We start from the raw sequence: 144,179 nt of genomic DNA on the forward strand, positions 1-144,179 counted from the left end.
TAACTAAAAGGCAGAGAGACAGTATTGAAATCAACAAAATCAGAAATGAAAAGGGAGACATAACAACAGACACTGAAGAAATTCAAAGAATCATAAGATCCTACTTTGAAGGCATATACGCCACAAAATTTGAAAATCTAAGGGAAATGGACGATTTTCTTGAACAATTTCACTTGCCAAAGTTGAATGAAGAACAGATAAACAAGCTAAATAGTCCCTATTTCCCCTACAGAAATAGAAGCAATCATCGATGGTCTCCCAACCAAAAAAAGCCCAGGGCCAGATGGTTCAGTGCAGAATTCTACCAGACCTTTAAGGGCGAGCTAATACTGATACTCTTCAAGCTACTCCAAAAGATAGAAATGGATGGAAAATTACCAAATTCATTCTATGAGGCCATAGTCTCATTGATACCTAAACCTCACAAAGACTCAACAAAGAAAGAGAATTTCAGACCAATTTCTCTTATGAACATAGATGCAAAAATACTAAATAAAATACTTGCAAAACGAATACAGGAGCACATCAAAGATATCATTCATCATGACCAAGTAGGCTTCATTCCAGGCATGCAGGGATGGTTTAATATATGGAAATCCATCAATGTAATCCACCATATAAACAAACTGAAAATAAAAAACCACATGATCATCTCCTTGGATGCAGAGAAAGCATTTGATAAAATTCAACACCCATTCATGTTTAAAGTTTAGAGAGATCGGGGATACAAGGCACTTTCCTCAACATAATAAAGGCTATATACAGCAAGCCAATAGCCAAAAGCAAAGTAAATGGTGAGATACTCAAGGAAATTCCTCTCAAATCGGGAACAAGGCAAGGCTGCCCACTCTTTCCATATCTCTTCAATATAGTACTCGAAGTTCTAGCCAGAGCAATAAGACAACAAAAGGAGATCAAGGGTATCCAAATGGGAAAGGAGGAAGTCAAATTATCCCTCTTTGCAGATGATATGATAGTGTACATAAGTGACCCTCAAAACGCCACCAGAGAACTCCTAAAGCTGATAAACACCTTCAGCAAATTGGCTGGATACAAAATTAACTCAAAAAAGTCTGTAGCCTTCCTATACACAAATGACAAGCTTGCAGAGGAAGAAATTAGGAAAACCACACCCTTCATATTAGCCACAAGCAATATAAAATATCTAGGAGTTACCCTAACTAAGCAAGTGAAGGACTTGTATGAAAAAAATTTCAAAACTCTGAAGAAAGAGATTGAAGATGATCTGAGAAGATGGCATGATTTTCCTTGCTCATGGATTGGGAGAATTAACATAGTAAAAATGGCCATCCTACCAAAAGCAATCTACAGATTCAATGCAATCCCTATCAAAATAACTACACAATTTTTTAAAGACATTGAAAGTTCAATTCTGAACTTCATATGGAAAAACAAAAAACCCAGAATAGCTAAAACAATCTTGTACAATAAAAGGTGCTCTGGAGGAATCTCCATACCTGATCTCAAACTGTACTATAAAGCAATAGTAATTAAAACAGCATGGTACTGGCACAACAACAGGCTGGTTGATCAGTGGAATTGAATCGAAGACCCAGATATGAATCCACACACATAAGGTCACTTGATTTTTGACAAAGAAGCCAAATCCATTCAATGGAAAAAGGATAGCATCTTCAACAAATGGTGCTGGTCTAACTGGAGGTCTATGTGTAAAAAAATGAAACTGGACCCATATTTGTCACCTTGCACAAAACTCAAATCCAAGTGGATTAAAGACCTCAACATAAAACCAGAGACACTAACTCACTTAGAAGAAAAAGTGGGAAAGAGCCTGGAACATATTGGCACAGGAGACAACTTCCTGAACAGAACACCAACGGCCCAGGCCTTAATGTCAACCATTAATAAATGGGACCTCATGAGGCTGAGAAGCTTCTGTAAGGCAGGAGACACTGTCAAGAGAACAAAGCGACAGCCTACCGACTGGGAAAAAATCTTCACCAACCCTACATCTGACAAAGGTCTAATATCCAAAATATATAAAAAAAATCAAGAAATTAAACACCACCAAACCAAATAACCCAATTGAGAAATGGGGCTTGGAACTAAACAGAGAATTCTCAACAGAGGAGTATCAAATGGCTGAGAAACACTTAAAGAAATGCTCAACCTCCTTAGTCATCAAGGAAATGCAAATCAAAACAACTCTGAGATTCCATCTTACACCCATCAGAATGGCTAAGATCAAAAATTCAAGCGAGACCACATGCTGGCGAGGATGTGGGGAGAGAGGAACACTCCTTCATTGCTGGTGGGAATGCAAACTAGTACAGCCACTTTGGAAATCTATCTGGTGCTATCTCAGAAAAATGGGAATAGGGCTTCCTCAGACCCAGCTATTCTACTCCTTGGAATATACCCAGAAGATGCTCCAGCACACAACAAGAAAATTTGCTCAACCATGTTCATAGCAGCCTTATTCATAATAGCCAGAACATGGAAACAGCCTAAGTGTCCCTCAGTAGAAGAGTGGATAAAGAAACTGTGGTACATATACACTATGGAATACTACTCAGCTATTAAAAACAAGGAATTCCCGAAATTTGTGGATAAATGGATTGAGCTAGAAATGATCATAATGAGTGAGTTAACCCAGAAGCAGAAAGAATCAAATGGTATATACTCACTTATATCTGCATACTAGCCCAAGGGGCATGTCCCACGAAAGCCTTCACTTACCAGGAAACTGGGACAGAGGGGAAGGCATCCTATTGGGACTCTAAATGAGAGACGCATGGGAGAACAGCAAAATAAAAGGATCCAGAGGGTCCTAGAAATCTACAAGTAGAACAATATGATAGGCAGATTTGGGACCAGGGGTCCCGCTCAAACTAAGGCACCAGCCAAGGACAATACAGGAGGTAAACTTTAAACCCCTTCCCAGATCTAGCCAATGGTCAGTATATTCTCCACAGTTGAGTGGAGAGTGTGATACGACTTTCTCACATATTCTGGTGCCTCACATTTGACCATGTCCCCTGGAGGGGGAGACCTGGTGGCACTCAGAGGAAGGACAGCAAGTAGCCAAGAAGAGACTTGATACCCTATGAAAATATATAGGGGGAGGTAATCCCCTTCAGGAACAGTCATAGGGGAGGGGAATAATGGTAAAATGGGGGGGGGGAGGAATGGGAGGATACAAGGGATGGGATAAACATTGAGATGTAACAAGAATAAATTAATAAAAAAAAATTATTTTACTGCTCATAGGGTACAGGGGGAGGAGGTCCCCCTCAGTCACAGTCATAAGGGAGGGAGTAAGGGGAAAATGGGATGGAAGGAGGAATGGGAGGATACAAGGGATGGGATAACAATTGAGATGTAATATGAATAAATTAATAAAACATATTTTTAAAATAGAAAATAGATTGAGAACATCATCCTGAAAAATTAGAATATCAGAAAAAAATTATTTTACTGTTGAGAAAAGTGTACTCATATATTGTTGCTCTGTTTTTTCCTTCAAATCTTCAATTTCTTTCTTTAGAAATGAAGAATCAATCTAAATCTGATCCACAGCCCAGTCAACCTAGTATTTTATTTGGCTTCTAAACACAGATGAGGTAACAAGGTTACTCGCAATTGATTTAAATACAATTAAAGAATACGATCTCATCCACATTGAACCTTTGGCTGATAGCTGTCATTATTGCATGAATTTAAACATTTGTGAGTCTTGTTAGATGTTTACTGTCTTATGTGTACTAGTAAATTGTTTTTGTTGTTATTTATCTCTAGAACATAAGGATGTATGGGTTTGACTTATCCTAAGTTTTGTTTTTTAAACACAAGCATCTTGTCACAATTGTAGCAGTCATCAACAAGTTCCTAGTCTCAAACCAAACAGTGATTACTTTAACTGCTGAAGGTAGAAATACAGCCAAATTAGCTTAAATATTTAGGGATTCTTTCCTATGACAGACCAGCATAGAGTTAGGTTTCTCAAGACTATTTTTGGGACTCTACAGTGTCTCTACACTCCTTCAAGGATTCTTTGCTGACATTTTTATTCTTTGGAGGAATACAGGAGTACTGTTGTTATATAATTCTAAAATGCCGTTCTCCTCCAACTCCTTCCATGTTAGAATTGCCCTGCAGTTCCTTCTCAGCTTCACAACCACTTCTTCATTGTTACACACCTTCACGAACACACACGTGCACACACATGTGCATACACACATGTGCACACACATCCTACTGAATCTGTTTCATCTTGCCTGTATGTACTTGTGTTTAGGCTGGAGACTGGACACCCTATGAGGGAACTTGTCCCTCAAGAAAATTGATTCTCCCTCTTTCAGAAGGCACTGGATGCCTGTAGCTCTTCAACTAGGAGCAGGGCCTTGTAAATCAGCCACCGCCCACATCAGCATATCAAGTCCTTTAAGAATCTATGTATAGAATTTGTGTATGAGTCACCTCTAACTCATTTGTGAATCTGATATGCAATAGAATGCTTTAAGGTTGTCATTAAACTATTTCCTCAGGAAGATAATTTTGATACTCTTGACCTGCACATATGACCAAACAAGTTTTGTTATCCCTATGCCCCTACCAAGAACAGAGAGAACAACTGATTCAGTTCTAGAACATTACACCTAAAGCATCAGAGGGCACCAAATAGAACAGATTAGAAAAGAAAATATTCCCTCCACATAATAATAAAAACACAAAATATACAGAACAAAGAAAAAATATTAGAAGCAGGAACAGAAAAAGGCCAAGTATCATACAATGGCAAACCTATCAGAATTACACCCGACTACTCAGCAGAGACAATAAAAGCCAAAAGGGCCTGGACAGAGGTCCTGCAAACCCTAAGAGACCAGAGATGCCAGGCCAGACTACTATACCCAGTGAAACTATCAATAACCATTGACAGAGAAAACAAAATATTCTATGACAAAAACAAATTCAAACAGTTCCTTTCTACAAATCTGGCTTTACAGAAGTTACTAGATGGAAAACTCCACCTCAAAGGGACAAGCCACAACCAAAACTATACAGGAAATAGATAACTACACCATCACAAAAACACAACCACACAAACTCTCTAATGTAACCAACATCAAAAATTAAGGGACTTAACAGTCACTTGTCATTAATATCTCTCAACATCAATGGTCTCAACTCTCCAATAAAAAGACATAGGCTAACTGAATGGATGCATAAACAAGATCCAACATTCTTCTTCATTCAAGAAACACATCTCACCCATAAGGACAGACATTACCTCAAGGTTAAAGGCTGGAAAAAATATTCCAAGCAAATGGTCACAAGAAGCAAGCTGGTGTAGCCATTTTAAGATCAAATAAAATAGACTTTCAACCAAAATTAACCAAAAGGGATGAGAAAGGACACTTCATACTAATCAAAGCTAAAATCAACCAAGATGATATCAAAATTCTAAACATCTATGCTCCAAATACAAGGTCACCCACATTTGTAAAAGATCTGTTAATGAAGCTTAAACTACACATCAATCCCCACATATTAATAGTAGGAAACTTCAACACCCCACTTTCACTGAAGGACAGATCATAAAAACAGAAACTAAGCTGAGTTATAATGATATTAACCAACATCACGAATCAAATGGATCTAACAGATATTTACAGAACTTTTTACCCAAGCACAAAGGATTATACCTTCTTTTCAGCACCCCATGGAACCTTCTCCAAAATTGATCACGTAGTAAATCACAAAGCAAGCCTCAACAGATACAGGCTTGTATCCTATCAGATCTAAGGCTGGACTTCAACAACAACAGAAATAACAAAAAGTCCACACACACATGGAAGCTAAACAACTCTCTACTTAGTGACACCTGAGTCAGAGAAGAAATAAAGAAATACATTGAGGACTTCCTGAAATTCAATGAAAATGAAGGAGCAACATACCCAAATCTATGGGACACGATGAAACCAGTGCTCCACCACATTGGAGGAGAAAGTAAAGATAGCATCACTGTTAGACTCTAGGTTCAGATTTGGATTAAAGGACAAATGCTAAGAATGATACTGCCCTCTATTTCCTTTAAAAATTAGAGATTCCTGAGCTGGGGAGACAGCTTGTCTCACAAGCTGGAGTACCTGAATTCAATCCCTAGAACATATACAAAAAGCCAACCATGTCACATGCACTTGTAACAGCAGTGCTCCAGATACATAGACAGCCATGGTCACATGCGCTTGTAACACCAGTGCTCAGGAGACATAGACAGACAAATCCCTGATGTTCACTGTGTGGCCAGCCTAGGCCAACTGGTGAGATCCAAGGCACTGAGAGATCCTGTCTCCAAGGAGGTAGGCCAAGGCTGCTGAAAGGACACCTTAAGTCTGCATGATGCACAACACATAAAGAAAAAAATGTAAGATTACACATTGTAATGTGTCTTGTTAGTTTCTCTTTTACAGTATGAGACAGTTTGGACTTCAGATTCACAATGTGAATTGAAGCACAGTCATTACTATAATTTTTTTATATATAAAGATTTTTTAAAAGTTGTATTATTCTCAAGTTAAATATCATAAATGTAAAATAAATACCACTCAATATGTAAAAAATGCTTCAATTTGCCACATCCTAATATATTTCATACAATTTTTGGGTATTTTACTAATGAAATGATTCCACTCTACCCTATGCCATTGAGGATATTTATGTTACATTTAGGTTTTGCATTCTCCATTCAGTGACTTTGAACTGGTCGCTTGGGACTATCCAGTCCACAGGAAATTAGAGAACAGAGCAATTGTTAAATTGTTAAACATTTACCAGCACATTTATAGTCAGGTATCAGCATTTTTCCTGTGATCAAAGACCGTTTCTTTGATCTTGCTATGATCTTCCTCTCCTCTCTCTATCTCCATGGTATTGTAAGCATTGTGTTATTTCTGCTTCATTTGTGAAAACACTTTTCTCTATCTTCCTCACTTAGATTTAAAAGACAATGACAGCATTTGTTATTTATTAATAAGTGAGGGTAGAAAAGAACCCAAGCTCCCTAAATTATTCTCATTGTTCAGACACTTCCATGTTTTTCAAACCTCATATTCAAAATGAATAGAAGAATAAATCCCAACCAAGACTTGAGATCACCCCAGACATCAAATTAGTGGAGCTGTGTTCGAGAAGACATATGAGAGCAACAAGTAGCAATAACTTGTTGGTCCTGAATTCTGACTAATTCACAATGGCAACTGTGACTCCATATTTCACTTCCTTGGCATTCATTCACAACTCATATAACTTTATTCATTTGGGAGATAGAACACTGTTTTGCTCTAATTAGTAATAAGTAAACTGACTCATTGTGTCCCCTTGGCATCTTATGTACTTAGAATCACTCTAAATCTGGAAGAAGGAAATTTTTCTAACAGTTTTCCTTATTGGAAAATGCTCTTTCCCCCTCTATATGCATTATTAAAGAGTGAGGTTTCTCTTAGTTAAAAAGAATATAATCAATGATATATAGTAATTGTTGTTTTCTCTTGAAAAGAAAGAATATGAAAGTCACCTGGGGAAATGACCCATGTGGGAAAGGCTTTCATTGGTGCAGTGATTTTGAAAGCTTTGGTGGCCGTGGTTAAGTCACATCATGCAGGTATTGTAAGTAGCAGCACTTAGACATTCTCATTTTTTAAATGTGATCATCATATCTCTTGTGATTTCTTTTTTTATTTTTTTATTTTTAATTTTATTGAATGTCTATGGTTTACACATTGTGCACCAAGATTCCTCTCCTCCCCTGCCCAGTAAAATAAAACAAACAGGCAAAAAATCTTGTCACAGAAGCTGTAGTGTATCACGCAGTATAGCCTTCTGTCCACATATGTTTACTTTCAAATGTTCATTGTTATGAGTCAAGGGTCTGGTTTGAGGCCTACACGATGGTTACTGGATCCTCATTGGGACTGTTGTTGGATATTCCATTATTGCTGTATATCAAGGAGATTCTTAATCTTTGAATCTGCAGGTCTGGCCCCTTCATGTATTCCAGGAGGTCATACATGGGGTAAATGTTAGGGTGAGCTCCACTAGGAGCCCTGGGTCAGGGCCCACTCCTTTGTCCTTGGGGCAGGGTCAGCTCTCCTGCTTCCATGTCCTCAGGGCAGGGCCCGCTCTCCTGCTCCAGTGTCATCAGGACAGGGCCACCTCACCCACTCCCAAGAGGTTCTCATTTTAATCTTGGGAATTTTCCATTGAAGGAGAAATATTTGGAAAAATTACCAAAATAACTTTTGAAGCTGATAATCCCATATATACATACTGATTATATAAAATAACATTTTCACAATGTCTTAGATTCTTCTCCCACTGCTATCATAAGATTGGTTGACAAAAATCAACCTAAGAGAGGAAGCATAGTATCCCAGAGAGATATAGATCTGCCCAGTGGGCAGGGTTCCCCTCCTTGATTAATATATTTGGGAGGCATGCCCAAAGCCCTCCTCCCAGGTGATCCTAGACTCTGACAAGTTAACAATTAACACCATCACGAGGTGCAAAACAAAAATAAGGAGATTTTGTACCACTGAAATTGGTCTGTAAACTGTTTAAAAGCACCTGATACAACTGTAATGACTGGAGCCAACTCAGTATTGGGAGTGAAAAAATCTCAAAATGCACTGAATTAATTAAAGAATCAAATCAATCAAACAAAATTCAAGGAGCTCTAAACCTCAAGAAGAAAACACCAATGGACACAATAAACTATTAAAAGACACGTTGTCTCCAAAGAAAGAACAACGACAAAAGCAGCATTTTCAACTGAAGCTATAGAAGTCAGAAATAATGACCTGACATTTCAGATGCCAAAGGGGGATGTACTGCTAAGCAAGGATTTTATAAAGAGCTAAAATAGTCTCAAAAATATTTTTGAAGAAATAGAAATGGAATTCCAGGCTATGGATTATTATTAATTAAATCGCCAAAATATTTATTTAGACACAAGAAAAATTATTCCATATAGAAGCTCAAAAAGACAAGATTGGAATGAAATGATCCATGTGGGCTATATTTAAGTAGATACTGACTGGCTAAAGCAGTAATAATAATAGTGTATTCTCAAAGTCAATATATATATAAAGGTAAAATAAAATACAACTCTGTACACATGCTAATTTCTGTTAGGTTAGGAAAAGCAAGAGGGTGGTATATGGTGACCATTAAAAGAATAACAGAAAAATAATTACAAACCTAATAGAACAGTAAACTTATTTGATTTGTTCAAACTGTTTTTCTAAAAGAAGATTTAAAAGGAGTACACAATGAGTACAGTAGTATATGGAAGCTGAAATGATTGTGTTAGATGTTAGTTATATGTAAAGGTCCACATGAATGAAACTAACCAACTTTATGCTACTTTCAAGAAACATTATAAAAATCTCAAAATAAAGATATGAAGAAAATAGGTGGGAGAAGACACAAGTTATTAAAGAATGAGCAAAGGATTCCTAGACACTATCACTTCATTGTGATATGAATGTAAGTATCTCCATAACAGACTTGAAATGTGCAAACACTGCAGGAGCCCAAACAACAGAAGTGAAAGGATGAAGGAGCCATGTGTAAACGCTATGGAAGGTTGTGAAGCACTTCACACAGACCTGATCCAGCAAGCAGCTGACTTCATACAGATGTGAACACTGTGCACAAATCTGAGGGAAACTAAAATCAGTATGAAACTATAGCCTGAGTTCCCCACATATGCTGGGAGTGGATGTTGTGTCATTATTTCACTCCACAGTGCAAGCATATATACATGTTCTAAAATGTCAGGGAGATTTCCCATATGTATTTGTCCCCAAATGTGTGAAAACTTAACTTCAAAATATTGATGAATCTATGAAAGAATAGAAATGAAAATTAGAACATAATTGAATAACAAACCAACACTTCAGATCTTAGAATAGAGGTAAACTGGTGCTTAGAGGAAGTTTAAAACCTAATGTTTATGCTAGTGAAAAAGAAAACTAAGAACAAATAATATGAGTATATAATATTTTTAAACAATTAATTTTAACATAAATTAAAAGGAAATAAAAATCAGAGGGGAAATTTAAAGAGCAGAATAATGCTGAAAGGAAAAAATTCAACAAAACTGAAGGGTGGAGATTTAAAAATATCAGTGACATTGAGAATAAGAGAACAGTTAGTAATAATCTAAAATCAAACAATTATATTAGTATATTTGAACAGTTTTGCACAAAATAGAATGAAAAGATAAATTTTTTATAATAAATTACTGAAAATGACACAAGAAACAGATTAACTGTGTGGTACTGTTTTTGTTAGGTAGTACCTACATCTGACTAAGGCTTGAAACTCTTCTAGAAAGAGAAACTTAAAAACCTTCTTTATAAAATAAGGCCACCGCCAGTCAGACCATGCGGCTGGAGGGGCGGGGGTTGGGAGCAAGAATGCAAGGACAGTGGGAATGTTGGAAGGACTTTTAACCTCTTCCACAAAAAGGGCGCCTTCGTGCCTACTGGCCAATCTGCGATTCAGTAGTAATAATAAAGCTCTGTATCTGTTAGGCTAAAAAAAAAAAAAAAAAAAAAAAAAATAAGGCAACCATAATCTTACATTAAATATTAACAAATATAACTCAATAGTAGAACATTATAGAACAAGGATAAAAAATTCCTAAATACATACTGGGATATTAAAGACAAATAGTGCCAAAATATGCTCATCCCCAAAATGTAATGGTTGTTTGAAATCCAGGAACTCTGATTCCCCCTATTTGACCACTTACTCTTGGTAGGAGGCCTGGCAGTACTCAGAGGAAGGGGAAGCTGGCTATCCAAATGAGACCTGATAGGCTATGACCACATGGTGGGGGAGGAGGTCCCCTTCTGTCATAGGCCAAGGGAAGGGTAATAGAATGGAAGAGGGTGGGAGAGGGGAATGGGAAGATACAAATGCGAGGATAACAATAACGATGTAGGCTGAATAAATTATTTAAATAAAAAAAAAACAAATTCAAAATTCAGTTGATGTGATACTCTCAGACAAAGCCAAAGGGAAGGGCTAATCTAAAAATATTTGACCTTTATTCTTTGAAAATGTCAGAGCGTTGAATGAAAGCAAAAATTTAGCATACTTCTACACATGCTGAAAATCATAGAGCAACTTTTTAAGGAAACAAGACATGAGACCTTGAGCTAACCCTGCACAGGACCGGGAAAAGGTCACATTAGTAAATAATAACAAAAGATGTTATTCTAATAATTGGTTCTAATAAAATATGAATTACATACTAAGTGGATGTTTGTTTCTAAGTTTGTTCACTGTAGTTACAGGGCTAAAAGCACTCTTGTAAATTGTGGTGTTCCTAGAGTAGAATTTAGCTTTGCTGGTTTTGATAAATCTATTAATGGAAAGTTTGCAAATTTAATTGTGGGTCTAACGGGCTTTTCTTAGCTTCTGGAGTGGAGACAGCCTCAATCTTTAGAGCTGAGTGAGTTCCACATAGGTGACAGCAGAACAAGGAGAAGGTACAAGGAGAGGGAAGCGAAAACCTTGATGCCCACTCACTCCAGGTTACTTTTCCATGAGGGCTCAAGCCAAAATTGACTTCCTTGTCCCCTGAATTGGGGAAAACAAATTCTGTTTTCAAGAAAAGGGACAGTAGTGAATGACTTGTTTTTTTTTTTTTTTTTTTTTTTTATTAATTTATTCTTGTTACATCTCAATGTTTATCCCATCCCTTGTATCCTCCCATTCCTCCCCCCCCCATTTTCCCATTATTCCCCTCCCCTATGACTGTTCCTGAGGGGGATTACGTCCCCCTATATATTCTCATAGGGTATCAAGTCTCTTCTTGGCTACTTGCTGTCCTTCCTCTGAGTGCCACCAGGTCTCCCCCTCCAGGGGACATGGTCAAATGTGAGGCACCAGAGTACGTGAGAAAGTCGTATCACACTCTCCACTCAACTGTGGAGAATATTCTGACCATTGGCTAGATCTGGGAAGGGGTTTAAAGTTTACCTCCTGTATTGTCCTTGGCTGGTGCCTTAGTTTGAGCGGGACCCCTGGGCCCAAATCTGCCTATCATATTGTTCTACTTGTAGATTTCTAGGACCCTCTGGATCCTTTTATTTTGCTATTCTCCCATGCGTCTCTCACTTAGAGTCCCAATAGGATGCCTTCCCCTCTGTCCCAGTTTCCTGGTAAGTGAAGGCTTTCGTGGGACATGCCCCTTGGGCTAGTATGCAGATATAAGTGAGTATATACCATTTGATTCTTTCTGCTTCTGGGTTAACTCACTCATTATGATCATTTCTAGCTCAATCCATTTATCCACAAATTTCGGGAATTCCTTGTTTTTAATAGCTGAGTAGTATTCCATAGTGTATATGTACCACAGTTTCTTTATCCACTCTTCTACTGAGGGACACTTAGGCTGTTTCCATGTTCTGGCTATTATGAATAAGGCTGCTATGAACATGGTTGAGCAAATTTTCTTGTTGTGTGCTGGAGCATCTTCTGGGTATATTCCAAGGAGTGGAATAGCTGGGTCTTGAGGAAGCCCTATTCCCATTTTTCTGAGATAGCACCAGATAGATTTCCAAAGTGGCTGTACTAGTTTGCATTCCCACCAGCAATGAAGGAGTGTTCCTCTCTCCCCACATCCTCGCCAGCATGTGGTCTCGCTTGAATTTTTGATCTTAGCCATTCTGATGGGTGTAAGATGGAATCTCAGAGTTGTTTTGATTTGCATTTCCCTGATGACTAAGGAGGTTGAGCATTTCTTTAAGTGTTTCTCAGCCATTTGATACTCCTCTGTTGAGAATTCTCTGTTTAGTTCCAAGCCCCATTTCTCAATTGGGTTATTCGGTTTGGTGGTGTTTAATTTCTTGAGTTCTTTATATATTTTGGATATTAGACCTTTGTCACATGTAGGGTTGGTGAAGATTTTTTCCCAGTCTGTAGGCTGTCGCTTTGTTCTCTTGACAGTGTCTCCTGCCTTACAGAAGCTTCTCAGCCTCATGAGGTCCCATTTATTAATGGTTGACATTAAGGCCTGGGCCGTTGGTGTTCTGTTCAGGAAGTTGTCTCCTGTGCCAATATGTTCCAGGCTCTTTCCCACTTTTTCTTCTAAGTGAGTTAGTGTCTCTGGTTTTATGTTGAGGTCTTTAATCCACTTGGATTTGAGTTTTGTGCAAGGTGACAAATATGGGTCCAGTTTCATTTTTTTACACATAGACCTCCAGTTAGACCAGCACCATTTGTTGAAGATGCTATCCTTTTTCCATTGAATGGATTTGGCTTCTTTGTCAAAAATCAAGTGACCATATGTGTGTGGATTCATATCTGGGTCTTCGATTCGATTCCACTGATCAACCAGCCTGTTGCTGTGCCAGTACCATGCTGTTTTAAGTACTATTGCTTTATAGTACAGTTTGAGATCAGGTATGGAGATTCCTCCGGAGCATCTTTTATTGTACAAGATTGTTTTAGCTATTCTGGGTTTTTTGTTTTTCCATATGAAGTTCAGAATTGAACTTTCAATGTCTTTAAAAAATTGTGTAGTTATTTTGATAGGGATTGCATTGAATCTGTAGATTGCTTTTGGTAGGATGGCCATTTTTACTATGTTAATTCTCCCGATCCATGAGCAAGGAAGATCACGCCATCTTCTCAGGTCATCTTCAATCTCTTTCTTCAGAGTTTTGAAATTTTTTTCATACAAGTCCTTCACTTGCTTAGTTAGGGTAACTCCTAGATATTTTATATTGCTTGTGGCTAATGTGAAGGGTGTGGTTTTCCTAATTTCTTCCTCTGTAAGCTTGTCATTTGTGTATAGGAAGGCTACAGACTTTTTTGAGTTAATTTTGTATCCAGCCAATTTGCTGAAGGTGTTTATCAGCTTTAGGAGTTCTCTGGTGGAGTTTTGAGGGTCACTTATGTACACTATCATATCATCTGCAAAGAGGGATAATTTGACTTCCTCCTTTCCCATTTGGATACCCTTGATCTCCTTTTGTTGTCTTATTGCTCTGGCTAGGACTTCGAGTACTATATTGAAGAGATATGGAGAGAGTGGGCAGCCTTGCCTTGTTCCCGATTTGAGAGGAATTTCCTTGAGTATCTCACCATTTACTTGATTTTGGCTATTGGCTTGCTGTATATAGCCTTTATTATGTTGAGGAAAGTGCCTTGTATCCCCGATCTCTCTAAAACTTTAAACATGAATGGGTGTTGAATTTTATCAAATGCTTTCTCTGCATCCAAGGAGATGATCATGTGGTTTTTTATTTTCAGTTTGTTTATATGATGGATTACATTGATGGATTTCCGTATATTAAACCATCCCTGCATGCCTGGAATGAAGCCTACTTGGTCATGATGAATGATATCTTTGATGTGCTCCTGTATTCGTTTTGCAAGTATTTTATTTAGTATTTTTGCATCTATGTTCATAAGAGAAATTGGTCTGAAATTCTCTTTCTTTGTTGAGTCTTTGTGAGGTTTAGGTATCAATGAGACTATGGCCTCATAGAATGAAGTTGGTAATTTTCCATCCATTTCTATCTTTTGGAGTAGCTTGAAGAGTATCGGTATTAGCTCGCCCTTAAAGGTCTGGTAGAATTCTGCACTGAAACCATCTGGCCCTGGGCTTTTTTTGGTTGGGAGACCATCGATGATTGCTTCTATTTCTGTAGGGGAAATGGGACTATTTAACTTGTTTATCTGTTCTTCACTCAACTTTGGCAAGTGAACTTGATCAAGAAAATCGTCCATTTCCCTTAGATTTTCAAATTTTGTGGCGTATATGCCTTCAAAGTAGGATCTTATGATTCTTTGAATTTCTTCAGTGTCTGTTGTTATGTCTCCCTTTTCGTTTCTGATTTTGTTGATTTCAATACTGTCTCTCTGCCTTTTAGTTAGTTTGGCTAATGGTCTGTCTATCTTGTTGATTTTCTCAAAGAACCAGCTTTTGGTTTTGTTGATTCTTTGGACTGTTTTCTTAGTTTCTAATTTGTTAATTTCAGCCCTGAGTTTGATAATTTCCAGGCGTCTACTCCTCTTGGGTGTTTCTGCTTCTTTTTTTTCTAGGGCTTCCAGTTGTGTTGTTAAGATGCTTATGTGCGATGTTTCCAATTTCTTTTTAAAGGCACTTAGTGCTATGAATTTTCCTCTTAGCACTGCTTTCAATGTATCCCACAAATTTGGGTATGTTGTTTCTTCATTTTCATTGAATTTCAGAAACTCCTTGATTTCTTTCTTTATTTCTTCCCTGACCCAGGTGTCATTTAGCAGAGAGTTGTTTAGTTTCCACAAACGTGTAGGCTTTTTGTTATTTCTGTTGTTGTTGAATTGCAGCCTAAGAGCATGGTGATCTGATAGGATACAAGGTATTATTTCAATCCTCTTGTATCTGTTGAGGCTTGCTTTGTGACCTACGATGTGATCAATTTTGGAGAAGGTTCCATGGGGTGCAGAGAAGAAGGTGTATTCTTTCTTGTTTGGGTGAAAGGTTCTATAGATATCTGTTAGATCCATTTGACCCATGGCATTGGTTAATGATGTTATTTCTCGGCTTAGTTTCTGTTTCAATGACTTATCCTTCAGTGAGAGTGGGGTGTTGAAGTCTCCCACTATTATTGTGTGGGGATCGATGTGTGGTTTAAGCTTTTTTAGGAGATCTTTTACATATGTGGGTGCCCTTGTATTGGGAGCATAGATGTTCAGAATTGTGATGTCATCTTGGTTGACTTTACCTTTGATGAGTATGAAGTGTCCTTCCTCATCCCTTTTGATTAATTTTGGTTGAAAGTCTATTTTGTTCGATACTAAAATGGCTACACCTGCTTGCTTCTTGTGACCATTTGCTTGGAATATTTTTTTCCAACCTTTTACCCTGAGGTAATGCCTTTCATTATGGGTGAGATGTGTTTCTTGGATGCAGAAGAATGTTGGATCTTGTTTATGTACCCATTCGGTTAGTCTGTGTCTTTTTATTGGAGAATTGAGGCCATTGATGTTGAGAGATATTAATGACCAGTGACTGTTAAGAGTCTTAATTTTGATGTTGTTTCCAGTCGAACGTTTGTGTAGTTGTGTTTTTGTCATGGGATAGTTATCTATTTCCTGGGTAGTTTTGGTTGTAGCTTGACCCTTTGGGATGGAGTTTTCCTTCTAGTACCTTCTGTAAAGCTGGGTTTGTGGATAGGTACTGTTTGAATTTGTTTTTGTCATGGAATATTTTGTTTTCTCCATCAATGGTTATTGATAATTTTGCTGGGTAAAGTAGTCTGGCCTGGCATCTGTGTTCTCTTAGGGTTTGCAGGATCTCTGTCCAGGCCCTTCTGGCTTTTATGGTCTCTGCTGAGAAGTCAGGTGTAATTCTGATAGGTTTACCATTAAATGTTATTTGGCCCTTTTCCCCTGCAGCTTTTAATATTTTTTCTTTGTTCTGCATGTTTTGTGTTTTGATTATTATGTGGCGGGCAGTTTTTCTTTTCTGGTCAATTCTATTTGGTGTTCTGTAGGCCTCTTGTATGTTTATAGGCATCTCTTTCTTTAGATTGGGGAAATTTTCTTCTATGATTTTGTTGAGAATAGTTTCTGGGCCCTGGAGTCTGATGTCTTCTCTTTCTTCAATGCCTATTATCCGCAAATTTCTTCTTTTCATGGTGTCCTTAATTTCTTGGATGTTTTGTGTCAGGAGTTTTCCAGATTTGGCATTTTCTTTAATGGTTGATTCAATATCTGTAATTGTATCTTCTAGCCCTGAGATTCGTTCTTCCATCTCTTGGATTCTGTTAGAAAAGCTCACCTCTGTGTTGCTCGCCTTCTTCTCTGAGGTCTCACGTTCTCGTTTTTCTTCTGTCTGTGTGTTTATCATTGAATCCATTTTCATTTTCAGATCTTGAACTGATTTTTTTATTTCTTTCATCTGATTTTTTGTATATTCCTGAGTTTCTTCCATTGCCTCTTTATAGGTCTTCAGAGCTTGAACCGTTTTAGTTATTTCTTTCATCTGGTTGTTTGCATTTTCCTGCAATTTTTCCAGTTCCACTCTATGTGCTTCTTTTATGTCTCTCACCTGTTTGTCTGCGTCTTCCTGCATTTGATTACGAATTTTATTTGTTTCCTCCATTATCATCCTCATTACTAAGGATTTGAGGTCATTTTCTTGTATTTCCGTTGTATTTGAGTTCTCTGGGTGGTTTTCTTTGGGATAGCTGGAAACTGGAGACGCCATGTTGTTTTGGGGTTTTTTGCGTATGCTTTTTCGTTGTCCTTTAGACATCTTGCCGTCTTTGTTTTTGTTGGGTAGCTTCCAGAGTTGAATGGAGAGTGTCTGACGATAGATTCACTTGTTTTCTTACGATTTCCCTAGGTTGCGAGCTCAAAGCTTCACTGGTGTGGATGTTAGGAGGTTAGCCCTGTTGTTCTGGTCTCTCACCGCCAGTGATCCTCAGTCCCCCTCTGCTGTGGATCCTGCAATTGTTCTGGGTCTCTGAATGAGCGTTGGGTCAGGCCAAGGTATCCACAGCCTTCTGTGTTCCCTGCCAAGTCCAGCCAGGAGCACTGGGACCGAACCACGGGCAGAACTCAGCTAGATTCTCAGGGCCAGAACCGTCTGCCAAGCTCAGCTAGGGATTTTGGGCCCAAAATGCACACAGGGCCCAGCCAGAATTTTTGGGCTGGGACTACGCACCAAGCTCCACTAGGGCCTTTTGGCCCAAAGTGCGTGCTGTGGTCAGTTATTGACTCAGGGCCCGAACTGACCACCAATCTCAGCCAGGAATTCTGGATTCAAACTGTACACTGTGTCCAACCAGAGTCTTAGAGCTGGTGGAACCGAGAGCTCTGTCCAGCCTGTGCCACAGCAGGAGAACTGCGGCTGCTCTGAGTTAGCGCCAGTGGTGGAACAGGTGCTCCGCCCGCACTGTGTCCCCGCAGGGGAGCTGCCGCTGAGCTGAGGTGGTGCCTAGGATGGAACCGAGCTCGTCACCAAGCCTGCGCCACAGCAGGAGAACTGTGGCTGCTCTGAGTTAGCGCCAGTGGTGGAATAAGTGCTCCGCCCGGACTGTGTCCCCGCAGGGGAGCTGCCGCTGAGCTGAGGTGGTGCCTAAGATGGAACCGAGCACGTCACCAAGCCTGCGCCACAGCAAGAGAACTGCGGCTGCTCTGAGACAGCGCCAGTGGTGGAACAAGTGCTCCGCCCGGACTGTGTCCCCGCAGGGGAGCTGCCGCTGAGCCGAGGTGGTGCCCAGGATGGAACCGAGCACGTCACCAAGCCTGCGCCACAGCAGGAGAACTGCGGCTGCTCTGAGTTAGCGCCAGTGGTGGAACAAGTGCTCCGCCCGGACTGTGTCCCCGCAGGGGAGCTGCCGCTGAGCTGAGGTGGTGCCTAGGATGGAACCGAGCACGTCACCAAGCCTGCGCCACAGCAGGAGAACTGCGGCTGCTCTGAGTTAGCGCCAGTGGTGGAACAAGTGCTCCGCCTGCACTGTGTCCCCGCAGGGGAGCTGCCGCTGAGCTGAGGTGGTGCCCAGGATGGAACCGAGCACGTCACCAAGCCTGCGCCACAGCAGGAGAACTGCAGCTGCTCTGAGTTAGCGCCTGTGGTGAAACCCAGTGCTCCGCCCAGACTGTGTCACCGCAGGGGAGCTGCCGCTGAGCTGAGGTGGTGCCTAGTGTGGAGCAGCGTGCTCAACTAAGCCTGCGCCACAGCAGGGGAGCTATGGCCACGCTGAGTTAGTGCCTCAGGCAGAATTGTTTGCTGGGCCGGGCCAATACCCGGGACTCTGGGGCCGAACTGTCCGCCGAGTCCAGTCTGGGTCCAAAGGCTCCACGCGACCCAAATCCTGCCCCGAGTCCCCTCTCCCGCTGCAATTCCCACCAGCCACCACACCAATCACCTCCACCGGAAGGCTATGAGCTGCAAACCTCAGCCGCCGCTGCTGGTGCCGCTGGTGCTGCTGCCTCTGCCACTGCCACTCCGATCAGGGAAAAACCACGCTCCTCCCGTGTGCAGGGGCACGCAGGTCCTCCGCACCCTGGTCCCTCCGAACCGTGGAGCACTCCTGCTGCCGTGATGTTCGGACCTCGGTGTTCCTGGCTCAGAAATCTGTGCAATTCCCTGAATTGTTCACTGGAGCCTCCAAACGCGGTCCACACTGCTCGCCGCCATCTTGGATCCCCGAATGACTTGTTTTTTTAATCTACCTGCTTCCTTAATACTTCAGTTTGATTATTTGACATTTAACAAGAATGAGTTACTTTTAGGGGTTGTCTGTTGAGGCCTTGGGCAGCTCATTCCAAAACAAGAGCCACTGAAGAGTGTTTGCATATGACTTGCAATACTGAGAGAATGCAATGACTACATTAAACTGTTCAGAGCTACCTTCAACTTGCCAATCAGAAAACTGAGAGCCAATCCAATCACATGCAAGTCCCCATTAAACATATCTCATACTGCCAATAAAATGAGTGTCCAGACCTTCCTTACTATGTGACAGGATTATGAGCATACTATGTCCACACCGTTTTGTGAATTTTGCAGCATGAACTGGCTCAGGAGCTTTTCCACCCACCCAGTCTATTGTATAGTTGTTTTTTCCCTGTTGCTTTTCTCTTGAAATACTCCCAAGATGAAAAAGGCATTTTTTTTTTTTATTCAGGGACATTTTCATTCAACCGTCTAGTCCTTGTAGAATAATGAAATCACAGTTCTGTGACTCTGATTCTCTTGTGCTTCCTTCGCTTTCCTGCCTCCTTTGACATATACATCCCTGGTGCCCAATGTGGCAACAGAACCTGCTAATCGCTAAATGTCAGACAGAGGAGAAACCATAGAAACCGAAGCATTTGTTTATTACAGTAGTGCCTGAGGCAAGTTCAGCTTCAGGATAAGTGTGTATCTTTCCCTCACAGTAGCATAAATTGTATTTTTTATATCATTGATCAAAACAGATTAGAAGGCTTATTTTACACTAGAGTGCCAAAATAATCTGGGCATGTGAAAGTGGCAAAGGATCAAAGAGGTAAATAGGGGTTGTATCTGCTTAAGTGGACATACTTAAGAGATTAAATTCATTCCCATTTAAATGGTTCATGAATTTCTGGTTGATGTGGTAGCTGAACAAATGGGCTCATGTCCATCAATCTCCCTTTAACAATAGAACAGCAAAAAGTGCTGCTACAAACCCAAAGTACAATGGGATAGAAGAAATCTCAGTTTACATATTCTTAAACTTTCAGAGCATAGAAAGCAAGAGAATGATGCTATCTGGTACCTCGGGTATGGGAAGGTTTATGTTAAAAGGCAAGACTGAGGGAAGAGTCAGTTTTCACCTGCTGCCTGCTGAGGCAAAGCACCAGGCTACTCAACTCAAACAGGCAATCACCTTTCCATCATCCTCCAAAAGCAAATGCCAAGCTTGGAAGAGCAGGTCTCATCTAAGTTGTGAAGAATGCCAGAAACAATTTAAAAATAATCTATAAAAACAAATGGTTGCTCTTGATAATTTTTACCAAATACACTAAGTAAATAAAGTCAGCTTTCAACCCTCATTATTTCCTGAGGAGTCTATGCAAATATCTATTTTTCCTGTTAACTATCTTTCCATTGGACAATGACAGGAATGGCTGGAGAAAGAGGCTGACTGTCCACAGAAGAGGCCATCCTATCTACTTGATTATTGAGATCCTCCTCAGCTGAAGTCACTTTTGATGAGCATTTACATGGGACACAAGTATCTTCACATGCCTGGCCCATTTAGAGAGATCTAGAAATACACTTTTCCCCCAATTTTCGAATCATGTTCTTTCCAAGTCCCTGACCATCCAGGAAGTCCATTAGCTACAGCCCATGAATTGATGAACAGTCACATATCTTGTCATTGCTCTTTCCAAATAAAATGTACAGCCGTGTGTACTGCCCGAGGTTTTGATCACTGTGAACATTTCTCTTTGCCAGTGTCTTCCAAGGCTGTGCCAAAAAGAGTGTTGTAATGCTGAAACTGTCCACTTCTGGGTCATGCCTGAGTGACATGCAAATCATCAGTAAACCAGGCCCTATTTTTCTTTACCTTAGTTGACCAGTCATAAGGAACAACCCCATAAGGCGATAGGTCCTTGGTAGCAGACAGTATTTTAATGGGAGAAAAAAATCAGAGGCATTTGGGAAACGTTCTCACTTGCTTGTGCCTTCAGGACCTGTTTGGGACTGATCACAAATATCCCACTTCATTTGATAGCAGATACCTATTGTACATATCCTACTTTATAACTTAGTGGGAAAGATAACATCCCACTAAGATGGGAAGCTCAGATCTCAGGATAATTGGTACCCACTGTCAAGTATTCAGTTTCTACTAAGGCACAATAGCAGGCAAAGTGTTGTCTCTTAAAGAGAAATGGGATTTTCTGTAGATATTGTAGAGCCTTGCTCCAAAATCCCAAAAGTACTTTCTGTGATTCACCCATAGGGTCCTGCTAAAGTCTCCAAAAAGCATCCCCATCTGCCATAGGCATCTGAAGTACCATCAGGTCTGATCAATCATATGGTCCAAGTAGTAGAGCAACCTTCACAGTAGCCTGGACCTGTTGAAGAGTCTTCTCCTATTTCAGGCCTCACTCAAATCTAGCAAATTTTAGAGTTACTTGGTATAAGTGACAAATACTTTGTCTCTAGAATCTAAATCTAAATCTAAATCTAAATAGGCCCAGTAAATATTGTGCTTCTTTCATGGTAGTGTGACAGGAAATGTTAAATAACATAGTCTTCATCTTAGAAGGAATATCTCTACATACCTCATACCACTGGACTCCTAAGAATTTCACTGAGGTAGAAGGTCCTTGAATTTTGGTTGGATTTCCATCCTCTGATGTGTATATTTTTTACCAACAAGTTCAGAGTGGCTACTTCCAGCTCACTTGATCCAATCACTATAATGCCATCAATAAACGGTCTGAGCCTGAAAACAGGGGCAGTTAGAAACCAGCTTGGACTGCTCCCACAGGCCCAGCAGGACGCTATCGGGAGATGTGGGTCATACCTGCAGTGTCTAATTGCTGACTTAGAGGGATCTCTGAGCATCCCAGCTCACAGAGTCATGGAAAGTGCAGGCACCTTGGATCCCACCAGCGGCTTGAAGCCATATTGTGTCTGGCCCGCTGCACACTGATGCTGCACTCTCCAACAGACAGAACCTAGATGGTTCAGCTCCCACAGGCCCAACAGGATCTTCCATGTTCCTGGGAGAGGCTGGACACTTCTGCAGGGTATAGAGGCAGAGCTAAAAGACAGCTAAGCCCAGAAGATCTGATCCACCTGGGGTCTTGGCTACAAAGTGACAGAAAGGACCCAGAGTACTTGTGAGCTGACCTTGTTCTAGGTCTCAAAACTGATGATCTGAATTACAGCAGTAAGGTGAAAGGGTCCAAACAGAAACCTACTTTGGCTGATTCAGTCTGGAGCCTAAGGTGTAGAGAAAAATCTCCAGGAGTGGAAACCAAATCACCTGCCTGTTCCAGGGAAATACTCCCTGTTCCCCACAGGCAAGGGCATTCGACCTATAATCACTTATCAAGTATCTACTCTCAACCAGTGAAGGTCACTAGAAGCTACCACCCAACATCTGAGACACCAAAATGGCAAGAGGACAGTGAAAGAACACTAACAAAAACTAAAACAGTGTGTCATCTCCGGATCCCAGCAATCCCAATGAGAACAATCCGGAGAGTGCAAAAACAATCAAAATAAAGAGAATGACCACAAGTCCTTAGTAAGGAAGATGATAATGGAAGAAACAAATAAAATCTATAAAGAACTGCAGGAGAAGGCAAACAAGAGGGCTGAAGATTTAAAAGAGTCATATAAAGAGGCACTAGAAGAATTTCAGAAAAATACAAATAACGAGATGAAGGAAATCATTAAAACAGTTCAAGACCTGAAGATAAAGATGGAAGGTATGATAAAGGAACACACAGAAGAAAAACGTGATTGAGAGGCATCAGAGAAGAAAGCAAGCATCTCAGAGGTGACCTTATCTAACATAATGCAAGAAATGGAGGAACGAATATTGGGACTTGAAGATACATTCATAGAACTCGAAACAACCATCAAAGAAAATGCTAAATCTGAAAAGTTCCTGACATAGAACATCCAAGAAATCAAGGACACCATGAAAAGACGAAAATTGAGAATAATAGGTATTGAGGAAAGAGAGGACACCGGACTCCCCAGCCCAGAAAATATCTTTAACAGATTCATAGAAGAAAATTTCCCCAATTTGAAGAAAGAGATGCATATGAGCATACAAGAGGCCTACAGTACACCAAATAGAATAGACCAGAAGAGAAAATCTTCCTGCCACATAATAATAAAAACACAAAATATACAGAACAAAGAAAAAAATCTTAAAAGCGGCAAGAGAAAAAGGCTGAGTAACATACAATGGCAAACCTATCAGAATTACTCCCGACTTCTCAGCAGTAACTGTGAAAGCCAGAAGGTCCTGGACAGAGGTCTTGTAAACCCTAAGAGAACACAGATGCCAGGCAAGATAACTACTATATCCAGCAAAACTATCAATAACCATTGATGGAGAATACAAGATATTCCATGACAAAAACAAATTCAAACAGTACCTAGCCACAAATCCGGCTTTGCATAAGTTACTAGAAGGAAAACTCCACCCCAAAGGGTCAAATTACAACCAAAACTAAATAGGAAATAGATAACTACACCATGGCAAAATCACAACCTCACACAATCTCAACTGCAACAAACAGAAAAAATGAGGGGACTTAGCAGTCACTGGTCATTAATATCTCTCGACATCAATGGTCTCAACTCTGCAATAAAAAGACACAGACTAACTGAGTGGATGCATAAACATGACCCAACATTCTTCTGCACTCAGGAAACACATCTCAACCACAAGGACAGATATTGCCTCAGAGTAAAAGGTTGGGGAAAAATATTTCAAGCAAATGGTCACAAGAAACAAGCTGGGGTAGCTATTCTAATATCTAATAAAATAGACTTTCAACCAAAATTAATCAAAAGGGATGAGGAAGGACACTTTATACTCATCAAAGGTAAAGACAACCAAGAAAACATCACAATTTTGAACATCTATGCTCCTAATACAAGGGCACCCACATTTGTAAAAGAGCTATTAACAAAGCTTAAACCACTCATCGATCCCCACACATTAATAGTGGGACTTCACCACCCCACTTTCACTGAAAGATATGTCTTTGAATCAAAAACTAAGCCGGGAAATAACTTCATTAACCAATGTCATGAACCAAATGCATCTAACAGATATTTACAGAACTTTTCACCCAAACACAAAGGATTATACCTTCCTCTCAGCACCTCATTGAACATTCTCTAAAATTGATCACATAGTAGGTCACACAGCAAGCCTCAACAGATATAAAAAGATTGAAATAATACCTCATATCTTATATTACCATGGTCTAAGGCTGACCTCAACAACAACAGAAATAACACAAAGCCTACACACACATGGAAATTGAACAACTCTCTACTTAATGACACCTGGGTCAAGGAAGAAATAAAGTAAGAAATAAAGACTTCTTGAAATTCAATGAAAATGAAGGAGCAACATACCCAAATTTGTGGGACACAATGAAGGCGGTATAAGAGGAAGATTCATAGCACTAAGTGCCTTTAGATAGAGAATAGAAACATCCCACATAAAAAACTTAATGACACCTCTGGCATTACTAGAAAAAAAAAAAGAAACAGAAACACCCAAGAGGAGTAGATGTCTGGAAATAACCAAACTCAGGGCTGAAATCAGTAAATTAGAAACAAAGAGAACAATTCAAAGAATCAACAAAACCAGGAGCTGGTTCTTTGAGAAAATTAACAAGATAGACAAACCATTAGCCAAACTAACTAAAAGACAGAGAAACACTACCCAAATCCACAAAGTCAGAAATGAAAAGGGAGAGGTAACAACAGACACCAAAGAAATACAAAAAAATCATAAGAACCTACTTTAAAGGCATTTATGCCACAAAATTTGAACATCTAAGGAAAATGGACAATTTTTTTGACCGATTCCATTTGCCAAAATTGAATCAAGATCAGATAAACAAATTAAATAGCCCTATTTCACCTATAGAAATAAAAGCAATCATTGATAGTCTCCCAACCAAAAAAAGGCCAAGGCCAGACGGCTTCAGCTCATAATTCTACCAGTCCTTCAAAGAGGAGCTAATATTGATACTCTCAAAGCTATTCCAAAAGATAGAAATGGATGGAACATTACCAAATTCTTTCTATGAGGCCATAGTCATGTTGATACCTAAACCCCACAAAGACCCAGCAAAAAAATAGAATTTCAGACCAATTTCTCTTATGAACATTGATGCAAAAATACTCATTAAATACTCACAAAATGAATACAAAAACATATCAAAGACATTATTCACCATGACCAGGTAGGCTTCATTCCAAGCATGCAGGGATAGTTTCACATATGGAAATTCATCAATGTAATCCACCGTATAAACAAGCTGAGAGAGAAAAACCATATGATCATCTCCTCAGATGCAGAAAAAGCATTTGACAAAATCTAACACCCATTCATGTTTAAAGTTCTGGAGAGATCAGGAATACAAGGCACATACCTAAACATAATAAAGGCTATATACAGCAAGCCAATGGCCAATATTAAATTAAATGAAAAGATATTCAAGGAAATCCGTCTAAAATCGGGGACCAGACAGGGCTGCCCACTCTCTTCATATCTCTTCGATATAGTTCTTGAAGTTCTAGCCAGGGCAATAAGACATCAAAAGGAAATCAAGATGATCCAAATGGGAAAGGAAGAAGTCAAATTATCCCTATTTGCAGATATGATAGTGTATATAAGTGATGCCCAAAATACCACCAGAGAACTACTACAGCTGATAAACATCTTCAGCAAACTGGCTGGATACAAAATTAACTCAAAAAAATCAGCAGTCTTCCTATATACAAATGACAAACATGCAAAGGAAGAAATTAGGAAAACTACACCCTCCACGATAGCCATAGACAATAAAAATGTCTAGGAGTAACTCTAACCAAGCAAGTGAAGGACTTATTTGAAAAAAAATTTTAAATCTCTGAAGAAAGAGATTGAAGATGGCATCAGAAAATGGAGGGATCTACCTTGTTCATGGATCAAGAGAATTAACATAGTAAAAATGGCCATCTTACCAAAAGCAATTTATAGATTCAATGCAATCCCTATCAAAATACCTACAAAATATTTTGAAGATATTGAAAGATCAATTCTCAACTTCATATGGAGAAACAAAAAGTACAGAACAGCCAAAACAATCCTATACAATAAAAGATCCTCTGGAGGAATCTCCATACTCAATCTCAAGCTGTACTATAGAGCAACAGTAATTAAAACAGCATGGTCCTGGCATAGCAATAGGCTAGTGAATCAAGGGAATCGAACTGAAGACCCAGAGATGAATCCACACATCTTTGGTCACTTGATTTTTGACAAAGAAGCCAAACCCATTCAATGGAAAAAGGATAGCATCTTCAACAAATGGTGCTGGTCTAACTGGATGTCTACATGTAGAAAAATGCAATTAGACCCCTATTTGTCACCATGTACAAAACTCAAGTCCAAGTGGATTAAAGACCTCAACTTAAAACCAGAGACATTAAATCAGTTAGAGGAAAAAGTGGGGAAGAGCCTGGAACACATTGGCACAGGAAACAACTTCCTGAACAGAACACCAACAGCCCAGGCCTTAATGTCAACAATTAATAAATGGGACCTCATGAGGCTGAGAAGCTTCTGTAAGGCAGGAAACACTGTCAAAAGAACAAAGTGACAGCCTAAAGACTGGGAAAAGATCTTCACCAACCCTTCATCTGACAAAGGTTTAATATCCAAAATATATAAAGAACTCAAGAAATTAAACACCACTAAACCAAATAACCCAACTGAGAAATGGGGCTCAGAAGTAAACATAGAATTCTCAACAGAGGAATATTGAATGGCTGAGAAACACTTAAAGAAATGCTCAACCTTGTTAGTCATCAGAGAAACGCAAATAAAAAAGACACTGAGATTCCATCTTACACCCATCAGAATGGCTAAGATAAAAACCTCAAGTGACACCACATGCTGGCGAGGATGTGGAGGGAGCAGAACACTCCTTCATTGCTGTGGGAATGCAAACTAGTACAACCACTTTGGAAATCTATCTGGCACTTTCTCAGAAAAATGAGAATAGGGTTTCCTCAAGACCCAGCTATTCCACTCCTTGGAATATATCCAGAAAATGCTCTACCATACAACAGTGACATTTGCTCAACCATGTTCATAGCAGCCTTATTCATAATAGCCAGAATATGGAAACAGCCTAAGTGTCTCACAGTAGAAGAATAGATAAAGAAACTGTGGTACATTTACACTATGGAATACTACTCAGCTATTAAAAACAAGGAATTCCCAAAATTTGTGGACAAATGAATTGAACTAGAAATGATCATATTGAATGAGTTAACCCAGAAGCAAAAAGAGACAAATGGTATATACTCACTGATATCGAGACACTAGCCCAAGGGGCATGTCCCATTAGAGACTTTACTTACCAGAAAAGTGGGTCAGAGGGAGGACATCCTATTGGGAGAATGGGGAAATAGAAGGATCCAGAGGGTCCTGGAAACCTACAAGAACATTATGATGGGCGAATCTGGGTCCTGTGGTCCTGCTCAAACTAAGGCACCAGCCAAGGAAAATATGGGCAGTATACTTCAAACCTCTACCTAGACCTAGCCGATGGACAGGACATTCTCCACCGTTGAGTGGAGAGTGAGGTCTGACTTTCTTATAAACTCTGGTGCCCCATTTTTACCACATACGCTTGATGAGGAGGTCTGGTGGCACTCAGGGGAGGGATAGCAGATCACCAAGAAGAGACTTGATACCCTATGATTATATACAGGTGGAGGAGGCCCCCTCAGTCACAGTCATAGGGGAGGGGAGTAGGGTGTAAGTGGGAGGGAGGGAGGAATAGGAGGATACAAGGGATGGGCTAACAATTGAGATGTAATATGAATAAATTAATAAAATATTTTTAAAAAGATAGCTCTATGAGTAAAATAGGAGATGAAAAAATGGTTTGTGTTTTTAGAATACATATCTTTAAGTAAATACTAAAGAAATGCTTCTAAAAGTCATAATTTCCTTCTTGTGTTTATTTTTTTCTCTCCATACTCTAACAGATTGCAATTTCTAGGAAGGCAGGATTTTTCACTGATGCACATTTTTTTACTACTCAAGGGGATAAAACACGTCCAGAAGTGAATTTTTGCAAGATAAGTTAATAAAGCCATTGAGAAACTGATAGTGTCGATAAATATAGTTTTCCTAAGGACAAAAGAATAAGTGACTGCATATACAGATGATACAGTGTATTTTGTGACAAAATATTTTTATGATTTTTTAATATTTCTTGTTTCTGTTTATTTTACCATCTAACTATTAGTAGACAATCATATTTTTGAGAGAAGCAAGCAAAATTATTCACTTCTGAATATTTAGCCACAGTGTATACCTGGAACATAATCAACACATATAAATGCATTGAGTGAAACTAGCAAATCAAGATAAAATACAGCAAGTTGAAAGTCATAGGCTACTACATAAATGTTAAATGGAATATTCATGGGAGTGGGCTTCTGGGATATGGCCTTGATAATAGTATTCAAGAAATTTGAGACACTGGAGTCCAAAACTCAAACCTGAAAGCTCACCCAAGAGTTTACAAAAAACTATCTCCTCAGTCAGCATTTTCTTCCCACAAAGTTCTGAGTTAGTATCTAGTCCATGTTTTTCTAATATCCTAGAGGAAATAAAGCTGCAGAACTTTAACTTGTTTTTATGTCAATTTAGATTTCTATCACTGTGTTAGTTTCTTTTTCTGGCTGTGATAAAATACTATAATCAAAAGTGACTTAAGAAGAGTTTATTTAGGGTTACAACTCCTGAGGGAGAGTCTATAATGGTGAGGAAGACAGGGCAGCAGAGGGAAAGGAGGAAGCTGAAAGAACATTTCTTCAGCCATATGCAGAATACAGAGGGTGAACTGGAAGAAGGAGGATTCTTTAAACTCCCAAAGCCTCCCCCTCCCATGATGCACTTTCTCCAGCAAGTTTCTATGTCCTAAAAGTTTCATAACCTCTCCAAACAGTGACCTCAACTGCAGACCAACTATTCAAATACATGTACCTACAGGGGACATTCTCATTCAAACAACCATGCTGTCTATATGAGACCAGTTTTAGATTACAAGCTTGTACCATTTAGATGAATAACATTTCCTAAGAGTCTGTGTGTTAGGGGCTTGGTTCGAGGCTGGCATTACTAGGAAGATGGGGCTTTATAGAAACTATATTTCTCTTTCTCTCATGCTATCTCCCTTCTGCTCTCACACTCTTTCATGTTACCTGTCTCTCATGTTATCTCTCTCTCTCTCATGCTATCTCTCCTATGCCATCTCTCTCATTATCCTCTTTCTTATGCTATTTCTTTCATGGTCTCAAAGAAACTTTCTCTCATGCTACTTCTTTCTCATTCTCTCTCCCCCCCTCCTCTCTCTCCTCACTCCTTGCCCATGTAACAACAGTAGTTTGATTTCACTGTACATGCTCATGCTTAGATGTACTTCCTCATATGTCCTCACCAGATGCCCAAGTATGAGGAATAACTGGTCATAAGTACAGTTAAAATAGGCTTCCTCTTATTATTACTTATTATTATCTGATACAGAAATGGAAGGTTACATAACACAGAAAAAGCTATATGACAATATTTTCTTTTTATTCTAAAGAATTGTGAAAGTGTCAACAAATTCCAATATTATATTATTCATTGTTCAAATTTCAACAACCTTGCAAATAAAATAATTCTTATATTATTTTTCTATAGAAAATTTTGTTGTATCATGTGACAAATTTAGGGAAACAACTTAGTAGAATCTAGATGAGAGCATGTATTTATACTTATAATGAAAAACTGAGAAATTTCCTCAAAATTTTTATGTTCAGTTCAGTCAATACTTATTGGATTTCTATATTAGCCAAATATAAAGATGATCACTATTCAGACTAGTCTTTAAGAGACCTGGTCTCTGTTCAGTGGAGTGGAAGGGAATGGTAACTTGTAAAGCTACCATAATAACTGACAAGATTAAGTGTATTCCATAAGAAACATTCTGAAAATACATGCAAATTTAAACAATTCTTAAAAATGTGGCACTTAATCTAAATAGTAATGGTGATTACGAAATACAAAAAGGTATAAGAAAGAAATACATTTGAAATGGTCTACCAAAAAGAAATACACTAGCCTGATAAGATATGCTTACCAAATGCAATAGTGGCATGAATACTATTGGAGTCACCACTTTCTGTTTGGATCTGAGGCTCATTCCATGAGATGGAACTAATACCTGGTACTGTTGAATGGACCAAGAACTTACGGCTAAATATAAGTTCTATACGAGACTCTACTACTGCTATTCTGCTAAATGAATAAAAGATTAAAATGACTCCTAATGACTTACTGCTCTAGCCATAAAACCAAGCATTTTACAGCTCTCATCAAAAAAAATTTCTTCTTGAAGTAGATTACGATTAACATAATAGATATTCAACTGGCCAATGTGCAGAAAATAAAAGGCTGTGAAGTGCTCAGGCCTAAATGAGACATTCATGTCACACTCATCCTCACAATGCTCAGGGTTCATCATGGAAGAAGGGGAGGAAACATTGCAACAACTAGAGGTAATGGGAAACATCAATGTTTTCCAGACACAACATGGAAGTTGAAAATATGAACTCACAATGATTATGAGAACAAAAAAAACCTGTAAGCTACATCAAACCAAAAGAGTGGAAGGTGGGCAAGAAATACATCACTAGCCAGGAGCTCTTGGCTAGAAGAGGAAGAGTCAGTTTTCTTTAATTATATAACATCTGGTAGGTCAACCACATGCCTGGGAAGGGCTCACTCCAAAGAGTATCTGGTCATCACAAACTGGGCTCAGTGGGGATAGATAGATAGATAGATAGATAGATAGATAGATAGATAGATAGATAGATAGATAGATCTGAGGAAATATCAATTTTTTTAATTTTTATTTTTTTAATTTTTTATTAATTTATTCTTGTTACATCTCAATGGTCATCCCATCCCTTGTATCCTCCCATTCTTCCCTCCCTCCCATTTTCCCCTTATTCCCCTCCCCTATGACTGTTCCTTAGGGGGACTTCCTCCCCCTGTATATGCTCATAGGGTATCAAGTCTCTTCTTGGTAACCTGCTATCCTTCCTCTGAGTGCCACCAGGTCTCCCCCTCCAGGGGACATGGTCAAATATGAGGCACCAGAGTATGTGTGAAAGTCATATCCCACTCTCCACTCAACTGTGGAGAATGTTCTGACCATTGGCTAGATCTGGGTAAGGGTTTAAAGTTTACCGCCTGTATTGTCCTTGCCTGGTACCTTGGTTTGAGCGGGACCCCTGGGCCCAAATCTGCCTATCATAATGTTCTACTTGTAGGTTTCTGGAAATCTCTGGATCCTTCTACTTTGCTATTCTCCCATGCTTCTTTCATCTAGAGTCCCAATAGGATGTCCTCCCCTCTGTCCCAGTTTCCTGGTAAGTGAAGGCTTTCGTGGGACATGCCCCTTGGGCTAGTATGCAGATATACGTCACAGGAAGGGTGAAGGGAGTGTCTCAAGTATTCAGAGAAATGCAGATTGTGACATGTTCAGGGAACACAGTGGATTAAGGAGAGGGTACTGTAGCTGGCAATCTAAATAGTAGAGGCCATTGAAAAAATGGCATTCAAGCTAAATGTGTCAATAATCTAGAGCAAAGTGTGTGACTGAGAGGTGGTGACATTAAGGACAATTAATTTGCCCTCATTTTTTTAGTAATTTTAAAAGTTACACAGAAAAGGAAAAGACCAAAATAACCCAAGACATTTCTATTTCTTCTGTGCATGTAAGTTTTGATGTATGATTTCCTAAGGAAAATTGTTCAGTTTGTCACTCCACTTTATCTACTCCCATATTGACCAAGAAAGCACATTCACTGGGCTTGTGCAATAGAGTGATTAGCATTTTCTCTAATGAGAACATACACTTTGTCTACAGTAATGATCAGTTGGCATGTGGTTACACAACCTGTGAAGGGCCTACTGGGTAGATTCAGAGTTTCCACTCTTTGTTGTCTTTTATTTGCAGTTTTCTGGGCATAAAGAATCACTAATACTAATTATACTGCAGATGCTAATCTATTATCATTAGGAGAGAAAAAATAATTGTTTCATTTTAATTCTTAGCTTTCTTCACTGCCATTTTCTACCTTTACACTTACAAGTTTTCTTACTAATCAATTGTCAACAACTTTACACATTATAGAAACACAAGGCATGTGTGTGATCTGGATTCGTGGGCCCCTGCCAACACATATGAAGCCAAATAGTTGCTGCAACAGCTCAGCAAGTTAGCTTCCTAGATTGTTTCTCAGTAACAAACATCCAAGCATGCCTTACAGAATAACATATTCATTGTACACCCAAAAGCAGATGTAAGCACAACTCCACACAAGCATTTGATCCTCATCTCTACAATAATCATTTACCCCACAGGACAAGTAGAACCACACCTACTTTCCAAAGAATTCTCTGCATCAACAAGAGCTGTTGCAACAACCCTGAATGTGGAAATCACTGAAAAATCCAAGACCTTGTAGAAAAATCTGTGCTTGGTTTCAGGGTTTGTGCTTATCAGAGTAATTATTTCCAAAGTCAGCATTTCAACACAACCTTTATTCTGTCAACATTTTAGGTCACTGTTAGGGCTTTAGGACTGTACCACCTTGTGTTATGCAGCAGTATAAAGAAGGCTTTTCTGGATCACCATACAAAGCTCGTCTCATTGTGTGCTCCTTGTGTTTCCACAGCTATTCACGACTCAGGGTCCTGAACACAACATCTCTTTAAAGGTAAGTGATCTAGTAATTTCTATTTTGATTTTAATACTTCAGAATTGTAGACCATGTTCCAAGAAACTCTCCATGTCAAGAGTGAAAGTATGTCCCTCAGGCTACCAGCATTTTTTTTTTTCTTTCTTCTGAACTTTGTTTAATTCTAAAAAGAGCCAGTGGTTCATATACTTTGAGGTGCTCTATGAGTTAAACCAAAGAGCAAAGAAACTCTTTGGTCAAGGTCAGCTGTCAGTCTGGACTCCTGGCCTACAATTAGCAGTGATAAGTGTTGCTTTCAGAGCCTCTGGGGCACACATAGGAAAAAGTGCAAGAAATAAAAGGTTCAAGAAGTCTGCAAGTAGATGAAAAAGGAAGGGAAAACAGTCGAAGATAAACTATAGCATTTGCTGGGATCTGTCAGGTCAGATGCACTGAACTGCCCTGCAGATATGTTACTCATGTAAGTAAAGTGTAGCCAAAGGTGACAGAGGTACTCTGAACTTCCTTCTTAACCAGAACTTTCTAATGATTGCAAAGCCATCTTCAATGGTTCAGCAAGACTGTTGACTTTTGGAGAGGTCAAGAGGGAACAGCAATTACCAAAAAACTGCAAAACAACTGCTCTTCTGCAGTGACCCTGAAGTAGAAGACGTTTCCCAATGATTCTCAACAATTCTCTCTCTCTCTCTCTCTCTCTCTCTCTCTCTCTCTCTCTCTCTCTCTCTCTCTCTCTCTCTCTCTCTCTCTCTCTGTCTCTCTCTTTCTCTCTCTCTCTCTATATATCTATCTATCTATCTATCTCTGTCTCTCTCTCCTGCTGAATAATTGTTAATTAATATTTCCATACAAAACATGTACCACTGAGCCAAATATTTGCACTGACTATTAGCTCCCCTTAAAGTATTTAAAGAGACTGAGCAGCAACGAACAAGGGCCTACTTGGCAATATATGCTGTGCTGTGACAGCAGTAAACTGAAGAAATCGTTCTTTGATTGAATGAGAATTGCTCTTTTAACATAAAACCCTTTTTTTCTAATTCAGCTATCTTACTGCTTGAGAAGCACACCCAGGGATTTGTGCATAAGTGCCAGGCGAGCAGTCAAATGACAGGCCACTGAGCAACACCCCAAACCCAAGAGTTTTCATCAAAAAAAGTGTGTTAGCTGGCAGTCAGTTCTGTTATTATAATCTCATCAAGTAAGTTTTGGTGTCCCCATCTTTTTTGCATTGTTGTCCAGATTTCCCATAGATGAATTATGACCAAATAGCACATCAGAATATTTTATATAAGCCTTGTTCTGGAAGTTTTGATAATTGTCAGTAAATCCAATTATGTTTTCAAACATCTATAAATCAAAGAAGACAGGATTTGCTAAGACCTGAGACCTGGTAATGTTATGCATTTCTTTTTATTGAAATAATTTTCATGCTACTCACACAGATTTAAGAATTTAGGTGTTTTTCTAATATATGTAGGGAAATTCTAGGAGGTATATGTCTCTGCCAAGACTGGTTATTTAAGACTTGTAGCATTTACTCTAATATCTAGCCAGATTCTCCCTGGTCCCTCTAATACCTGCTCTTTTAGTATGCTGAGGGGAAAAAGAGCAGGAAATATGAATTACTTACCAGGGAACAAGGGTGATCAGGCAAACTGAGTGGTCTGTAACGAAGACCCATTTTTACTATTGAAATAAAGTGGGGCTGCAGAAGCTTATGAGTGGTCTTTAAAAAGACTGGATAAAAGCATGAATAGGATCTTCAACATCTGCCGGCCCTCTGCAGAGAGTGACAATGGCTTCTATTTCTCAGCAGCATCAGATAACCAAATGGAGGAAGGGCCTGTCCAACATGTGCCAGTGGATCCTGTGCTTTTATTTCATCCCTTCCCTCTGATCTGGCAGATAAGGTAAAAGAGTTAATAAGAAAGTCCTCATGCCTAAGTGCACTAGAGAAATAATTTTGACATCCACTCTTGGCTTAAAATAAGATTGATTAAATGACTAGCCCCATTGTGTTGTTGACAGCATATGCTTTTATCACAAATAAGAAATGTAAACTCATTACATACAATATAATCAAAAATAACCCTCTGAAACACTTTAAAAGAACTCTAATTCAATAGGATAATTAGGCAATATTAAAAATTGTATATTTACTACGAACATGCTTGTTATACCCACGGGTATACATCTAAAGAGTACTTGCACCTAATTACAGTTACCTCAACTGCCTCTATTGAATTTCCACAATGATGATAATGGTTCAATGCAAATTGTGCATAAAACTATGCAGCCAACAACAACAAAAAGAAATAGCCAGCATGGTGGCTCAAGCCTCTAATTCTAACTATAAGAAGTCTGAGGTCAGAGGATTGCAAGTTCAAGTCCAATCTGAGCTACAGGATTAAGTGGGTTCAAGGCTAGAATGGGTGTGACCTTAGTAAGACCCTATCTCTAAATAACAAGTAAGAGGATATCTGAGGACACAGGACAGTGGTGGGATGTTTGCTTAACATTCGTGAAGCCCTTGGTTCAATTTACAGTACCAGAATACGAAACAAAACTTTTGACAAATATTTCCCTATTAATAGGGAAGATCTTCCCTATTATGTCTTGAAAAGGCTAAGCAGCATCATATGTCTTCTGCTGCCATACATATTTAGAGTGTGTGCTTACATGCACATATGTAAGCTGGCATATGGCAGAATTTCCCCAATATAAAAGAGAGGATGGGGGCCGGGGGAGACATGGTCCTCTGGAGACAGATAGAAAATAACTGAGTTTAACCAATTGCTTTTTTGTTGACACTAAGTTTTTCTACTGGTTATAAATTTTTTGGAAATTTCTATGTTTTATCTGTACTGTCTTTCTGTCCAATCCTGGTTGGCAACAAAGATCAATGGAAATACCCTGCTGCACACAGATGAGAATCCAGCAGGATATATGTTGATATTTACAGATATGATATCTGTATATACGGATATTTTGACTTCTTGCTTTTACAGTTAAAATTCATTTATTTCTTTCTCTTGTCATATCACTCTAGCTAAGAGATCAAGCATTATATTGAGTAGGAGAGATAAGAACCTTTGCCTTGATTCTGATATCAGAAAGCTTTTATTTTTCATCTCTTAATAAGGTGAGATATGTTCCCCCATCCCTAGTCTCTCCAGTACTTTTATCATAGAACATTATTAAATTTTGTCATGGATTTTTCTGTGTCTATAGAGGTTGTTATGTGATTTATGTCTTTGAGCCTATTTAGTCAATGAATTACATTTGTTGTGATAATGCCAACTTGATTGTGATATCTGATCATTTTGATGTGCTTTTCAATTTGGCTTATATGTATTTTATTGAGATTCTCCAACTATGTTAATTTGGCAGACTCATCTGTAATCTTGGGTTTTGGTGGTGGTGGTCGTGGTGCTGGGATTGGCATCTTTGGACCTAGAATCAGGATAGAAAGAAGCTTGTATGTACTTCTTCCTTTTCTATCTTGTGGAATAATTTGAGAAGTATTGGTCTTAGTTCTTCTTTGAGGGTCTAGTATAACTTTGTGCTCAATCCATAGACCTGAGCTTTTTATAGTGAGGATTTTAGAAATTTGGATTCAGTCTCATTACTTGCTATAGAATTACTTAAATCATTTATCTCATCTTGATTTACAGACTGACAGATCATATGCATCTAAACTTTTATCCATTTCTTTCAGATTTTCCATCTGATGAAATATAAAATTTTAGGTTATATGCTCATGATTTTCTGATTTTATTTACTATTTATTATGTCTGTCTTTTAATCTCCAATTTTGTCAATTTGTGTCTTCTTTCTTGTTTGTTTGTTTAATTTGGTTAAGAATTTGTCAACCTTATTTATTCTTTCAGGAACTATTTTAAGTTTGGTTTCTTCTTGTTTTTCCAGTGTCTTGAATTACATCATGAGGTTGTTTATTTGAGATCTTTCTAAATTTTTTTAATGTAGGCACTTAAAACTACAAACTTCCCTCTTAGAAGTGTTTATATTACAACAAAAATTGGGGTAAAAGAATAAACAAGTGCCTTAAATTTTTTTAATTTATTTTAAAAATAACATACATCTTTTCAGCATCTACAGAGACAGACTCTAGTAAAGAAAACTATAGTGCCAGTAAAAGGATCAGAAGTCACTAAATGAGAATTACAAATTCAAATATGATGAACAGAAATCTTATTTTATTTATAAAATATAAGTGCTTCATATCATAATTCTAAATGGTTTGCCACAAATAGCTTTACTTAATATCAGAAAATGTTTCCAGCCTTTACATTCTATAATTTGGAGGCCCTAATTTTGGAAGATATGAGTGACTGGTAGTTACTAAGTCTGCAACAGTCTTCAAGTTATTGATTTGAGAATATTTGTTAGCTGGTGACAATATGCTATTCGTGTTCCAAGCACTTTAAATAAGATTTTATTGACATAAAACAATATTTTAACTATTCTTATGTTACAGATAAATAAAATTGAGATGGAGAGAAGCTAAGTGAATGCCATTATTTGTTTTAGACAAAAGTTACTGTATTAATTGCAGCAGCATTGTATACACGTTGTGTGTATTATTAGAGTTGTCATCATCAAATTATGAATCCCAGGGAGTAGTGATGACTTTATAAATAACCCCCAGAAAGAACCCTCAGATACACAAGGCCCCAGAAGAACATGCTCCTCCCAGTTTTTATCCAAGTATTATTCATGTAAAGCCTTCTCGTGCCCAGGGTAGAAGAACCCTGGAAATCTCAGTGCTCCAGCCTCTGATATTAATGTTGCTAGAAAGTCAGCAAAAAGATGTACTTCATCCAAGAATCAAAAGCTGTGACTGAGCTTATGTCCTACTGACTCAATTGTACCTCCCTGAACTTTGCTGTCAACAATGCACAGAAGTATGACATGGAGGTTTCTTTCTCTTCTTAATTTTTTCTTTTATTAAAAAGATTGTTTTCATACAATACATTTTTATTATGGTTTACTTCCCCCACCTACCCTTCCCAGTTTCTCCCCACCTCTCCTCCCATTCAGACCCTCATCCTTTCTGTCTCTGTTCAGACAAAAAAGAAAAACAGCCAGCTACAGAATAATAATAAAATGCAATAGAATAAAATAAATAAAAAGTAATCAGAATATGACAGAACAAGAAAACAAGTAAAAGAGCCAAAAAATTACAAAAGATGTATATAAATGCACGCGCGCGCGCACACACACACACACACACACACACACACACACACACACACTCGGGAACCCCATAATAATCCCTTACCAGAAGCTATAATATATACACAAAAAAAAAGCTGGTAAGTAAGAAAGGGAAAAAATAGCTTGACATAACACTATGATATAAATAAACTCCAAAGATGCCATTGAGTTAATTTTGTGTTGACCATCTACTGTTGGGCATGGGGCCTACCCTTAAGAATGCCTTGTTCCCTGTGTGAGACTTCCTTAAGACTTTCATTTGCAAGTGGTTATTAATTTAAGATAGCTTCTGGGTTAGGGATGGGAGCATGTGGCCATTTATCTTTTCAAGTCTAGGACCCCATCTGATGCAAACCCATGTAGGTCCTGCTCTGAGTTCACATGTGGATCAATCCTGTTGATTTAGAGGACCTTGTTGTCTTAGTGTCCTCCATCCTTTCTGGCTCTGACACTCTCCTCTCCCTCCTTTTCTATAAAGCCATAAGGGAAGAGCTTTGATGGTGATGCCTGAAGGGGAGCCCTAAGGGGAGGGATGTGATGGTGACACCCAATTTAGGCCTTAGTCGTCCAAGGTTTCTCACTCCCTACATAATGTCTGGCATGGACCTCTATATCTGTTCCCATCTGCTTCTCTGCTTTTGACTAAGCAAGGCACAGATCTATAAGTGAAGCAGAACTTCATTTGGGACTTATTGTATTGCTACATTCCTTTAGTAGATCATTTGGTTTAACCTTTAGGTCTCTGTCCTGTCTAGTCTCATATTCTTGGCCCCTCAGCAGTGTTGGGTATGGGTCCATCTCATGGAACTGAAATCAGATATTGGTTGATTACACCCACAAGTTTTGTACCACTATTTTACCAGAATATTTGCAGGCTGCTATACATTGTAGATCATGTTTTTATAGCTATGTTGGTGTTTATGCTTCTTCTTTGGTAGCCTGCAGAGTATCTTCCAGAACCATGAATGCTAGCATATAGGGGTGAAAGCTCTAGGTACTAGATCAAGTCCTCCATGTTCAATGAGTGCCTGGGTGTTGTATTCAGCAATAGGGCTTTACAGTCACTTTGTGGAGAGTCACCCACAGCCTTGGCAACATCTTGCATTGCTTAGGGGTTCCTAGGGGACCCCTTTGGCCAACAACTCAACTAGATATAACCTATTACAGGTATTGAAAGTTTCATTTGGTGGTGAGAGATGACCACTTGGGCCTCTGTCTCCCCTTCCTCTGCTATTTGGCAATTTTATTTAGATCACTTTCACATTGTATATATTTTAGGAAGCTTCCACTCTTTTAGGTTTCCATATGACTCCCTCAAATAGCCCTTTGCTTTCCCTTCCATAATCTCTCCCTTACCCCTATTTATTCCCTTCTCTTTTGTCCTCTTGTTCCTGCCCCATCACCCCACTCATAACTAACTATTCTATTTCTTGTCCTGGAGATCTACCACGGCTCTAGCTTTCTATGAACTGTCTACAGTTTTATGAACCCTTTAGAACTTCTTGAAAAGTAGCCTAGACTGGCCCCCATCTTCAGAAAGTATTTTAAAAAATGAATTTACCCGAGGTACCACAGCATAAAATGAGTGGTTATTCCAAGAAATATATTATAATTTTTTCAATATTTTGCTGAATTAAATATCTTGCAAATATATACTACATAATTTGTCTTGTGTATTGTCACATTATAGTATATCTGCTACACTGTAATGGAGGTTGTCCCTATTAACCTTCATCCTAAAAACCTTTCAAAATCACATTTCTATGAATTCACATATGAATTTATGTGTTAATTTGCCCCCCATAAGAGGTAGAAGAATGGAAGTGTTTTCTGATCATATGAGTCTATATCTTAACATTACTTCTAATGTCTTATCTCCCTGAAAGCTCTGGATGTCTATGATGTCATTGCATTTCAGGGCCTAGGAGTTGTGGAAGCATGGCTAGACATCTCGCCTTGTGTTTCATCTTGCTAATCATACTGATTGACAAGAATGAAGCCTGTTTCTGTGACCACTACCCATGGACTCACTGGTCCAGCTGTTCTAAATCCTGCAACTCTGGAACCCAGAGCAGACAGAGGTTGGTATGTGCTTTGAGTGCTTTGTGTTCTGAGGGATCTCAAGGGGGGGGGGGGAGAGGTATCAGATAAATCACTCTATGCAACAAAGGATACACTATATCTCAGCCAAGAATTCGGGACTTAAACAGAATTTGAGTTCCATTCTGCATGAATTTGAAATGATTTTGTTCTTTCTGTAAATGTGAAGGGTTTCAAAGAAACTTGATTAAGAATCTGTACAGGGTTTTCAGCTTTTTTTTCAATCATCATGTAAGTCTGCTTGCCTACAGTTAGTGAGTTGATTATACAGAACTTCAGAGTCATTAAACAGAGCCGAACTGGCTCTCAATTGAACAGCACTGCTAGATATTTTCTTGACTGTTGGCATAGTTGAGATGGCAAGGAAACTGTGCTTTCTTGCTAATATTTAATAATTCAGTCTTTCTACCATTCAGACTCCTCGCCCACACATCTTGCTTGCATCTGTTAGGTTTTTGGTTTTGTTTTTGTTTTTTTGTACCATGGAGTTGCTCACATGACTTAAGGAAGAAAATCATATTTCACATATTTTACTGTTATATCTCACTTAGAGAATTATTCTAGAAAAGTGATTTTTTGTATCTCATTAAATTTACCAGTTAACTTCCAATAAACCATCCATGAAGTTTGTGAAGGGACTCTGCTGTTAACGAGCCCTTCTGTGGTTCTCAGCCTCCTACCCGAGAGAGCATGCTGTAGCCCTTCCCTCTCAGCCGTGTACTGTCAAGCTCATCCATGGACACTCAAGCTCTCTTTATCCTCTAATTTTCACTGCTCCTTCTATATGTCCTTCTTTTCTTTAAACGTAAGGGGTTTACATGAATTTTGTGAATTTACTTCCCTGATGTCCATACCTAATCCAACTCAATCATTGTACTTACGTGTCAGTGTCTTTCACACATAGGGTAATTCAGTGAGCAACCTGTATAGCCACACGGGCCAATACATGTAGAAGGGTTTCCTGCAAAGTTTAGTGATCTACCATCACTGTCTCAAAGCTCTCTATTTTGGACTCCCATTTTCATTATGGACCTGAGCTTTGCTAAGTTGTACAAACTAACCATAAACCAACCATCCTGGTTTCTTGGTGAAGACATTATTTCCTTTACTATTGGTAGCTAATGCCACATGGTATTTCTTTTTTATTGATGTGAAGGCACTGTGAAAACACTGACTCTGAGTAGCTTTTCCTCACTGTTAACAGACAAATAATAATGAATGGATACTATTGGGAGAACTATTGTGATCAGCTTTGTAGCAAGCAGGAGACCAGAGAGTGCAATGTACAGACATGTCCCATCAACTGCATCCTAGGAGACTATGGGCCATGGTCAGATTGTGACCCTTGTATTGAAAAACAGGTAGGTATGTGAGCAGTATCATACTTATCCACATCTGAATTCCATTGCCTAGGCCTCCAGAGATTTCTGAAAGCAAAAGTAAATGATAAAAGCTACTGGTCCTCCATTGCTTAAAACTAAACAGAAATAGGGAAATAAATCAAAATCCTGACTCTTTGCTTTTCCGCTAAACTCTGGCTCCCCATGGCAAAGTCCCTCAATTTGTTTATTTTTTCCCAGCTGCAATGCTTACCCAACCCATAGTCACATCATGTGACCAATGTCAAGTTCAGTTTAGTTCTGTGTTCCCAAAAGCTGCACATTAGAGAGGAAAAAGAAACTTATTTGTGGAAAACAAACACTGAGAACTGTGCTGGGCCCTTATGTAAACCATAGAAACCATGCCCTAGTGTCTTTCTACATGGTTACAGGAGGATGGGTCCCATTTCCTTAGGGGATAAGTATTATGACAAAGAATGTACCACAAATTAAAAATGGAGCCATATTTTGAACTCAAGTTTTCCTACAACTTAAGTCTGCATGCGCTAATCCTGTCATTTTTCTTTTCTCGCTCTCCATCTCGCTCCTCACAAAAATGTTTCAGATGTTGAGAATATGTCAACCCAATTTCCATAGTGACTTTCTTATGCAAAAGAATCTCAAAATCCTTTCCCATTCACCACTTTGCACTGTCTGAGATATAAGAAGACCATTTTATTGACTTTACACAGAGGACTCTCAGTAAACACTTCTGCATTTGCAGTTAATGTAACTTAGAATCATATGATTTCAGAGTGAAGAAAAGCCTTGGAAGCTTTCTTTTTTTCACCCAGTTTCTCATTTTGCAGGTTAAGGAAACCGAGGCATGCCAAGTGCTGATTTACTAAATATATGCAATATAATGAAATGGAGGGAACATAATAGTACAATCCAGGAACTGTCACCAGGAAAAAGATCACAACCCTGACCAGGAAGGCCATCTTCGGATGGATTTTTTTGCTTTGACCTTTGACCTTACTTTGGAGTGATTCACCTGCCTTTACTTTTATTTCAGGTTAAAGTTAGATCTATGCTGCGCCCGAGTCAGTTTGGGGGACAAGAATGCACGGAGCCCCTGGTAACATTTCAACCATGCATTCCATCCAAGCTCTGCAAAATCGAAGAGGCTGACTGCAGAGATAAATTCCTCTGTGACAGTGGTAATATACTCGGCTAAAATGTTCAGTCTCCATCACAAGTACTGAGTGCCAGCAAAGGCTATATAAGCCCCTTCCCGCTGTAAGGATGGTGGTGGGTGCTGCTGTGTTACACCAAAGCGCTCGGGTATGAGCTTAGAGTTTTCGAGGCATGATCATCTTGACCAGTTACCTGGTTTATTTGCTCAAGTAACTGTTCAAATCCCACTTTGTTATAGGGGTGGGTAGGGAAAGAGGAGGACAAAAGAAAAAACACAGCAGACTATTTCTAACAAATGAATCTGAATAAACACAAACCTATAATGAGGATAACTGAAAAGAAGTGAAGGGCTGGAAGCCAGAAAGATGGTGCAGTGTATAAAAGTGCTCGCCCCGCAAATGGATGAACATGAGTTCAGTTCCTAGAGCCCCTATGAGAGAGACTGCTGATAGTTCCGCTGAGCTCAACATATGGGTATGGCATGTGGATGTGCAAGCAAGCACACACACACACACACACACACACACACACACACACACACACACACACACACACACACACACACTGAATTAATAAATAAATGTAGCCAGGAACAATGGTACACACCTGTAATCCTGTCACTCAGGGATGCAGAAGCAGGCAAATCTTTGTAATTTTGAGGCCATCCTGGTCTAAAAATTGAGTCAAGAACAGCCAAGGCTACACAGAAAAACCAAGTCTCAGAAAATAATATATTAGTAATAATAATAATAACAACAAATGTAGAAACCACATTAAATAAGAAGTGACAGACTAAGATATATTTTTAATTGTTAGGACAAGACTGCTGTGATATCATTATGTCAGGTGAATCCCAAATAAGATAAAATTTCATGATTGGTCCCAAAGGCTGTCCCCAACAGATAACAATAAGATATTATATGGTTTAAATGTTAGCAACATTCAAGGATAATGAATGTTGAAATTTGTAAGAGCTGATATTTAAGTTATATTAAAATTTAGTCAAATCTGGGATACTTTAATCACAGGTAATAGTCTGTTAATTACTATCTCATTATCTCCCACTTTTTGAACAGTTAAGATGCAATTTTTACAAATGTTTCAGCAAGCATCCAAACAGTCAATATACGCTTTATGGTCCATGTGGTTCGTCTTGATATCACTCAATTTGCTTGTGTCACCAACCCTCCTATATCAACATGTGAACAAGGATTTGTTCCAGTAAAATTGAATTTAAGAAAATGAATGCAGGTCATTTTTAGCACATGAACCATAGTTCAGTGAACTCTCACATAAATATCTAATCTATAGTTATAAGCATGAAAGAAATTTCAGGTGTATAAGTCCTACACCACTTCTGTGTATTTCAGGGGTACAGAAAAATAACTAGCAAATTTTAACTTTCAGAGATAATTGACTTAAGACCTTAGAACTAAAATCTTCCTTTCCTACACACTACTTTTGACCTTCATCTTTTCCAACTTCTTCTAAATAAAGATGATAATGCTAATGTCACAGTTTTCCTAACCTAGAAAATGAGGGTAGGTGTTGAGTAGGGACCTCTGTGATGAGGTCACGAATTACATCATGAATTGACATAAGAGGGAAGGTAATAAAAATCTTGATGGAATGCGTGAAGTAATCCAGATTTAAACATTACATCCAAAATTCTAAAATCAAAAATTACAATTGAAGTGCAACTCTCACAGGCTTAAGTGCAGTTACTAGAGCGAACAACTGAGAGAGTATCCAGCAAATGATAAACTTACAAATTTAATTACAGAAGAGATTAGTGTAGATAGAACGTTCATGAGGCTGCAAACACCTTAGATTCACATACTGATTGTTAAGACACTATGGTTAATGTCAGGCAAGTCTGCAGCGGCAGCTGCTGGTTTCCAGTCCAACAGAGTTACGGCCATAGCCACTGTTTGAAAACTGGAATGGCAAGATGGGTCAACATCCTGATGACCAGAATTCAATCCCTGAGAACCACATGGTCGAAAGAGATAACCAAATTCTCCAAATTGTCTTCTGGCTTCATGGGCCCACCATGGCTTGTGTGCCATCTGATCTCCAATAAAAACTAATTAAATATAAAATGCAATAAAATTAATAATTAAAACATCCAAATTATTACAATGTCTGTAACTGTGGTAAGCTGCTGTGACACTGAGCTCTGTGCTGTCCAAACCACTTCACCCTGAGCCCTCAATAGCATCCTAATAAAGCTACTGATAAGCCCCTGGCAACTATACGATTGGCATCTTTTTCAGCTAGGTGATTCGATGCCCTTTTTGGTTGTTAAATGCTCCACTGAAAATGATATGCTACTGTACACTTCAAAACCCACCTACTGTAAATGGAAATGTGAGAGGCTGATTGGATATTGTTTGCCTGGTTTGATGTGGCACATAGCCTGTTCCCAAGCAGACTCATTCCTTTATTCCCTCTTTCAAAATTCCCATTCAGTCCTTGAAGAATCCCCAAGGCTGCATATCATACTAATGCCTGTATGGAGCCATCAGCCTTATCATGACATTACTTGCAGTACATTCTGCCAACGTAATTCTCAGGGCTTCAATTTTAAGCGCTGAATAAAAAATTAACTAGCAACCTGGTGAAGTGGCACACTCCTGCAATCCTAGCACTCTGGGAGGCAGATGCAGATGGTTTTCTATGAGTTTGAGGCCTGCCTAGTCTACAAAGAGACTGGGACAGACGAGGCTACACAGAGAAGCCCTGTCTTGGAAAAAATTTCTGGAGTTTATAAAAACAATATGCAATCACAGTAACACTGTTAGTCCAAGTAGAAAAAGAGAAAATATCCAGGATCTAAATGACTACATGGCTCCAATTAAAATCCCTCTTTATACACAATTTCACTTTGGGGACTGCAGTCATTCATGGTCAACTATTTGATATATTACATGAAAATTTCCAGAAGAAAATAATTTTAACTTTTAAATTCCATGTCAGAGTAGAATAAGAAAACCATGTATCATCCCTTCCCTGTGCCTCCCAGGATATTGATCACCTCTTTCTATACATACCCACAACATATACTTCCTTCCCATTGTCCCAGTTATCAGATCAGTGCAACAGTCAGCTGTGGCAGTGCACCTGTTTACTTACAAATAGCCCCGAAGTGCCAGGGTGCAGTGATGGCAACTCATGTGAGCCAAAGAGAAGCAGGAAGTGCCAAGGTTAAAGTTCTTGACATAAGGAACTTAGGAAAATAATATGCTGAGGGGGCTAAGACCTAGAGTAAGAAGGAAACTGCTATGCATGAACTTGTAAAGAAGGGAAAATAAACTAGCACTAGAGTAGATGTCATATCTGAAACTGCAGGAGTGTGGGACAAAGTGTGTAACGGGTGCTTACAATGGATGAGATGTGAATTACAGGACTTGGTGTTCCCTGGAGTCTTACTCATGAGAGGGTTCCACGCAGACAAAGGAGAGAACTGCATATGCATGCACTGAGTTTAATAAATTCTACAGCATTCAAACTGCTCTTCAACTTCTCAACTCTGACTTGGTATAGGCTATAATAGTAGCTTTATGTAACATCATTTCTTCTTTTTGTTCCATTGAGTTTGCACTGCCTACAGTCATTCTCAGCTATGTCCCACCTTGCCTACATAATCCCTGATCCTGATAACTGAACACTACCCAAAAGGTATCTTTCTTCTTTCATCTCAGCACTTGCTGGCAGGTCTCTTCAAATAACTAGAAGTGTCAAAGCCTGGCAAATAAGAACTGTGTGCTCCATGAGTATTCATATCTAAGAAAATAGAATGTCCCTCTAAAATGAAACCTTACCCCAAACTGAATTTTTCTTCAGTGTGTTAGTACCAAGAACAGAATTTTAAAAATACATCAGAGTCAAAATGACACTCTTCTCTGTTTCAAGTTAAATAACCTATCCTGTAATTCCCTTTACCAAAAATAAGATTGAAAGTACACAAAAACGAAACCCCTAGAGATACAGTTTTCTAAAAGTAACCTCTTCCAGCATATATCTTAAAATCAACAGAAATCCAATCCCATCTTTTAGTTTTGTTTGATTATGGTGCTCATATGCGTGATTATAGTAGCTGTCTGGACATAAGACAAGATTATAAATAATCTAAAGAAGATAATTATTTTGTATATACGTGCCCTTCTAAATGGAAGTTATTAACCAAAAGATGTGAAACTAAGTGTTTTCAGGAGCCTGTTTTAGTAATAAAAAAAAATTTAGTTCAGTAGATACTCAAGTCCCCCAGCAAGCATTTATTTAGTCTGGTTAGTGATACAGACTGTAAATAAGAAACTGATCATAGCTTGTCAGGCTGATCATCTTGAGTAAAAAGTATATGAGCTTCTTCCACCCAACATAAACTTTTAGAGATTTGGAGATGTATCGTTTGCACAAGGAAATTGCTGGTGTGCACATAATTATAGGGTTTATGTAAAACAAAAATAATCTAGACTCTGCCATAGAAATCAAAACAAAATTCTAAACCTACGACTAGCTTTCTTCAGACCAATATCTCTACAGAAAGCTCACTATAATGTAATCTTAAGATTATTCTTCTTTTAAAAGGAAGAAAAGGACAAATCTCTTCTTGAACATGGCCCAAAAGCAACTAAATAATCCTATGGTGACTTTTAGACTCTCGGGCCCTAAAGGTGACATCAGTTTATCACTTCATTTTATACATTCCTATACCTTACCCTCAACTTTCTCTTGACACTTAGAACATTTATGTTTCACCTTAATAAATGCTTCCCTGGCTGATAACCTAGCAATGCTGTGGTGTGCTTTCTTGATCAGGGCGCTGCATTCCCAGCAAGTTAGAATGCAATGGAGAAAACGACTGTGGAGATAATTCAGATGAAAGGGACTGTGGGATAACAAAGCCAGTATGTTCGCGGACATACATTCCCATCCCTGGTGTGCAGCTGATGGGCACTGGGTATGTAACATCCTTTTATAATTTGGGAAAGATGAGGTAACTTGTAAATAATAAGAGGCATATTAACAATAAAAACTAGAGAAAGCACATAAACTAATGGAAGGTAAACAACACACTGTTGAATGATGTTTGGGTCACTGAAGAAACTGATCAGGAAAAAGAGAACGTTGTTTATGATTGTATTATAAGTCAACCCCAGAAGGAAAATCTTGTGGGAGAGTAGGACAGGGTAAAAAAAAATGTAGATGCACGAGGAAGGGAATGAGGGAGAGAGACAGAAACAGAAAGGGAGGGAGGGAGGAAGAGAGAGAGAAAGAGAGAGAGAGAGAGAGAGAGAGAGAGAGAGAGAGAGAGAGAGAGAGAGAGAGAGAGAGAGAGACTCATCGCATCCAAGTGGGAGTATCTCATTAGAATCAGCACTGGTCCTCTCCACTGTCACCTCTTCCTCATCAGCACCCAGGCCTATCTGGATCATATGGCAAAGAGCCTGAGTTCCTACTGGGAAGCCTGTGCCCTCCTGATTCTCAGCAGCTTTGACTGTCAGTCTGTCATCAGTCTCTCTCTCTCTCTCTCTCTCTCTCTCTCTCTCTCTCTCTCTCTCTCTCTCTCTCCCTCCCTCCCTCCCTCCCTCCCTCCCTCTCCAGTCCTCTGCCCACTAATGTCTTATGATTTTTTTCCTTCTCTACTTTTCCTGTCTAAGGCAAAAAAACAAAAAACAAAACAAAACCTTTCTCTCATGGGGGAGGTGAGGAGGGATGAGGCTATGATCAGGATGAAAAGTGAATTAAAACAAAAAAAGATTTGGGAAGCTATCAAAACAAATCAAACAAAACAAGCAAACAAACAAGCAAAAAGAACAGAGTGATTATGGCGGAGTGAAAAAGTAGAAAAAAAATGTGTGTTGGTGTGGGTAGAGGTCATTCCTGAAAGACAGTGTGATTTCTGGGTAGGTCAGTGGTTTTCAGGCAAAAGGATGGCCTTGCGGTATTATCTGGTCTCACTTTAGTAATGAGAAATGAAACCTCAGAAGGTTTAATTAAGTATTTGAAGCCATAAATGGCATAACCAGAAATCAAGGACAGATTTCAAAACCAAATTTGTTTCTGTAACTCCACAGCAGCATCCTTTAGAGAAAATACGGAAAGAAACCCAAAACCTTGCAGCCCTTGTTGACTTGGACTCAAAAATCCTGATGTTGCTATTTCTGGAGGGCACTGGCAATTTATCAGGAGGATCTAAATGCATTATACTGTGCCTTTGCTTTCAAATAGTTTAAAGACTACAAAAGGAGTCAAGAATAGGCACTGAGGCCGGGCACGGTTGCACATGCCTTTTTAATCCCAGCACTCAGGAGGGAAAGGCAGGCAGATCTCTGTGAGTTTGAAGCCAGCCTGGTCTCCAAAGTGAGTCCAGGAAAGCCAGGGCTGTTACACAGAGAAAATCTGTCTTGAAAAACCAAAAAAAGAAAAGAAAAGGAGTATAGGAACTGAACCTCAGTTTGAAACATCAGAGAAAATTGATGAAGATAACCTCCTGTGTCCTCTATTCCACAATGAACCCTTCCTTTAATTTAGGGTCGGAGGGAAGCCAACTGGCCATCCAGTTCTATTGCTTCATACTGGAATTTTAAAACATTCAACTCTTAGGCTAGAGAGATAGCTGAGGAGTGGGTAAAAGCAACTGCTGCCCAAGCCTGGCCACCTACATTTGCATCTCCAGAACACACATAAGAAGCTGGGTGTAGGAGTGGGTATCTGTAATCCAGGCCCTCTCCTAGTACAAATGGTGGAGGCAGGAAGCTTGGGTGGATGCTTACAGACAAAATACTTTGGGGTTTGCAATGCAGAATAAGCAGCAAGAGAGACCCTGTCTCCAAAAAAAAGAGTGGAAGGACTGAATGAACTCTTAAAAAGTGTCATCTGACTTCCACGCATGTGCCTTAGCACGCATCTGTGCATAAGTGCAAAATGTTATTTTGAATGTTTTAATTTTAATTTAAAAAACAAGTTCTTCACTGTTGTTTTCTTCATTACTTTATTGCCACAACTGGCGTAATATGAAGTCTTGAAGTCTGAAAAACAAACAACAACTCACATACAGTCTCATTTAATTTTTAATAAAAACAAGTAGCCATTGGACCAAACTCAAGAACACTTGTAAGGCAGAGAAAACTTTTAGCCTGAAGAGGAGTTGAGTTCCACACATTTCTGCTTTATGTATCACAGCCAAGTTATTTAATGTCGTGGACCACAGTTTCCCCACATGTACCCTGCAAGCTGATTGGTGCTTCTGCCCTAAGACTTCCTAATTTCTTCTCGTTCCCATGAAAGTGCTTTGACATCTTATTTTTTCATCAACATGTAAAATGTCTTTCCTGTGTTCCTTTTCCTGCAAGAAAATCACAGCCTCCAATCGCCCACTGATGATCACAATGTTGCTAATGTTCCCAATGTTCTGATTTTCAAGGTTTTGTTATGTTCCGATGGATGAAGGGGAACATTATAACTCATCTCTTACTCTGTGGATCTCGGCACCAGAGCTACAGATAAGGAAGACCACATGCTATGTGTTCTTGGCAGGCAAACTGTGTGGCCTTGTGACAACCAGAGATGTTGTCCCAAGACTTCTTAGAAATGAGCAAAAGCTTCTGACTCAAGGACAGACAGTTCTGTTTTGTCCCGAGGGAGAGTGTCTTGAGATCTACTCTAATTTTTTTTCTAGTCAGCTGGCCTCAGCATCTCAGCATCCTCTCTCTGCCTTCCAATATTTTTCTGCCCACAAAAGATATCTTCTAGGCAGCTGGCTGTTTTTTAAAATTAAATCTTTCCAAAAAATAATTAACAATACTTATATTCCCACCATCAATCACTAAGTCCCATACCTAAAGCAAGAATCAGATAATATGAACATGTCATTTGTTTCCTTATCAGGCTCAGCCAAGGTGTATGTGTGAATACACTTGGCCACATATCTGTATCCAGATAAACATATATGCATCTCTATTCATTTGCATGTTTTAACTAATACAAGGCCACTTGCCCAGCATGTGTGAGACTCCAGTTCCTCCAGCATAGAAAGAAAAATGATGAAATATAAAGCAAATGCGATGAAAACAATTTTAAAAGGTAAATTACTTAATGTCAGTATGTATTTGAAACCTAAAAATAGGGTGTCAATATAAACATCTCAGAGGAGACTGAAAGTACAAGAGCTTTCTGCATACATGGTTTAGCCCTGACCAAAAAGCAACTTTAAGAAGTAAGGGTTTAACTTAGTTTGTTGGTTGCAGTCCATAACTGAGGGAATTCAGGACAGGAGCTAAAGGCAAGAACCTGGAGGCAGGAACTGAAGCAGAAATCACAGAGGCGTGCTACTTACTGCCTTGTACCCTCCAGTTCACTCAGCTACAGCCCAGGCTCCCTGCCTAGACATGGCACTGCCCACAGCGACTGGCCCTCTTATATCAATTAGTAATTAAGAAGATGCCTCACAGACAGGGACACAAGCTAGTTTGATCTTGGAAATTCTTTAGTTGAAATTTCCTCTTTCCAGGGGACCCTAGGTCTGTGTCAAGCCAACAGCTGAAGCTGATCTTGACAAGCTCCAAAAGAGTCCACACATCTGCTCTGGTGGAGTGACCTTCATAAAAATCCTGTCTTTAGACTCTACAGGCAGCTTCATGGCTTCCTTGTCACCAGAGAGTTCATTTTCTTTCCTGAAGCCCCTTTCCCATTGTTACAAATATAGGCACATCGTGTGAGGCAGTTCTATGAGAGCCACTGTTCCCTCCTCACTCATCCCTCTTAACTTCGAATAGGCAAAAAAATGAGTTGCCAACACTGGTGCTTGTCCTGTGGAGTGCTTTAGAAAGCTCTTCCCAGATCACCTTTCCCTCCTTCTTTATTCAGATTCCCACTGATAGAAATTTAAATGTGAATGAATGAAAATCTCAAGTTGTACTTGGAGCTGTTTGAGTGTGCAGTGCATCTTAGAGAACCCTTCGAAACCATTTCTTCCAAACACAACCTCAGTGAGCTGTAATTTACAGCCACCATACAATTCAGCAATTTGAAGCAAGCATACTGGACAGTGAGCAAAGGATCAAGGTTTGCAGGTCAGCCTGTGCTACACAACGTGCATGCTTCTATTTAAAACAGGGCGTAGATGTATAGTTTCTTAGTATATTCGCATATTTATATAACCACCACCCGAACATAATTTTAAAACATTTATACAAACTTTCCGAAGCAGCTGCAACATTTTATGTTTTCAATGTTATGTTTGATTGAAAAGTCAGCTTGCCCACATATTTTTTTATGGAGCAAACTTTTTTTTTTATTAATTTATTCTTGTTACATATCAATGGTTATCCCATCCCTTGTATCCTCCCATTCCTCCCCCCCCCCCCATTTTCCCATTATTCCCCTCCCCTATGACTGTTCCTGAGGGGGATTTCCTCCCCCTGTATATGCTCATAGGGTATCAAGTCTCTTCTTGGCTACCTGCTGTCCTTCCTCTGAGTGCCACCAGGTCTCCCCCTCCAGGGGACATGGTCAAATGTGAGGCACCATAGTACCTATTGGGACTCTAAATATGGAGCAAACTTTTAATTACTGCTGTTAGAAACATGTTACTGATAAAAAAAATTCATATTTTAAATACAATTCTCATTTATTTGAAATTATTAGCGCTACTTTCTGGTTTCTAATGTGTGTGTGTGTGTGTGTGTGTGTGTGTGTGTGTGTAAGAGACAGACAGACAGACAGACAGACAGGCAGGCAGGCAGGCAGACAGATAGACAGGCAGACAGACAGAGACAGAGACAGAGACAGAGACTGACTCCCAGGTATCTGGTCCTCAAGCTTCGGACTAGTTCCTCCATCTCCACCTCCTATTTAACTTAAGAGCAATGGATTTACAAGATGTGCACCACCTCATGTGGCTTCTTCACATGAGTTGCAGGGATCAAACTCCGGTCACCAGGTCATGAGGCTTGCTCAGCAAATACTTTTAACCACTGAGCCATCTCCCTGTTTTCCAACGGTTGTTTCAGATGCCCCTGTCATTAAACCTACCTATCGAGGTGAGTGTGAAGTGAAAGCTGGTTGTGGTTTTGATTTTTATTTCCTGAATGGGTCAGAATGTTGAACAATTCTTTGTGTGTTTATTAGTTGCTTCCATCTGTTCTTTAAAGAAATATCTATTCAGATACTTTGATCACTTGAACACTATGGGCTAATTTGTTCTTTATATTATTGGGTTATAAGTATTCCTTGTATATTCTTCAGCAGACAGGTAGTTTATTTGTAAATATTTTATTTCATTGGGTTGCTTTCAATATTTTGATTGGGCCTTTTAAGATGTAAACATTTTAAAGACATTGTTTTGTGTGTGTGTGTGCGTGTGCGTGTGTGTGCGCGCGCGCGCGCGCGTGTGTGTGTGTGTGTGTGTTTATGTGCACTATATGCATATAGGAGCCCACAGAGACCCAAGACAATATCACATCTCATAGGATAGGAGTTCACAGGTGGTTGTAGTGTGCCATGTGGGTACTGGGAATCAAATCTGTGTTCTCTGAAAGATTAGTAAGTGCTCTTAAAGAGTAAGCTCTGTGTCCTACTGAGTATAAACTCTTAATTCTGATAAACTCTAATATATATCCTTCTCCTGTGTATGCTTTCAGCATCTCATCTAAGAAGACTTGGTGTATATAAGATCACAAAAATTTAAAGCTATATTACTGCACTGTCCTGATCACTCAGGCTTTCTCCGTCCTTTACAAGAGAAACTGTGACTCCTCTGGTTTTGTTCTTGTGTCTCAAAATTCTTTCAGCTATTTCCAGATGACTCTGGGGATCAGCTTGCCAATTTTTTTAAGGAAAGAGTCAGCTCAGATTCTCTGTTACACTTTTCATTGGTGTAACAAAATATCTGACAGAAACAAGTAAAGGAAGGTTTGTTTTCAGAGATTTCCCAAAGTTTCAGAAAGTTCTGCCTACAGTCATTGGCTGCTTATCTCAAGCCAATGGTGAGACATAACACCATAGTGTTCTGAGCATGTGACAGAGGCTATTCACCTCATAGCTAGAAGACAAAGAGATTGATATTGATGGATATGGGACAAGATGCAGCTACAAGGACAAGTTCAAATAACATTCCTTCTGCCAGTCTCTTTCTTCTAATTTTTCTAGAATCTTCTAAGCTTGCATTACGTCTGGGTACGAACCCTTCAACCCATGAACCTTCTGGAGGGACACTTCACATCCAAACCATTAAAGATTTTGATTGAGTTGTTCCACACCCATATGTCAGTTTGGGAAGTTCTTCTATCTTAATACAAAAAAAAAATACATTCCAGTCCATGACTGTGGGATGTCTTTCTATTTATTGGCACTTTATATACTCTTCCAACAGTTTTTATACTTTTCTGGATACAGGTCTTAGCTTCCTTGTTTGTGTGTGTGTGTGTTTCTGAGACATTTCTTTTAAATATTATAAATGGAATTGTTTTCTTTTTTATTAATTTATTCTTAATGTTGTTTGGAGTATGAAACATTTTATTTGCAATGTCCAATATTTGAAATATATGTTAACCAGTACGCAGTAGGCATAAAAGTATGAATTACAGTGTAACATTTGAATACACATGTACAATGTGTAATTATCAAATCAGAAAAATTGACATATCTGTCATCCACACACTTCATTTCTTTGTGTTGGGAGCACTCAAAAATACTTCCTACTATATTTTTTGAGATATTCAATTAATTGAGTTAAATGTAGCCACGTTTACTAACCCTGGTGTGCTATAAACATATAAGTTGTTCCTTCTTTATGACTTTACCTGTGTACCTATTAATCATCCTTTTTCCATCCAGACAGTGATTGCTGTAATTTTATGTCTCTGAAATCAACTTATGTTTCACATTTAAGTGAGAACAAATGGCATTTGTCTTTCTGTGTCTGCTTATTTCACTTATTATCATATCTTCCACTGTGTGTAGGTAATCTATTTTCTTTGTGTATTCATCTGTAACTGTAAATTTTGGATAATTCCATAACTTTACTATTATGAATAAATCTAAAGTAAAGTGAGTAGAGATGTTTCTTTGCAGACACTGTGCCTATTCCTTTGGATACATATCCAATAGTAGGGATGCTGCATTGTGTGAAGTCCTCATGTGTTTCAGCATTCTGAATGCTGAAATTCTCTATGCTGCTTTCCATAGTGACTATGCTGACTGGCATTCCCATTCTCCCCTTTCTTTCTTTTCTCTTTTTTATTTCTTTTTGTTTCTCTCCCTACTTTCTTATGTCTTTTGAGTAATTGCTGTTCTACCTGGAGTAAAATTATTTTTATTGTGTTTTTGGTGTACATTAGATGCATAGTTGGCTTTTGTTCAGTGGTCTTGAATACTACAAGCAATAACCCTTGAACTCAATGTGCAACTCATTTAATGAAATTAAAATACATTTTCTCCACTAGAAAATTAGGAAAATTAAAAAGTACTACTTCATTGTGTAGGGCAGGCTAATAGGTTAATCTTGTGCTAACCATTATTAACTCCCCAAACTAGCCAAGGGCAGTAATTGTTACCTCCATTCTTTAAAGGGAGAAAACAATTGCAAATAGTTTCAAATTATTTGTTCTACATTCATATTGATAGAAAAATAAGAACTATTTTATATTAACCAAGTATGTTTTAATGTTCTAACTTTATTTTATAATGTTCTAATTTTTCTTTTTTTTTTAAATTTTATTAATTTATTCTTGTTACATCTCAATGGTTATCCCATCCCTTGTATCCTCCCATTCTTCCCTCCCTCCCATTTTCCCCTTATTCCCCTCCCCTATGACTGTTCCTGAGGGGGATTTCCTCCCCCTGTATGTGCTCATAGGGTATCAAGTCTCTTCTTGGTAACCTGCTACCCTTCCTTTGAGTGCCACCAGGTCTCCCCCCTCCAGGGGACATGGTCAAATATCAGGCGCCAGAGTACGTGTGAAAGTCATATCCCACTCTCCACTCAACTGTGAAGAATGTTCTGACCATTGGCTAGATCTGAGTAGGGGTTTAGAGTTTACCGCCTGTATTGTCCTTGACTGGTGCCTTAGTTTGAGCGGGACCCCTGGGCCCAAATTTGCCTATCATAATGTTCTACTTGTAGGTTTCTAGGACCCTCTGGATCCTTCTAGTTTGCTATTCTCCCATGCTTCTCTCATCTAGAGTCCCAATAGCAGCCTTATTCATAATAGCCAGAATATGGAAACAGCCTAAGTGTCCCTCAGTAGAAGAATGGATAAAGAAACTGTGGTACATATATACTATGGAATACTACTCAGCTATTAAAAACAAGGAATTCCAGAAATTTGTGGACAAATGGATTGAGCTAGAAATGATCATAATGAGTGAGTTAACCCAGAAGCAGAAAGACTCAAACAGTATATACTCACTTATATCTGCATACTAGCCCAAGGGGCATGTCCCACGAAAGCCTTCACTTACCAGGAAACTGGGACAGAGGGGAGGTTCTAATTTTTCTTGTTCCTTTCTTACTTTTCTTAGTCATTTTTATTATTATATTTCCATGTTCATGCAGCTGTATTATTATACTGTGTTTATGTTTACCTCCTCAGACTCCATTCTACCCCATTTTCCTCTCTTTTTCCTCCTCCTATTCAGCACCTCCCTCTAAGGACACTGTGCCAACTAGTTATGGTTAAATGCCTGATATTAATTCTGTAATCAAAAACCAAATGCCTAATAGCAGAGTACTCAAATTCACATATTTAACTTCTTCTTGACACCTCCTCAGAGAAATGAATCTATTAATTTTTCTTGCATTAGCCAAAAGTTAATAATGCAGGCACTACAAAATGTGAAGCCATTTAGACACGATTTTTGTTTTCACTTAACACTATACAGGTGTAATGGAAGCACATGTAAGTGACACATGATCTTCTTAAGGATGCTCCTGTCCACTTGAGCACCCACCACCATCAGAACTGATAAGTGTACTTGTGAGACAGGGTGGGAGAGCACTTCATTCTACTACATGGAATTTCTGAATGATGTCCTCAAGAACTGAATTATCTGTGTTATGGAAGACAGGGTTACCTAATCAAGCATATATAGAAACTGACTGTATTTTTAAAGAGTCTATCATGATCTTTTTAAGACAACTTTTATCATCTACATAAATGCAACATTACCAAACTTTTATCAAAAACACCTACTTTTCTTAGATAATTTGTAACACAGTCTCTAGGAAACTAGAAGACTATGAGCTGAGTGAAGAATTTCCTAAAGCTGCTAATAATTTATTCAACACGTTAATTTAACCAAGCTAATCTCTATGTGCCTCAATTTCTTCATTTGTAAAGTAGATGTAAACAGTTCTCTGTATAAAATATAGCTATTGCCCAGGCATGGTGGCACATGCCTTTAATCCCAGCACTCTGGAGGTAGAGGCAGGTGGATCGCTGTGAGTTTGAGGCCAGCCTAGTCTCCAAAGTAAGTCCAGGATAGCCAAGGCTAACACAGAGAAACCCTGTCTTGAAAACTCAAAAAAATATATACATATATAGCTACTAAATGTTAAATCGCTTAATATTTGTAAATCACTTACTATTACTTGGTGTATAGGAGATTAACAAATGATATAAAATCATTTGATAAATAAAATACATTTAAATGTAATTATATGATGATATAGCACTATCGTTATTACAACACTACTAAAATGTTCCTATTGCTGTTTGGTAATTTGCATTTTACCATATAGTATTATGCTTCCAGTGTCTGTATCAACTTTAAATGATAAAAATTATAAGCTCAAATTTTATGTCATGTTGAAATTCCAGATTTTTTTGAGTCAACGGGGCTGAGTTTAGGAGATCCAGTCCTTTATGAATGCCTCATCATAGAGAAGAAAAAAAAATAAGCTTTCCCTTGGAGTCATTTGTCAAAAGTCAAGAATGTCTAGCAAAATGGGGCGGGGGGGAGGGAGGAATGGGAGGATACAAGGGATGGGATAAACATTGAGATGTAACAAGAATAAATTAATAAAAAGAAAAAAAAGAATGTCTAGCAAAACGAATTTATTTCATATAAGTAAGGTAAATTTTAAGGATTGCTCTATATCTATTGAATTCTTGAAAATTGCTTTGTTTCCAGGTTTCATTTTCTGGCAGGGGAGCGCAGAGGGGAAGTCCTTGATAAATCTTTCACTGGAGGAATATGTAAAACTGTCAGAAGCAGCCGAGCAAATAATCCATACCGTGTTCCAGCCAACCTGGAAAACGTCAACTTCGAGGTATGACGGTGTCGCGTGGTGGCCGCTCCAATACCGGTGGTGATTGTAAGCCAAGTTTCTATCGGAGATTTTGACACATAATGGTACAGAATAGAAGGATAATGAACAATAAACATGTACTATATGTTTCTATTTAATCCTTCCAAAACCCAATGAGGTGAGGATTGTTTTTATTGATTTACTGGAGGAGTGGGGAAAAGGGTAACTAATTTGCCCAACATTAAACAAGCTAGCAAGTAGGAGTAAATTAGAGACTTAAGACATATTTTTCACTGTTTTTCATTTTTCTCCATGAACATGTAACTTTAAAGCATACCCATACCCCCCCAAAGTTTATTTATTCAATATGTTCTCTTACCATAGCTTTTTCACTCACATAATCATGAGACAGATGTAAAATAATCTTAATTTTCCAAAAAAAAAAAAAAAATGATGAGTCTGAATATAAAACATTTTGGCTTACCTCCCTTAAAAAATAATTTTTTTAATGCTTTGCCTGTTCCTTTATAGTAATGAGCAGCACAGTACAGTGCTGGATAACAATCTAGTATCTGAAAAATTAATTTTCCATTCTTATTGCGCTAAAGTCGGCGTTGTCTGAATAAGAATGGGCCCCATAAGCTCATACACATGACAGTTTAGTCACAAGAAGTGGAACTGTTTGGAAGCATCCGAGGGATTGAAGGTGTGGCCTCATTGGAGGAAGTGCACCAAGGGAAGTCAGCTTTAAGGTGTCTAAAGCCAAGGCAAGATCTAGCGTCCTGAAGATCAGGATGTAGCTCTCAGCTACTTCTTTGTTGCCTCACTGGCATGGTGACAGTGGTTTAAGCCTTTGAAACTGTAAGAAAGTCCCCAATTAATTCCTTTCTTTTCTAAGAACTGCCTTGGTCATGGTGTCTCTTTGTAGCAATAGAACAGTAACTAAGACAGTGAGCAATTAAATTTCCTTTAATTTTTTTAAAGAGAAATGCATGGTCTTAGTAGTTACATTCTTGCACAAAGATTTGACTGCTATAGAGAATTTCAGAACTTAGAGTTTGTGAGATTCTCTTTATGCTAGTAGATGCTCAGCAAGAAACCATTCAATACTTCTTTACACTGCCCACAGATAAATGTGCTTGTTGCCAAGTCCAATCGACAAAATTTACACTGTGGAAAAAGAAAACAGACTCCTGTAAGCAGTCCTCTGACATCTTTCTAAATGTGCACTGTGCCATGAGTCTGCCCACAAATATAAACATAGAATAAATGAATGAATATATGTGTGAAAATGTAATGTTTCAAAATTAAAATGACATCTCTATACATGTAAATACAGGCATTTTCAATCTAATGAACACCATTATATACATATATACATAAATAATATACACTTCTGTGTTTTGAAAGTGATTGGGGATTCATTGCAACATTGTAATATCTCTGGAAGACAAATGTCAACATTCTTAGGATATAAAATATTGAATGGACTTTGAAGGAGGAAATGTGTGTGATACTCTACTGGAGGGTGTTTTCTAGCTTCCAAACAAGCAGTCTACAGGCTTATGTTCAAAAACAACAATTTTCAACAACAGTGACAGGCCCAGTACTCTCAGCAGGAATCTACTTTGCACAATTTACTGAGTAGCATTCCATGATCTTCCATTCCATCCCACCTTCTTGGGTTCTCCACATTTATTTTTATAGTGAGTGTTGATTTACCTCTTAAATGTCCTTACAACACAAGCTTCACAAAACACAAATGTGATTAACATTAAACTTTTATTCACACACCTGATGCTTATTAATGATGTATTTATAAATAATATATTGCCTTATGAATGAATAACTTAGGCAAAATATGTTACCACACCTGATTCCCACTTCCCAGTCTAATGTAACTTTTTACCTCTGCTCACTTATGAAACTGTCTCCTTCCTCACTAATAATATATTTGGCAAAAATATCTTCTCTGAGCTTCTGTCCAAGATACAAAAGCCCTCTTTGTTTTCTAGCATCTGACTCTGTCTTTAGAATATTTTTTATGTTTTTGTTTTTGTCATTTTGAGACAAAGTTTCTTGGTGTAGCCTTTGCTGTCCTGGCTTTGTAGGCCAGATTGGCCTCAAACTAGAATATTTTTATTACCTACTTTTTATTCGTGTGTGTGTGTGTGTGTGTGTGTGTGTGTGTGTGTGTGTGTGACACAGAGAAAAAAGAAAGAAAGAAAGAAAGAAGGAAAGAAAGAAAGAAAGAAAGAGCATATACATGCTACTAGTGGTGATCGGAGAACTGCTTTCATGGTTCCACCTTGTGGGTCTTTGGAATAAACCCTGCCTTAGTCAGTATCCTGTTGCTGGGAAGAGACACCATGACTAGGGCATCTCTTAAAAAGGAAAACATTTCATTTGGGCTGGCTCACAGTTCAGAAGTTTAGTCCATTGTCATCATGGTGACATGCAGGCAGACATAGTGCCAGAGAGGTAGCTGAGAGTTCTACATCTGGATCAGCAGAGCATTTGAAACCTAAAGCCCACTCCAGTGACAGTGGCCTACTCCAAGGCCACACCTAATCCCTGTCAAGGAACTCCACTCCCTAATGACCAAGCATTCAAATATATGAGCCTATGGAGGTCATGCTTATTCAAACAACCAAACCCTATTGAGCCATATTGCTGGCTGCTAATGTCTTATTTCTAAGCTCATACAAAGAGCATAGTCTGGGTTTTTTAAGAAGCTGTGAAGAAATCTACACAACTATGCTTACATGCATATATTCTTTAACAGCATGGCCTTATCATCTTGTTGTTGACTGGGAGGTTCATTTTGTGAGCATTTTTGATGTTAACTAGTGCTTACTACAGCATATGAAAGCAACACTGAGATATTGACTATATTACTAGCACTGAACAGTAATCTTTTGCAGCAGGGTTAGGCTTCCCTATTTCCTTGGCTAATTTTGCAAGTAGTTTAATGCAACATGGCTCTTGGTGAATTTTAGTAATAAGTGCTTAAAATAAGTCTTCACTTACCAGGAGATTGGGATAGATGCCAGGACTTCCTATTGGGACTCTAGATGAGGGAACTATGAGAGAATGGAGAAATAGCAGGATCCAGAGGGTCCTAGAAACCCACAAGAAGATCATCATGATGAGCAGATCTGGACCTGGGGGCTCTGCTCAACCTACTGCACCAACCAAAGACAATATATGCAGTAAACATTGAACCCATATTCAGTTCTAGCTAATGGTCAGGACATTCTCCACAGTTGAGTGGAGAGTGGGGACTGACTCAGACATGAACTCTGGTACTCCATTTTTGACCACCTATCCTGGGTGGGGAGGCCTGGTGGCACTCAGAGAAAGGATAAGCAGGCTACCAGGTTGAGACTTGATAGGTTGTGACCATATCATGGGGGAGGAGAAAACCTTCTGTCACAGACCTACGGGAGGGGAATAGGGTGAAAGAGGGAGGGAGGGAGGGAGGGAAAGGAGGATACAAGTGAGGGGAAACAAATTGAGATATAAACTAAATAATTTTAAAAAAGAAAAATTTTCTATTGCTGGCCAAAAAAGGTAGTTCTCATCCATTTTAAGTGATTTTAATCATCTGCTCTCCTTACTGTCATAATATAGCAGAGACATAATGCTGAGACATAACCCTGTTTTACCCTTAGCTCAAATGGGTTTCAGAACTGCCCTCCATCTCAGCGGTGTGGCCAATAGATAAGACAAAGAGCGGAACAAGGGCCATACAGAATCTCTCCCACTCTTTTGTCTCAGTAATAGATCTCTGAAATACAATTTAAATGAAATCCCACAACATGCTAAAGTCACAATCAGTCTTAAAAATCAACCTCATCATTGGTAATATCATAAAATAATGCTTTACTTTGTATAATTAAAGGTGAAATAAGAGGCCTCCTTGGGGGCATGACTAGTTTCTGCAGGTACCAGGCACACAAGTTTAGACACAAAATGTTATGAAGGTAGCTCTCACTGTTTATCATCATTCAAGTCTCTGGCTCTGTGTTCTCTCCTTAATCAAGCTACTCAAAATATGGTCCCTCCAGACCTGTGTTTATTTGTGGCATCCCATTAGCATTGCATTTACCACACTGTGTTCTCTCCTTAAGTAAACTATTAACTCCCTGGGTGTAAGGATTAATCGATTGCCTTGTTTTCCAAGAATATGAGATGGGAATGGACTATTTGTTCAATGCTGAATGAATGAATGAATGAATGATCATTGTGGGAGGTGATGGCAAGTCACTCTGTTGTGTATTCCCCAAGTTATGTTTTCCTTCATATACACTTTGTTGGCCAGGTACAAACTGTAGAAGATGACTTGAAAACAGATTTCTACAAAGATTTAATAACTCTTGGAAATAATAAAAATAAAGCCACTTTGTCATCGGGTGGACAGAAACAGTCTTTTCATGTGCCAATTTTTTATTCCTCAAAGAAAACGGAGAGATTCCAACATTACTCAGCCTTCAAAAAAGCCGTTCAAGCCTCCCACAAAAAGGTAAGGAAAATAGCTCCCCATAGTTCATTCTTTCTTCAAAATTAACACCTATCAAAGCAATCAAGCAACAAGAAGCCTAACATTTCTGTATCTGTAGGAATTCTAAGAGATGCTTAAATAGACTTTTTTGAAACTCTCACTTTAGAACTTAATGAACTTAATTTGTTTTATTTTCAGTTTTCTGTCCTAAATTGTGGTCAATATGGATTATTTTCAATACTTTTTAAGGCTCATTTTTATTTTTATTTACATGAATGTATGGGTGAGTAAGCATATGCCACATATGTGTGGACACCCAGAAAGACCAGAAAAGGGGGTAGAATCCCCTCAACCTGGAATTGCAGACAACTTTGAGCTGCAAGATGTGGGTGCAGGGACCAAACTCAGGTCCTCTGGGAGAACAGCCAGGTCTCTTAACTGCTGAGTCATCTCTCTAGGCCCCCAGAGACCTATTTTTAAGCATTTGTAAATTATACAAATGAAAAAGGTTTCATTATGCTATTGCCAATAATGAGGCTAGTTTTTAGACTGTGACACTAATGTAACCCAGCACTTGGGAGGCAGAGGCAGGTGTATCAGTGTGAATTCAAGGTCAGCCTGGTCTACAAAGCAAGTCCAGGGCAGTCCAGGCTACACAGAGAAACTTTGTCTCAGAAAAAAGACTTTTGAGACTTTCATATATAAACGTTGTATTTATGTCATTTCCTTCACCCACTCTAGCTCCTCCCTAGTCCCTCACTACCTCTCAAATCCAAGATTTTTTCTTCCTTATTATTCTCTCTCACATCATGCATTTAGTGTTGTTCACATGTTCACGTGTTTAGAGCTAACATTTTGAGATATTATAACCTATTGGGTGATTTGTCCCTGAGGAAAACTAATTCTTCTCCCTTTCGCAGTACCCGTTGATTGATTGCCTGTATGGATTTATCAAAGGGGTTGGGCCTTGTGAAACTTACTCCATTCACTGGCACTTTGATTGGTGTCATCATTATGCAAGTCTTGTTTAGGAAACTATATTTTTTAAAGCTTCGTGGGTTTCAATTTCTTTGACATGCTTTAAAAAACCCTTTAAAATATGCATTCATTTATTGTGTGTGTATGTGAATGTATGTGTGTCCATGTGTGTATGCACATACCCCACATGAGTATAGAGATCAGAGCATAACTCGTTAAAGTCTATCCTCTCTTTCTATCACATGATTCTCCAGGATCGAACACAGATCATCAGGGCTGCCTTATCTAAATTAACATGTTTCCTATAAATCATGTGACATAGCTTTGTCTTTTTATGCAGTCCATTTCAGACTTTCTGTAGACACACACATTCCCATCTTTCAATCTAATTCAGGCATCCTAGGGCTTTGATTGAATCCCCTGCTCACCCTGACAAAGAATCTGTGGCTCTACATAATTGCCTGAAAGTAGAGCTTAGAGCGGGAAGGAGATGGAGATACTGAAGAAATGTAGGTAACCTGCAGATTTCACAGAGTTAGATATAAACGTTTTAAACGTACTAGACAGCACACATAAAAATCTTTTTCTCTGTGTAAAGAGCTAGTTTTTATCTTAATAGTCTTTCCCAATGTCAAAACATTTGGGGCTATTTTCAGGTTAAAGTATATGAAATTGCTACTTTTCAACCATTCTGCCTTTAAATTGTCATGCTCATAGGGCTCAAGACAATATCATGATGGAAGTAGAAGATGGAGTCCATCTGAATACAGGATATTCTTATTCTAGCCCATCTAAGGAGAAAATGCTAGTGTGACCTTTCTTAGTCTGCAAATACTGAGACACACCAGAGATTTGTGAATTGATCTAGGCCCTTTAATTTAGCCCAATATGTGTTGTTGTACTGTTTTGTCAATCCCAGATCTGAATAAGCATTCGTTGGGCAGAGAATCTCCTCAGAAAAGAATAATAATCAATTCTGTAAGGCTTGGTGATTACCTCATTTACTTTACAAAACTGAAGCCATAAAAATACAATTCAATAACAACACAATCTCAGAAATTGATGGAATGTGCCAATATTGCTTAATACCCTGGTATAATGTAACTTCTTGCTCTAAAATTGCCAGTTCCAGCCCTTATACAATGGCCTGTGCATCTGCTATGTCGAGCTATCAAACTTGAGTGTATATTCCCCATGATTTATTCTTTTTCAAAAAAAAAACTATAAATATTGAACCTCCAAAAGCTTGCCTTAAAGATACCTGTTTCCTAATAAAAGCAGAGAGATGTCCAAAGATTGGGGATTGATTCACAAAATTCAAGTATTAAAGTTCAAAAATAGAGTTAATGGATGCACACTAAAACATAAACTCTACAAGTGAACAATCCTTGTCTGCCTTGTTCACATCTATAACAAGTGCATCTGACAAAACTGAACAGAAAATTAATTTGAAGACAAAAATGGAGGAAGGGATGAGAGTAGAGAGAAGAAAGAGAATAAACATTAGCTCCTTTTTATCTTTCCAATGTATTTGGCTTTTACATTAGCAGGGTTCTTCTTTTTAACTTTGTAATTATAGTATACAGGAAAATGATTCTTTTATGGTTAACAACTACAAAAAAATCCTTTTCTACAACATGATAGTTATAACACAATTTGTTAGAATCAAGAGATGCAGAAAAATACATAATTTGTAAACACAGTAAACTTGAATGCACTTATAAATTCCAATAGTTATGTGGGAGAATGTAAAGAAACAAAAACATAACACAGTATCAATTGTTTAGCCTCAAGTTAACCTACATAATAAGAAATGAAAGAACAAGCAAATGAGTTTGCAAAAAAACAAGGGTAAAAACGTTCACACTTCTGCATATGGGTGTCAGAGATAGAATATGAGAAATGTGTTTAATTTCATTACTCAGTGATGGAAAATGTGGTGTTCTTTGGCACCAAGAGTGTGAAATGTCATCTGGTACACATTTCCTTAATCCAGCGGCAGACAGCTAAAGACTACAGAAGTTAATGCTTCTTTCTGGTTAGTATCACCTTAAAACTTTGAGTTGAAACTTTATATAACCTTTTTTTTCCATCCTTTGCATTAGGATACTGCAAATAAAAACTCATTGGTGATGCAACTATGCACGGACAGTCAGACACACTAATGTTTCTGATCACTCATCTCTTCCTTGCTACAGAAGGCACACCCGAGCCACGAAGCATACATTATTGAGATAGTCCCATCTGTTTAGTGCTTTGAACACTGAAGTAAAAGGTACTAGAGTCCAGCATGAAGATCGCAGTTTGTGTGTGAAAATGTGAAGTGGAATTGAGTTGTCTCCAACCTGTGGTAGGAGCTGGGGCTAGTGAGAAGCCGGTGACATTTAAAGAGTAGATGTCTCACGTTTTCGTTACCTCTGTCTATCTTTGCTTTTAAATGTTTTTCTTATGCCTTTTGCCCCCTTTTATGCAGGATTCTAGCTTTGTTAGGATCCATAAAGTGATAAAAGTCCTAAACTTCACAATGAAAACGACAGACCTGCAGCTTTCAGACGTTTTTCTGAAAGCCCTTAACCATCTGCCTTTAGAATACAACTATGCTTTGTACAGCCGAATATTTGACGACTTCGGGACCCACTACTTCACCTCCGGCTCTCTGGGGGGCAAGTATGACCTTCTCTATCAATTCAGCCGCCAAGAGCTACAGAACTCAGGTGTGTAGACTTTGGCTTGTTTGGCCTGATGATGGCATAGAACACACCTTTCTCTTACCCATCATTCTCCTATCTAATGACTACTATAATGGCTCTAATTTGAATTCATTAGATCTTTTCTTGTTGCTGCTGCCACATTTGAGATGAAGAAGAATCAAATGCAAACACTTAAATAAAATAAAATAAAAATAGTAAATAAGGACCAAAAGAGAAGGAACTATGTTTAACTTCTGTGGCCCAATGTCAATCATTGTCACTTAAGAAGGGAGATGTATGCCAGTACCAAAACACAAACAAAAAAGGTTCCTCAAATTTTTATATAATATGCTTACAACATTTTATAGCAAATAACTTATAACAATGTACAGAAAATTGAATATCAATTATTGTTTTTAAATGGTTTTTATGTAGAGACAAGTGGTATAAGATGAAAGAATAATTAGAGATTTGACAAGAGACTAAGTTAATGTGGCCCAAATATTCATTACTCTTGAAACTTGCAAAGTATCTTACTTTCAGAGAGTTTTCAATGTAATTCCCTAAGAAACCCAACAAATGTTTTATATATACCAAACATCTTGTTTTCTTGAGTCTTACCTAAAATTTCAATACTAATTATCACTATTATTATATGTATGCAATCTTTGGATTAGTTTATTTTCAGATACCCATGTAAAGTAAAACAGTGCTCCCACGATGGTCTGTCATGTGTTCCTTGAGATAAAAATTGAGAAATAATAGTAGCAGCCAACAACTTATAAGTTTGCCTACATAGGTATAAAAGTTAATCATCACTAAGTCTAAGTCCCAGTCCTCTGTCCTTATGTCTCCTTATAGAAGATGCCGATGTATGAATCGGCCGTCGCTGAGTCCTTCTGAACCAGGAGTTCCCTCTTGGTGTGCTTCCTAATAAATGGAATGAAACAAATGCCATTCCAGGTTTCCAGTAAAAGAACTTTTTAAAAAAAATGATCTTTATGTGCTATTCATAGTACTTGCCTGTTGTGTTGTATTTCACTCTTTCTATTGAAACAAGGCTTGCATGATGTATTGGGTATAGCCTGCCACTTAAAACAGCACCAACACCATCACTGTGCACAAATGGTTAGAAGAAACCCTTAGCCCTTGACTTGACTTCATCTGACCTGCAGATGAAGTCACTGTGGTCACTGCTGCTGGACCCTAGACATGGTGTCCCATTTGATGAGTGTTCTTATTGTGCATTCAGTACAAAGCCCCTCGGTGCTTACAGACTAGGGCAAACAACTGTGAGAATCTTTAACCAATCACCCAATGTTTCAGTAATTGAAGGCCTATAACCAAAATAGAGGAGTCACAGGCTCTGCATTTCCTGCTAAAATCATCTCACTTTCAATCTCTCTCTCTCTTATAAACAGAGGTAAAGAGTGACAATGAAACATAGGCTGAAACCAAGAAAGCTTGAAATGTGACAGGAAACTAAAATTAACCTCCATACATATTTATATACATGTACACATTATATATACACACAGACATCATATACACTAGATAAATACAGAGATATTATATAAATATATGTATCTGCTATGTGTATATTTACAGTATGTACATGCATGTGAATATATCTCACATATCCAGTAATGTGGTATTCAATATTTTTATAAGTTGAATGTTTTTGTTCAGAAAATTTTGAGCTACATTAACATTTGTTTGTAATCTTAATTATGACAAAGCTGAAGCACACTGGGACAGAACAAAGTTTAATAGACTGGAATTCTCCAAAGTGTGGGCTTTCCTGCTTTTATACCCTCTCTAAATGAACTTTCTCTTTTTCTCAGTTTTTTTTCTTCCTTTACCTAGAAACAAGGTTAGAACTAGGTTGTAGATTTAAGGTATTGCTAGGCTTTATTTAGTAGCAATTATACCTCTTGTGTTCGATAGTGGTTTCTCTCCCCCAAGAAGAGTACAATTAAACCCATCTCTTTTTTTTTTTAATTAATTTATTCTTGTTACATCTCAATGTTTATCCCATCCCTTGTATCCTCCCATTCCTCCCCCCCCCCCCATTTTCCCATTATTCCCCTCCCCTATGACTGTTCCTGAGGGGGATTACGTCCCCCTGTATATTCTCATAGGGTATCAAGTCTCTTCTTGGCTACTTGCTGTCCTTCCTCTGAGTGCCACCAGGTCTTCCCCTCCAGGGGACATGGTCAAATGTGAGGCACCAGAGTACATGAGAAAGTCGTATCACACTCTCCACTCAACTGTGGAGAATATTCTGACCATTGGCTAGATCTGGGTAGGGGTTTAAAGTTTACCTCCTGTATTGTCCTTGGCTGGTGCCTTAGTTTGAGCGGGACCCGTGGGCCCAAATCTGCCTATCATATTGTTCTACTTGTAGATTTCTAGGACCATCTGTATCCTTTTATTTTGCTATTCTCCCATGCGTCTCTCACTTAGAGTCCCAATAGGATGCCTTCCCCTCTGTCCCAGTTTCCTGGTAAGTGAAGGCTTTCGTGGGACATGCCCCTTGGGCTAGTATGCAGATATAAGTGAGTATATACCATTTGATTCTTTCTGCTTCTGGGTTAACTCACTCATTATGATCATTTCTAGCTCAATCCATTTATCCACAAATTTCGGGAATTCCTTGTTTTTAATAGCTGAGTAGTATTCCATAGTGTATATGTACCACAGTTTCTTTATCCACTCTTCTACTGAGGGACACTTAGGCTGTTTCCATGTTCTGGCTATTATGAATAAGGCTGCTATGAACATGGTTGAGCAAATTTTCTTGTTGTGTGCTGGAGCATCTTCTGGGTATATTCCAAGGAGTGGGATAGCTGGGTCTTGAGGAAGCCCTATTCCCATTTTTCTGAGATAGCCCCAGATAGATTTCCAAAGTGGCTGTACTAGTTTGCATTCCCACCAGCAATGAAGGAGTGTTCCTCTCTCCCCACATCCTCGCCAGCATGTGGTGTCACTTGAGTTTTTGATCTTAGCCATTCTGATGGGTGTAAGATGGAATCTCAGAGTTGTTTTGATTTGCATTTCCCTGATGACTAAGGAGGTTGAGCATTTCTTTAAGTGTTTCTCAGCCATTTGATACTCCTCTGTTGAGAATTCTCTGTTTAGTTCCAAGCCCCATTTCTCAATTGGGTTATTCGGTTTGGTGGTGTTAAACCCATCTCTTTTCCTTGTATTCTTTCACTGTTTCATCCTGCTGCTGTCCAGTGCCCCATCAGCAGGCTGAGATCTTGAATAAAAGTTGATGATACTTCAATGTACAAGGTGAAAGAATTTCAGAAATAAACAGTAAACTGTAAACAGTAGTGATATTCTAAACAAGAAGGTAATTTTAAAGTCCTTTTGTAAGGACATCATCATCTGCTCTGAATTTGAGGGAAAAAATAACCACACCACTCTTTCTCAGCACTGCGTTTTTTCCCCTAAGCCTTTATTGTATATTAATAAAACATAGTCAAGTATAGTGGTGACTAGTGCTGCTGACTTCCTCATTCAGAACAGCCTAAAATGCTACAGAAACACTCATCCCTTTGTCACATGTGACAACTCAGGTACACAGCACCAGGGAGACCCCCCCAGTTAATATGTGCAGAGGCCACCCAATGTACTCTGTGTGGGGATGAAAAGGAATGCACAGAAAGTCACTGGTGAGACCTTGATTCTTTATTCACTGCCATGAACCAGAATCATCTTTCATTTCTCGAAGGAATCATACATGGTCCTCAAATATATGAAGTTAACTTTACCCTCAGGTAAAACATTGTGTTATAATTAGTTAGTCACATAAAATTTAATTCTAATTTATAAACTTTAAAATTCAAATGAAAGTCATACCCCACTCTCCTCTCAATTGTGGAGAATGTCCTGTCCATTGGCTAGATCTGGATAGGGGTTTGAAGTTTACAGCCTGTATTGTCCTTGGCTGGTGCCATAGTTTGAGATGGACCCCTGGGCCCAAATCTGCCTATCATAATGTTCTTCTTCTACGTACCCTGGTGCCTCATATTTGACCACGTCCCCTGGATGGGGAGACCTGGTGGCACTCAGAGGAAGGATAGCAAGCTACCAAGAAGAGACTTGATGCCCTATGAGCATATAAAGGGGGAGGAAGTTCCCCTCAGTCACAGTCATAGGGGAGGAGAGTAAGGGGAAAATGGGAGGGAGGGAGGAATGGAAGGATACAAGGGATGGGATAACCATTGAGATGTAATATGAATAAATTAATAAAATAAAATTTAAAAATTCAAATGAAAGAATAAGAAAAAGAATTTCACACTTTAATTGCAATAATGAGCTACCGTTGCTTCTCATTTTGACTTATAAAAACAGTGGTACCAGATATACATATTTACTCTGCAAGACTGAATAAAATAACCATCCTTGTCGGGCTGTGGTAGCACACGCTTTTAATCCCAGCACTTGGGAGGCAGAGGCAGGCAGATGGCTGTGAGTTCAATACCAGCCTGGTCTACAAAGTGAGTCCAGGACAGTCAAGGATACACAGAGAAACCCTATCTCGAAAAAACAAAAAACAAACAAACAAAGAAACAAAAAACATCCTTGTTGCTATTGTTGTTAAAGTTGAAAATGCACATACAAGGGCTTCAAAACTACATTTTTACTACTAATGAATATTATGTTCCTTCAAATTCATCAGACTCAAAACATAAAAAGGAAAGAAAGAAAGAAAGAAAGAAAGAAAGAAAGAAAGAAAGAAAGAAAGAAAGAGAAACACAAGCTGATTGATTCACATCTAGCTATATCTCCTCTGAGAAATCTGTGCCTTCATGCCTAGACTTTGGCATCAGACCTGATCTGATATATGCCTAAAGCTCTCACATTATTTGTGCCTGTATTGTAACCTGTAATCCTAAGTGTTGTAGTTTGATAAGGCCTTAGTTTTAAGGTGGTTAAGAGCTGGGAAGTAGGGATGGAGTTATTAACCAAGTCATGGAAAAGAAGCCCAAATAAATATGAAAATGAGTGGTGAGTGATGGACAGGTGGCCACAACTCACGCTTGAGATGATGCACAAGCGAAGCGTCTCTCATCTCACAAAAACAGATTCATGTCATAGAGAGAAAAAGACTTGATGAGCAGGCTACGCAGGAGCAGCTCACAGTACAGCCGACAATCCTTGTGGCCCATCATGTGCTGTGGCAACAAGGACAGCTGGAAGAGACAAGAGCCCATGGGATGGGGTAAAGCAGTCTCACAGGCGCTTGCTGGAACCAGTGTCAAAGCTGAAGATGGTGAGATCTCACAGAATAGCCTCCATTTGGGATGTCCCCAGGACCTGTGTGGGGATGAATCTCAGAGCAAAACTGTCTATTAGAGCTAAGCAGGACAGAAGCTACCAATAGCTCCAGCCCCAACAGTAATCAGAGCCACATTGCCCTCCTCCTCTATTTCTCAAAGGGTTTGCTTGTATTTCATTTTCCAGGTTTAACAGAAGAAGAAACCCGACATTGTGTCCAGTATGAAACAAAAACACGCTACTTCATTTTCACAAAAACATACAAGGAGAACCGATGCACCATGAATAAGCTGTCTGAAAAATATGAAGGTAACAGTGCTATCTTGGTAGTTGGTCCTGGGTGTCCTAGAACTGCCCATCACTTAACCATACTGCACATGACTGATATATCTTCATTTTTATTATTTGTCTGCTTCAAAAGCCATGTGCTGTGAGGGAGGGAATAGCATTACTTAGAATGTAAAAATGGCCAGGTGAGATGGCATATGCCTCTAACCCCAGCACTCAGGCAGCAGAGGTAGACGGATCTCTATGAATCCAATGCCAGCTTGTACTACAAAGCAAGTCTAGGACAGCCAGAGCTACACAGAGAAACTTTGGATTGTAAAAACAAAAACAAAAACAAAAAAAGTAGAATTGACTAAGGTGTTCTTTTTCTTATTCCTAGGCTGTACAATTCAATGAACAGTGTATTGATTTTTCCATAGGTAGAACTCCTTATTAGGCATTGAAAAGTAAACATGGCATGAGTATAAACCATATACCACCACTAAGAAACTTAGAAAGCAAAGATATGTAGGTAACCAACCATTCAAAACATAGAGACATCAAAATGCTGGAACTCATGTGCCACAAAGGCACATGTACAGAGACAGGAATTAAACCGTTAGGTTCAGCTTTATTCAGGCCTGTGATCTGAGAAGGCAAAGACTGGCGTGGTTTTGGAAGCTGTGTTCTACCTCTGGCCAGCAAAGTTTATAAGAACCAGGGAAATGGATACAGCAGCTACAAAAGCAGTCAATCATGCTATAGCTCAGTCCTGCCCCACTGGTCGCATGAACCTCCACACTTTGGCGACTAGTGGTGGATGTCAGCTGTTATCATTCTTTGCACTGTTCTCTCATTCTCTGAATGTCTGGATCTGGCACTTCTTGGGACACTGAGTTTAGTTGGTGTTTGCCTGATTCTAGCATGGATTCCAGCTGGAGCATCTGGGCTGTAAGGTAGGATGGGGAGCATAAACTCAGAACACATCAATCATTAACAGTATGATATTAAACACAAGTGTGGGCTGATTCTCTTTTGTAATATGCCATCTTACAGAAGCATCTTTGCAAAGCAGCATACAAAAGTGAACCCGTGGTCTTGTCCCTTGCTAACTCCCATTATCTCATATTTATAAGGTTTGTAACATACAATGGATGGCATCCCGACACTACTAAACTGGCTGATTGTCACAATACCTTCTTATCAGTAAGACAATTCTCTGGCATAATTGATTGTGCAGGTGAAAGCAGACACATGTACTTATAACTTAGTGTGAACATTTTTAAACACCTCTATGTCAGAAACAAATATCATAAGCAGAATAGAAATAGGAGGCAAGATTAGAAGGCATTTAGTTAGTGTCAGGTAACCATGTATGAAAAACACTTTTCCAGAACCTCTTGGATTTAATTTGTTTTTAAAAGACTGACACAGAAGGTTCAGTCTTGGCTTTGGCTTTTAGAAAGGGCCTCACTATGCACCTCAGGCTGTCAGGTAACTCATTATCTTCCTGTTTTAACTTCTAACTCGAAGGACTACAGACTGGAGCTATCATGCATAGTGCAAACATTTTGATTCTGTTAATTTCTACTCTCATCTCTGAATAACTTTCTTTGAAGTAATTATTGATCTGTTGTTTGATCCCAATTGTCCCTCATTGCCAAGGTGAAATAAGTCCCAGTTTATTTGACCTAATCCCATGTTACAATATCGAAATTACATTCATGACATAATGCAGCAGGTTAAATCACCATATATTGTTAAAGTATAAAGTTTTGTTTTGCTTTTATTTAATTTTTCCCTTTATTAGATTTTCATATATAAGCACTTTATTTGCAATATTTCTACCCTTTCATATTTTCCCTCCAACTCCTCCCATGTCCCTTCTCTCTCTCCTCTCTCTCTCTCTCTCTCTCTCTCTCTCTCTCTCTCTCTCAAACTCATGACCTCTCTTCTTCTATAATTATTACACACTTATACATATATATGTTTAGATGTACACATTTATATGTATGCATATATACATAAAACCTACTGAGTCTGTATAGTGTTGCTAATATAGCCATGTCTTTAGTGCTAGCTACTTGGGATTGTATAACATAGGAAGACACTCATTCTTAAAGAAAACTGATTCTCCCCTCTATGGAGCATTTGCCTCTAGTTCTTCACCTACAGACAGAGCTTAGTGAACCCCCTCCCATCCTCCTGGCATATTGATTGGTGTCACCATTATAAGGTCTCGTTTCCTCAACCATACTGAGATTTTATGGGTTCAACTTCCCTGACATGGCTAGGGGACATTACCCAGCAACAGGCATTATGGTTCTCTGGTTTTCATAACTTTTCTGGACTCTCTCCCTATGTATTCCCTCAGCCCTAGTATAGGATTACATGAGATGTACTAGCATAGGATTACATGAAACGTACTAGTGGGGCTGGGCACTCGACAGCCACTTATTCTCTTTTTAACCAATTGTGGATCTATGTAACAGCCTCTATCCATTGGAAAAGCAAGCTTCTTTGATGAGGGATGAGAGACAATTTCCTCTGTGGAATAAGGATAACTATTTAGAGGAGCTCTCTTAGTTATACACTATAAAGTTTTTGTTTGTTCTAGGATTTAGGCATGCTTTATCACTACTAGATTTTTAAAGGTTCTTACATATTAGTTTCTTTGTCTCTCAAGAGACTGAGAGTTATACATAATAACATATTCTAATAACAGAGAATTCTCAACAGAGGAATATCAAATGGCTGAGAAACACTTAAAGAAATGTTCAACCTCCTTAGTCATCAGGGAAATGCAAATCAAAACAACTCTGAGATTCCATCTTACACCCATCAGAATGGCTAAGATCAAAAATTCAAGCAACACCACATGCTGGCGAGGATGTGGGGAGAAAGAAACACTCTTTCATTGCTGGTGGGAATGCAAACTAGTACAGCCACTTTGGAAATCTATCTGGGGCTATCTCAGAAAAATGGGAATAGGGCTTCCTCAAGACCCAGCTATTCCACTCCTTGGAATATACCCAGAAGATGCTCCAGCACACAACAAGAAAATTTGCTCAACCATGTTCATAGCAGCCTTATTCATAATAGCCAGAACATGGAAACAGCCTAAGTGTCCATCAGTAGAAGAATGGATAAAGAAACTATGGTACATATACACTATGGAATACTACTCAGCTATTAAAATCAAGGACTTCCCGAAATTTGTGGACAAATGGATTGAGCTAGAAATGATCATAATGAGTGAGTTAACCCAGAAGCAGAAAGACTCAAATGGTATATACTCACTTATATCTGCATACTAGCCCAGGGGGCATGTCCCACAAAAGCCTTCACTTTAGCAGGAAACTGGGACAGAGGGGAGGACATCCTATTGAGACTCTAGATGAGAGAAGCATGGGAGAATAGCAAAGTAGAAGGATCCAGAGGGTCCTAGAAACCTACAAGTAGAACATTATGATAGGCAGATTTGGGCCCAGCGGTCCTGCTAAACTAAGGCACCAGCCAAGGACAATACAGGCGGTAAACTTTAAACCCCTACCCAGATCTAGCCAATGGGCAGAACATTCTCCACAGTTGAGTGGAGAGTGGGATATGACTTTCTCACATACTCTGGTGCCTGATATTTGACCATGTCCCTTGGAGGGGGAGACCTGGTGGCACTCAGAGGAAGGACAGCAGGTTACCAAGAAGAGATTTGATACCCTATGAGCATATACAGGGGGAGGAAATCCCCCTCAGGAACAGTCATAGGGGAGGGGAATAAGGGGAAATGGGAGGGAGGGAAGAATGGGAGGATACAAGGGATGGGATAACCATTGAGATGTAACAAGAATAAATTAATAAAAAAAACTAAACATAAAAAAAAAAGAATTGTCCAAGACAACAGAGACTCCAGTGGCTTTGAACAGCCATCTTGTCTGACGAAAAAGTTAGATGGAGAGAAAATACAGAGGAAGCCACAATTCTTTATATATTAACCTTAATTGGGATCTAGGATACAAGGGCATCTGTTCTCTGTACAACTGGGGGAGAAAGCAAATGGCTACTTTTTATTTTCCAGAAAAGCATAAGGATAATAGACCAATTTTTCGGAACGTTATTCCAAGAGGCTGTCACAAAGAATGAAACCTGTGCTACCCATTCCACCAGTCATAGCTCTGAAATAAGTCAAACTGAACAGACTGAACAGAAACTAAACATGTCCTTTAGAAGTCACAAAGGGCTTAACCGAAAAAAAGAGAACAAAATAGAACTGAAAACTTCTTTAAACCAGAGACAAGAATGTCATGGTCCCAGATGGACTTGAGGCTAAGACTTTGCCCCCTTTTTCTACAGAGCTAAACTTTTCCAGTCATCTAAACCACTCATGTTCTCTCCTATGCCTTGAAACTATAACTAACTTCTATTTTATATAAAAGTCTTCTCTTACTTTACCTCTCTCATTGGTTGCTACTCCTTCTGGTCTAAACACAGAGAAGCAAAACCACAGAAACTCACAAATTTTAAGTTTTCACTCTTATGAGAAATATAGATGAGAAACAACTACAAGTACTTTGTCATAATAATTAATACACACTTTTAAACATAATACTTGCACATATCTGTTGAATGTGTGTGTGTGTGTGTGTGAGAGAGAGAGACAGAGAGAGAGAGAGAGACAGAGACAGAGACAGAGACAGAGAGACAGAGACAGAGACAAAGAGAAATACAGAGAGAGAGACAGAGACAGAGAGACAGAGACAAAGAGAGATACAGAGAAAGAGACAGAGAGAGACAGAGACAGAGAGAGACAGAGACAGAGAGACAGAGACAAAGAGAGAGACAGAGAGAGAGACAGAGAGAGACAGAGACAGAGAGAGACAGAGACAGAGAGACAGAGACAAAGAGAGATACAGAGAAAGAGACAGAGAGAGAAAGAGACAGAGAGAGACAGAGACAGAGAGAGACAGACAGAGAGAACTGGCTTGTTCTTGTGATTAACCCTGCAGCCTTGTGAGATAGGTGTAATTATAGCTACCAGTCCATTGATCAGGAAATGAAAACAGACAGATGAAGAATGAAAATACACACACTAATAACAAGAATGTCAACTTGACTTAAACATAAATTGGTCAAATAAAGCTGACTCTGGAAGACAGCTTTGCTCGAAGTTAAACAGTCCTGCTAAAATACTTGGAGTTTATCCTAGCAAAGATTCACACTATCCCACTTACAATCAAGCTGTTGATAGGCAATGAGAGTCTGCATGCTCCATCTTTAAAACTGTGACAGGTTTAAAGAATTTCTTTCTGAGTTCATAAAATTGGAAAGAGACTCTGACTTTTCTGGCAAGCTGATGTGCTGTTCAGAGCATCCCTTACCCCAAACAAGCAAAGAAAAGCATTACCAAGAAATGCACAGGCTTAGTTCTGGCCAGTACGTTCTACAGGAAAACAGAATCCAGGGAGGTTGCGATGAAAAGTTAACTAACTAACTAATCAATTAATTCTCTAAAGGAAACATGAAAAAGTGATGTTTTCGTAGTTAGATATACAAAGCACATTATCACCCTTGCAGGGCCCACTGCCTGAATTTCAACTTTTTCTCCAATATTGACTCACTACGTGACCAACATTAAGGATTTAATCTTTCCTTATCTAGGGCTACTCAAAATGAAAATAATAATAGTATTTACTTTGTGTGTGTATCTTGGGAATCCTCATTACGTGAGAAGAACAAATCTGCCCTATATTAAACATTGAGCTTCTATCAGCTAGTTGTTGGTAGGTGGTCATGTGACACATAATAAAAGCCTGCTACAGGTCTCACTTTGTGGTAGAATGCTTGCCTTGCAAGCAGAGAGCCCTGGAAATATGGAAGTTGAATTCTATTAAAACCAGTTAATATAGTCTATGAATAATTTTCTCTTCTTAAGACCTCATGCCTGGCATATATAACTTTTACTGGGATCAGTCTGTTTGTGAAATATGTGATGTCCATCCAAATATTAGCTGCACAGCAGTCACTGCCATGCCAGTCACTTGAACAGCATCAACATAAGGTCATGTCGTCCCCTACCCTGCTGGTCTACAGAAATAAATACAAAAGCATCTAAAAAGTTTTTTATACCTTCCCTTTGAAAGGCATGGTGGCACACACCTTTAATGCCAGCACTAAGAAGGAAGAGGCAGGCGGATCTCTGTGAGTTCGAGGCTAGCCCAGTCTACAAAGTGAGTGCAGGAGAGCCAGTGTGACAAAAAAAGAAGAAAAAAAAAAGAAAATGATGAGATTTCTTGTACAGAAACTATAGAGCAGTGATTCTAAGCCCTCCTAATGCTGAGACCCTTTCAAACAGTTCATGTTGGGGTGACCGCCCCCAATCATAAAATTATTTTTGTTGCTACTTCATAACTGTTATTTTACTACTGTTATAAATTTTAATGTAAATATTTCTGCTTTCCAATGATCTTAGGTGACCCTTATGAAAGGGTCATTTGATGTCCCCAGCAGGGTTGCGACCTATGAGTTGAGAATCACTGGTATGGAGTAAGTGCCAAAATGACGGTAGTCCCAGCCGTACTGCCGGGTGTCGTTTCCTTTGGTCTTATTTCTCTATATTCACTCATACCCATGTTTAAAGTTTTAAGTTTACAAACCCGGTATCATTTTTTTAACTGAAATTGGGAGTTTCTAACATAGCAGTCAGAAAAGACCCTGGTTTGTTTTATTCCATGGACCCCAAACTTGGGGGAGTAGAGACCCAAAGCAAAGCAGTCACAGAATAGGTGCATTTGCATTCCACTGCTGCCTGTTGCTAACTGTGTTTCAAAAACAAGTTGCTCTCAGCTTCAGTACGATCAGTGACAGTAATATCTACTTAGTATTGTCATGAGGATTATGTAAAATAATGTGCGTGTAGATCTCGGTGCACGCCCTGTACCGGCTAAATGGCACTGTTGGCACTGTTACTGTAATTTGTATTATTAATCCCCCTGTTGGGATAAAGAATTTTCCTGCACTTTTTCCTCCGAGCTTACTTATTGGTATTACCTGACTCTGCTGTCTCCATTGCTCTCCTAAGAAAACCGACTTGTCTTTGAAGTACGAATTTTCAGTAAAATTAAACAGATCGTTTTCTTGAATCATCTTGCAGGTTCCTTCTTGCAGGGAGCAGAGACATCCATCTCGCTGGTCCAGGGCGGGAGGAGTGAGTATGCAGCAGCCTTGGCATGGGAGAAGGGGACTGCAGGTCCAGAGCAGCGAGTCTTTTCTGAGTGGTTAGAGTCCGTGAAGGAGAACCCGGAGGTGATTGACTTTGAGGTGAGATTAGACAGTACTGAAGGTAATGGACATGGTTCTCCACCAGCCCAGGCCACACGACAGACACAGCATTCTTTCCATTTCTTTTTCAGATGATAAAATGTCTGTTTTTAGTATGCACTCATGATGCACTGTTTAAAAAAAACATTAAATTGCACATCGATTGCTTTTACAATTTAAGTGAGCATTCTAGTACAGAATTTAGAATTATTACCATGCAGAAAATATTGAGAAGGGGGGTTTAGTGAATAAAATTGCTCACATTTGCCTGAGAACTGTGGGATGGTAACTTCCAGTTTTGTGCTTTTCCTGCAACTCCAGCTTGTGAGTGCTTTAAGAAAGCTTTAGATCCATTTGATTTCCAGCTTCTATCACCATCAATTCAGTTTTCCAGCTTTGTATTTCTTGTAATTAGACAAAAAGGTGAGTTTTGTTATTCACAAGGTACTTTGTATAATATTATATAATGTACAATTAGGTTTGCCTATGACATAACTACATTTTTAAAATGACCTCAGAGTTATTGTGTTGAGTTAATATAGATATAGAACAGTTGAATCATTTTGAATCTAGAACCATTTACATGCAGCAGAAAACCACGTGACCTCCACACATTACAGTATGAACAAAGCCGCTTCCCAGCACACTCTACCCTCGATGGTTGTTTCTTTGGGGTTGTCAAAAAACTTAGAGTGAGCACACTTTTCCTTTGGCTGCTGTTACCTGTGTCACTTGTTGCTCCAGTCCTCCCATTGGTGCAAACAGCAGGGTCACCTCTCCATTTCTTCCCACTGTGCACTTTCTCATCTGACTCCAGCAAAAGCCAACGGGAGTCCTTACACAGAGAGCAAGGAAACCTCCCCTTGTCCTCTCCAGATCTCCCCGCCTGAATCTTAATGAGCTAACAGCAGAGAACTAACGAGGATTAGGAATTCTTGGTGACCTACCTCCACACTTTCGCTGCTTACATTTAATGCTTAATAAATAACATGATACAAGCCCAAATAAGCAATGTGGGGCTTCCTTCACCGCAGACCTGCAGGGCAGGTTAACTGTATACAGTTCACTTCTGCCCTCAGGCACAAGGCTTTCCTCTCCCACCTCAGCAGCCAACTGTCTGTGCTGGATTCTCTAATGAGTCCCGGAAAGTGTGACCTTTTTCTGGTAAATGCTGATTCGATAAGACCTAAGTTGTGGTGCTAAGTATACTGACTGCCCCAGTGGAATGACCAGAGCTCTCTCTCTCTCCGCTGCCTGCTCTCAGCTTGCCCCGATCATGGACTTGGTCAGGAACATCCCGTGTGCAGTAACAAAACGGAATAACCTCAGGAAAGCATTTCAAGAGTATGCAGCCAAGTTTGACCCTTGCCAGTGTGCTCCATGTCCTAACAATGGCCGCCCCAGGCTCGCGGGCATGGAATGTTTGTGTGTGTGTCAGAGCGGTACCTACGGGAAAAACTGTGAGAGGCGGTCTCCGGATTACAAGTCTGGTAAGTGTCAGGGGTTGCTTGTGAAGCTGGTACTTTTCCCGCTTAAAATATATAGTATAGGTTGATTAATTTAAACAAAATAAGACTCACTAGCAAGGTCCACTATGTAAACAAGCCTTCAAATACTAGATTCCAAAGACAAACAATGCCAGGTTCTGCTGTAACCTCTGAGCTTCATACACTGGAAAGATTATCCAACCTCTCTAAGTTACAAGATCCTGATCCAGGGCAATGGTGGCACATGGCTTTAATCCCAGCACTCGGGAGGCAGAATTAGGCAGACCTCCGTGGACTGAGGCCAGCCTTGTCTACAGAGTGAGTTCCAGGAAAGCCAGGGCTAGCTACAGCGTGAAACCCCATCTTTTTAAAAAAATCCTCATCCATAAGACAAGGGTAATTCTATTATTAAGAGTTGAAATGTGTGTGTGTTTAATTATGTTTGCATATGCATATGAACATAATTAAACACACATATTATAGTATATAGTATATATATATATATATACTACAAATATATCATAGTGTAATGCCTATAACATAAGACATTATAAATTTAATACATGATACTTTGTCTTAGTTACTCCTTTACTGCTATGATAAAACACCATAAACAAGGCAACTGATAGAAGGAAGGGTTTCCCTGGGGCTTACAGTTCAGGAGGGTTGGAATGTTATGGAAACAGGAAGCGGAGAGAGAACTTTGGAAGCAGCACACAGCTCTTGAAACGTCCAAGTCCACCACTAGTAACACTTCCTCCAGCGAGGCTACATCTCGTCAGCCTCCCCCAAACAAGGACACCCACTGGTGATCAAATATTCAAATTCCAGAAAGCATGGGACATATTTATCACTAAACCTCCATATACTGTCACCAGAGACCTATATTATTATGTGTCAGTATAATGTATAAGCAGGATGGTTTATGATAAGGGATAAAGTAAGCCACAAGCAAAGTTTTTACACATGTCTAAATACATTAACTCAGATTTTCTTTAGAGAAGGGATGATGCCTATGGATGAGGATATGTTCCATTACCTATAAAAAGTGTAATTTGATACACACGTCTGTCTTAGTCCACGTTCTATTGCTGTGAAGATGCACCCTGACCATGACAACTCTTAAAAAGGAAGTACTGCATTGGAGCCAGCTTACAGTTTCAGAAGTTTAATCCATTATCAACGCGGCAGGGGGCATGCATGGCAGACATGATAGATGAGAGTTCTACATCGGATCCAAATGCAGAAGGAAGAGACACTGGGCCTAGCTTGGGCTTCTGAAACCTCAGGGCCCACTCCCAGTGACACACTTCTTCAATAAAGTCACATTCCTAGTCCCTCTTAGGTAGTCCACTCCCTGGTGACCAAGCATTCAAATATATGAGCGTATGACGGCCATTCTTATACAAACCACCACAATTTTGTTCAAGAGATTTTTATATTTGTACGTATATGTTTATGTATGCACATACATATGTTTTGTGCATGCAGTAATATATTACTGATATAATTACTAATGATTGAAGTGATTCGTAGCTGTTGCCATTTTATTCGAGCCTGTGAAAACAGGAAAGGGAATCAGACCCCTTCCATAAGTAACTTCTTACAATCCTCCCTGTAAAGCTGTAGCATCCTGCAAAGCATGTCACAGAGCAAATGTGAGAAAACCAGGTTGTCCTACTCTCCAAGGCCAAGTTTTCTTGCACCAGGATGGCGATGGGTCTTCCTCTGTTCCAGATGCAGTGGATGGAAACTGGGGCTGCTGGTCCTCCTGGAGCGCGTGTAATGCTGCTTATAGGAGATCAAGAACCCGGGAGTGTAATAACCCCTCCCCCCAGCGAGGAGGGCAGCGCTGTGAGGGCAAGCATCAGCAAGAAGAAGACTGTACATTCTCAATAATGAAAAACGAGTAAGGCCGGGGTGCACAGGAACAAAGGATTACTGGTTTGCATTTACAACTGTTAATTGAAAAACACTTAGGACTTTAGCTGTGTCTATGTAATATACCGGTAACGCACGGAATCTGCTGCTACCTCAGCTCAGAAAGCAGCAGCTTCTCTTTATTTAACCAGCATCTGTGCATTATAAATATGTAGACACATTGGGCATATTACTTTTATATATGCATGCATGAACATATGTATGTGTGGGCGCACATGCACATATTAACTTTTCCCTTTTAGTGGACAGCCATGTATCAGTGACAATGAGGAAATAAAAGAAACGGACCTTGCTGAGATAGAAGCAGATTCAGGGTGTCCTCGGCCAGATCTCCCAGAAAATGGATTTATCTGGGTAAGTATCCTTATTTTAAGTAAAGTATTCAAACTTTTGGTTGAAGTTCAAGAAGAGGACATGAAACATATGTGTTTTATTTTCATTAGAATTATTGTTTTCCTACTTTAGTAATATGCTCACTCAAAAGTACAAAGGAATATTCATAAATGCTGGAGAACCCTTTTATCTTGAGTTCCCCAGGGGGTAACTTCATGCCTGCTCGTTCGTAAAGGCAGGATCGGGAGCCGTTTTCCTTTACCACTGAGGGCATCAAAGGCAATACAGTGTGTGAGTAGAGACTGGAGCTTCAGCACAGGGTAGGTCTGCATCTGAGGCCTGGCTGCTCCCTCCTGGGTCTAAGGCATGCTCTCCAAAAGATAAAGGAGACTTAGATATGAGCAGTGGAGGTGTTGAGCTTGCATTGTGTTTTTAGGTTAGAAATTGAGCAGTCAATACTATTTTAATATTTTAACTTCATCGTTTTCATTAAGCTACAACATGTTTCTAGGCTTCTTGTAAGACATAAACACTCACTGTCACATGGGTCTGGGATTAGATTGAACCTTTTAGGAGATATGTAATGTTAAAATTGATCACAAAAGGCATGCTCTCTAGTCATTTTTAAAGTGAGTAAATCTTTTAAATTAATCTTTTTCTGATAGTATATTTATTATCAAAACTCAATAACATACAAATCTCCAAAACTGTCCTCATAGATATCCATAGCTGGGGTGTTCTAATGCACCACGCCTCGTGGTCTTAAAAGGAGGCATTTTGGAATGAGGTAAATTCAATCAGTCTTCCATTCAGAGCAGAGGTCTCCACTTCATCAGTGCAATAGAGGGCATATTAAAACACAGAGCAGCACGTCCACTCCCACAGTTTCTGGTTCACCAACTCTCGAGTGAGTCCCCCAAAAGCCAAGATCCACAAGCTTCCAGACATTGCTAATGCTGCTTGGTTGGGAGTTGTAGAGAGGAGACCAATCCTTTAGATGAGGCGTCAGCAAACTACAGCCTACAGGCTCAGCCTGGTTTGTTGCTTTAAAAAAATAATAATAAATTTTACCCCAGGAGTCTTGCTGAAACTAGGGCACCAGCCAAAGACAATATGTGCAATAAACTTTGAAGACCTACCCAGATCTAGCCAATGGTCAGAACATTCTCCACAGTTGAGTGGAGAGTGAGGACTGACTTTCACATGAACTCTGATGCCCCATATTTGACCATGTCCTCTGGATGGGAAGGCCTGGTGGCATTCAGAGGAAGGATAGCAGGCTACCAAGAAGAGACTTGATACCCTATGACCATATACAGGGGGAAAAGGTCCCCCTCAGTCACAGTCATAGGGGAGTAAGGGGAAAATAGGAGGGAGGAGGAATGTGAGGATTCAAGAGATGGGATAACAATTGAGATGTAATATGAATAAATTAATAAAATATTTTTTTAAATAAAATTTACAACACAGCCATATTAATTTATTCCCATATTACCTGTGGCTGCTTCTGTGAAGTACTGAAAAACATGAGTAACTCTGACAGATTCTCTTATGACCGACAGCTGACTACTGCAGGCCCTTTATGAAACAACGTTTTCTAGTTCCTGCTTTAGAACATCCATATCAAAGTTATATATTGCCAGATCCAGCTGTCTACACAACGTTTAACATGTTTGCACCAGCTGCATTCAAGAACTGTTTTTTTAAAAAAATGTTGCTTAATTTTAAAAGCCCATTGAGGTTTTAAAGAGAAATTCATTATGCTTTATGGATTCTTTTGTAAAATTAGATTGTCTCTTACTCCATTCCCTGCTGTTGTAACCAAGCCCCACAGACTAGATGAGTTTATATACTGGAAAAAGAATTATTTAAACCTGTTGTGGTAGAGCACATCTTTAATCCCAGTGCATGGGAGGCAGAGGTAAGTGGATCTATGTGGATTTGAGGCCAGCCTGTGTACATAGTGAGTTACAGGCTACCCAGAGCAAATAAACAAAGCAGTTATTTAGCAGACAGTTGTAGGATTTGGGGAGTAAGAGTGTGTTAGAATGTCTCTGCCATCTAAGCTCAGTGATTATAACATATTCTGATAAATTATTGCTTCACTTGAGATATGGATATGGGAGTTCAAAGCAGTGAATTATTTCAGGAAAAAATGCACGAATAAAAAGTAAGCAGCCACTAGCTTGTAAGAAGTCTCAAGCAGACAAGCGGGCTTACTGCACAGCCTAGCCAAGTACAGTCCCTGAAACTAGTGGTAGAAGGATGAAGCCAACTTCCAAAAGTGCTTCTTTGACTTTGACATATATATTGTGGCACCCATGCGCATGCACACACACACACACACACACACACACACACACACACACACACACACACACACACACACAGAGTAAAATCATTTTTAAGTTGTGTGGTCAATAAAAAAAATCCAAATCATTGATATTTTGTAACAGTTCACTTCCCTTGGGAACCAAGATGCATAACTTTTTTTTCCCAAGAAAGTAAGACTCTTCTAGGATGTAGTGTGAACAAGTCATTAAAAGGTTAATTGCTGAATTTACACCTTCCAGCAAATTCTCAAGTTGAGGTCTGAGAAGAACTTTCTGGTCAAAACTTAGCACTCTTCCCCATCTTGGTAAAGGACTAGAGCGATCTTTGCTAGTTCTGCTGGGAAAGACAAAGCTTCATGTGGTTTCCAAGAGACATTAAGGCTTCTGTAAGGATGTGTGTGTGTGTGTGTGTGTGTGTGTGTGTGTGTGTGTGTGTGTGTGTTTTGTGTGTTTGTGTATGGGTAAGGGTGAAGGCCAGAGGTCAGCTCTAATTGACCTCCTCTATTGCTTTCCACTGTATTATTTTTGAGATAAAGTCACACTCAATCTTCAGCTTATGAGTGGGTGTGACTGGGTGGCCAGCAAGCTCCAGAGAACCTCCTGTCTCTACCACCACTGATGCTAGAGTTACAGATGTATGCCACCACATCTGGATTTCACATTGGTATGTAAGTTCCACATGCTTCATACAGCAAGCACTTTTGTGACTAAGCCCCAAGGAACACGGTTTTTTTTTTTCATCTATTTGTTTGTTTTTGTCCACGGTAGCAACGGCACAAGGAGGCTTACTCACATCTCCACAGACCTGAGAAGCACACAAAGCTCAGGTAGAAAGTGCAACCTGTCTATAACCTACCAGACCTGCACCCAGCCCCATTGTATATTCCTGGCTGGACTTAAACTCATAGAGACCTACTCCCTCTGCCTCCCAAATTCTGGGATTAAAGGCAGGTACCATCGTGCTCAAAAGGAGCAAGACTTTTAAGTGCAAAAATTATAATTAGTTTAAGACAAAAAATGAATTCAGAGAATGAAAAGCTGAAAAGTTATTAATGAACAAAAGTTATTTTAAGGAGAAATGAAGAGAAAGACCTTTGGCTTGAATTTAGGAGTAGACCATTGAGGAGACTGTTGAGTGAGTGGATTCTAGGGGTCTGCAATATGCAGAGTACAGGTAAACTTAAGGGATTCAGAGATGAGGGTACATCACATTCATACTTTCTGCTTTCTGTTTTATTTCTAGAATCAAAAGAAACTGTACTCCATTGGGGAGGATGTTGAAATTTCATGTCTTACTGGATTCAAAGCTGTGGGATACCAGTACTTCAGATGCTTACCAGACAGAACCTGGAGGCGAGGAGACGTCGAATGCCAACGTGAGGACGGGGCAAGCATCTGCATACCTCTCCTGCAGAATGAATGTGTCCAATACAAATAGAACAAAATAAGTTCAGTCCATTTCATTATTGTTAGCAACTGTAGTGAAAGAGACTTAGTGAAGCAGTAAATAGGGCTCATTTGGTAAAGTTGTGTTTCATATTACCAGTTTCAGCTCTCCTGCCCTTGCACATTAGACTCATACACACAGTGATATGGATTATGTCTCTAAAACTAAATGTGTGGAACCAGGAAACTTACTTAACCATAGGCTGTCCTGGGTGATGTAAATTTTGAAACAAGTGAATAAATTAAATTTTTAAAAGTACTCAGATTTGGGATTCTGTATGAGATGCCATTATCTCCAAACCACTGTTCATCTGGAGGGTACAATCACATCTTTTGCTGAAAAAGACTGAATAAAATGAATGCTTCCTGTGACTACCTATGCTATAGGAAGACAAAAGCTGAGAATCAGGCAAGACTCAAAAGGGATCTCAAAGACTTTCTGGGACCACTTATGTGGAGTTGAAAGCAGTGTCAATTAAAATGTCCTACACCTGTCACTCATGGTGTTATAACTTGCCTTAAGAAAAATAGAAAAAGAAGATGGAGGAATAATTCAGTACTTAAGGGCACTTGCTATTCATTCAGACGATCCATATTTGATTCCAAGAAGTCCCATGGCCACTTAGGACCATATATATATATATATATACAGTTCCAGGAAATGGGCACCCTTTTCTGACTCTTTAGGCATTGCACCAGGCACACATATAGATAAAATAAAAATAAACAAATTCTTAGAAAGAAAGAAAACACTCAAGAGGTAGGGAATAATAAATTATTTCTTTTTTCTTTTATTTATTTATTTATAATATTTTATTAATTTATTCATATTACATCTCACTTGTTATCCCATCCCTGTATCCTCCCATTCCTCCCTCCCTTCCACTTTCACCCTACTCCCCTCCCCTATGACTGTGACTGAAGGGGGCCTCCTCTGCCTATATATGCTCATAGGGTATCAAATCTCTTCTTGGTAGCCTACTATCCTTCCTCTGAGTGCCATCAGGGGAAGTGGTCAAATATGGGGCACCAGAGTTCATGTGAAAGTCAGTCCCCACTCTCCACTCAACTGTGGAGAATGTCCTGTCCATTGGCTAGATCTGGGTAGGGGTTTGAAGTTTACTGCACATATTGTCCTTGGCTGGTGCCATAGTTTGAGCAGGACCCCTGGGTCCAGATCTGACCATCATATTTATTTTGAGATATAACAAGAATAAATTAATAAAAAATGAAAAAAATATATGCCAACATTACATAGATATGAAAATAATATATATTAAAGTAGAGATTATAGAAATATGATTGGTAGGTAGATAGATAGATAGATAGATAGATAGATAGATAGATAGATAGATAGATAGAAATTCTGGAATGTAACTACTTACATATACATCAAAATAAATTATTTCTTAAAAGAAAAATATCCAAAGATGTGATAAAAGTTGGATGTGCCTGGGGCTAATTCTCAGCAAGCAAACCTCAGCTATCAGGAGTATAGGAATTTTTTAGCGGAATTTCTGAGGAGAAGCTCGGAGACTTTAATTACAAACTCCACAGTTTAAAAGGAGGTGCCCCTGCTGAACAGACACAATAAATCTCACTAGCATTACCTCTTGGTCACATATCATCTGCCTGCATTTTTGACTATTCTGCTCCACTGAGCACATCTGAGATATTGCTATCCCTACAGGGACCGAGTGCCTCAAGCCTGTTGTTCAGGATGTCCTGACCATATCCCCATTTCAGAGAGTGTATAAGATTGGTGAATCCATTGAGCTGGCCTGCCCCAGAGGCTTTGTTGTTGCTGGACCAACAAGATACACCTGCGAGGGAGACTCCTGGACGCCTCCTATTTCAAGTTCCTTGACCTGTGAAAAAGGTGAGCAGTGACTCAAGATTTGGGATTCCATAATGTTTGGCTCCACAGGGTCGATAATTCAACATCCACAACATTGCTACCACTCAAATAGATTTTTGAATGAAAGGAAAAGTGCACTTCACCCTGTGCAGATAATGAGGTAATACCTTAGCGGCCAAGCAGGGGTCTTTATAGTTGGGGGGTGGGTGAGTTTAATTAATAATTAATAAACATTGACAGGGAATTCAAGATCTTTCATGTAACAAGATCAGAACTGATAATTAATTGAAATTTTTGGTTCTAGTAAAGAAGAATAAAAAGTGGGAAACATGTAATTAGGCATCATATTAATTACCTATATCTGAAATTTTCTATGTCTTTGAGTCCATCATCTGTCTCTCCCTGTATCTGCTTCCCTAAATGATATCTTTCAGTGCTGGGTGGCATCCTTTTAAAATCTGCCCAAGCCCCATCTTCCTAATGTTGATGTTACTGAACCATAAAGAAAACAGTACCTGGTATTTGGTTAAAACACTTCCAGCTAGAAAGGATTTTGATATTAATCCAAAAATATAAGATTATCCTGTATTATGAGGCTAATATCTGCTTATAAGTGAGTATATACCATGCTTGTCTTTCTGGGTCTAAGTTACCTCACTGAGGATAATCTTTTCTAGTTCCATCCACTTGCCTTCAAATTTCAACCACAATATAATACACAGACCTAAAAAAGCTAAATAACAAGGAGGACCCTAGAGAGAATGCTTAATTCTCTTTAAGAAGGGCAAATCGAATAGACACCAGAAGCGACTGCAAAGAAGGAACAGGAAGGGAACCTACCATAGAGGTCCTCTGAAGGACTCCACCCAGAAGGGGATTGAAGCAGATGCTGAGACCCACAGCCGAACTCTGGGATGGAGCCCAGAGAGTCTTATGGAAGACTTGATAGAAGGACCTGGAGAGGTCAGGTGCTCCACAAGGAGACCAATGAAGCCAAGAAATCTGGGTCCAGGGTGGGGGTGAGGGTACTATGGAGACTGATGCACCAACCAAGTACCATGCATGCTGAGGACCTAGAACCCCTGCTCAGAAGTAGTCTGTAGTCAATAGGCAGCACAGTCTGCTTGTGGGTCCCATAATATGGGGAGTAGGAGCTACCTCTGACATGGACTCTGGTGCCCACTAGTTTATCACTTCCTCCTGATAGGGTGGCTTGGCAGGCCACAGAGGAAGAGGATACAGGAAGTGCAGATGAGACTTGAGGACTAGAGGGATGGCTCAGCAGCTAAAGACTAGGCTCACAACAAAAAATATAAGAGAATTGGAAAGCTGAGGTCAGATGATAGGGAAGGAGGGCTCCCCCTTTCTGAGGACTAGGGGAACTGGGAGGGAGGATAAGGGAGGGAAGATGGGACCAGGAGGAGACAAGGGAAGAAGCTACAATCAGGAAGTAAAGTGAATAAAATAAAATAAAAATATGATAACAAAAAAGAAATAAGAAATAGATCTTTTAACCTTGATTTGAATGCAAATTTGTGCATGTACCAAAACATCATATGGAACACAAAAAAATCTGAACACATTTTATGTACAAAAATATGAGTACAGGGTTCAGTCAATATAAAGTTTTAAGAAACCTCCCCTGATGAATCTTGTATCCTTGGCGATGAGAACAGTTATTTTGAAGAGAAGAAAAATATGCACCTATCTTTGAAACAATTGACTAGAGAACACAATTGAATTTTCATATTTTCCTAAATCTTTTTAGTGATCTCACCCACAAGTAATTTAAAAATGGGTTTTGAAAATCACTTTTATTTGACTATGTAAAACCTTTGCCTGAAAGATAAGATCATTTTTTCTTTACTTTGACATATATATTGAATTAGTTTATATAATAACAAGGGTAGTTTGTTTTGTCAAATAATGTCCAATTACTTGAGAGAGAGAGAGAGAGAGAGAGAGAGAGAGAGAGAGAGAGAGAGAGAGAGAGAGAGAGAGACTGAGCAAAAGAGAGGAGAGGAGAGCACGCATTGTATTGTGGAATGCTTTTGTACATCACGTATGTGAGTGGGGGCACATGCACATGCATGCCTACATATGTAGAGGCCAGAGGTCACTGTCCTCCTTGCTTTTTGTTTTTTTAGGAAGGTCCTCTCACTAAACCTGTAGCTCATCCATTTGGTTAGGCTTACTGACCAGAGAGTGCCAGACACCTGCCTGTCATGTCCAGTGCCCCGCCTAGAAGTGCTGGGACCCGAACTCAGATCCTTGTACTTATGTGGCTAGTGCTCTACCAGCTTTGCACAACCCCAGCCTTGAGTGTTTACGCTTTCCTTAAATTTACTTTTTCAGTTTATGTCCAAAATAGTGGCTTTCATTGTAATAACTTCATTAATGTGCACAATGTTTCTGGCTCATGTGAGTCCTCACTTCCCTATCCGTGCTCTCTCTCCCCCTTTCCTCTGATTAGTAACCTCTCCCCCCCGCCATTGATTCCTCCTTCTGATTTCATGTCATATATGTAATATATATTCATCAATGTAGATAAATCTAGATCCTGCATATGAGAGAAAACAAATTATTATTTGTCTTTCATCAGGTCATTATCCTCTCTTGATTCCAGTCCCTTCCACTTAGATCTCTTCCTATGAGGGATAGCATGTGGTATTTGTTCTTTTGAGTAATGTCTCACTTTTAATAAGAATCCTTAAAGATGCATTGAAATAAGCTATTAGGCTAATTTCACTTTTGAAAAGAAGAGAGGCACACAGTGGGAAAATTAGGCCAAGCTTATTCATCAGTGCTGCTAACTCCCTATGTGCCTTGCTGCCCTCCTCCTTTGTTTTCTTCTGAGCTCTCATAATATTTGAAGGAAAAGGAGAGAGTTAACCTTTCAACTAACCTCACATGGATCCTGTGGGAATTAGTGAGGACGTCAGGTGAATGTTGTACCTTCAATCACAGGCTCCTAATCATAATAATAATAAGTAAATAATATAAATGCCAGAAAAAAAGAGATGTGCTTGAACATTACAGGATTCCAAAGTTAATATGTTCTGAGTAGTATTTTGTTTGTAAGAGTAGGTGTACATACATACATACATACATACATACACACACATAATACATACCACCTGCATACCCAACTCTGTCTTTGGAATTTTAAATTGTAAGCAAATAAAAAGATGTTTTACATCTAGATAAAGAAAATAAAATATCTTATATACTCTATCTTCCAATGCAGTAATAGAAAGACTCTAGTCAAAGAAAGGAAAGGATTAAAAAAAAATAGCCCAAATAAGGTAAAGACACTTTTAGGCTGTCACTTGGTCAAAGACAGACTCTTTGGTCTTTCCATATGAAAAGGTGTTTTCTTCAGATACTTAGCATTACTGTCCTCCACATTCGCTTTCTTTCTTCCTCTGAGGACCAGCCCCTTAAACAGCCTCTCAGAAAATTTCCTGATCTCAGAATTGCAAAGATTAAAAGTATTCTCCTTTACGTTGCTCCTGAGTTTGGTCTTCTGGCCTGCTCCATACCAGCAGCAGCTTCCTCCTAAAGAACCAGAGAGGAATGAAAGCTCATGTGTGGTTCACCGAGCACTTCAAACTGGCAGTGACTAGACAGTGGTCCTCAGCACTTGAAGGTTGATCTCTCGCTGCAAACAGTGCATGACTCTGAGCCTCCTCTATGCTGTGTGAGAAGAGAACAGACCAATTGTGTAAGAAACAATGGGGAGCCTCTTCCACGTCTGTGTAAATCTGCATAGCTGCAACACATCGCACTCATCTCTTCTGACATTCATATGACTTATCATATTAGAGTTACAGTCCTCCAAATTTATCTAGGTTCGTGGCAACATTTTGCCAGGTGAAATGGGGATTCCAAAATAAGATAGTGGTGGGAAATAGAAAGAGCAGCAAGGAAGGAACCCCACAGTTGTTTTCAGTATTCAGTTGTGTCTCCAACAAAAACCTCATCCCACCCAATCTTGTGCATAATAGGCTAAGTGAGAAAGTGTGAGCCATATCTCCTGTTCTGCCATGTGATTTAATGGATATCTACATATGGTTTCCCAGTTTCTGTCTTGACAATTAACTTGTTCACTGTGGATGGTGATGCATCATATCTAGCTCCGGGAAGCTTGGCTCATCCAATGCAGCTACTCTAAATATCCTGGGGGTATCCTTCACTGAAAGCAAAGAGATCAAAGATTTTTCCTTACAGATAGTATACCTCAAGTGTCTTGTGCCCACTTTAGTCCCCTTCATCCATGCAGACACTATTCAGTTCTTCATTTTAGCTCAAGCATACTTCTTTGGGAATCTTTCCTTACGTTTCCCAGTTGACGTCACTATGGTATACAGTTTCTTTGATCCATGTTGCCTTTTTAAAAGATTGTCCATACTTTCAATTGTAAACCCATTGTTATAGTAGTTTATACACATGACATAAATGTCTCGAATGAATCTACTTCTTTAGTTCTATTGGGAACCTTGGTCCAAATTACTGTCCCCTTTCTCGTGAATTACTAACAAACTGAACCCCTTTAGACCCATCAAAGAACCGCTGTTTTTTCCTTCCTCTGTTTTCACTGAGAACTCTCCTTTTCCTGCCCCCACTCCTCCTCTTCTTTTGTACCTTTTTTGTTAACCATAAAATCATAGTACACAGACTATCTATATGGGTCAATAGCTACATTCATCTTATATAAAAATCAGACTTTCAAGCAATTACACACACACACACACACACACACACACACACACACACACACACATCACTACCAAATTACAAGATCCTCTTAGTTAGTGCCATAATGCTAGATTTCACAGATGTCGTGTTTGTTCTTGTATTCTCTGACCTCCCAGCAGGTTTCAACTATGTAGAATTTCTCTATGTGTGTTCCAACACACATCATTTTTTGTTGGTGGTAGAGCTTTTGATTTTGGTTTGCGTGGGTTTTGTTTCATTTTGTTTTGTTTTGTTTTTATCCCTGAGACAGGATGTCCTGGAACAGGCTGGCCTCAAACTCAGAGATCCACCTGCCTCTGCCTCTTGAGTGCTGGGATTAAAGGTAGGCACCAGTACCAGCAACAAACCTTTTTTTTTTTTTTTTTTTTTTTTTTTTTTTAGTTCCTTCTGCCCTAGATGTCTCCTTGTTTTTCACAGGTCTCTGCCTATGCAAGACCATTAAATGAAGGAATTTCCTTAGCCTCAGATCTGCCCCACCTCACTCTGCACTCTTGTGCTAGGGAATCCTACTCACATCTGCAGCCTTAATAAATTTAATCAATTTAAGCCTTAGCACAGGTTTCTCTGATGTGTTCTAAAGAGTAATACCCAAATTCCTCTAAGTGTACTTTATTTGGATATTCTAAGGATATCACAACCTCAATGTGAATAGAAAGAGGTCTTGATCCATCATCTTTCCCTGCCTGAAATGAGCCATCCTCTGATATTTTCTTTCAGGAAAGGTCGCGCTATCTCTTCTCTTTATGTAAGCTAGACACTTAAGATGGAGCTTGGCTGCTGTCAGAACTCACAACAGCATTAACAGAATTTATTTTAACACTCATCCACATATACTTCATCCTCGCTTGTCACATACATGCATATAATGTATCTATTTCCCTCTTCCTTCACATCTGGTACCTTGTTCTAAATTATCATCCCTTTGTACCTGAATCACTATGGTTGCACTATAGATTATGTACCATAGCCCTCTTCTCTATACCTCTGCACGGAACACAAAGCCTATCTAGATTTCAAAACCCAGGCCTGGTGCTGTCACAAATGCTTCCTCACTTAAAAACCATCAAAGAGATACTGCTTGGGGAAAAAGGAGGAACAACCTTACTGTGGTCCTTAACTCCCACCATGGACTGTTGCTTTTGCTTTTCTGTGCTCAGCCACACTGGCCTCTTCCCAGTTCCAGGAAAGTTGCATGCTGTCTCCGTTTTGAACATTTTCATATGTGATGCTCCCTCTGCTTCCAACAGTCTCCCCACTCTCTCCCTGCTACACACATGTCACTGTTCCTAGCCTTCCTAGGAACATCAATTTCTCTAATTGCATGCTTTCACTTTAATAACACTGATATCGTTAGCAATTCTCAGTGTTTGGTCAACATCTATCTGCCCCCACAAGGTACAGAATGTGAGACACAGTTCACTCAGTCCAGTCTCAGAATCCATCAGAGTATCCAGAGCATCACAAATGATGCATAAATATCTGAAAGACAAATCTCACCGTTTCCGGTTTTCATCGTAGTTTTCTAAGCTCAACAGCAAATATAGGTTGGAAAGTAACAACGAGGGTGAGATGAAAGGACCATTTGGATGAGATATCTCATGACAGCTTACTTAGAAGAAATCACGATGATTGAGCTAATCCCGCAGACAAACAAGAACCCTTCACCACAGCCTGTTCTCCTAAGTCCAACTTTATCACTGCAACTCTTCTTTTTTTTTTTTTTTTTGTCTTTTTTTTTATTAATTTATTCTTGTTACATCTCAATGTTTATCCCATCCCTTGTATCCTCCCATTCCTCCCTCCCCACCCTTCCATTTTCCCATTATTCCCCTCCCCTATGACTGAGGGGGATTACCTCCCCCTGTATATTCTCATAGGGTATCAAGTCTCTTCTTGTCTACCTGCTGTCCTTCCTATGAGTGCCACCAGGTCTCCCCCTCCAGGGAACATGGTCAAATGTGAGGCACCAGAGTACGTGAAAAAGTCATATCACACTCTCCACTCAACTGTGGAGAATATTCTGATCATTGGCTAGATCTAGGAAGGGGTTTAAAGTTTACCTCCTGTATTGTCCTTGGCTGGTGCCTTAGTTTGAGCGGGACCCCTGGTCCCAAATCTGCCAATCATATTGTTCTACTTGTAGATTTCTAGGACCGTCTGGATCCTTTTATTTTGCTATTCTCCCATGCGTCTCTCATTTAGAGTCCCAATAGGATGCCCTCCCCTCTGTCCCAGTTTCCTGGTAAGTGAAGGCTTTCGTGGGACATGCCCCTTGGGCTAGTATGCAGATATAAGTGAGTATATACCATTTGAGTCTTTCTGCTTCTGGGTTAACTCACTCATTATGATCATTTCTAGCTCAATCCATTTATCCACAAATTTCGGGAATTCCTTGTTTTTAATAGCTGAGTAGTATTCCATAGTGTATATGTACCACAGTTTCTTTATCCACTCTTCTACTGAGGGACATTTAGGCTGTTTCCATGTTCTGGCTATTATGAATAAGGCTGCTATGAACATGGTTGAGCTAATTTTCTTGTTGTGTGCTGGAGCATCTTCTGGGTATATTCCAAGGAGTGGAATAGCTGGGTCTTGAGGAAGCCCTATTCCCATTTTTCTGAGATAGCACCAGATAGATTTCCAAAGTGGCTGTACTAGTTTGCATTCCCACCAGCAATGAAGGAGTGTTCCTCTCTCCCCACATCCTCGCCAGCATGTGGTGTTGCTTGAATTTTTGATCTTAGCCATTCTGATGGGTGTAAGATGGAATCTCAGAGTTGTTTTGATTTGCATTTCCCTGATGACTAAGGAGGTTGAGCATGTCTTTAAGTGTTTCTCAGCCATTTGATATTCCTCTGTTGAGAATTCTCTGTTTAGTTCCAAGCCCCATTTCTCAATTGGGTTATTCGGTTTGGTGGTGTTTAATTTCTTGAGTTCTTTATATATTTTGGATATTAGACCTTTGTCAGATGTAGGGTTGGTGAAGATTTTTTCCCAGTCTGTAGGCTGTCGCTTTGTTCTCTTGACAGTGTCTCCTGCCTTACAGAAGCTTCTCAGCCTCATGAGGTCCCATTTATTAATGGTTGACATTAAGGCCTGGGCCGTTGGTGTTCCGTTCAGGAAGTTGTCTCCTGTGCCAATATGTTCCAGGCTCTTTCCCACTTTGTCCTCTAAGTGGCTTAGTGTCTCTGGTTTTATGTTGAGGTCTTTAATCCACTTGGATTTGAGGTTTGTGCAAGGTGACAAATATGGGTCCAGTTTCATTTTTTTACACATAGACCTCCAGTTAGACCAGCACCATTTGTTGAAGATGCTATCCTTTTTCCATTAAATGGATTTGGCTTCTTTGTCAAAAATCAATCACTTGCAACTCTTAAGGACACTGAGCTTTTCCCTCTCTTTTCTTTTGTTTCAGATATTCTAACAAAATCAAAAGGTTTTTGTCAACCAGGACAAAAGCAATCAGGATCCAAGTGCATTTGTATGTCTCCAGAAGAAGACTGTAGGTACGTATGAAACACTCCGAAGTGTGTTTGCAAAACAAGGAAATCAACCTGGTGTAGCCAATTTAATGGAGAAGCTGACCTTGACACACAAACACGAGACATTAATTTGCACATAACTGAAACCCATATGTTCAGTTGAATATGCATTTTCCTATTGGGGTGGCATGCTCTTTTTAATTATTTATTTTATTTTTGTAATCATAATATAATTAGGCCATTTCCCTTCAACTTTTCTCCCTTCAAACTTTCTCATATATCCCTCCTGGGAGTCAGGTTTTTTTTAATTATGTCTCAGCCTGACTCCCTAAGTTGATGTTGCTTTTGTCTACTTAAGCAGTCTAATTATTGTATTAAAAAATTATTTTTGGCCATTTAAAACTTTCAAACTCAACCATATCAAAGTCTTCCCTTCCTTACTGAGTATAGTTGAAGGTAGTAAGCCCAATAAGTTATAGTAGAAAGTATTATTAGTGTGGAGTACACACACACACACACACACACACCACATACACACATACAAACATATATACACATTATATACAAACATGTACTCATATACTACACACATACATATATACATATGCCACACACATACATACCACACACACCATACAAACATTCATACACACACCACACACAAACATGTACACATACCACAGACACATACACACATGCATACACCACACACATACACACACACACACACATTATTTCTTTCACTTTGAAGCAGAAAGCATAGAGAAGAAAAATAGATGTTCCCAGGTGATGTCTATATTGCTTCTTAATTTTAAGGACTCATCTCAGCTGAATATAAAAGAAATCCCAAGTAGCATTCACTGATAAAACTTTATTTGTTCACAAAAATGGTGAGCAAAGCATGGTAGCTGTGGTGGTTTGAATGAGAATGCCCTCAATGGCTCAGATATTTGAATACTTGGGCCCTGGTTTGTGGAACTGTTCAGGAAAGGTTAAGAGATTTGATCTTATTGAAGGTTTGTCACTGGGGGCAGGCTTTGGGATTCCAAAAGCCCACACCATTTCCAATTAGCTCTCTCTACTTCACCCTTCTGGATCAAGATGTGAGCTCTCGGCTACTGCTCCAGCACCATGCCTGCCTGCCTGCTGCCTGCTGCCTATCATGGTGGCCATGACTCTAACCTTCTTGAATGGTTAGTCCCAAATTAAACACTTTTAAAAAATAAGCTTTATTGGTCATGGTGTTTTATCACAGCAGTAAAAAAGTAACTAATGTATCGGTCTCTCATTTCAAGTAAGGCAGAGACTCCTGCCTCTTATATGTTTTGCCACCTTAAAATTATCTCATGGTCTCAGATTACTCTGCTAGAGCAAGAAGGAAGACTACATGTGGAAACATTCTTGTTTTGTTTAGTTCTGTCTTACTGGAAAATCCACCACTTCTTTCATCTTGTTAACTTTCTCTGAATAAAATTAGACTCAGTTCCTGAGATAGTAACAGGAAGAATATTGTAAGAGAAACTTGTAACAGACTACACACTGTTGTATCACTTTTAACACTCATTAGATCTCAGGCTCCTCTGAACAAATCTGAGTTCACATTTATAAGTGCTGTGTCTCCATCATTTGAAGGTGAGTACTGTGGATCTTCTTCTCTATAATCCCACCAACACCTATCAGCCCAAAGATGGCTCTACTTAAGCTCCTTAGATTTTTTTTTCCACAAATGGCTTTTTTCCTTTTGGAGTTCTGTTCCTGGCGATTGCTGGAAAGAACTCACAGTATCCACAGTGTCCTTTCAATAGGGAAAGCTTCCTTCTGTGCCTGTGCAGTACCAAATCTTACGCACATACACTACCTCCTGAGAGCCCATCACAGCTGCACTGCGTCCTCCAGTCTTTCCTCTCCCAGTGAATTCCCTTTATTAGGAGTGAAAGTGTTGAGAGTGGCTGTCCTGCGCCTTATTTCCTCTGAACAGAGAAAGTAGCCTTTTGTTCCAGGAGATAAGCTCTACTTTCTGAAAAGATGGTACACACTGGTGCCTTGACTGTTATGTCTGAAGAAGAATTCAGATTTGAAGAAAGCAAAGAAGTTTGTCCTCTCAGTGAAGAGAAAAACCGATCTCACATTACGTTCATAGTAGCAGGGTTCGTCCTCATCTCTGGAGATGAAGCAAGTCAGTCAAGGAACGATGCACAGCCTCATGCTGCAAAGCACTGCACAAACACATTTAAAATGATATAGTGATAGAGATACTGAGCAGCTTGTGCAAAACTACGGCAGCAACTAATTAGTATTTTAGAATTGCAACGAGATCCTGGGGCTACATTGACAAGGATAAGCCAAAACCACACCTGATATCAGTAGAAAAGAGAAAGAATATAACTCTGATGGGAGTTGGCTAGAAAACAATCTTAAGAGTGTAGAAATTCAATTGATATAATTGGCAGGCAATAAAGAGGTACTTAGGGGCATGGGAAAATAAAACAGGGAAGTTGGTTGGAGCTAATCATAGACGATCTTGGTTACTCAGTTGATCAGACTTGAGTCAGTTGCAAGCAGTAACAAGATTGAGATGGAAGTTGTTAAAAAAAAAAAAAAAAGATGAGTTTTAGAAACAAGACAAGATTGGGAGGGGGCTTGGAAGGAGATAAACTGACAATGGGAAGAAACTGGTGAAGAAAACTTGAGTAGCGAGTCATCTATACATGTCATCTGTATTATCCTGCCCTCAATCATAGCGCTTGCTTCTTTCCTTGCACAGTGATTACTCAGAAGATCTCTGTATATTTGATGTGGGATCCAGCCAGTACTCCACTTCATCTGCTTGCAAATTTTTGGCTGAAAAATGTTTGAACAACAACCAGTTCCACTTTGTACATACTGGTTCCTGCCAAGAAGGCCCACAGTTAGAATGGGGTCTCGAGAGGCTGAAGCTTGCATTGAATAGCACACAGAGGGTGGCCTGTGGCTATAACACCTGCTATGACTGGGAAAAATGTTCAGGTAAGCTACTGTGGTGAATATATAGGCAAATGCTCTAGCTCAGTTCTCCTCAGATGACATGATGTGTTTCCTACACATTTGTACCACATATTTATATGTATATTACTTTATGTAACCTGACTTTAATCAAAAGTTATTTGTTTTTCCTAAAACTTTAATGACCTAAACAAAAAAGTTAAAAGATAACCAACCACAATTTTAAAGTAACCACCTTAATAATTCAGGTGTATATCTTTCCAGTCTTTCTCTACTCTCATGGACTGTGTTATCCTTAGATCCCAGTAAGATAGTGATTCTGAACATGTGGGTCATGGTCCTCTTGTGAGTCAAACAACCTTTTCACAGGGGTCGTCTAAGACTGTCAGAAAGCCCAGATATTGCATCATGTTTCGTAAGAGCAAAAATACAGTTATGAAGCAGCAGTATAGTTGGGGGTCACCACAACATTGAGGAACAGTATGGAAAGGCCACAGCAATAAGAAGGTTGGGGGCCAGTGCATCAAGAGAACACTGCTCTGCTCTCCAGCTTCCAGCAGCCCCTTCCATACCCCAGCTGAAGAGTCTTCATGTGAATTATCTAATTTTTCCCTGTTGGTTGGTACTCAGTTGAGCCAATGGTGCTTTCTAGTAAGATGGGTTTCAATATGGATATCAACTGCTGAAATTTTTTCCTCAAATTTATTTACTTCCTCGACTAGTCAACTGGCAGGCATTATGCAGGACTGGTAGTATTATTCAGACATTCTGAGCCCAAGTTCAGGGTTCCACTGGACTTGAGCACTGTTTTCCCCTATGGAACAATCTTTGATCTTCTGCTGCTCTTTCTCTTTCCCACTGTGAGGTCAACTAGATGTACACAAAAAAAATCTGTGACCTATCATATAGTGTCCTTTCTCACCCAGAGGTAGATTTTCATTCTCAGAGCACAGCTTAGGGAGTAAATGATTCCTATTGGCCAGAAAGGACTATTTGCTCAAAATTGCTTGAAATTGAACTACCAATATTGTACTGACATTCTCACTCATTTGAGTCACTATAAAGAGAGCCAGTTCCACAAAAAAAAAAAAAATTGTCCCTTGTGCCTCACACATCTCAGGTGTTGCAGTGCATATAATACCCATTCATAAAAGATAAGATGGGAACATATTTTATATAATACTTTATAAATTGTGTTCATTTATATAGCATGATATAAATATAACTTTCTATTCCTGATATTATTCTCACATAATTTTTAATGTCTACAAATGTCCATGTGCAAATATTAAACATAATTTACTTATCTAATGTTTAATTAGATTAACTTTTCCATGGTATGTTGGTATTATACACAGTATTAATTTATTTGTGACAGATAAATTTATCAGAAAGGATTTTGTTAATCTTAAATTATTTCTTTGACATTTGCCTTAGAAAATGAACTTAAAGGTGAGTAATACTTGATGTTTTTATATATACATTGACAATTCCTTACAATACGCTTTTATTGTATTCTTCCTCTGCCCCAAACTCCTCCCAAATCCTCTTCATAAATAATATTTTTAGAGTACAAAATGGTAGCTGACACAATGCATTAACCTGCTTTCCAGAAGTGTTTTTGTGCTAATATGTTCCACTTTATCACAAGTGCTACTCACCCACTGACACTGTCACCACGCCTTGTAGTTGTCACTCCTCTATTATCTGTCGATCTATTCTTAAGATGTGGCATTGCATTCACGTTCTCCTTAAGTGCATTGCTGTTGGCATCACACAAGTGAATTGAAAGGAAGCAGAGTCCTTGTGACACCGCATTTACTCCAGGAAACCATCTGCCCCTGAGGTGGACCATTTCACACAATTTATAAAAACAGTTAGAGATTAGTATTTAACAGAATCAAATGGGCATCCAGATTCCCCTTATGGCATATTTTCAAGAAATGTACCTGAAATTTGGAAATAAAGCACACAGTGGAAACCTGTGGCATTGTTCCAACTAAAACCACCTCAGGTTTCTAAGTATCTCCTTTCAGTTCCCAAACCAAGGTTTTCTATCTCTGAGAGAAGGGGAAACATCTTACCCAAGTCCACACTCCCCCTAATCAGTTTAAAACTGATGACCAAAATCATCAATCATCTTTGGCAGGCGACAAGCTGTGCGCATAACAGAGAAGGTGGGGCTTCACAGAGCATAGGCATTTGATGGATTCCCTCACTCAGGAGAATAGAATACCTCCATTCTCCATCTGAACAGGGCAATTCCACACAAGAGACAGAAAACAAGGGCCCATTTCATGCATCACCCAGCTCTGGTCATAGGAAATCTCATATAGATAAAGCCTATAATAACCATAGTTTAGCTGTTTGGCCAGTGACATAAACTGTCTGACATCTCTCTCAGAAACAGTATGAGGTGGAAAAGAGCTGCAAGTGTTATACAGAATCCTATCTATATTTAAATACAAACATTTTCACTGAGAAATGTAATGCAAGGATATTATTGTCAGAAATAGAGAGAGAGCCTGCTATGAATGCTCAACATGCAATCCCAGGGCTTGAAATACTGATGAAGGGGGATTTGATGAATTCAAGACCAACCAGGGCTAAATGGTGATTCCCAAACCAAACTAGGCTACATTGTGAGACTCAGTCTCAAAATTCCTCCTACCAAGGGAAAAGTAAGTAAAATGGATTTGGACAACCAGATGATCTTTTAAATGACCTCTGACCTTTTTAAATGGGTAAGACAGGATTTAGGGAGATGTGTAAGGCCATCTCGCTTTCTTTCTTGAAAGAAGGTAGGTTTTTATGGAATTCTTCCTTTAAAAAGATTTTGTTTTATTAATTTTCCATGAATTATTCTTTTCAAAGTACATGACTTGAAAATCATTGCTGAAATGCAACTTCATCAAAATATTTTTTTACTAGTATCCTGTCACTGAGTGTCCACAGACTGTATGAACAGAAGTTCTTTTTTTTTTTTTTTTAATAGTACAAAGTTTGGATATTTAATCAGTATTGCTCAAATTAGGAGTGTTTACAGGTAATCAAGCTAATTCCTGAGCATTTCTTAATAAAAATATTTACTTATATAATTAAAAGAATAATTTTGGTTCTATATATAGTCAAGTAACTAAAAGCACCTTTTTTCTAAAGAAATGATCAGCCTCAGTATAATTTTCTATTTTTATTTATTCTTTGGTAACTTTGTACACGTATACAATGTATCTTTACCATATGCAAATCAAGCTTCCCCCCTCACTCTCCTTAGCCATACTCCCAGTATCTCCCCCTTCTACTCCTATGTCTCATCATCATCACTGTTGCCATCATCCACAGCCCCCTGACTAGTTAATGCTTCCTGCATGGTTGTGGGACCATCCACCTGCACATGGCAGCCTACCAACAGCTACACACAATAGAAAAAGGATTCTCTTTCCCCCCCAGCAGGCCAACAATTACCAATAGCTCCTTATCTCAGGAGCCGCTCTCCCTTTTGACTGGCTTGTTTCATGTCTGTCTTAATGCGGCACCCCTGAGCTTATGAGTGCAATGGCCACAGCATTTTCAGAAGACAGAATCTCACAGAACTCTTCCCCATCCTCTGACTCTTACATTCTTTCCATTCTCTCTTCTTTGATATTTCCTGAGCCTTCTGGGTGGGGTGGGATGATATAAATGTCGTATTTAGGACTGAGAATTCAAAGTGTCCAATACTCCCCACTTTTATCTACTATTAGTCTCTATATTGACTGTGCATGGCAAAAAGAAGCTTCCTGGTCAAAGGTTAAGAGCAGCACTAACCTATGGGTGTAAAAATAAATATTTAGAAGTCAGTTTGACAATATGTGCACTTAACAAAACAACATCAGGGATAAAACACACACACACACACACACACACACACACACACACACACACACACACACTGCTCCTTAAACCTATGGCCTTCCCAGCTATGGGCTTTTAACCACATTTAGAATAGGAAGCATAAAATAACTCCTGTGGATTAGGCCTCATATCCAATCAGAATGTAGCCAATTACTTCTCTGCCAGTATTTTTTGTGTGGTTTTTGGAGATGTGGTTTCTCTGTATAATAGCCTTGGCTGTCCTAGATTCACTTTATAGACTAAGCTGGCCTCAAACTCACAACAATCTGCTTGCATCCACCTCCCAAGTGCTGTGATTAAAGGCATGCGCCACTGCCACCACCACCCAGCTCTCTGCCAGTCTTTAACTGATCAAAAGTCAGCATCACAGTGAATTACACTGGGAGTGGCACTATCAAATAGCACAAACTAATGCACTTAGAAAGAAAGAGAATTTTAGAAATATATTTTATACCCAACCTACTCACTGTAAGTTATGGTCCTGGTAATATTAAGTTGAATTGAGTGCCATCTAGCTTAAACTATATTCGTGATTTCAGTGTCCTCTTTGCTACTCCTTTCCTTCCCTATCTAAAATGACTTTTTAAAAAAAGAGTCTAAAGTGAAATATCAACATAGTAAGATGTTCTCTTTTGAAAACTTCAAAAAGAATGGCTCCCTTAGGGAACCTTTTTTATGGATGTAAAATGTTCTGTCTGAATTTTAAAAATATCCACTACCAACCAACCAACAGGAAAGGAAATTCATTCAGCAAAAAACCATTTAGCATCCCAGTTGTGGAGGTTTCCGAACAGTCTACTGAAGAGGCAGAACATAAATGACTGTTTCCCCCAGATTGTGCAGAGTCCTTGGAGAACTTACATTAAACAATTCCTGCATGACTCACCTTAGTGCAAAGCAGTGTGACAAGAACTGTGAGACAGAGGGGAGTCTTCTGACCTGGATTTTATAAGAATACAAATGTGAGAACTGAGTGCTAAAGAATTCTCTGCTAGACAGGGAAGGAATGGCTCTTAGGTGCTGAAAAGAAACAGACTTCGTGCACGTAAGTCGTAATGACACAGAGAGTGGTGATGGTGCCTTCACAAAACCTGAGAGAAGTGGTTTTTATGCAAGGGAGAACAATCTCTTGGCCTTCTCCAACTCCATTCCTTCTGACAGTGAACAAGATTTTCCCAGTATTATCACCTTCTCCAGTTGGCTACAAACTAGCTATAATATGCAAGTTCCAAGTTCAAGAAGACACTATCCCTCTGTAAGATAAGGTAGAGAGCAATTCAGAAAGATACCTGATGGCAACCTCTGTCCTACACACACACACACACACACACACACACACACACACACACACACACACACAGACGAACAAAATAAAAAAAGAAGACCATTTCCTGAACACAATATTTGCATGAATTATGCAATGCTTAAACACCTCAAAACCAGCTCTCATAGGAGATTCACCCAAATTCACTATTTATTAAAAAATAAAGACCACAGGTACAACCAAGTAATATTCTAGTATGAAAAGGGTAAATATGACATAAGGTTATAGTAACATGCTGAGGCTTGTGGATCACTTATAATATCTGCCCCTACCAGATACTAAGGATTCAATAAAGTACATAAAATGCTTGGCATAATGTATTGTTTCAGAGCTCATGTCCAATAAATAATAACTATGATGTTAATAAGAAGTGCTCAGAGAAAGAGACAGGACAGATCACAGACCTTGTATAAATGGTTTAACAGAGCGACTAAGAGAAGCAGCTCAAATCCTGTTTGGATGTGGACCATGAGGCAGAGGTCAGACGGCCCAGTTCTGGAATCATGCTAGCTTAGGAGAACATTCCGTTGTCTTAAATTCTTATTTCCCATCCTGCAACTGTTGGGTACTTTCAGACGTCACTCTAGTTTCAGCTTTCTCTTTGTTGCCATCAAAGAGCTCAGTACTATCAAGAAGGGTTAAGTAAAACCAAGCCCCCAAAGGATTGTCTGTGATGACTCACACGGTCTCTTTCATTGCAGCCCACACTTCCAACTGTGTCTGCCTGTTGCCCACACAGTGCTCCAAGGATGAAAATCAACTCTATTGTGTCAAAATGGGATCTTCAACACGTGGGAAAACAGTAAACATCTGCACAGTGGGAGCCGTGAGGTGTGCAAACAGAAAGGTGGAAATACTGAACCCTGGGAGGTGTTTGGATTAGCATAGTTACTGGAAAATGAATTTACTATTTAAAAGCAATGCCTTCAAAAGCAGGAAAGGGCACGAAGACAGGAGGTGAGAAAAGTGAATGGATAGGAACACATCTGTTCGCCGATGCCAAGACAAAACCCATTACTTTGTATGATAACCTAAGAAATAATGTTTAAAAAGTCATTATATAAAGAGCAAACTGGCATGACCATAAGCTGCTGGACGAAATTCTTTTGTGTTGTCTTCATGTTATTACCCTCCCAATAACTCCGCCGTTTGGTCACCCCCCATGTAATGCTACCACAAGTTGTCCTGTCTCATAGCTCTGAGCCAAAATCAATCTGGTAAATTGTCCTACATTACACAAAGTACATTGGGACTTCAGAGGACCTTTGAAGCCTATGACAAACATTACCCTCACAATTAAAAATAATAAAATCCTTAACAATTTTTGAGTGAGTCGATAAGCAGAAAGCTACAGAGTCCATGATACACATTACAAAGAGCCAAACTTCAAATATTCATTTCACAAATAATCTATCAGTTTCCTCAATGGGGCTCCCACTTCAGCGAAGGAGGCTGTGAGCCCCAGCCACCTGTTAGAAATCCTCCTACACTTTGCATATTAAATGCAGCCCAACCTCCTTTCATTAATCATAAAATGTTGACAACATCTAAAAATCTCATAATATGAAATGATAAAAATGAGGAAGAAAGAAACCTTGAAAAAATGCATTTTCCTGGTGCAATTAAAGTTGAGTGGGACTTCTCCCGTAGCATGCCCCGCTTCCTCCCACTCACGCCACCCCCTCGCTTCCGGCAGTGAGAGAGGGAAAGGCTTGTATGTCTCCTGCCTTCAGCATTTTTGAGTCAACTGAAGAATGGAGTGCATTAAATGGAACTGCATCCCAAAAAGAGCCAGCTGCAAGAGTCAAGAAACTTCTTCAAAGCTTACTCTGGTCAGCCCTGATCGGTTCTCCTCTGTGTCCCATAACTCTCCACTAGGAAAAGATCTCAGAGAGGAAAGGAACCCAGTCCGGAACCCTTTGGCATAGCATGAAGTGTCCACAGTGGGTGTGCTAGTCCCCTCCTGTCTTCTGGATGAAAGAGGAAGAATGTAAAAAAATATCTGCCCCCAGCCATATGACCAAAGCCACCAGGGCCAGGGGCCATCTTAAGTGTAAGCAGGCACAGCAAGAAACCACTGAAAACAGTCATTTTTCCATGGATAGAAAGAATCACTTTAACAAAAAGAAAACTGTCAGCCAGGCATAGTGGTGCATGCCTTTAATCCCAGCACTTGGGAGGCAGAGGCAGGTGGATCTCTGTGAGTTCAAGGCCAGCCTGGTCTAAAAAGCAAGTCTAGGACAGCCAAGGCTACACAGAGAACCCCTGTCTTGAACAACCAAGAGAAAGAAAGAAAAAAAGAAAGAAAGAAAGAAAACTGTCTGCCTGCCTTGGACAGTAGAGAGCAGAGAGCCTGCTGCAATCACTTATTGGGTCACATAGGGGCATGGGGTGGTGTAAGGCAGCTCAGACAGTTGGGGTACCACAGTTGTGGTCAGAAGCGACCCAGTGCTGACAGACAGCTGCAGTCAGGAGCATTTAGCTAAGCCATCAAGGCCTTCTGAAAAAGGCTTTCGGCTTCTGTTTCCTACAACAAGCAAGCCTGGGTGGGGTTGAGTCACTGCTGTCAGGACAGCCACTTTAGGAGCCCTGGTGCAGGCCATGGAAGATCAGCACTGCTACTGGGAATGAGGTTTCTAAGAGTGTCCTGAAGGTGCTGGTCCATGCTGCAGCACATCCCACTTCTGTGGCAGTGGTCACAGGTGACGTTAAGTTATGAAATGAACATCAGCTGTAAGACAGAAGACCAAAACAGAGCCAATTTTTAAAAATAGAAAGTGACTGGATATCTATGTGATCTGTCCCAGACTTAAGTAATGGGAACAGAAATAAATTTGACAGGAGACAGTGAAAGCTGGGGCTGTCAAAAGCAAGGAGTACAAACTGATTGGCTAAAACAACAAGCATCTATTCTCTGACAGTTCTGCAGGTTAGAAATCAGAAGGACAGTGTCTTAAGGACCAGTTCACTCTGAAACCTAAGATCCTTCCTTGCCTCTTCCAGCTTCCAACAATTGCCAGCCATCCTTGATGTTCTTTGGTTTAAGGATGCACCGTCTCGATCACCACACAGCCCTACCCAACCCTTCTTACAGCACCTGCCTGGATCCAACTCATCCTCCTCTGGGACTCCTTTGGGTACCTGCATTCACATGTACAAACTTCCACAGAGACACACATGCATAAGGATCATTAAAAATAAGGATAAATCTTTTTAAAGTACTTGCTCTTCGTCATCCATAGCTAATCAAAGACCGCACCAGTGATAACCTTTTTTTGATTGAAAACCAGTCACACTTGCTTTAAAGTACTGCTCTGTTCCTTGTTGCAATCTCCCCTTTTAATTACGAGTTGGTTTTTTTACCTCTCCAGTTACTTTTGTCTCCACGAACCTTTTTAATGCACTAACCCATTAAAGTCTGCATTAAGCTAATTTGCATACCATTTACCAGTTGAATTCTTCACACTTTGATATTAATATTAATACAGCAATTTAGTACAATAGGTGTTAAGAGCTAGTAATAAAATTACCGTCAGGAAGCAGAGAGGAGCACCAGAGTATATTAAATACCTCGAATTTAGAATGGCCATCTCCAACTCTGTCCTAGAAGATTCAATAAAAACTTGATCAAAGATAAGAGGCTGATCTTCCAAGGCTAATAGCGATGGGTACTTCTGTGCGCATTAACTGGGTGCCTGAAATTGAAGCAGGCCTCTTCAAATATAGATTTTAAGTTTGTTGATTTTGGAATATGCTTACAAAATAAGTGAACTTCTCCACTTAAAGGACTGTATGAACTTGTTAAGGTTCCTGTGGGAATGTGGTACAACAATTCCAGTACTCTAGTGGCAGGAAATTTCAACCTAGCTGAAGGGTTTCTCTTTCGATCTTCAGTAAAGATCTCAACATTTTAGGTGGTTTGTTTTTCCTCCCTTCTACAAAAGACTTCCACTGCACTCAGTGCTGCTTAGCTTTGAAGGTTGAGTCTCTGTTGTTTCCAAGAGATAAACCACAAGCTACACCTCATCCATGTCCTCGTGTAAATCCTAACCCTCATTGAGAATCTGATGGATTGTGATAACTCTAGTTGCTTTTGAATGCCAAAGTGCCTGAAGCTTGATTAACTGGGTTCCAAATGTCCCACTTCCTCTTGAGTGACCTTTGTTGTTTTGGAATACGCTGCAAGTGGAATCAATGAGGCATCCTACTTCTAACCAAACAAACAGCCTGCAAAATCAGAGTCCTACCCAGTCTCTCTATGCATGTGAGACAGGCCACTGCTTGCCTATTTGTCTTCTTGACAAGTTCTGGCTGTACGGTTTTAGCTCCACATGTCCACTGTCAATTAGTGGAGGGAGAAGTCACCAATCAAGGGGCTCCAGGGAACAGATGATACACAGAAAGTCATACAGAGATTTATATCAACGATGTTTGTCATGACATTATTTATAATAGCAAGCAATGACAGATCTTAAATATCCAATAATAAAAGATGGTCGTGCCAGATGATAGCAAAGTGTGAAGTCACTGATATCTTTTTTAAATCACTTTAATAAGCATGATAAGAACTTAAAAAGCAGGCTGTGAAATTTCTGTGTATATAAATGGCTTTTATCCAGGCACATACTTGTAATCTCATCACTTAGGGGATAGAGGCAGGGGAAATGGAGGTTCAAGGTCGTTCTCAGCTATATAGTAAGTTTAAGACCAAACTGAACCCCCTAAGACCTTTTCTCAAACAAAACAAAAATAAAATGAAATAAACCCATGCCTAGAAAAATAATGACTAGGAAAACAAGTATTGTTAAAATGTAGTGTAAGTTTTATTGGTCTCTATTCTAGTGCAGTCTTTTTTTTTTTTTTTTTTTTTTTTTTTTTTTCTAGATTTTATCCAAACTGCATGTATTTTTTTAGCTGGATGTGAAAATTCATTTTTACCTTTTTTTTTGTGAGAACAGATAGTTAATTCTTCTGTGTACCCAGACTGATAGCTTGGAGAGTACAAGCTTCCCCGGTCTGAATTTACTCAGCATGAGACATGTTTGGCAGTTTTTAGCCAAACTTGTGAGCCTCACTTTCATTCATTCATTCATTCATTCATTTCCAAGCATATCCTAAATTCCTTCTAAGTCACAAGAGCTAACTTTATAATCATGCAGATATTAGAGATGAACCTAGAGGTTAATGTAAAGATTCTGAGGGCACATTTAAACCACTATTGTATACAGTAGGAAGCAGTGAGTATTTATATATTATAAATACAAATAATGTCATATAGAAGTTAAAATTTTTATACTAACCAGTTGAGTTTAATGATCAAGCCTAGGAGCTGGGAGGATTGCCTGGGCATTAAGGTTCTTGACACCCAAACATGAGTTCGGAATTTGGATCCTTAGCACTCACATAAAAAACAGAGTATGGTGGAACTCACATCTACAATCCAGACAGAAGGATTTCTGGACCTTGCTAACTAGTCAGTCTGGCTGAATCAGTGACCTCAGGATTCGGTGAGAGACCCCAGTAGAGAGTGATAAAGGAAGACATCCATTGTCCACCTCCAATTTTCACACAGATGTACATGCACCCAGGTATACATTAACACACATATAAACGTACACACAAACTCCAGGCCTAAATCTCAACATTGATAACAAATCATGAGTAGCTGTTTGCTTAAATAAACCTATCCTATGACCAGTTTCTGCAGGCAAAAGTAATAAAAATAAGACAGAATAGCAGCCTACTTCTCCTTCTGGAATGTGGCTGTGGAGAGAGAGACAGAGACAGAGACAGAGACAGAGAGACCGAGAGACAAAGAGGGAGAGAAAGAGAGGGAGAGAGAGAGAGACAGAGAGAGAGAGAGAGAGAGAGAGAGAGAGAGAGAGAGAGAGAGAGAGAGAGAGAGAAGAGAGAGAAGAGAGAAGAGGAATCGAGCTTCTGGACAGAGTTGACAAGAAGACTCTCCCATAGTCGTCCACCCTGTTTCATGCTGAGATGGCAGGTGTTCCATCATTCTATGACCCTTGGTCACTAATGTGAACTAAGCCCCAGATCTCTGTTGAATTTCTGTGGATATGTGGAATGGGCAAAAGAAAAAACAAAAACAAAACAAAAAGAGTTGCAGTGACCAACAACAGTTTCTTTTTTTCAGCTGCTGAAATGTAATGCTTTGTTATGTCTTCACCTAGCCTACCTGTGTGATATTAGCTATGCGTTCAGCAAATGGCATGGTGTCATAAAAAGATGATCTCTTCACTTCTTCAGATTGTGTTCTAGAATACTGTGTCTTCTCTTGGCCTTGCTGAGAATTGGAACTGATGCTTCTTAACATGGCCTGTAATCAGGGAAAAATAGAAAAATGAATTCAAAATTGAATCATTTTAAGTATATGTTGAATTTCATCCATCAACTCATAGTGAAATTGATTAGGAGAATTAAAATACAATGATGAAATAAAGCCTTGTATTGATAATTTACCAGATAAGACTGAAAGGAAAAGAAAGACACAAATTGTTGAATACTTTTCTTGGAAACTATCAGATTTAAATATTATTATGAAATTTTTATGAAATGTTTATCATTTTTACAAGCATTGTAGAGTTAATTAAATTTGTTTAATATATTTTGATTACCAAATTATTGTCTAAGTATGTTTTATGCTGATTGCTTACCAAACTGAATTCTAAAGAACTCTGGAATTCATTTACTATAATGTAGAAGAGGGGTCTTTATTCTAATTTCCAATGGTGTAGTAGAGCTTACAATCTAATATATCTGCAATAGCTCGTAGTATTTAGATCCCTGTCTTCCCCAACTCCATACACCCTCCCCATTGAATGGCCATCATTAAGGAGAGAGTATTGCCAATCTCTGCCCTAGACCCAGTGAGTGACTAGCAACTGATTCCAGTCAGTCAACAAGGCCCCATCTCCCTGCCCATATGGCTTAGACAAGTGTGTGTGCTGACACTGACTCAGGTGAGAGGATTCATCTGGAGGACATCTGAGAAGCATTTTTTCATTCTTTTTTTTTTAATTAATTTATTCTTGTTACATCTCAATGTTTATCCCATCCCTTGTATCCTCCCATTCTTCCCTCCCTCCCATTTTCCTTATTTCCCTCCCCTATGACTATTCCTGAGGGGGATTTCCTCTCCCTGTATTTGCTCATAAGGTATCAAGTCTCTTCTTGGTAACCTGCTGTCCTTCTTCTGAGTGCCACCAGGTCTCCCCCTCCAGGGGACATGGTCAAATGTGAAGCACCAGAGTACGTGAGAAAGTCAGATCCCACTCTCCACTCAACTGTGGAGAATGTTCTGCCCATTGGCTAGATCTGGGTAGAGGTTTGAAGTTTATGGCCTGTATTGTCCTTGGCTGGTGCCATAGTTTGAGCGGGATCCATGGGCCCAAATCTGCCTATCAAAATGTTCTTCTTGTAGGTTTCTAGGACCCTCTGGATCCTTCTACTTTGCTATTCTCCATGCTTCTCTCATCTAGAGTCCCAATAGGATGTCCTCCCCTCTGTCCCAGTTTCCTGGTAAGTGAAGGCTTTCGTGGGACATGCCCCTTGGGCTAGTATACAGATATAAGTGAGTATATGCCATTTGAGTCTTTTTGCTTCTGGGTTAACTCACTCATTATGATCATTTCTAGCTTAATCCATTTGTCCACAAATTTCAGGCATTCCTTGTTTTTAATAGCTGAGCAGTATTCCATAGCATATCTGTACCACAGTTTCTTTATCCATTCTTCTACTGATGGACACTTAGGCTGTTTCCATGTTCTGGCTATTATGAATAAAGCTGCTATGAACATGGTTGAGCAAATTTTCTTGTTGTGTGCTGGAGCATCTTCTGGGTATATTCCAAGGAGTGGAATAGCTGGGTCTTGAGGAAGCCCTATTCCCATTTTTCTGAGATAGCACCAGATAGATTTCCAAAGTGGCTGTTCTAGTTTGCATTCCCACCAGCAATGAAGGAGTGTTCCTCTCTCCCCACATCCTCTCCAGCATGTGGTGTTGCTTGAATTTTTTATCTTAGCCCTACATCTGACAAAGGTCTAATATCCAAAATATATAAAGAACTCAAGAAATTAAGCACCACCAAACCAAATAACCCAATTGAGAAATGGGGCTTGGAATTAAACAGAGAATTCTCAACAGAGGAATATCAAATGGCTGAGAAACACTTAAAGAAATGTTCAACCTCCTTAGTCATCAGGGAAATGCAAATCAAAACAACTCTGAGAATCCATCTTACACCCATCAGAATGGCTAAGATCAAAAATCATTTTTTTAATTGACAAAATTTACTCTTTACTTTATCGATTGAATTTACTTATACTCAAAGATTCCTTAGTTCAGAAGTAACTGTGTTTTTAACAGCATACACCTTGTTCTTAAACATATGACAAGTTATATTAATACTTCAGAGGCTGTCAATTTAAAAAGACAGACAGAAGTTTTTGCTTATTCACAGAAAACTTGGTACCCTGAATGGCACGGTAGACATCCAATGACACTGAGGCTTCTATACCGTGAAGAATGCAAAGACACACAGAGAAGTTCATATGTGTTGACAAAAAGACATGAGTTATCAACTATTTTAACAAAGAAGGCTCCAAATACTCGCAGATTCCAAGACTGTGAAACACCTGATGTTGCGTCTTTCTTTCAATAGCATGAAGCAGAGAGAAGCAACCTACTTCAATGTTCTCACTCCAAATTCCTCATTCACAGAACCCACAAGAAGGGCAAAGTAGCTGTTTAAATTGGCTAGTTATATAGCAATCGATAACTGAAAGTAGTTCTGTAGTGAGTATTTGTTCTTAGGATATATATAATGCAGTTAATATGTGTAAGTCAAAGGAATAGCATGCCCATCTCATACTCGAATGGCTCAGAGGAAATATATTATATAAATAAACACAAAAAGTGTGTGTGTGTGTGTGCTTCTACACTCACACACACATACACACAAACAAAACAAACACACAGACAGACAGAGAGAAGTGGTGAAATATGAATCCATCCACCATGATTTTAAAAAATGTTTTGCAAGCTAAAAAGTATTGAATAATAAGTTAAAATGAGAGTCCATGGCTTTTCCATCATAATGTGGATAGAATGCCATATCCATGGACAAAAGTACAACTAACAACCTGAACTATTATCCAATTTCTGGTAAGCCAGATGATATAAACTACATAATTCCATCTCTATACACCACTGTTCTTCTAAAAAGAATATAATCAGAGTAAAATAAGGTTTGTTTTTTTATCTTAAGTAACTGACCAGAATCACAAAAACTCTATGATTTTATACAGAATATATGATATGTTTTAATAAGTACTTACTTTTTCTTGTGGGAGAAATGGCTTTGCAGCTGCAAGATACAATCACACCAATAGATTACAATACTTGTTTATTTAATTGGTTAAAGGTTGATAGACACCCAATAAACTGGGTAAACTTAGACCTGGATGGGGTGTCTCCACCAAATCCTTCCCATCAGGAATCCAGGCACCCTGAGGAAGAGGAGGCAGAAAGGGTGTAAAAGCCAGAGAGGATGGAGGGCACCATACCTCTGAACCAATGGGGCCAGTGCACATACAAACTTTCAGAGACTGCAGCAGCATCCATAGGGACTGCATGGGTTCAGATGGGGGTCCTAGAACTGAAAGGAGAAATGGACACACAGCCCCATCCCTAACCCAGAGACATCTGCCATTGAAAACCACTTACAGATGAAAATGTAATGTTCTTAAGAGTAGCCTAAATGCCCAGCTGCAGATGGTCAACAGAAAATAAACTCAATGTCTCTGGAGGTTCCTAATACTAGGGAAACGTATTGCTCCAGGACCCCAAAGACCAAGTTCTCAGCACAAAGGAGATTTATTTACCCCAGAGGGACAAGGGGCAGAGAATAAGGGACAAAGTCCAGAGATAGAGGAAGGAGGAGAAGCGGAAGGGTTGAACAAGGGAGAGGAAGTAGGGGTATTTGTCCCCATGGGACAAAGAACTGCCTTTTGATAGACATGGCACACAAAGCACATTTATGAACTTGTAACTTATTTATAAAGTTACAAGAGGAAAGCCAGTGTTAGGATGAGGTGTTTTGTTTTAATTGGACATGTTAATTAGGTGAACCAAAGGGGGACTTTTGATTGGTGGACTTTAATACTTTGATAGCTAAACTTCGGTAGTCAACCTCAGGAGAAGAAAGTAGCCAAAATAAAGGATCTTTGTGGCTAGCTTCAGGAATGTAATCTAATGAGTTTTGTTTGTTTGTTCATTTGCTTTGTTTTGTTTCTTTTTAGAAACAGAATAAAAATTTCATTTTATGAATATAGGAAAATATTAAGAAAACAAAGATGAGTCTGTGTTAGGGGGAAATTTCTTTCTTTCTTTCTTTCTTTCATGTACTATTTCAGTCATTTTGTTCATTTTGGAAGCTGCTAACCTGCACTAATGGTTCGCTCAGGAATTTAAGTTTTGTTCCTTCTCTGAGGGGTGTTGAAGACCAGATAGTTTAGTTTTACAATCAAGTTTAGTTGGCTAGGGGATAAGATCTTTTTAGATCAAGATAAGGGAGTTAAGTTAATAGAGATGAGATATGATAGATACTGAATTTCATCCAGAAATTTAGACCCAGAAGACAGGAAAGATGTTTACTTCAAGTCTGACAAATACAAATAGCCAGATTTAATGGTTTTTAACAAGGCTGAGGGAATGGGGGGAAAGGGCAAGGCTGGCCAGAGTCCCTTCACCTAGTCTCATGTTGTGCCAGGGCTCCTTTTTTATCTTTTATGTATTTATATATTTTTATATAATTTTCCATTCTTTTCACCATACAAGTCCTTTGTGTATGCATTGTGGTTTTCAATTTAGTATTTTTATAGGATTCCTGAGTGTATGAATGAGGAGGTTGCTGCATCTGTCTCTGTTTCTTATCCCTTTCCTTAGGCTCTTTTGACTCGGTTTTGTCCTATTCCAATGTGTTAGTTTTGTTCTATCTTATTATATTATATTTTATTATCATCTCGTAGAAGCCTGTTTGTTTTCTAATGAGAAACAGAAAGGGGTGGATCCAGAGGGGAGGGAAGGTGGAAGCAATTAGGAGGAATAAAGGGATGGGAAATTCCTTCTATATAATCAGGTTATATTATATGAAAAAGAGCCTAAATTCAATAAAAGGGGAAAATGTTTTGTTTTCTTTGGCTGTATGTAAGGCTGCTGGAACTACACTGAGCATTGAGGATCACAACCCGCTTGTGTGCGAGCCTGTAGATCGGGATTTTGAGCAAACATGTTGACTTTAAAGCTTTGAGGTTGAATTTTCTGTATGAAGTTGATGACTTATGATGCACATACCATTTTACATACAACTAGCAGTTTCACTTTTCCATATTGCTGTGACACTTTGCTACTTGTTCCAAAGAATGCCGGTGGCTTTTTCAGGGTTATACTGTTTGCTTTCTTTTTCAAAAAGAATAATTGAACAGGAAGAAAAGAGGGCTGAGTCTGAACTGGGGATCTTCTGTCAATATGAAGTCAACAAAAATCAGTGATCATCACAAATGCTTTCATGGGCCACGGGCAACTGAAGGGAGGGCAAGAACAAAAAGTGCTCTTCCGGGTCCCCACTCCTGAAGACCAGCATTTTAGCAGCACAGGATGTACAAGTCACCATCACCTAGAAACGTCACATTATTCCTCTATTTTCACCTGACAACACTGGATTTCTATTGCTGCTGTAACAAAGTAGCTCAAAACAACTCCTCCCCCCACCACCTTTTATTATTTTTGGTTTGGTAGGGAAGAGTAAAAAAATGGATCTCGTTGGGCTAAAGGCAAGCTGTCAACAAAACTGCATTCCTTTTGGAGTTTGTAGAAGGCCAGCTCCATTTCTTATTTGGCTCATGGGTCTCTTTCTTTGTCCAACCTCTGTATTTGTGACTCATCCATCTGCTCTAACACTGTTTTCTTACTTTGTCTCGCCAGAGCCTGTGTGGTTGTACTAGGTCTATCTCGAGAATCCAGGATAATTTTCCAAGATTTAAATCATCTCTTCAGTCTCTTTTGCCGTGAAATGCAATGTATTCACAGGTTCTGGAGACAGGAGAGATACGTTTGAGGTAGCGGATCCTGTCTATGCCACCTGTTTTAACTGAAAAGTCCTCCATTGTGATAGATTTGGGATGTTTGAGGTTTTTATCATTAATTATGAACCATTTCAGAAGCAGAAAACCAAAATCATGGCCAATACAACTGAAGATATCCTGATAGCTTGTCCCATGAAGTGAGATGAGAGCAGAGTTCCAAGAATCCTCAAAATAACACCAGAAGGACTACCCTTCTCTCATGTATCAGTTTTATTATGCATTTGTCTTGATTCTCACTCCATAGAGGAAAGCACAGCAGTCAGGTGTTAAAGCAGAAAAGAGTTAAAGATAAATCATTGCTCGAAACCTCAGGTTAAAATATCAGACTGCGCTCATTAGTCCTCCTTCCAAGACAGGGCTTCACCTTCCTCAGCCAAAGAGCAAGGCCATGTGAGAAAGAAGCAGCCTGGGTACCAACAGACTACAGTCAGAGCCATGGTGAACACAAGCGAGGGTGTGTTTGATCGTTTTATCCTGAGTACCACAGAGCAACTGGCACAGCCAAGCTTCAAAGTTCCCACCACCCTCTCAGTAAATAAATGGGCTCGAATTAAGATTACAATTTTAAAAGGAGTGGGGGGTATGTGGTAAATACAATAAAGATCAGGCAATTATTCTTATGTTAAGCTTTTGATAAGTGCCAGGCATGGCACATGCCTTTAATTCCAGCACTCAGGAGGCAGAGACAGGTAGATCTCTATGATTTTGAAGCCAGCCTGGTACCAGAGTGAGGGCAGGGCACCCAGGACACCCAGGACAGCCAGGATACACAGAGAAACCCTATCTTTAAGAGAGAAAAAAAAAGCTTTTGCTAGGATAGGACCAGGAGGGCAGGAGGGAATAAGCAGGGGAGAGGTGTCACCAGAAAAGAATAAATAAATAAATTTTTTAAAAAAGAATGTGCAAACAAAAAGAAAGAAAGAAACTTTCCATCACTCTCACAAATTGAAATAATGAATGCAGAGAGAATTTATGTTTTGGCTTTCCTAGAAATATATTCCATATTTGGCTGGCTGGTTGTTTTGGAGCTTCTGAAAACCAATGTATGGAGATTGAAAAACAAGACTAGTATGAAGGGATGGAGTGCACGATATGCAATATATTTTATTTAAAAAGACAAAAATGTGTGCTCACTCCACAGCTAAGAACTAAACAAAAGAGGGACAAAGCCACAGTCCTCCTCGGAGGCATCTTCCTAAGAACCTGAAGCGCATGCTTTTAAAAGTTTCCACTGCCTCCCAATCACACTCAAAGTAAGGTCAAGCCTTTAACCCAGGGACTTTGAGAGACAGTGACTCAAACCACTACAGCTCCCAAGTCTGGTGATCACGAAAACCATTTGTAAATCTTTATAAGTACATCGCTTCCAAAGTCCCACCCCAGACCTACTAAAATAGAATATTAAAATTCTGAAAAAAGACCCATTAAAATCCCAATCAAGAAAACTAAGGCATTGAATGGATTTGGCTTCTTTGTCAAAAATCAAGTGACCATATGTGTGTGGATTCATATCTGGGTCTTCAATTCAATTCCACTGATCAACCCGCCTGTTGCTGTGTCAGTACCATGCTGTTTTAATTACTGTTGCTTTATAGTACAGCTTGAGATCAGGTATGGAGATTCCTCTGGAGGTTCTTTTATTGTACAAGATTGTTTTAGCTATTCTGGGTTTTTTGTTTTTCCATATGAAGTTCAGAATTGAATTTTCACTGTCTTTAAGAAATTGTGTAGGTATTTTGATAGAGAATGCATTGAATCTGTAGATTGCTTTTGGTAGGATGGCCATTTCTACTATGTTAACTCTCCCGATCCATGAGCAAGGAAGATCATTCCGTCTTCTCATGTCATCTTCAATCTCTTTCTTCAGAGTTTTGAAATTTTCTTCAAACAAGTCCTTGGTTAGAGTAACTCCTAAATATTTTATATTGCTTGTGGCTAATATGAAGGGTGTGGTTTTCCTAATTTCTTCCTCTGCAAGCTTGTCACTTGTGTATAGGAAGAAGGCTAAAGACTTTTTTGAGTTAATTTTGTATCCAGCCAATTTGCTGAAGGTGTTTATCAGCTTTAGGAGTTCTCTGGTGGAATTTTGAGAGTCACTTATGTACACTATCATATCATCTGCAAATAGAGATAATTTGACTTCCTCCTTTCCCATTTGGATACCCTTGATCTGCTTTTGTTGTCGTATTGTTCTGGCTAGAACTTCAAGTACTATATTGAAGAGATATGGAGAGAGTGGGCAGCCTTGCCTTGTTCCCGATTTTAGAGAAATTTCCTTGGGTATCTCACCATTTAATTTGATTTTGGCTATTGGCTTGCTGTATATAGCCTTTATTATGTTGAGAAAACTGCCTTGTATCCCCGATCTCTCTAAAACTTTAAACATGAATGGGTGTTGGATTTTATCAAATGCTTTCTCTGCATCTAAAGAGATGATCATGTGGTTTTTTATTTTCAGTTTGTTTAGATGGTGGATTACATGGATGGATTTCCATATATTAAACCATCCCTGCTGCCTGGAATGAAGCCTACTTGGTCATGGTGAATGATATCTTTGATGTGTTCTTATATTCGTTTTGCAAGTATTTTGTTGACTATTTGTGCATCAATGTTCATAAGAGAAATTGGTCTGAAATTCTCTTTCTTTGTTGGGTCTTTGTGAGGTTTAGGTATCAATGTGACTATGGCCTCATAGAATAAATTTGGTAATGTTCCATCTTTTTGTATCTTTTGAAGTAGCTTGAAGAGTATCGGTATTAGCACACCCTTGAAGGTCTGGTAGAATTCTGCACTGAAACCATCTGTCCCTGGGCTTTTTTTGGTTGGGAGACTATCAATGATTGCTTCTATTTCTGTAGGGGAAATGGGACTATTTAGCTTGTTTATCTGTTCTTTACTCAATTTTGGCACATGAAATTGATCAAGAAAATCATCCATTTCCCTTAGATTTTCAAATTTTCTGGCCTTCGAAGTAGGATCTTATAATTCTTTTTTTTTCCAATTTTTTATCTTTATTAATTTATTCATATTACATCTCAATTGTTAGCCCATCCCTTGTATCCTCCCATTCCTCCCTCCCTCCCACTCCACCTCTACTTCCCTCTCCTATGTCTGTGATTGTGGGGGACCTCCTTCCCTTGTATATGCTCATAGAGTATTGAGTCTCTTCTTGGTGACCTGTTATCCTTCCTCTGAGTGCCACCAGGCCTCCCCATCCAAGGGATATGGTCAAATATGGGGCACCAGAGTTTGTGTGAAAGTCAGATCTCCTTCTCCACTTAACGGTGGAGAATGTCCTGTCCATTGGCTAGTCTGGGTAGGGGTTCGAAGTTTACTGCCTATATTTTCCTTGGCTGGTGCCATAGTTTGAGGAGGACCCCAGGGCCCAGATCCGCCTGTCATACAGTTCCTCTTGTAGCTTTCCACGACCCTCTGGATCCTTCTATTTCCTCATTCTCCCAGGCTTGTCAAACCTAAAGTCTCAATAGGATGTGCTCCCCTCTGACCAACTTTCCTGGTAGATAAAGTTTTTATTGGGGATGTAACCCTTGGACTAGTGTCTTGATATAAGTGAGTATATACCATTTAACTCTTTTTGCTTCTGGGTGAACTCACTCATTATGATAATTTCTAGTTCAATCCGCTTGTCCACAAATTTTGGGAATTCCTTGTTTTTGTTTGTTTGTTTGTTTGGTTGGTTTGGTTTGGTTTTGTTTTGTTTTTGTTTTTGTTTTTGTTTTGTTTTGTTTTTTGGTCTTAGCAGTTTTCATTTATTCAGTCATCAGATTATAGATATTTAGGTTATTTCCTCATTTTTCAGTTATTAACCAATAATTCTGCCATGAACATGTTTTCATGATTTTCATTCTGCTCAGTACACACTTCACATGGAATTGTTGGGTACCATGGTAACTCAATGTTTAACAATGTGAGGAACTGTTGGATTGTGTTCTGAAGCAGCTGCATTCTTTCTTGTTCCAACGCACATCTCTTCTAATGCAGGAGTCTATCTCTTGACTACAGCCCTCTCAATGGACGTAAAGTGGTATCTCACTGTGGATGTTACCTGCATTTCCCTGTGGATGCCAAGTGTGATGAGCTTATTGGACATTTGTGGTTTTGTGTGTGTGTGTGTGTGTGTGTGTGTGTGTGTGTGTGTGTGTGTGTGTTTTATTTATTTATTTCCCATCTTTTTTATTAATTTATTCATATTACATCTCGATTGTTAGCCCTTCCCCTGTTTCCTCCCATTCTTCCCTCCCTCCCATTTCTTCCCTTCTCCCCTCCCCTATGTCCGTGACCGAGGGAGACCTCCTCCCCCTATATATGCTCTCAGAATATCAAGTCTCTTCTTGGTAACTAGCTATCCTTCCTCTGAGTGCCACCAGGTCTCCCCATCTGGGGGACGTGGTCAGAAAAGGGGCACCAGAGTTCCTGTGAGAGTCAGATCTCACTCTCCACCCAAAGGTGGAGAATATAATGTTCGTCGGCTAGGTCTTGGTAGGGGTTCAAAGCTTACTGCCTATATTCTCGTTGGCTGGTACCTTAGTTTGAGGAGGACCCCAGGATCCAGATCTGCCTGTCATAAAGTTCTTCTTGTAGGTATCCAGGACCCTGTGGGTCCTACTATTTCCTCTTTCTTCCATGCTACTCTTGCCTAAAGTCTCAATAAGATATCCTCTCCTCTGACCCACTTTCTTGGTAAGTAAAGATTTTCATGGTACGTATCCCTTGGACTAGTCTTTTGATATAAGTGAGTATATACCGTTTGTCTCTTTTTGCTTCTGGATGAACTCACTCATTATGATAATTTCTAGATCAATCCACTTGTCCACAAATTTTGGGAATTCCTCGTTTTTAATAGTTGAGTAGTATTCCATCGTGTAAATATACCACAGTTTCTTAGTCCATTCTTCTACTGAGAGACACTTAGGCTGTTTCCATGATCTGGCTATTATGTATAGAGCAGCTATGAACATGGTTGAGCATATGTCCCTGTTGTGTGGTAGGGCATTGTCTGGGTATATGCCAAGGAGTGGGATAGCTGGGTCTTGAGGAAGCCCTATTCCCATTTTTCTGAGAAAGCACCAGATAGCTTTCCAAAGTGGTTGTACTAGTTTGCATTCCCACCAGCAATGAAGGAGTGTTCCTCTCTCTCCCCATCCTGGCCAACATGTGGTGTCATTTGAGTTTTTGATCTTAGCCATTCTGATGGGTGTAAGATGGAATCTCAGTGTCATTTTGATTTGCATTTCTCTGATGACTAACAAGGATGAGCATTTCTTTAAGTGTTTCTTGGCCATTTGATATTCCTCTGTTGAGAATTCTCTGTTAAGTTCCAAGCCCCATTTCGCAACTGGGTTGTTTGGTTTTGTGGTGTTTAATTTCTTGAGTTCTTTATATATTTTGGATATTAAACCTTTGTCAGATGAAGGGTTGGTGAAGATCTTTTTCCATTCTGTAGGCTGTCGCTTTGTTCTACTGACAGTGTCTCCTGCCTTACAGAAGCTTCTCAGCCTCATGAGGTCCCATTTATTAATTGTCGACATTAAGGCCTGGGCTGTTGGTGTACTGTTCAGGAAGTTGTTTCCTGTGCCTATGTGTCCCAGGCTCTTCCCTACTTTTTCCTCTAACTGAATTAATGTCTCTGGTTTTAAGTTGAGGTCTTTAATCCACTTGGACTTGAGTTTTGTACATGGTGACAAATAAGGGTCTAATTGCATTTTCTACATGTAAACATCCAGTTAGACCAGCACCATTTGTTGAAGATGCTATCCTTTTTCCATTGAATAGATTTGGCTTCTTTGTCAAAAATCAAGTGAGCAAATGTGTGTGGATTCATCTCTGGGTCTTCGATTCGATTCCATTGATCCACCAGTCTATTGCTTTGCCAGTACCATGCTGTTTAATTACTGTTGCTCTGTAGTACAGCTTGAGATCAGGTATGGAGATTCCTCCAGAGGATCTTTTGTTGTATAGGATTGTTTTTGCTATTCTGTGTTTTTTATTTCTCCATATGAATTTGAGAATTGATCTTTCAATATCTTCAAAGTATCTTGTAGGTATTTTGATAGGGATTGCGTTGAATCTGTAAATTGCTTTTGGTAAATGGCCATTTTTACTATGTTGATTCTCCTGATCCATGAACAAGGTAAATCCCTCCATCTTCTCATGTCATCTGCAATCTCTGTCTTCAGAGGTTTGAAGTTTTTTTTTAATAAGTCCTTCACTTGCTTGGTTAGAGTTACTCCTAGATATTTTATATTGTTTGTGGCTATCATGAAGGGAATAGTTTTCCTAATTTCTTCCTCTGCCTGTTTGTCACTTGTATACAGAAAAGCTACTGACTTTTTTGAGTTTATTTTGTATCCTGCCAATTTGCTGAAGGTGTTTATCAGCTGTAGGAGTTCTCTAGTGGAATTTTGCGGGTCACTTATATGCACTATCATATCGTCTGCAAATAAGGATAATTTGACTTCTTCCTTTCCCATTTGGATCCCCTTGATCTCCTTTTGCTGTCTTATTGCTCTGGCTAGAACTTCAAGAACTATATTGAAGAGATAAGGAGACAAGGGGCAGCCTTGTCTGGTTCCCGATTTTAGAGGAATTTCCTTGAGTATCTCTCCATTTAATTTAATGTTGGCTATTGGTTTGCTGTATATGGCCTTTATTATGTTTAGATAAATGCCTTGTATTCCCAATCTCTCCAAAACTTTGAACATAAATGGGTGTTGGATTTTGTCAAATGCTTTTTCTGCATCTAAAGAGATGATCATGTGGTTTTTCTCTTTCAGTTTGTTTATATGGTGGATTACATTGATGGATTTCCATATGTTAAACCATCCCTGCATGCCTGGAATGAAGCCTACCTGGTCATGGTGAATGATGTCTTTGATATGCTGTTGTATTCGCTTTGCGAGAATTTTGTTGAGTATTTTTGCATCAATGTTCATAAGAGAAATTGGTCTGAAATTCTCTTTTTTTGTTGGATCTTTGTGAGGTTTAGGTATCAATGTGACTGTGGCCTCATAGAAGGAATTTGGTAATATTCCGTCCATTTCTATCTTTTGGAATAGCTTGAATAGTATCGGTATTAGCTCCTCTTTGAAGGTCTGGTAGAATTCTGCACTGAAACCATCTGGCCCTGGGCTTTTTTTGGTTGGGAGACTATCAATGGTTGCTTCTATTTCTATAGGTGAAATAGGGCTATTTAGTTTGTTTATCTGGACTTGGTTCAATTTCGGCAAATGGAATCGGTCGAGAAATTTGTCCATTTCCGTTAAATTTTCAAATTTTGTGGCATAAATGCCTTTAAAGTAGGTTCTCATGATTCTCTGTATTTCTTCAGTGTCTGTTGTTATGTCTCCCTTTTCATTTTTAATTTTGTTGATTTGGATACTGTCTCTCTGCCTTTTAGTTAATTTGGCTAATGGTTTGTCTATCTTGTTGATTTTCTCAAAGAAACAGTGCTTGTTTTTGTTGATTCTTTGGACTGTTTTCTTAGTTTCTAATTTATTAATTTCAGCCCAGAGTTTGATTATTTCCAGACATCTACTCCTCTTGGGGGTTTCTGATTCAAATCTCTGAAGAAAGAGATTGAAGATGACATGAGTAGATGGAATGATCTTCCTTGCTCATGGATCGGGAGAGTTAACATAGTAGAAATGGCCATCTTACCAAAAGCAATCTACAGATTCAATGCATTCTCTATCAAAATACCTACACAATTTCTTAAAGACAGTGAAAGTTCAATTCTGAACTTCATATGGAAAAACAAAAAACCCAGAATAGCTAAAACAATCTTGTACAATAAAAGAACCTCCAGAGGAATCTCCATACCTGATCTCAAGCTGTACTATAAAGCAACAGTAATTAAAACAGCATGGTAGTGGCTCAGCAATAGGCGGGTTGATCAGTGGAATTGAATTGAAGACCCAGATATGAATCCACACATATATGGTCACTTGATTTTTGACAAAGAAGCCAAATCCATTCAGTGGAAAAAGGGTAGCATCTTCAACAAATGGTGCTGGTCCAACTGGATGTCTATGTGTAAATAACGCAACTGGACCCATATTTGTGACCTTGCACAAAACTCAAATCCAAGTGGATCAAAGACCTCAACATAAAAACAGAGACACTAGGTCACTTTAAAAAAAAGTGAGGAAGGGTCTGGAACACATTGGCACAGGAACAACTTCCTGAACAGAACACCAATAGCCCAGGCCTTAATGTCAACAATTAATAAATGGGACCTCATAAAGCCGAGAAGCTTCTGTAAGGCAGGAGACACTGTCAGTAGAACAAAGTGACAGCCTACAGACTGGGAAAAGATCTTCACCAACCCTACATCTGACAAAGGTCTAATATCCAAAATATATAAAGAACTCAAAAAATTAAATGCCACCAAACCAAATAACCCAATTGAGAAATGGGGCTTGGAACTAAACAGAGAATTCTCAACAGAGGAATATCAAATGGCTGAGAAACACTTAAAGAAATGCTCAACCTCCTTAGTCATCAGGGAAATGCAAATCAAAACAACTTTGAAATTCCATCTTACACCCATCAGAATGGCTAAGATAAAAAAAATTCAAGCGACACCACATGTTGGCGAGGATGTGGAGAGAGAGGAACACTCCTTCATTGCTGGTGGGAATGCAAACTAGAACAGCCACTTTGGAAATCTATCTGGTGCTATCTCAAAAAAATGGGAATAGGGCTTCCTCAAGACCCAGCTATTCCACTCCTTGGAATATACCCAGAAGATACTCCAGCACACCACAAGAAAATTTGCTCAACCGTGTTCATAGCAGCCTTATTCATAATAGCCAGATCATGGAAACAGCCTAAGTGTCCCTCAGTAGAAAAATGGATAAAGAAACTGTGGTATATTTACACTATGGAATACTACTCAGCTATTAAAAACAAGGAATTCCCAAAATGTGTGGACAAATGGATTGAGCTAGAAATGATCATAATGAGTGAGTTAACCCAGAAGCAAAAAGACTCAAATGGTATATACTCACTTATATCTGTATACTAGCCCAAGGGGCATGTCCCACGAAAGCCTTCACTTACCAGGAAACTGGGACAGAGGGGAGGACATCCTATTGGGACTCTAGATGAGAGAAGCATGGAGAATAGCAAAGTAGAAGGATCCAGAGGGTCCTAGAAACCTACAAGAAGAACATTATGATAGGCAGATTTGGGCCCATGGGTCCCGCTCAAACTATGGCACCAGCCAAGGACAATACAGGCCATAAACTTCAAACCTCTACCCAGATCTAGCCAATGGTCAGAACATTCTCCACAGTTGAGTGGAGAGTGGGATCTGACTTTCACACGTACTCTGGTGCCTCACATTTGACCATGTCCCCCGGATGGGGAGACCTGGTGGTACTCAGAGGAAGGATAGCAGGCTACCAAGAAGAGACTTGATACCCTATGAGCATATAAAAGGGGAGGAAGTCCCCTTCAGTCACAGTCATAGGGGAGGGGAGGAAGGGGAAAATGGGAGGGAGGGAGGAATGGGAGGATACAAGGGATGGGATAACCATTGAGATGTAATAAGAATTAATTAATAAAATAAAAAGAAGAATTAAAAAAAAGAAAACTAAGGCAAGCCACTTATGTCCGAACTTGTACTGTCTGCCTTCCTGTTCTGAATCCTTCAACACTAGCCCCAGTCCAAACTCCTGTCTGTCTCTTCCCCTGCATATTCAACCTCTATGCCCTTCCCTAGTTTGTGATAATACAGTCAGATAACAAGCTGTCACACCTTTTTTCTAAAATTTTACTGCTTTAAATTTCATGTCTGGGCTGGAGCGGTGATGGCTCAGTGGTTACGAGCATGCCCTGCTCTTTCAGAAGTTTGGCTCCCCCATCAAACATGCCTCAAAACACCTGTAAGTCCAGCCTGGTGGGATCTAATGCTTCTGGCATCCACAGCTCCTACACACGCATGCACATTATAAACATAATTTAAAATAATAAAATCAATCTTAACTTTTTCACGTCCTCATCCTCTAGTACTGTTAATTGTATTGGCCAGCTCTCCCTTCAGCTTTAGATTCAGGAATTGCAGAAATCCACACCTGTGCATTAAAAGAACTATTTCATCCCTGACCCAATATCTCCACAATGTTTATTATTTACGATACTAAAGAACAGAGGAAATATAGAAAAGGAAATGATGGGCAATGAAGATAACGAGATGGCTACAGTGAACGTGTCAAGTTAAAGGGTGTGCAATTTATAATTCAAGTTAGAATGTCTCAAAAGGTGGAAGCAAAGTCATCTGTACCAAATTAACCTTAATTACTCCTGTGCCACATGAACTCTACATGTTTCCCTATGGTCCCCAAAAGATAATGAGGTAGTATCTCTTAACCGAAACTATTTAAATCAACAAACTGTAGCTTTTGTCCTTAACATCAAAAAGCCAAACCAAGCATTCTAATTAGTGATAGTTTATACGCACTCTGACACAGCGACCTTGATCCATGAAAACCCATAAATATGTGTTCCTCACAGGCATTCTGACCTGAAGTGTTATTTAAAGAGTAGTAACAATAATATACTTGCCATTTACTATATGATACACATATAGAGAACTTCATAAGGATTATTACACATAAGCCGGGCTACAACACTCTGAGATAAATATTTTCCACGTTTTTAAACTTGTGAAAACTAAACACAAATAACCCAAGAGCATAAGAACATATACTTTGCTCCTATTGGAAGTTTAATGAATCTAAATCTCTTAATATGGAACCCAGGAATTTTTATTTTAACTAGATCTCCAGACTTTCAACTCTGTGAAAGCAATCCTCAAATATGTTACAACAGAAAATACGATAATTGCAATTTTCAATTAGACAGTTAACTCTTTGCCTAAGAGGCATCTAGCTTGAGGCAGGAAAAATCAGAGATTCTAAGACTGACTAGAGGACTATCTTAGAATAAGTCCATAAAAATAAAGAAGGTCTCATCAAGGCAGAAGAAAGCAAAACAAAAGGAGATATATCAATATATGCTAAAGACCAAATTTAGCAAAATCACTCATTAGGCATTTCAGGCACTGCATGCATTTTTTATGTATAATGATCTTGAAAGCAAATAGATTCACTTTTTAATTTAAATTAATTAAAAGACTTTAAAAAGATGTATTTATTTATTAAGTATACAGTGTTTTGCTTGCATGGATGCCTGCATTCCAGAAGAGGGCACCAGATCTCATTATACATACATACAACGAGCCACCATGTGGTTGCTGGGAATTCAACTTAGGACCTTTGAAAGAGCAGGCAGTGCTCTTAACCTCTGAGCCATCTCTCCAGGCCCCTCAGAAAATTTCTATATGGACAATTTGTTGTTATCTTAGGCCCACCTGAAGCTGGAAACTGTGTTTCATCACATCTCAAGAGGATATCACAAAGTAAAACAGATTTCACAAAAGGCTTTACAAAACATCAGGTATTATACCTGAGTTCATATAGTCTAGGAATGCTGAAAGACAATCCTACATTCTTCCAAAACAGTCACAGCTGCTTCTCTCACATGCCACAGCCATGTCCCCATTTCAGGTCCTCTTACAACTGTGTTCTGGCACTTCTCTGTCTGTCATGGATGCAAGGCAAACACCTACCAGCTTCCAACAGACTCTAAGTGAGGACAATATTTTCATCCCCCAAGTCCATTTTTCTGAACAACAGACATTAATGTACTTCTTTCTTGGGCACAGTGTGGCTCCAAGTTGTTTCACCTAAGCTTTGGAATTTATTTTTCATACCTCAGGACTGATCCACACTACACATCCCACAACATGGGAAGGCTACAGGTGTTCATGCGTGGCCTCAGACTACCTACCAGTTGAGCCCCATTCTTACATTTCAGTAAAAGCTAGATATGCCATTAAAACTATACTTGATTTCTGTCCTAAATTGCTAGGGGTTAGCATTGCGAAAAACAACAAGCAAGACTGTCTACTTAATGACTACAGTGGCTCTCTCTCTCTCTCTCTCTCTCTCTCTCTCTCTCTCTCTCTCTCTCTCTCTCTCTCTCTCTCTCTCTCCTTCCCTCCCTCCATCCCTCCCCCCCCTCTCTCTCCCTCCCCCTCCCCCTCCCTTTCCCCCCTCTCTGGTATTGCACTGATTCAAGACAGGGCCAGCTCGTCCTCCCTTGGGACCCTCATTTTACTTCACCCAAGGGTGACAGATACAAGCAGCTGACATTCTCGGATCTGAACCACTGGAGCACCTGAGTCCATACATCTGCATCCATGACTGTTCTATCAGAGTACAGAAAGGTGTGGGAGAAGGAAGGGAGGTACAGGGTGACATTTCTTCTACAACACAGCCCACTAACTGAATGCTTCTTCTACTGAATGTTGCCTCGGAAAATTGCCAATAAAATATGAACAATAATGCAATCATGTAATATATAGGTGGTTGCATGTATTAGCATGCCATGATAAGAAAAATATTTTTCTCATATGTTCCACATTTTGAGCCATATGTTAAATATGAAGAGAAATTTAATATCTCCACTTTTCTAAGTAAAAGTCTGGGATAATTTTTCTGAGAACAATAGTGGCCTATGTAGAATTCTAAAATAGGTAATCTATAAAATGAAAGAAAGTCTTTGCCAACTTTTTGACAAAGGGTTGATATGATAACTCAAATATGATAACTCAAAAAGTCAAACAAGAAATTCAGCAATTTAATAAATAAATTAATGAATAGTAAGTACTCAGAAGAGGAATATTCACAAAGAGTAAAGATAAGAAAAAATGCTCAACTTCACTTGCCATCAGAGAAATGAGATCAAAACTATACCAAGAGTCCATCTCAGCCAGACAGAATGGCAAACATGTAGAAAACAAATAGTGACACATGTACACGTCACTGTAGACAAAAAGAGCCCTTATAAACCACTGATAAGAACGTATGCTAACCCAGCCAGTATGGAAATCTGTAGGGCAGTATAGAGAGCACTGAAGGCAGATCTGCTGTATGACCCAGTTACACCACTTGGTTATTTCTCCAAAAGACTTCATGCCTATATGTCACAAAGATACTTGCACATCAATGTTTCTTCCTGACCTGCTCACAACACATGACTGATGGAATTAACCTAGGTATCCAAAGACTAAGGAATGGACAAAGTTTATGTGGCTTATAGACTGCAGAACTGTTTTCAGCCAAAACCAAGAACAAACTTAGGTTGTTTGCAAGAACATAGATGAAACTGGGTTTATCTCACTTGTGATTTCTAGATTTTATATAGATATATTAATGGACAGGGAAAGGCTGGATGATGCACAGGACAGAGAAAATATGACAAGCATATAATATATGCTTGTGTGAAATGTTCTAAAGTAACACAGAACCACACACTGAATACACACACAATGGAAAGAAAAATAAAACAGGTTTTTAGATATTGAAGAATGAGGAGAGCTAAGAATACTTTTGAACTGTCGAGTACCTAGAACAACAATGGTTTGGTTTTATCAACAGGACAGGATAAAATATTTATGATTTAAAAAATAAATTTATTTTTGGAAATATTAAGCATCATTTAAAAAGAGACACTGAAAGATTTGCTAAGAGAAACATCTCTTATAAGAGAAAATGGCTGTAGGAAAAGTGGTCATGATAAAAACTGTTCTTGGTATATCTCCAATTTAAAAAAAAGTTTTACATGGTAAGTGCTAAAAGCATATTTAAGTAGACTGGGATTAAAACAAAGAAATACTAAGTTAGAAAATAAATTTGGATCATCCACCAATAAATCAAAAGCTACATAAATTATTGAAGCTCTATTTGTTTGTTCACTACTAATTCTTTTCAGCATCTATTAGTTGATGGAAATTTTACTAAAAGCATTCTTAAGAACATGTAGGTTTCATTGTGAAAGACAGTAAGCTTATCTTTATTGTTGTAAGAGATAAAAGTAATTTATTAATAGTGTATTACAAGCTACAAACAGTGTTATAAAGAAAAGAATGCTGAGTTCTATAGAGAATGGTGACAAGACTGGAAAACCTACTTTAAAGAGGAGTCAGAGACTTCCTAAAAAGGAGACATTCAAGCGGATAAATGAAGTTTTAGATGAGGCCAGGTACAGAGCCTTACAAAGACAGCATGAAAGAACACGTAGGAGAGCATCGGGTGAGAAAAAGTCTGAGGGTTTTCCAAGAAATGAATCTAATTTGGCTTCTGCTGTCACATATGTGAGAGACCAATATGCTGCTGAGTATTGCGTGAAAATGCAGACAACTTTTTAAAAATGTATATTTAGGCTACAAGACTTCTTTAGAAGAAACAAGGAATGAAGAGCTAACAGCCCAAAGAACCATCAAGGGAGGTACTGGGCATCTGCATCAGAACCCTGGGACAAATAAGGAAGCTGGGCATAGTCTAAAAGTTATGAATCAAGATAGGCACAGGCAGTGGCCCCTTCTGGTGAACAGAAGAAGCAGAAGGAGCCCTTGATTGTAAAGATCTTCAGTGACAAAACTGGAAAAGAAAAGGGTCTCAGGGTTGTGGAGATTCTGCCCCCCCTCAAAAAACTGACAGAATTCAATGATGTCAAGCAGAAGCCTGAAGTATACATGCATGCATCCATGCATACATATCCATACATATGCAACAATAATAACTAAAGAAAAAGAGGACATGATTTTAAGATGAGCAATGGGAGAGGTATGGAAAGAAATTATATAATTATACTTTAATTTAAAAAAAAATATTGAGCTACCCTTGCAGTTTGAAAACAAAGAACATCTAAACCTTAATAGGCTTGGAGATAGTCTGCTGCAGACCTAAGGAAAAAGACAGCCCCAGGAGGCAGCTGTTGAGAGCAAAAGGCCAAACAGGCTAACAAATGCAGATTACAAGGTTTGGCTCAGGCAGTGAAGTGTCCAACTCCCAATGCCCTGGAAGGGATCTGATCAACTGAGTTTGGAAGTCGGCTGGCCCTGAGCCTAAGGTCTGTAGATGGGTAGATCAACCTATCAGCTCTTCGCTGCTGTTGAGCCAGAGAACTCAGAAGTGCATGTCTCCAGCAGGAGGATTAATACTTAATAGATCTTAGGGTTGAAGAGATGGCTCAGAGGTTAAGAGCACATGCTGCTCTTGCAAAGGTCCTGGGTCTGGCTCACAGCACCCATACTGGGCAGCTCATGACTACCTGAGCTCTAGTTTCAAGAGATCCAATGCCCTCTTCTGACTTTTGCTGGCTCTGTACATATGTACACATACAAACAAATGGTCACACACATACACAAACACACACACACACACACACACACACACATATATATACACAATAATCAAGAAAACTTGTAAAAGTACTTACTAACTCTTAAATATCTGAACAAGTCTTCTGTGTCTTGGTTGCCTCTCACATTTCCAATGTACTTAGGTAGAAGAAATTCCCAGCTCACAGAATGCAATGATTCCAATAAAGGCCCCTGGAGACAATAAATGGCAGTCAAGAAACAAGAGACTGCTCTGGTGGACACCTGACAGTGTTCCAGCAAAGGCTCAATACCAGCATAAATGACAGGAAAGAAAATATCCCACAGAGACCTCAAACCTAAGTCATCAGCCCTAAGCACGTGCAAATAAGGGCAGCACTAACTGAACTTAACAGGCAATCTCTGTATCTGTCTATCTATCAATCTATCTATCTATGGATCGGTCAATCAATCTATCTACTTATCTATCATCTCTATCTTTGTGTGCACATAATATATGTACATCACTATATATAATACATGTTAATTATTATAGAATTGTTCATAAATTCAGGGGAAATGGGAAGAACTACAAGGGGAAGAAAGAGGGGTGTAAGTGATGCAAATACATTTGTACTCATATACAAACTCTTCAAATAATATTTTTTTTTAAATAGTCCATAAACTCAACTTTCTGCAATCCTTCCTGCATTTGACTGGCAGGCTTTCATTTGTTTGTTTGTTTGTTTGTTTTTTGGGATTTTTTTGTTTTTTGTGATTCAGAATTTTTTTAACTTTATTAATTTATTCATATTACATCTCAATGGTTATCCCCTCCCTTGTATCCTCCCATTTTCCCCTCCCTCCCATTTTCCCCTTACTCCCCTCCCCTATGACTGTGACTAAGGGGGACTTCCTCCCCCTGTATATGCTCATAGGGTATCAAGTCTCTTCTTGGTAGCCTGCTATCCTTCCTCTGAGTGCCTCCAGGCCTCCCCATCCAGGGGACTTGGTCAAATATGAGGCACTAGAGATACTCAAGGAAATTCCTCTAAAATCGGGAACAAGGCAAGGCTGCCCACTCTCTCCATATCTCTTCAATATAGTCTTTCAGTTTAAAGGACCTGAAAAGAAGCTAATCCAACATTGTTACTTCCCTCTTTTTCCCCATCCTCTTCTTTTCCTCCTCCTTCTCCTTCTCCCTTATAATGCAACATTTTAGCAGTGTTTTCAGTTTGTTGAATTTTGCATGTTTTTTCTCCACACATTTATCTGATTTTGCTTACATATTTTCTTCCATTGTTGACCAATCTTGTTTTTTTATTTCATCTTTTTTTTCTTTGTTCCCCCTTTTCCCTCTCCACTACAGTTTTAGTGATATTTTAATGGGGTATTTTTAGAAACTTATGTCTTTATTTTTTATTATATATCTCATATTTTCTTAATTTTGCCACAATGATACTTTAGCTCTCCAAGTCTCAACATCTATTTTTCAGACCTTCTGTCTCAAAAAACATTCAGAAATTCTCTAAAGTATAAATCATCCAGGTAAATGGCCATGGGTTCCTTCAGGGAAGAGCTAAAAATGTACTTACAGAAGGTACTTGGTAGGATATTTTAAGGCAGTAAAGGGCCACAGATGCATACGGGGAAAAGCTAGAGATAATATGTCATTGTGGTGTTATCCTTTGGTCCTGGTCACCCCTAGGTTCACTGAATTTCATCTGACAGTTTGTTCAGAGAAAAAAGCATGGACTATGCCATGTTTATTGGACATTCACCACAGCCTCTGTTCCTTCTGTCTTGCCTTCTTAAAATAAATACAACTAGCCTCTTCCATGGCCCCATGAGCCACATATTATGACATTCATGATTAGAGTGTCTTCTAGATCATCTTGGGTCCTTGCGAGAGTGTTAAATCCCATGTTTGAGTAAGTTCCCCTTAAGCCATTAGGTGTTTCTTTTCTTCCTATCTAGGCCAAATGTCCTAAGAAAAAAACATTTCAGAATTTGTGGGAAAAAAACAGGTGCAAATTATTTGCAGATGAACTATTTGTCTGAAATTCTGTTCCATTTAAATGATTCCTTGCTAACAAAAAGGTACCTACTATGTGTGTTTCTGACAGCGCTAGATAAAATTAGAACAGAGAAATGTTGGTAGATTGGAGCTGGTTGATAGACATATGGAATTGAGTGCTCACTGTTACATGTGTTTCTGTGTGCATTTAAATTTCTCTGTGATAAAATGACATTAGAGAGGTTCGTGTCTTTTATTTCTAGTGGAGTATTGTTTCTTGTTTAATGGAAGACAGGAAAGAAAATTTAAATATAATAAAGTGTAGCAACACGAAAGAAAAGAAACAAGCAAGGAAGAAAGAAAGCAAAATAAAATGGCTGAGAGAGACAAAGGAAAGAAACAAGGGGGGAAGCTTTAAGAATAATGGGGGTTGGTGGCGATCAGAAACTTAGATGTCACCTGTCAGACATTTCTTGCCTTCCTACATTCTAATTGACAGAATGTGTTCCCACATCTGCAAGGTCCATACATAAAATCCAAGAGAAATATCATTTTATTCACATCACTCCTTGAAATACAGTAGTCATTTCTTTGAATTATTCTCTATGTAAACTGAACTCTATGACTGAGAGAGAAAAGGTAGCAAGTGGCTTTTATAGATTTTTTTTAAAAAGGAGGCAAGTGTCACAAAACACCTTGTCTAAGTTAGAGTGAAGATAATTTAAGACAACTAGCTCTTGATCCTTCAATGTTTCCTTAGTGAACATTTTTGGTTTCTTTGGTGGTTGAAAAGTTGTACCAGGAATGTAACATTTTCAGTATAAGAGATTTTAATATGAAAAATGCATAAAATTTTATTCTTTATTTCCATATACCATCTGCCTTCCCTTAGGTGATTTGGATAATGGAGCTTAAACAGCATCTGCATAGATATAAGCACACACAGAGAATAAAACGATGTAGATACATAGATCGCATAACTACAAAATGATACTTTTGCATGCACATCGGGTCATGTTTTCATATCAGCCTCTTCTTTCTCCATGAACAATAAATCTTAAGGATCTTACCTCATTAGCACATGCACGGCTACTTGCTTATCCTTTTTGAAGTGTGTGAATTGAATTGTGCTCCCTCAAGAACGTATGTTAAGTTATATCTCTTGTGATCTTTATTGGAGGTAGAATCCTTGAAGATATGACAAAGCCAGTATTAGTTCACACTGAATTAGCAGATGATAAAGCTAGCACCTTAAGAGTCACAGAGATGTAGACATGAAAATAAGGACACTATGATCACAGAGATGAACATCTAGAAGCAACTACAAGCCAAGAGGACCAACAGTAGCTGGTAAAGTGCCAGAAGTCTAGAACCATTCAGAACTATGAGAGAGAGAGAGAGAATTATTGTTTTAATCCTCCCATTTAGTGGGACATTTTTATAGCAGCAGCTGGGAAGTCCCAAGATAGATGTTCTTCTTAGCTGTCTACCTCATGCATGCCCTATATGCCCAGGGAATGTTTCTCTTTAACTCATGACCAAAACCAAATCAACAACACTTCCATAACATCCTACCAATAAAGGAAAGGACTTACTCACTGATGGCTGCTGCCTCTGGGATTTCAGGCAGAGCTGGGGCCTGGGAAATGGTGCACAGAGGGCACATGACAGACCTCACTGCTGCTGAAGATGCTCCCACAGCCTCATTATATAAAAATGGAATGATGCCAGATGTCAAACTTGAATAATGTATATGTTGATGTTTGAAGGAATTCAGTTTCATATGTTAAAGACATTTATTTAAATTATTTTCAATAAAATCTTTGGGACAGATATTTTCATTGCAATTCACTTGCTTTAGTATAAATTGCATCATCCTGTGATATGTTGTTTTGTACCTTTTTTCACTTATCATGTTATCTATATTTTTCACTAAGAAAGAAATTCAATGGCCATATTTCTTCCTCTAAAAATTGCTATATCATTAGAATTTAGGAGGCAACCAGTTTTGGCCACTACAAATGACTTAATTTGAGAATTCCTGAGGATAAAGTTTTCACAACTCTTAGTTTCTTGTGATGGTTAAATGGATTGTCAATTGGATGGGGTCAAGAATCATTAAAAAGGACACACCTCTGGGCATGCCTATGAGGAGTTGATTATCTGGAGTAAGTTAACTGAGGTAAGAAGATTCATACTAGACATGGCCATTACCATCCCCTGGGTGGGATCCTAGACTGAATGGAAGTAAGCTGAGCACAAATACCACTCTCTGGTGTCTAAGAGGGAATGCAATGTAGCCAGCACCTGTGGCCAGACCATCCATGGCAGACGGTAGGCCCTCAAGCTGTAAGCCAGCTTAAGCCCTTCCTTCTTCAAATTGTTTCTCAGCAGGTATTTTCTCACAGAAATGAGACAAGTAACAAAAACATATATTTAAGCATTAAGTTCCTATAATTGGGGCTTTAGACCCAACTGTATGTGTAGAATAGTATATAAACAGTAAATGAGCATAGAAAGCAGCTCATTGTCATCAACCACTAGAGAACTTCAAATGAAAACAGAGATACTACTAACCACCCATTAGCGCAGCTGAAAAGAGAAACACTAAATCATCAAGTTCCCATGGGGACCTGAAGCAGCGGTAACTCTCATTCATTACTGGTGGGAATGCAAAACAATGTAGGCTTTCCAGAAGACAGAATGGCAGTTTCTTACAAGCATTGTGACTCAGAGTTCTAATCTCCCCATATAATTCAGGATTCTTGGCAATTTAGCCAAAGAGGGGAAAATCTTACATCGAGTAAAAATAAAATTAAATAAACTTACACAAATGTTTATGCCACCATTACTTGCCTTTGTCAAATTTTGTAAGTAATTAAGGTGCTTTCAATAGGTAAACTGCTCAACAAACTGTAATATATCTGTCCACTGAAAACCAGTAAAGACAAATGACCTCAAACCATGACATGGAAGATCCTTAAATGCATATTAGAAAGTATAATAGGCCTTTCTGGAAAAAGGCTACAGCAGTGTATAATTGCAAATATGACATTTTGGGGAATATGAAGCTATGTAGACAGTAAAACAATGAAATATTGCTATCAGATTGAGAGCAGGCAGGGGTGGGTGGATGAGTAAATGGAGCAGAAGGGAAATTTAAGGCAGTTAAACTCTCTTTAAGAACTCCACAACACAAATGTGAACTCTCACGTAAGTTTTGTGCTTTAGTGAGTAATGCCATAGCATCAATGGTTCTCCAAATGTAGCCAAGGAAGCACATGAAAGAAGAAGTTAGTAGCACTGGAAACTGCAAGGAAAGATGTGCAAGGCCTCTTACTTCAAACATTAATCTAAAACTTCTCTTAAAAACTGTGTCCACCTCTTTTAGTTGGTGATACTACCATATGCCCTTTATCTAAAGGGTTCTGATTTGTAGTCGAATGCCCAGCTTTCTCCTCCACACTAGTCTGCACTGAAACCTTTTTCACTGTTGTTGCAACTCAAGAGAACAAAGATATGAAGTACTGAAGGCCAATGATTGGTTGTATTCTTTTTTCAAAAAAAGAGCATTTAATGTTCAGAAGCAATAATTATACATTCTGATCACATATTAATTTTTCTAATTGTATAGTAATAGAGATAAAAACATAGTTTATGCTGCTTTGATAGAACAATGACTAAAAAGAAACTTCAGTTATCTGTCTCCTTCAACTGCTGGCCAAAGCTGGAAATCAATATATGATAGCCCAAAACTCCAAAAGCATTAAATAATCAGGATTGGTTTTCATTACAGTTACAGAAAGTGTTAGGAATTATCCAAGAGTGGCAAATGCTTTGTAAACATAAAATTAATGAAGAGACATAAAGAGAATGATGCTTCATAAAATTTCTGCTTCTCAAAAGAAAATAAAATCACGAAAATAAATGGGCAAGAAAGAATCGCCGAAAGTACACATTTGATGGGGTCTACTGCCTGCAGCTCCTTACTTTTCTTGTTATTAAACTCAAAATATATTGTCAGAAAATTTGCTTGTCTCCTCTGGAGATGAAAACTCACAACATAAAATGGAGATTTCATGAGCACAACTGTCTTGCTACAAAAATGGAAGAATATATCATTGAAAATAAAATCAATATTATTAGAACAAAGAGCCCAAACACTTTATAGTATGACACATATGTAAGTGTAAAGAAATAAATTCAGAATACAAAATATTGATTCATAATTTTAAAATGACAAGGGATGGGATAAACATTGAGACGTAACAAGAATAAATTAATAAAAAAAAGAAAAAAGAAAAGAAAAAAATAAAAATTAAAATTAAAAAATTAAATAAAATGAATAATTAAAGATAAAATTAGAATTATTGGATTTAAAAGATAATTTAAATTGATAAAAACACAAGATATGAATATTTGGATATATCTAAAAAGAAAACTAGTGAATTCTAAAAATGATAGAGTTTGTCCTGATTACACAGGAAGAGATAACACAAAACTGTAAGAAGACGAACAGATGAAAACAATGATCAGAAGTGATACACAGGTAGTACAAGTTAATGATAGAAATTTTAAAAGCAGGAGGAAAAAATAATGAGATATTTAGGAAATAATCTTTGTGGTTTCTCTGGAGTTCAATGAATGACTTTTCTACTGAAAGAACACATAGCATACCCTGTGGGCAGAAATAAAGAAGAAAACAGATAGCATTACATTTACAGTTTTGTATCCTGTCATTTTGAGTTCACATACAGGCTATGTTCTGCCAGAAGGCACAGTACACCATTTCAGTTTATAAAATATTGAAATGTGAAGACTTTTTTCATGCTGTTTGAAAACAATGGCTGTGCAGTCTTCCTCTTAGCCCCTAGCAAATTTGCCTTGGCTCTAGCACCTGGACAACTAGAGCCCTGTGTCTGACACTACTAGAAAGTTCCAGAACTCTGCTCCAGCATCATTAACCAGCATCCAGTCTGATAGCTGAGCACCTGTGTTACATGAGATGATAAATATTTACACTTGTGTCACTCTTATCTTAAATGACCATGATGGCCATGTTGTGGCTATGGCATGCTTTATTCAATTACCCATGTGTTATTTAAAAGACACTTTTACTTTCTTCTTTTTTAAATTTTTATTGAAAGTGGATCTTTTCTCATACAATACATTCTGACCACAGTTTCCCTCCCTCCACTCCTCCCACCCCTCAAGGTCTGCTCACCCTCTTTTTCCTCTTCAGAAAATAACAGGCCTACAAGAGACAACAACCAAATCCAACAAAACAAGATACAATAAGACGAGGCAAGAGCCCTCATATAGAGGCTGGACAAGGCAAGCCAATAGGAGAAACTGAGTCCCTAGAGCAGGCAAGAGTCAGAGACATACCTGCTCCCACTCTTAGGCTGTCCACAAAACCACTAAGCTAACAGACCTAACATGCACGAAGGGGACCTGGTGCTGCCCCATGCTTACTGCTTCTGTTAACTGGTGAAAAAAAGAATCAATCAAATGATTCCTAATGACATTCTGCTATAATCATAGATAGATATCTTGTCATCAGAGAGGGATCCTTTGGCAGCAGATGCAAACCAGCGCAGAGACCCACAGCTGGACCTTATGCAAAGAGAGTGTCTAAACTGAAGGTCTCCATCAGGGCCCTCCTCTGGGAAATCAAGGAACTCATGGGAAGAGAGGGAGGAAAGATTGTAGGGGTCAAAGGGGATAGAAGACATCAGAAGAACATGACCCGCCTATTCACTTCCTAAATGCTACTCCAGTGTGCATCTTTGTCTCACTGCTAGTCTCTGAAATCACTACTAGATCACAAAAGGTAGATTCTTAAAAAACAAAACAAAAAACAACCAAGCAAACAAAGAAACTGCTTTTATTTTCTATAATTATAGTTATAAATAGCACTATTAAATAAATAGCATGTGATATAAATAACTTTTTCATGATATTCATATTTCATTTGTTATACAAAGGAATTTCAGAAAACTGATATGATAAGTATTGTCATCAATAACTTGTGCAAGTCCAATCAGGAACTTTTTTGGCTACGATTGAAACAAACCTCACCTAATGCATTCTATCCCAGGCTTTTAAGTGTTTATAATGTTGTTTGCAAGTGATCAACACTAGCCCTATTCTCTTTGTTTGCATCAATTGCACATTTTTCATTTTAAGATTGCATACAAGGCATTGGGTATCATTATGATATTTTGAACCGCATGCATTAGTACACTCTTCTCCCCATACACCTTCCTCATCTCCCTGACCTATCTGACCTCCCACTTACAATCCTCCCCAGTTTACACCCTGCCTTATATCATATGAGCCTTTTTGTCCTCCTCATTTTTTTTAGAATCTTTTTAACCATCTCTTCATGTCCTTTCTCATTTTGTAGGTTTTATACATACCCACTTATTAGCACATATGTATACATTACAGGATCTAATCTACATATGAAAACAAACATATAGTTTGTTTTTCTGAATATGGGTAACTTTACTTAATATTATACTTTACAGATTCATCAATTTTCCTGAAAATATCATAATTTCATCTTTCTATTCAGCTAACTAGAATTCTACTGTGTATATGTATCATATTTTCAATGTCTCTTGATCCGTCTGTGGCCATCTAGGCTGATTCTAATTCCTTGCTATTGGGAACAGGGCAGCACTCAACATGGATGTGTGAGCATCTCTGTGATGTGATATACAATCCTCTGGGAATGTGCCCAGAAGTAAAACAGCTGAATACTAGCACTTTTCAAATGAGTCTTGTTGAAGTCTTATTCTCATTCTTCTCCTTAACTTTTACATAGAAACATCTATTCAGACTTTAAAGTTGTTTCAGTGGATTAGAATGTTTGCTGTGCAAGCATGGTGACCTGAGCTTGGACACGAGCAGCCACATAAAACAGGATAACCATATTATGGTCCACAGACCTAAAGACCCTAAGTAACAAGGAGGACACTAAGGAGGATGCTTAATTCTCATTCAGAAGGGAAAATAGAATAGACACTGCGAGTGATTAAAGAAAGGTAACAGGACAGGAGTTTACCATAGAGGTTCTCTGGAAGACTCCACCAGCAGGGGATTGAAGCAGAAGTTGAGCTCACAGCCAAACTTTGGGCAGAGTGCAGGGAGCCTTATGGAAGAGTTGGGGGATAGAAGACACCAGAGGGGACAGGTGCTCCACAGGAAGACCAACAGAGGCACCAAATCTTGGCCCGGGGAGCTGGCAAAGACTGATGCACCAAACAAGGACCATGCATGGAGGGGACCAGGACCCCCACTCAGATGTAGCTGATAGGCAGCTCAGTATCCATATGGGTCCTCTATATAAGGCGAGCAAGGTCTGTCCCTGCCATCCACTCTGTTGCAGGGTGCCTTACAATGCCACAGAGGAAGAGGATGCAGGCAGTCCTGATGAGAATTGATAGGCTGGGGTCAGTTGGTAGGGGGGAATGGCTCCCTTTCTGTAAGGACTATGGGAAAGGCATAGGAGGGAAGAGGGCGGGAGGGTGGGACCAGGAAGAGCCAAGGAAAGGGGCTACAATTGGGATGGAAAGTGAATTTTTTTAAATAATAAATAAATAAACAAAACTCTTAAAGAAAAAAAAAGGCTGAACGTGGTGAAGCATACTGGTAACCCCAGGTCTGGGAGACTCAAGAATCAGGAGAAGATTGCTGGAGCTTGCTGGCCCCCAGCCTAGAGCCATGTTCAAAGAGAACCTGTCTCAAAGGAATAGGTAGACAGATAAAGCTGGAGGGGTCCCCAGTTTGTTATTTTTCACCTTAAAAAGAACGTTATTTTGGCATCACTATTCCACTCAGAATAACTTACAAAATAACATCTTTTCATAATCAAATGCCTAAGTTCTTCAGTATTTCAAGCATTCCTTCTAAAAAGGGGTGTTTTTAATTTGGCAATTCTGCCATGACAACAGATTTGTTTCCATCCAGTTCCATAATGTCAATTTGTCTTCCAACACATCAAGCACTGCCAGTGTGAAGCATCTCTGGTCCTTTAGAATTCAGTCTTCGGAGACTCAGGGATCACTGCGGTGTGTCTGTAATTCATGTTTATTTTTAGTTATGCAACTTTCATTAGAAATCCACAAATCTATCTTAACCCAATTTAGACTCCTGTTCTGTCAGAAATGTTTACGTGAGGAGTTTCAGTGAATATGTTTTGAAAATAATTGAAGGAGTCACTCCTGGGGAGGTATGATAGCAGCAGCACTTTTCATTTGCTTCTCTTTTGTAGAATTGAAAGAGTCCCTGTAGCTATGTGATTCATGTCAAGAAACAATAACAGATAAGGTTCTTTAAAGATGGAGATTATGAGCATGATAAACAAGAGCCTCGGGAAGCAAGACGAGAATATATGTGAAGAAAAAATAGTTCACAAAGGAAGAGGCCTAGCACCCATTAGGCCCCTGCCAGGTCCTGAGGATTTTATGCAATCTTAAATACATACTACCACTATCCCCATATGTGGTGTAAGCCTTACTAATGAGACAACACACATGTGTTTACTCACCACAAGCACAGAACCCATGATAGACCAGAGTAATGAATCTACCAAAGTTCTAGGTGACAAATGGAAGTTTGGGGAGTTACAACTGTTGTGGGTCTGTGGTCATTCAAGGAGTCACCAATCTGACTCAGCTTTTGGTTTTCAAAAATTAGAGGCTTTTTATTTAAAAAGAAACTGTCCAGGACCAAACCAGAGAAAGTTCTCTAGGTAAGGCTATGGCTATTATTAACCTAAGGATTTCCAAAACCATAAAGTAATAATTTGGGGCAGCCAAATTCACTTACATCCTGTCTGGGTTCAGGCAAGGCTTGATTTTGTAACAGATGCCCAGCAGGTTCACCCCCCATCCCAGCAGGCATTCATAAAAGCAGAACTGAAGAGTCAGCCTGCTTGGTCTTGAACCCATTACCTTGTAGGAATAGCAGAGGCAGTGAAATATTTTCCAACAATCAGCAGTTTGTTTTTAAGAATAACTAAGTTGTGGCTGCCTTGTCTGGCCTCAGTGAGAGAGGATATGTCTAGTCCTGCAGAGACTTAATATGACAGGGCAGGTTGGTACCCATGGGGGACCTCTCCTTCTCTGAAGAGAAAGAGAGGGGAGAGTGGGGGGGAATAGGTGAGTGAGGTGGTAGGAGAGCAGCAGGAGAGGAGTGGGGGCTGTGATCAGGATGTAAAGTAAACAAATTAATTAATTGAGAAATAAAAATAGCATAATTGCACCAGGTGGACTGGGTGCAGGTGGGGACCAGAACACATGGGATCAGGTATAGAGGGGATGGAGGGAGAGAGTACTGGAAGAGTACTCCATGCCTTGCCCACATGATGTTCTGGAGTAAAGATGGCATAGAGATTGTGGGAGTGGCTAACTAATGACTGGTCCAGTTTGAGATCCATGCTATGAGTAGCAACCCACCCTTGACACTACTAGAAGGACCACAAACCAGAAGCTGAATGGCCCAGTGACCTAGGATAGAACCAAACACAACTGGCAAAAAAAAAAAAAAGTAAAGAAATCGTTCCTGATGATATTCTGCTATACTTACAGGCAGGAGCCTAGCATAATCACTATCTGAGAGGCTTCATCCTGCAACTGATGGAAACAGTTGCCAAAACCGAGGTAGAACATGGTGAATCCTG

General features: G+C 39.1%; 1 protein-coding gene across 1 annotated transcript; it reads left to right on the forward strand.

Moving 5' to 3' along the window:
- Nucleotides 1-40,216: 40,216 nt before the first annotated feature.
- Nucleotides 40,217-106,036, forward strand: C6 (complement C6). Its single transcript, XM_051150919.1, has 17 exons — nucleotides 40,217-40,389; nucleotides 41,613-41,769; nucleotides 42,803-42,947; nucleotides 47,746-47,887; nucleotides 58,063-58,201; nucleotides 62,505-62,705; nucleotides 66,136-66,376; nucleotides 71,828-71,950; nucleotides 79,056-79,222; nucleotides 80,487-80,712; nucleotides 82,447-82,618; nucleotides 82,893-83,004; nucleotides 86,560-86,692; nucleotides 88,453-88,641; nucleotides 96,794-96,884; nucleotides 99,625-99,866; nucleotides 105,762-106,036. Exons 1-17 carry the CDS (start codon nucleotides 40,247-40,249, stop codon nucleotides 105,941-105,943), a joined length of 2,805 nt encoding a protein of 934 aa, XP_051006876.1. The 5' UTR covers nucleotides 40,217-40,246; the 3' UTR covers nucleotides 105,944-106,036.
- The last annotated feature ends 38,143 nt before the right edge of the window (nucleotides 106,037-144,179 follow it).

The sequence above is a fragment of the Acomys russatus genome, chromosome 9 (assembly GCF_903995435.1).
Source record: "Acomys russatus chromosome 9, mAcoRus1.1, whole genome shotgun sequence".
Classification (NCBI taxonomy): Eukaryota; Metazoa; Chordata; class Mammalia; order Rodentia; family Muridae; genus Acomys; species Acomys russatus.

What these genes read in the sequence shown, in the direction of transcription:
- C6 (XM_051150919.1), top strand. Translation starts at nt 40,247, where the DNA reads ATGGCTAGACATCTCGCCTTGTGTTTCATCTTGCTAATCATACTGATT. An exon ending in TTCTCAATAATGAAAAACGA is followed by an intron (nt 82,619 to 82,892) that starts GTAAGGCCGGGG and finishes TTTCCCTTTTAG; the next exon opens with TGGACAGCCATGTATCAGTG. An exon ending in TCTCCAGAAGAAGACTGTAG is followed by an intron (nt 96,885 to 99,624) that starts GTACGTATGAAA and finishes TTCCTTGCACAG; the next exon opens with TGATTACTCAGAAGATCTCT.